Here is a 118,843-nt window from a genome sequence, read left to right on the forward strand (position 1 = left end):
GAGAGTCAGAGGAGCTAACGGAAGCATTGACACTCCTCTCAATCTGACGGATGCCAGTGCCTGGAGTGTTTTGGCCACTACCAATAAACCACTGCCACACCTTCACGTTGAATGAGTCAATTTAATTCCCATAAAAGATAACATTGTCTATAATCACATGCACAAAACTGCAGAGATAGAATTTGTGAGTCATATATTAGTATTGCAATGTGTAATACATTTGTTATTAGTGGCTGCGATGAGCAGAAAATAAAATATCACAAACATGAGGCGAGATACAGTTTTAGTCTGAAACATTTCCTTTTATTTTGACAATACAGGGCATCATCAAAGACTGACACAAAGTTCAGCTAAAATAAAAGAGCTCTTCTGGCCTCAACACATAAGTATAAGAAGTATTTCAACTACAGTTAACATCAGTAGAACGACCTGTAACTCAGCTGTTGGACACGTGAAATGAATGGAAGGCCAGAGACTCAGGCACCGATTTGCATTCGAAGCTGTTGTTGTTCGACCTCCTGATGCTTTCACTGCTAATAACCAGGGGGGAAGGACACATTGCAAAACACAGAGGACGACTTCAATGGTTTATCACGAACATCAAGGCAACTTGGATTACACTGCAAGGATAACAATAAGGCACCCTCTTTGACAGCTGATGAGCTGTGATAACACACACAGAGACGTTAATACTTCTCTTCCATACATTGTACTTCTGTGCTTTTCAATGCTAGTAACACTGGCTCTAAGCAGCTGTTACACTCAGGCATATACAGGTTAGTGACAAGGTGTGAATGAATGAATAATGAAAATCAATGCAGGAGATAATACATGCCGTGTCTTCATACAGGGATCATATTGTGCATCTTCCAGTTCACCAGTTACCTCAGGTTCTATTGTTACCATGACATGTCCACGATTTCACATTACCGAACAAAAAAAGTAAATAAAAAGCCCTTCATTTTCCACCACAGATCCAGCACATGAAAACTCAAGCCTCAGATCATTAGGAATTTTTTGAGTCGCTATAAATAGGGTTATCTTCTTGGCAATGTCTGAAATAAACTGGATAATTCTGCTACCTAGTGGCTGTATCAAAGACACAAAACTCAACACAAAATCCCTGTGTGTTTGAAAAGTGGCTCTTGGCCTTGGTCCTTCAGAGACCACGAACTTGTGTGAACTTTAACAACTAAATAAAGGATGTAGATGTAATACAGATTTAACATAACTTGTTAAACTTTGTTCCGAAACCATATAGCTGAACAAAGTTTAACCCGGTCCTGAACAAAAGTGAAAAGTCAGTGCAATGACGTTTAGTAACAAAACTTTTTTGTAAGCTCTGCATTTCTAGTTTGTTTTTAAAGAGGTATAATTACATGAACGTTTTAAATCCCAGAGCGACTTTGGCAACAACAGCAAAATAAAAAACAGAAGATTTCCAGTATTTATATGAAAATTAAGCCTGAATGATTGAACAACACCTGGGCCACACAGTGCACGTTCAAAAACACTGACTGCTGAGGAGCTGCTACACAAGGTTTCTTGTATCACGTCTGCACTCCTCGGATAGAAGTAGGGCTATATACTAAATTTTATTTAAACTTTAGTTTAAACTATAAAATTTAGTAGCACTTAAATGGCACTTACTTATAGCACTTTGTAGTTTGGCTTCCTTGAATATTGTTGTTCTGGGTTTGTACCCTCATGGTTGAATGCAGTTATTGTAAATCGCTTTGGATAAAAGCGTCAGCTAAATGTAATGTAATGTAATATACTCATTGCAGATATTTAATTTTGTGACACAGCCCTACGTTAGACTAGACTTTTTTAGCTGATAGTTAGTGTTATTGAGCACAATCAAACACAATATGAGACTCCTGGAAAAGGGATATGAAAACACTTAGTTGTTGATCCAGCTCCTTCAGCTCCTTTTGAAACTACACATAAGCAATAGTCTTATTTAAAACTTTAGCTTAGGGATCTATTTGATATCATTGGGCTAATGGGGATTCAAACTTTCACAGAATCGAACATACCACAATTAATAAGCTAATGTGAATACGTTTCCCAAACTCTAATCAAGCTAACAACATAAAATATTCAACAGTTACCAGTGCAGTGGACTACACATAATTTTTGCACTGAAAATGAAATGAAATTACATTAAAGATAAAGAAAATCTAGTCTAATAAGTGATTGATGAGGAAAATTCTTCCACTTTTTAAAACTGGAATCAGTGCTATACTGTACTTAGTAAATCCCCACAGTGCAGAACAGAAGGCTCCCTGGGGTGGGGTCTGAGGGTCCACCTGCCCCCTGCCTGGTGGCTGAGCTCCCAGCAGAGAGCACTGGCAGGTCCCTGTGCCGATGGTGTGTGGATTATGGCAGTCACCATCCTTAAGCTGCTGCCTCCCCTGCTTTAACTCAGCTCCTCTTCTGTGGTTCGATGTGCAACGTGGGCCAAACTCCACACAGGAACTGAACAACAATAACACAGGACAAATATAGTTGAATTCGAGAAGGAATGAAAACATGTTGGAATATATGCGAATGCTGAGCGCTACACCTACCGTTACTTTTGGTCTGTGCCGGAGGTGGGTTAACCTGAACTGCAGGCTGAAAAAGAGCAAACACTTAACTCACATCGCATTTAGCTGACACCTTTATCCGAAGCAGCTTCCAATCAGTGCATTCAACATCTATGAGGGACCAGTTGGAGTTCAGCATCTTGCCCAAAGACACTTCAGCATGAAGATGGGGAAGACTGTGGATCAAACCGCTGACCTTCTGGTTGGAGGACACCAGCTCTACCACTCATCCACAGCCACCCCAACACTGAGGATTTTGTTAGCATCCCCACAGAGCACATCTGCTCTGTGTTTACCATTAGGAGAACAGAGCCTGTCAACACATTATCCCTTCCCTCCTAACAATACCCAAGGCCATGAAATAGATAAAGAGCAAACTAGCTCGAAATTGTTATGTCTACGCTCAGTGACGTTTATATCTAACTCAAATGTGCCAGACAGAGAGGCTCAAATGCTGAGGGACAGAAAGAAAGGACGTCATTTAGACTTGTGTGGTTTAGATTGAAGCATCTAATATGATATTCACTTCTAACATAGAGAGTAACAACAACTGTATCCCTTGTTGGAATGGGTAATGCACGGTTGGGAAGGAAGGAGATAAGTTGGGATGCTGTGTGAGACATTTTCGGACTAAAAGGGTGACAGTTGCTCACATTACTCTGTAAACGTATGTATTGTTCTGGACTCCTTGATACGTTGAGCTCTTCATCTCCATCACAACCACAACAAAACAGACTGCTGCTGCTGTCACCTGCTACTGAAAGAGAAGCTTACCTGAGAAGTATGTGCAGGTAGGATCCCAGGCCTGTGAAGATGTGCCACCAGGCATGGAACTGTGTTACTACTCCAACACCAGGGGGCAGTGTTTTTCTGCTGGCTCTGAGATATAGAGATATTGTTGACAAATTGAATAAATGTCAAAACAAATACTTTGAATAGTATGATATTCTAGTGTAGTGTGAGGACAGTGTGAGGGTAAAGAGTATAGGGGCCATAATGCCTAAAACAATTCTGTGATTGTGAGAAAAAAGTAAAACTATGTGAATAAAGAAAGGTGACAGGCTGATCTTCTGAAATCCCCCCTCTAACACGACACATAACCAAAAAAATTATAATTAAATTCTTTAAATATTATTATTTATTTTCCCTTTAAGTGGCCCTTATACTTGTTCTTATTCAGGGCCCCAGAAAAACGCGATGGGGATCCATACACTTAACATCCTTACTGACTGACATTCAGCACGCATCATAGATACAATTTATTAAGTTAAAGTATCTTATGTAAATGAGTAGTGCATGAGCTGGTCCATTTCCTGGCAAAGACGTTACCTTGAGTAATGTCCTTACTATGAGAAAAATGCATCCAAAATATGTTGTGATGTAAAGGTAAAGGTAAATATTGCTGATCCTTGATTTGAACATTTTCCAAACCACAGCTCTTATGGGGAGGATAATAAACTTTGTAAATCCTCACCTCAAAGAGTCACAGAAGATATTGTCAATGTTCCACAGTAGGAATCCTAACAGGAAGATCCCTAAGGAGGTGTAACACAGCGGTCTGAGCCAGGGGTACACCCTACGATTCAAACAGAAACAACAAACAACATCATTCCGCACATTAATAATAATGAAAAAACACTTTCTTTGATATTGAGACACTTGAGACTTCAATGCTACTCTTGGAAAACTTACCACGTAACAATGTAGATGGAGCGCAACACTAGACAAGCTACTAGAGCTCCATACATGACCTAAAAGAAAGGACAATGAGGAGTGTTGGATTACAGGTAGAATATTTGACTATTTACTAATTTTCATCGGGTCACCGGAGCTCAACGTGATAACACAGATGCTAACAAAATACACACAAAATGACGCTTTCATTTTCATAACTATTCCTCCATTTTGTGTTTTCCTGTGAAACACTGCCAATAATCCACTACTTCAGTGTTAAAAGAAGAGCTGGTCTACCGTGTGACGCTTTATCACAAATCTACCTGGCGTTCGTTCTCTCTATCCTTAAGTATGCCGGCCCACTCTGGGGAGGGGGCTGATAACAGGCGTCTCTGAGGAGCTGGAGAGAGTACAAAGATGATGCTGCAGGATTATCGTCATCCTCTCTTCCCTCACTAAGTGGAAGTTGTGACGAGGCCAGCCTGCGTTGCTTCTCTATCATTATCAAGGTCAGTTCACCCCCTTTACACAGGTTCCTGTCTGCAGCTTCCCCTCCCGCTCTTTGCTTCAGCGCCACAGGGAGCACATAGTGACAACAAGCAGAAACAAACTCTCCTACTCCTAACGCTCTAAACTGTTTTATTAACAAGTTGATTATTTTTGGTTTTTCTTGATCCCTTCTCTTTCTTAGGATTAAAAAGAAATAATTATTTGATTAAGTGTCTTTTTTTGTATATTATGAGGCCCTTGTATTTCAGGACTCACAGCTTAAAACGTTCTATAAAAAGAAACCTGAAACCTGCATCATTTGATATAGCTTGAACTTTCAATTCATCTTCACTCCATTGTTTCTCATCATTCCCAAGTTACCATTGGAATCCAGTCTGTTTGTTGTCGCACTGTGCTCCGTCAGGAACACTATCAGTCTTGTTATGAACCACCATGGAGCTCTGTCATTAGTAAACAAAGTCACCTCCAGAGAGTAAACATAAGCAGCTTTTTAACACATTGTCCTTACTGTTGGTATGCAACACACACACAATGTGAAACCCTGCAGGTACAAACCATAGGGGTTCAAACTCTGCGTAACCAAGACAACACCAGTTAACCAAAACAGAAACAAGAGAGCATGACTTTTTTTTAAACTTCACAAATACTTAGCTGATTTGTAACAAGCTCTAAACCTAGAATGCCACTCAGAGTATATACCTCCACCAAGGCCCAACAGTCCCCTCATGAAACCACATTTTAATTATCTATATCTGGATTTTTCTTTGGAACGAAATTGCACAAACTAAATATCATTCCCTACACATGGCAGATATTTTTCATCAGGATCCACAAATTCTTCACTGATAAAGGAAAAGCTAATCTCAAATTGTTCCTTTATCATCTTCTTGATCCGGATCCGCACCGAAAATTAAAAGATTCTTTCCTGACGCATAATGTATCCTGTCACCAAGTTTCATACTAATCAGTCCAGTAGTTTCTACATAATCCTGCTGACTAACAAACAGATGAAAACATAACCTCAAAGACAGAAGTAATAAAATGTCATAAAATTTTGCATTTTGCATAACTGACTTGATAAGGGTCACATATATGATATTGATTTTATATTCACTATCCGTAGATGCACCAGTCGCTCGGACTAAAGCAAATGCTTCATCCGTCACACCTGGTGCCAACTCTGTTCTCAGCCGCTTGTTTTGAATACAGTCTGTAGATGTTGAAAAGTGCAGTGAAATTGGCTCCTCAACACAACCAGAAGTACAACTGAACAAAGTGACCTTGTGTGAAGGAGAGTCAACAAACAACACTCCAGCTAGCTGCCGTGCAGACTGGTAAAATCCCATCTCATCAGCGGGTTGGTGCTCCTGACCAGGCCAGAGCCTCCGCGTGAGACCCAGTAAAAGTACATTTTTGGCCCCACTCCCTCCTGCCGCCTGAAGCTCTCTCTGTGGGCCTGCATGGCAGCTACCAGCCAGTTAGCATGGCTGGCATCATTCCACCGTGTGTCGCCCATAGACTGTGTGAAAAAATAAGCTGCAGAGATTTTGGTTTACCAGCACCACGCGTCCACTGGGGTGTGTATGCCTATCCCTATCATCGCTGCTAAATTGCCTATCAGAGCTGGAGCCGTCTCTCTTTATAAATGTGGAGGGGACCGATTGGTTCACTGGGAGAGAGACATGAACTTGCACCCGAAACCAAAGCAAAGAACAGGAGGAGCGTGACTTCACTCTCTGCTCAGGATGCCATTACTCCAATGTATATTTACATAGTTGTTGGGTGCTACATTAATGTTAAAAACCCTGTATGTGTAACCATTATTAAACCAGCAATCAATGTGGCATGCTATGCTGGAAAGCCCAATGTTTGCACAAGGTAGAAATGACCTAAGGCCCCCTGAGCCCTGACAGTTAACAATGAGCAATCGGAGCCAGGTGATAACACAGAGCCCTCCCTTACCTGGTGAAACACTGGCTCCTTCCACTGTAGGTAAACCTGCCAGACAGAAACAGATGAACTAGTCAGGAGGATATGATGGATGTTATGGTTCATTTATTAAATGGATGAAAGGGAAACTCACCACAGTCACTGTGATGCTGAAGATTAGTAATAGTGCAATAGGTAATAAACTAATTCTGTTTTTTTCTTTGAAGCACTCATATCTGAAAAAAAAGAGAAACAGGTGAAATATGCTTTATTTACATGTTCAGATTGAATAACCATAAAGAATGGGAGTAAATAACAAGCTGAGCTGAAGTGGGAAGAGGAACACGTCCAGTTTAGAATCAATAGATCCTTTACAGACAGTACACCAGAGGCTACACACTGTACTTTCTTAGAAATGTGACACATAATCGGCGAGGGAGTCACTGGTTCAGTTTACATGCACGATCACACTAAATCTGAGAGTAAGAGTAGAGCCACTTACAGACAGTAGACGAAGACACAAGTGCTGTAAATCATTGGCAACTCGTCCAGTAGCTGCAAATGAGAATACAGAGAGAACATATGAATACATCTCCACAGGATGTTATTATAGCATAATTTAGCATTACTAAGCAGCAGAGTGTTAGGGCCAGAATGAAGAAAAGAAAATTGCTGCGATTTCGAGGAATAATGTTGTAATATAACAAGAGAAGAATTGTTATATAACAAGAAAAAAAGTCATAATATTATGAGGATGGAAAAATAAGCAGGAAGTAGAGCCTGTGCTCGCCAGAGTTCAACTTCAATCGATCCAAACTTTTGAACAAATCAAATTTTTTCTGGAGAAACTAGGAAAGCCCTTTGAATAGCACACAGACAGCTGATATTTCCCCTCAAAAAGAACATATAAACTACTTTCTCAACTTTTCTCTTTTTAAATTAAATAACGACCTTATTGTCAAAATATCAGATTTTTCTTGCCTTTAAATGTCCCTAAAACTCTTTCATAGATATTTGACCTCATATTTCCAAAATGCAGCAAACAATTGAGGTATCAGTAAAAGATAATTAGACAGATGATGTAGATACATATCATTTAGATTTGACTGTAACACTGTGGCCCACCTGCATCTCATACAGCAGCGTCATGTGGAAGCACCAGGACCCAACACCAACAGCTGGTGAGACACAACCCCACGAAACATTCAGACCAATGAAATGTGAAGACATTCTCCCATGTATGCATTACAATGTGAGGGCATTGTTAGATAAAATTGTGCAGCTGTTGACAGTCACTAAAAGTAAACAAGAGCAGAATTGGCTTCAGTATTGCCTCTAATGTGTGGAGCCATAGTTGTTTTTCAGCTTTCTAACCTGCGAGTCCGAGGAAAGAGTAGACGTAGCGTAACTCCAGGCCATCACGATACGTCTGGATTGCCCCACAGATGGGAGGAATGATCATAATCAGGTTGCTGACAGTATTCCCTGTAGATAAAGACACCAGATAGGAATTAGAGCCAGATGATACGACCTGCGAAATATCAGAAGAAATAAGAATGACACAGTGATCGGGTGACATGGTGGCAGCGAGATTTCGGTGAGGCAGCTTGGGCTCCATGTTGAGATTATGACAATAACAACATCAATGAAAACTTACAGAATCATCATAACTGCACTGCAGGTCATGTACTCACATCTGCTGCTATGCTTGTTGCCACCAACAATTTACTGTTGGTGCAGTTTGTTCAAGTAAACAAACTTATACTGAAATACTAACAATAAACTGTGCATCTATCACTTTAACTTTGTACCAGTGTTAAAGGATCCGTGTGTAGATTTTAGTGACATCTAGTGGTGGAGTTGCATTTTGCAGCTGAAAACCCCTCATATCACCCTCTCTTTCCAAACATGAAAGAGAACCTGCTGGAGCCTTGTCATAAAAACTCAAAAGGTGTTCAGGTGGTCCAGTTTGAGCTACTGTAAAAAACATGGCTGCCTCCGTAAAGAGGACCCACTCCTGATGTAAATTTATGGATTTAAACATGAAGGGTCTGTTCTAGTTTAAAGAAAACAGATTCATACAATTTAGATAATACACAGTAGTGAAAACATCTCTACGATTATTTTATATTCAATTTCTGCCAATAGATCCATTTGACCTAAATCTTACACACTGAACCTTTAATATATATGATTTTTTCCCTCTGTGGTGTTTCAGTTAGAGAGCAGGACATCACGTTCAGATTTTACAAAGCTTGCACTCAAAATACAGCCCTCACACTCAAATAGCTTTGCTTGGGCTGATTTGCACAGTCACAGTATATAAGTGCAAGAACCCAGTTAAAGGAACCACCCGTACGAGACTCTCCAACAAATAAACCCAACGCACCCACAACGAGGGCACAACAATTTTCATTTGTCAACACCAGACCCGGGATTCTATTGGTTGGGGAATTTTGATAGATTTGTTGCACCAAAAAAAGAAAATTTAAATGCAGAAGAAAATGCTCATAAACTGAAAGACCATGCTCTTGAATTAAGATAGGGGGAAAAAAAACATAAACATAGGCTTATTTGTATGTAAGTATGCAATGCGTAATAGATTACTGATCTGCAACCATTGTTCTATTCTTGTACAACTCATTTTTCCTCAAAGAAATATGTGGGTTCTAGATTCTAAAACATACAAATGATCTCCTTATCTTAGTATTGTATTTTAGCTGAAGGGATATCTGTAGGTGTCCCACAGCTGGTTGGACAACAACATAGGATCAACTCACTCTGGGCTTTACTGTAAAACTTTTAACATCTTAAAGACTAAGCAACCAATGTTAATGAAACAAATATTCAGTAGATTAAGCACTAATGATAATATGTGTGCGTTCAAGTCATAACTGTGGAACCATGTGTTGCACTATGTTGTACTGCACTTTGTTCTGTTTGTATAAGTATGGGCAGCCTGTGGTTGAAGTGATGTCACTGTATTTACCTTTGATACACCATCAGGCCCACCTGATAAAAGAGCTCCACACTGTTCCTGACATTGCTCGTCCTGGGTGTGGTGATGTGTAAACTCAGGCGTGGACAACACTCGAGCTCACCCGGACGCCGATTAGTTTTAACACTAATCCTGCTGACGAGTAATTTCACAACCGCCTCAACTCTTTATCTGCAGGTATCTGATCTGAGTCCTAGGAGTGACATGTGTGGACTTTGGTTACTGAAAACAAATGCACGCACACCAAGCACTCTACAGCATGGGAATGTTTTGCTTTCATGGGGATGAGACGCTTTTCTCCAGTGTCAGAGACTCGCTATAACATCCTCATGTGTCTGTGTGTTCAACCTTCAGCGTGTGCTGCTGTTTTGCAAAGAGAGATGAGGATTAAAGTCTAGGCGGTTTCTCTTTTCCTCGTTCACAATGCCACATTCCAACCATTGTAACCTGAATTGCCATTTGAATGCCGAACAATTCTTCTAAAACAATTATCCAGCCCGGCCAGCGTGTGTAACGTGTGGTAACTAACGCTTCAACTGTCAGTATCCTAGATACATGAATGCTGCATTCCAAGTAGTACTACAGTACAATGTGCACTACACAGGTGGAGGCTCAGAGTTTGTACTTTACAGGGTTAGGGGTTAGAAAAGGAAACCTGTGACTGAGGTCCTCTTAACATGGACAAGCATAGAGAAGATGAAAAGCACTATTCTAATTAAACTCTCGCCCACTTGGCTTGAGTTCACCTTCACTAACTGTTGCGTCACTTTGACAACATGACAACTTCAAATGGAAGGTGGACTCCTCAACACACAGTGAAATAACTCTCAGCACTTTATCTACAGTTCCAGCTGCCAAGGAGCTTATGTTTTCATCCATGAACGTTTCTTGGTCCGTTTGTTTTTGAACAAGATAACACAAAAACACCAAACAGATTTCCACGAAACTTGGTGGAAGGGTTCGGTGTGGGTCAGCGAACAACCCATTCAATTTTGGCGTGGATCCCGAGCAGGGGGTGAAAACGTATTTACTTTCTTTAACATTTACGAGATTGGGTGCTTGTCAACACTTTCACCATTTCCCCAGGATCTTGATGAAATAATCAGACACATTTAAGGGACTCATATCTTGCAGTTGTGTTGGAACATGGTAGAGGTATGTGCTCTACTGAAAATTCTAGTTATCTATTTATTATTACAGTAATTTGTAAGTAGGCAGAGAGTAAAACAGGGATGGACTGCAACTCGGTTTTGTTGCAGACCCAGGGGACGGATCCACAAATTTGTGTCACTTTCTCTAACGTTATCAGATTTATAAGCGAATTTCAACAAGAGAGGTGCTCTACTGAGTGCCATTCAACTTCTGCACTGAATCTATAATACATATGGAGGGACTATGAATAATACACATGAGATCATAACACAGGGTTTGCAGTTGAAAGCCGGTTAGACTTTCTTCTGCATTCCCCCATGTTAAGAAGACTGAAGTGGATGAAAGTATTGTTTGCAGGGTTGTTTGTCCAGTGGAGCTGGGCTCAAAGCTCCTGCACTGAGCATGTGCAAGTCCATGTCAGCCACATGAGCTGTGTGTACAGACAGCTGTTTGAACTGTAGTGCCTCTAACAGAGTTTTAATCTAAAAAGATACTTGTTCCTGACGAACCAGTTCTCGGTGACAGACTCTGAGGCACCCGGGTAGAAGGAAGGAAATATTTTATCAAGCTACAAGTGAGAATGACTGAGGGGTAAACGCATGAGCTAACCCATACAGTGTGTGGGCATGTGTTGAGATGTAGATCTGTGATGGCTGAGTGATGAGGCTGCTCAGAGAGACATACAGCACACAGAGCAATGGGAGCAGCTCGGACCAGGCGGACGAGTTGCGCACACCGCTCCCGGCAGGCAGCAGCGTTTTCCCGGCAGGAGCAGCCTCTCCCTGCCCCTCACACCTCTGCTCTGCAGCCGGCCGGTCAGCTCCGAACATGTCGTGAGAGCGAACCCCGAGCTGGAAGTCAGATCCACTTCACCATGAGAGACTGGCTCCATGACACCGACACACTGCGTTATTACCCGGTTATGACCAGCTCACACCTCACGTTGTCTGTGCGCCGCAAAGCGATCGCTTCCTGTAAAGCAGCAGCAAACAGCCCGCAGCGTCGCTCCTGCTCCCGGGTTGTACTCACAGAATTCCGCCATGTAGAAGGACACGACATAGTTTTCCTCGCACCAGTCCAGCGTTGAGGTCGGCCGGCCCCAGTAGCCCTGCCTGTCTAGCGAGGGAGCCATGATGGAAGCGGAGGAGGAGGAGGAGGAGGAGGAGGCGGTGGTGTCTGCTAACGGACTGAGCCTTCGGTCCGTTAGCAGACACCACCGCCTCCTCTATGACGTCATGTCACCAAAGTCATCAAAGAACTGCAGCCCGTCACCACCGGCCGAGCCTTTGTTGCTTGAGTCCTGCCCTACAGGCTGGCTAAAGACATGGAACCATCAGGAAGGAAATCAAAGAGCTGTACATCAATATTCAGTCGCTGCCCGTCACAAAAATAGAGTTAGCTGATTATTATAAGCAGTAGGCCTATATAGACCAGTTAGATATACCATGGGCTGCATTTTGAGTTCCAGCAGGGAACAGAAATCCTATTTCAAATACATTTCACATGCTTTAGCGCTCAGCCCGACACAAAGATGTTGCCTATAATACAGCATTAAAGTAAAATGATTGCAACAAAGTAAAAAGATTAGACCGACACATAGATCAAATAACTTGCATAATTTATTAAATTATTATTATCAACATGAGGACAACATGCACCAGCTTCATCTGCACAACACTTTGTGTTTTCCTCCCTTAACTAAAGACGGCCTGCAACTGTTTAGAGTTGGCAATCATTGCTAAGTGTCATGGATAATAGAGTTAATTTCTATATTCATTATATATTATATATTCAATGAACACTTATTAGAACAATGTTTATCTTTTGCTTTCTGATTTGATACACTTTAGATAAGAACCTAGTGTTTTATTTTTCTTCTTTGCCATAAGAGACAGAACACGGTTCAGGCTCGTCCGTACCTAATAAAATGATAGGAAACATAAAATATGGCATTATTGTAGAGGAAGTGTTACACAAAGTTTATATCTTTATTTTCTGTGGATATTCAACTACTGATTTTTTTTAACTACTGAATCTGGTTTTGGATTAAACTGTGCAAACAATGAATGTAATGTATGGAGTTCATCCACATTATTAGTATTGCAAAGCTTATTCTCCAAACACACTCATCCTCATAAACTAACTCTCTCTGCTGGGTGGACCGGATCATGTAGCATGACTGCGGGCTAGCCGCCGAGCTAAGCTAACCATCAGGTACACGTCCCTTTGAATCACTACTTACTAGGGCTGGGCAAGTTAACTCGTTTTAATCGAGTTAACTCAAGTGATGAGTTAACTCAATTAATTATTTTATCTCGCATTAACTCAGGTTTGATTATTTATTGTTTTATTGTGAAAGTCAGGCTTTATTTTGTGAAAGTCTGTTGCTGACTGCTGCAGAACAGGAAAAAAGAAAATAATTGGCGGATAAACAATCGAGTTAACTCATCACTTGAGTTAACTCGATTAAAACGAGTTAACTTGCCCAGCCCTACTACTTACAGATACATACAATACTAAACTTGACTAACCTCAGAAACGGGAGCTCACACGTCTTTAGCCTCTCTGTCAGGGGAACAAGCAGAACTTCAAAACGTATTATTCATCCGATGTGAGTGAACCTGTCCACAGACTCGGGTGGCGTTCACTGACGAGAGATAGCCTGTTAGCGCAGGTGACGCCGAACCGGTAACCGAACCAATGTTAACTGTGGTCTGTGTGGTTCACGCTGATTGGTGCTCCCATGGCACAGGTCTGACGCTTGCCCCGTTGTGCCCACAGCAGAGACCGACGGCAAGCGAAAAGCGTTTCACAAAGCAAACACACAGACAGAAACACACACACAAATCAAATTACTCCAAAACAAGACTATAATGCTTGTGAGTCAAGTTTATTCACACACACATTCACGCTACTTTGAAATAAAATAAATCATATTTTTTGCCATAGATATTTTGCCTCAGATATGCAGTATTTAGCTTTCTGCACAACAGCGCCATCTGGTGGGGCAGTGCCCCACCTTCCCCTAATGTAGAAACGCCACTGGACTGAGGTCCCATCACTGCACGAGCACGAGCTCAACACCTCCTCCCTCTCACATGAATATTCACTAGCCCATACACATAGTAAATGAACACACATTCATATATATATTTATATATATTGATACAATATGTGTGCCCTTTGGCTGCATACTTTGTTGTGTTCTTCTTTTTTTGGAGTACTTAATATGTTGCGTAATTATATGTTCAGTCTACTTATATGTTTACACCGAGGATTAGAGAGAAACAGCATTTCAATCCTGACCTGTACATGGTGCAGAATTGACAATTAAGTTGACTAAATATATCATTTTATTTATTATTATGTATGTTGTGTATATGTAAATAAGCTTTAGGTTAGGTTTAGGCATTTAGTTGTGATTGTTAAGTTTAGAGTAAGGGGCGAGGAGATTCATTATGTCAATAAGTGTCCTCACTAAGAAGTACAAACGTGTGTGCGTGTACATGTGTGTGTGTGTGTGTGTGTGTGTGTGTGTGTGTGTGTGTGTGTGTGTGTGTGTGTGTGTGTGTGTGTGTGTGTGTGTGTGTGTTTAGGGTGGTATAAATGCAGAATATACTGTATGTATTCTGATCTTTTAACCTGGCTGCTACAGCTTCTGTCCTGTGGCATGCCGAGCCACCACCAATATCTGTCAACACATGCACACCTGTCTGTTTATGTTTAACCTGGTTTTAATCAAATTCTGGTTGTGATATAAAAATGTGATTACTCCCATCCCACGCTGCTGCTCCTTTGTGACGCCTCCACATCTCTGTAATTTCTGTGCCAAGGAGCCGGAGACGTTCCCTCATGGCTGTCCTGATCATGATTCGTTATTTATTTTAATCCTATTTGGTGCACCATTATGAAACTTCAAAATTTTAAAAGGTTTCAAGGTTTGAAAACCGCTGTGTAAAGCTAATTCCTTTACCATTTTCTATTGTGTCCTATAATATTTTACAAAATATCTATATATAGAGAGGATGTTGGTGTGTCTGAGATGCACCAGGGAGGTCAGGACAGGATCTGGACAGATACAATATATTATTGTTTCATTACAGACTTTCTTCTGATGAACACACTGACTACATTATTGTTGGTACTGTGTAATCTGTATCAGGTTAATGATCTATCCCGATATTATAACGTTCGCATAGAACACGCTATAAGTAGCATGCACTTGAAAACATTAATAGTTATCTTCCTTTGTACATTACTGTAGCAAACCCCAGCAACCAATAGATAAAGCAGGTTCACTTCAGTACTTAATTGCACTCCAGAAATAATTAGACAGAAAGTTGGCAGCTCAGACAAAGGAGAGACACCACGCAACAACCATATGATATCACAGCTCTATATTTTAGAGAGATTAGGTGCAAGACTGCATACATCACACAGCATAACTACTTTCTAACACTGCTATGCTAAACTAATATCCTAAACTAAACACCTATACTGTATGAATCTTTGTTCAATTAGTAAGAGCAGACAAATTTAGTAAATGCACTGTAGTAACCAGACTTTGATGCTGTAATATATAGAGAATAATTTAACTCTAAAGATAATTTAGAAAATATGCAAACCTATTGTATCACATGCAGGAACCCAAACACGTGTAAATGTACATGTCTAAATTGATTTAAAGCACCTAGTTGAATACTAGAATTTACTTATATCACAATAATCCTAATAATAAAGACATTCCTAATACTTACAGCAGTTATCATTTTCAAGAAATATTTAGCTGGATTAAAAAAAATGTCCCCGAGCCACAAGTCCAGATGTCCTCTAGATGGGGTCATTCACTCGGAAACAATAATAACATGTTTATTCATGCCCAATCATGATATTGTATTCTACTAAATAACTTTTTTTGCAGTTTCTTCCTGAATCTAATGCTAAGGAGGTTAATGATGTGTAGCTTTGCTCATCAGAGCAGCTGCAGCACACATCTGGATGTGGCCAAATATTTTGTTAATGCCTAAATATTTAGATTTATCATTCCAACCGACGCGTGTTAACCTTGTAGTGTATAACCCTCCAAGTTTATCACATGCTGAAGCAGAGCTGCCCAAGCGTTCCCAACATCACTCCCCAATGGTATTATCTGATGTTATTCAGCGAGAAATACCCGGGAGGCCTGACTTTAACTGACTTGCCAAAGATAAACTGGTTTTGCAGTCATTCAAACAGACATGCTGAGAGACAAGTCAACTGAATTCAGTCAGCATTATTGGAAATGCCAGATAAAAACGCCAGCACCAAACATCTAGAATCAAGACGAGACACTTTTCATATTTTTTTATTTGATTTGTACCAGTCAAAAACCATGTGTGCACATGCTGCTGAGACAGTGCTTACATCTACCACCTGATTGCCAGTGTAGATCAGTGCATTCAGCACAGATCACTACCCAGATAAAATGCACGGAGGCCTCTTGGTTCAAGAAAAACATGCTTGTGCGAGAAAGTGAAAGAAATGGAAAAAAATGTATGATCCATTGTCTGTTCAATGGACATGAACAGCAAAACTTGACAAACTTAAAACAATTTTGTTCAATCAAAACCAAGCAACTGTAAAATCTCATAAAATTTTGAGGACTGTTGTCCAACGACTGATAAGACTTGATCATTAAAAAGACTATTTGTGTGCCTGCACATACAGATGATAAACTTCCATGAAACTGTGCATTTACATTTTAGGCATAAATTGAGGATATCATACTTAACGTAAGTCTTCAGTCCATAATGCGATGTGCCAATACATAACAAAAGTACAGATAGTAAGAAATATTCTCCAAGTTAAAACTGAAGACTGGTCAATTTTTTTGGAATGCTGTTAGGAATGCATTTATGCAAATATAAAAACTATAATTCATTCCCCGCTTCTCTAAGAATATTGCAGTAGATAACCTACACTCACGCACACAGTCACATGTTAAATCTGTAAACACGACACTCAACACATGGTTACAACTCATCTCTGATCTTGTCACCCTTTGGCCTGACCATCCTGCCAATGAACAGGATGGAGTTTGTTTTCTGGTCCTTCACCAGGAAGATGAAGGGGTGGTCGGCGTAGAAGAGTTTAGGGGTTTTCAGCTTGTCCGTGCCGAAGACGCTGGTGTCAATTTCATTCCCTTCAGTGTCCCACTCCATGGCAGAGGCATGGAGCAGGCTTGACAGGTAGAGGTCCTTTTTCCCAGAAATGTTGGAGAAGTCTGCTTTGGATTTGTCCACAGCCTCTGTCAGGCCCAGCTTCCCGAGGTGTTTCTACAGAGAGGCACAGCAGGTAAAGTGTGAAAAGCAAAGACTAAGGTCTGGGCATTTAAATCCACCAAGAAGCTCATGGTTTCTTTAATCTGTTACCTGCAGGTTGTGACTGACTTCCATGCTGACTTTGGGCAGAGACACAGCTACTGCTGTCTGCTGCAGTTTGCCCATCCACGTCTCCAGCTGCTTCTTGGTCAGGATCTTCTCCAGCCCCTCCAGAGGCTGCACATTGTAGGGCATGATGAACACCACACTGGACTTCTTATGAGCCAGAGGCATGCTCAGGATGGACAGCTTGTTAGTGCTGTCATCATAGAAGCCATAGATACCTGAGGAAACCATTCAAATATATTACAAACATTAGCATCTTGATCTTGGGCACTCTTCTCTCTTTTATATGCGATCACAGGTAGAAGACACTGATGAAGATGTCAACTTGGAAAAACAGGGAGTGATGATGGACACATGCCAGAAGTTACCACTCAGAGCCATAGTTTGGCACACAAACCACTGTAAAGATATGAACTGTTCTTTATACTCTTGAGCTTTTCTAGTAATCAAATGAAAAATATATGACTTGTTATCAGAAGCCTTTAATGTACTAGTACGCTGATTTCATTACCTTTTTTTTTTTTTTTTAACTTTTTATTTTAGTCTTTTCACATTTTTAAAGGACATACACACAATACAAGTACAATAACATAACCAATAACGAGGGGGCGCACCGGTATAACAGTTTTATACATATTTTCTTTGATTGTCCAAAGCTTATCCTGATATTGAAGCGTCATCTAATTCTTCAATAAAGGTGGTCCATTTCTCCCATTTACTTGGGAAAATCGCTCCTCTGGATCTGAGAGAGAAAGTAATTTTTTCCATTGTCTTAATCTGATTTACTATGTCCATCCATTGTTTGAGGTTTGGAGTGTCCGCTCGATACCAGTTCTTAGTGATTGTTTTCTTACAGGCCATGAGCAATATTTTACACAGATACAAATCTTTTCCTGAGATGACATCCTTTAAAATACAGAAGTAAAGCACCTTTACATTGTTTGTGACTTCATATCCCAGAATCTTACTTAAAGACAGACATATTTTCCCCCAAAATATCTGAATTTTTGGGCATAGCCAAAAAATATGAGAGTGATGGGCGTTCGTGTTTCCGCACAACCTCCAGCACGGTTCCTTTAACTGAATTTGCTTACTTTTAATATGTGGTGTTATAAAATAACGAATTGAGTTCCTCCAACCAAATTCTCTCCACTTCCTTGAGCTTGTGGATGAATGCTGTGCTTTCCACATAGAACACCAATCCTCCTGTGATATTTCTATGTTTAATTCCTTCTCCCATTTTGCTTTAACATATCCTGTATTTTCTCCATTTTGTTTCTGTAGGCCCTGATATATTTTGGAAATAGTTTTATTACTCTTTTTTTTATAAGCTTCAACTAGGATTTCAACCACTGCATTACCCTCTACAGATAGTTCTGGTTTAATTTTTTTATCAAAGTAATCCCTAATTTGCAAATATCTGAAAAAATCTTTATTATCTAGATCAAATTCCTTTTGTAATTGTTCAAAACTCTTGAAGTGCCCACCCTGTGTGAGTGTACATATAGCTGTTATACCCTTGTCCCACCACTGTCTGAAGCCAATATCATTCGTTCCTGGTTTAAATTTGTGATCCAGGGCGGGCCAAGTCAAAATGCGTCTCCCTCCATTTTGTAGTCTTTCACCATCTTATTCCAAATACCCAGGGTCTGTTTGATAATATCATTGTTGCTTTCTTGGCGCATTTTATTCGCTGTGTCCCCTAACACTGCTTGGATTGGAGAGGTCTCTATGTTAACTTCAATGTCTTTCCATCTGGCTTCATATTGCGGGCAGCTTCCGCATACTACAAATCTAATTTGTGCTGCATAGAAATATTGTCTCAAGTTAGGCAGAGACACACCACCCTCTTTATTTATTTGAAGTGTTTTATACCTGACCCTTGGTCTCTTGCCGGCCCAGATAAACCTAGAAATCAATTTGTCCCACAGCCTGAATTGTGCTTCTGGGATCATCTGTGGAATAGATTGAAACAGATATAGTAGTCTTGGTAGTATGTTCATTTTCACTATATCTATACGTGTCCCCATATCTAGGTTAAAGGCTGACCACCTCCTGAGATCTGTTCCAATATTTTCGTTGACCTGTTTATAGTTGATTTCAAACGTGTTGCCAAGAGTTTTTGTTAATGTCACTCCAAGATATTTTAATACTTTAGCCTTCCATTTAATTTTGTATTTTTCTCTGGTTTCTTTATTAGGAGAGTAATTGAAAGTGAGGATTTGTGTTTTTGCCATGTTTAATTTATAGCCAGAGTATTTACCGAAGTCATCTAATATTGCCATCAGGTTAGAAAAGGTTTTATCTGGGTGCAGCAGGGTCACAATAACATCATCGGCGAAAAGTCCTATGATGTGTTCCTGTTTTCCTATTTGGATTCCCTTCAGACTGCTATCCTGTCTGATCAGCTGTGCTAAAGGTTCTATAAATATGGCAAATAGAGTGGGGCTAAGGCAACATCCCTGGCGAGTGCCTCTTTGTAGACTGAAACTATTGGTTAAGTGGCCGTTGATTTTTATCCTTGCTGTGGGTTCTTTGTAAAGGCTTTGAATACATTGTATTGACTGTTTCTGAAAACCTAATTTCTCCAGTACCTGATATAAAAATTCCCAATTGACACAATCAAAGGCCTTCTCGGCATCAAGGCTCACTAATACTGCTTCCAGTCCCTGTTTCTGGATGTGATCTATGATATGTAGAGTACGTCTAATATTGTCCTGAGTCTGTCGCCCCTTAATGAATCCTGATTGATCCTCATCGATCAAATCCGACATAACATTTTCAAACCTTTTAGAGATGATTGACGTGAAAATCTTATAATCTACATTTAAAATCGAGATAGGTCTATAAGATTCACATAATTCCTTTTCTTTACCTCCCTTTAGTATCACTGAGCTCACCGCCTCTTTCCAAGAGGGGGGCACTTTACCCTCTGTCAAAGTTACATTAAAGGAGTTCAGAAGAAGTGGAGACAATTCCTCTTTAAATGTTTTATACCACTCGCCCGGATAGCCATCACTGCCTGGTGATTTGTTCAATTTTAATCTGCTAATAGCACTGTCTAATTCCTTTTTAGTAATAGCAGAATTTAATTTTCTATTTTGATCTTCTCCAATAGCCGGTAAGTCCAATGAATTGAGAAGTTCTTTCATCTCGTGTTTTTCTTTTGCTGGGGGCTGAGAGTACAGGTTTTCATAGTATTCTTTGAAGACCTTTTCTATTTCCTCCGGTTTAAATAAAATTTCTTTTGTTAAGGGGTCTCTGATCTTGTGTATCGTATTAGCAGCTTGCTGCACCTTAAGGCGTCTAGCCAAGTATTTAGCCGCTTTGGGGCCCGATTCATAATATGTTTGTTTAGTAAATCTCAGTTTTTTCTCAATCTCATTATTTAAACTGTCGTCTATCTGCCGTCTTGTAATGTTTATTTGATGCAGAAGGGCTCCACCCTCATGGTTTTTATGTTTCTGTTCCAGTATTCTTAATTGTTTAATCAAATTTTTATATTCTTCCTCTCTAATTTTCTTTTGGTATGCTGCCCTTGATATCAATCTCCCTCTCATAACCGCTTTAACCGTATCCCAAAGAATGGTATCATCAACAGGGCTGTCTATATTTTCTTCTATGCAGTTTTTAATTTCTTTTTTAATTCCCTCTTTTGTGTCCCGATTATTTAACATACCTGCATTTAGTTTCCAGAGTGAATTTTTCTTCCTTGCCTCCAATTTGATGTTAAGATAGACTATACTATGGTCAGACAGATCAGCTATCCCAATACTACAATCTTGTATTCTATGTCTGTCTGCTGTATTCATAAAAAAGTAATCTATTCAAGAGTAAACGGAATGAGGAGCAGAATAATGCGTGTAGTCCTTCTCTAAAGGGTGGAGTTCCCTCCACACATCAAACATCCCCAGTTCAACTAGTGTGATATTGACAAGTTTTGATAATTGTGTCTTATTTCTTTTAGCATTGGTTGTATCAAGTTTAGGATTCAAGATCATATTAAAATCCCCTGCACAAATCAGGGTCCCTTCATTTTCCAAGACTATAATTTCAAACACTGATTTCAGAAAAGTTGTATCACTACCGGGTGGCACATACGTAGACATTAACCAAAGTAACTATATTATTGTCAATTTTTCCTTTTACGATGACATATCTCCCCTCTTTGTCCCTTATTTCTTTAATGAATTCAAAGTTCACACAATTAGAGATTAATATGGCAACTCCTCTTTTGGGGCCATTCTTAAACGTACTATAAAAGGCATTTTTATATCCAAAAGACCCAAGCTTAGAATGCTCCTGCTGAGAGAGGTGAGTCTCTTGTAAATATATCAAGTGGATGTTTTCCCTCTTCATTTTGGTTATTACTTTTTTTCTTTTAATTGGATTATTTAAACCATTCACATTTAAGGACGCTATCCTCACATCACTAACGTGCATCACTTAAGGACAAATAAGAACATCAGTGGCCCCACTAACCGTGCCTGAACAGTGGCACAATACGAACTAAACAAATAAAACACTTCCAAAAGAAGGAGGGTCTTCTCGTCCTCCAGAATTCCGGTCCCGTTGGGGGGCCGAAGGGAAAGCCTCTCATTCGGAGAGGGCCCTAACTTAGTAATGCCATAATGGCCTATGGTACAGGCTTTCGTCATTCTAAGTGAGTCCAACGGATAAGAAAAAAAAAAACTATGAGAGAAAAAGAATAAAAAATAGGGTAACACTCAGGTCCCGATAGTCTTAATTATACTTACATAGGGCAAACGTGCTGATCAATATTCAACCTTTTGTAGACGTAGTTTAAAACGGAACATTCCTACCGGACAGGTCATCATGTTTGTTGTCTTGATCCTACTTCAATCTCCAGATCTTCTGAATTCTTGTAGTTTATCCCTTGCGCGTGTCGTTGCCATGGTCGTTGCTGAAGCGGTGCTCCTCCGAGGTCCCTCTCTGCGCTGCCACTCCATCGCCGCGGAAAGCCGTGTCTCCAACCCGGTCTCCTCCGTGTCGCGAGCCGGTGTCGGTTCAATGAGTCCGCGTTTCATCAATTCCTCCTTCACTTCACTCGCGTCGTTGTAGGTTCGGGCTCCCGTGCTCCAGTGGACTCTCATCCTGGTGAATGGTGTCTGAAACCGGATGCCTTTTTCCTTCAGGACTCTTTTAGAAGCGTTGTGTTCTTTCCTCTTTTGAACAACCTCTGTCGCATAATCGTGATCGAATGACAGAAGTTTGTTTCTCAGCTGTATTTTGGTTTTCCACGAGTCCCGTAAGACTCTCTCTTTGGTGGTGAATTCCAGGAAATTAACGATGATGGGTCTCGGCTGAGCGCCGGCTGCTGGCTTGGGTGCCAGCGATCGGTGCGTTCTTTGTATTTGGAGATTTAAGTCATCCGGCAGTTGCAGTTCACGCCTGAGCATGTCTTGCAAAAACTTAGCTGTCGATTCGCCCTCTTCTCCCTCAGGGACCCCATAGATGCGGAGATTGTTTCTCCTCGACCTCGACTCCAAATCAGTTAACTTGTCTTGCAGGGTTTTCCGTTCTTTCAAAGAGGTAATGAGAGCGTTGTTTGCCTCCAGTGCCCAGGATTCTAGCTTCTCCAGCCGCGTCTCTGCCTCGTTTAGCCTCCCGCTCTGCAGCTGCTGTTCAGTGCCAATTTTAGTGAACTCTTGGTTAATTCCTTTATTGAAATCATCCAGGTCTCGTTTCACATCCCTCCTCAAATCTTCACAAAATGCGCGGAGTAAGGCTGTCATTTCTGTTTTTAAGTCCTTTATGTCCTTGCTAATGTTTGCCAGACCCGAGCGCACTCCAGCCTCGCTGTCGGCTAGTTCAGAGCAGGTAGTTTCATGGCAGCCATCTTCTTCCATCTCGAGGTCAGCTAGCGCGTTTTTAGCTTCGTCTTGCGCCGTAATTTCAGGCTGATTGATCGCAGTTTTCCTACCCTTAGAACCTCTCCCCCTTGACATTGCAGCAGAGATGATTTCTAGCTCTGAATATTCGAGTTTTCAGGGGTATTGCACCTGACTATCGGGAGCTCTGATACCGTGCGACCTATCCCTCCATGACGTCACCAGTCTCCCCGAATTTACCGTTTTCCGATTTCATTACCTTTGAGCCAGGTTTCCTGTTTAAACCTGATCCCAGTCCAGATGCTGAATCAGCTACTGACTGTTGAGAGGGGTTTCAGTCTATTTCCTCCCAAGCAGAAACCAAACTACTGTATTTCTCCACATGCTGAACTCTCCCTATGTGTGTTTATGTGTCTTTAATGAGTCTCTGTATAATCAGTATTGTTTCCACCCACCTGTGCGGTGCATCATCTGCACTGAAACCGTGAGGCTGCGGGACACCATGAATCCACGGTTGTCCACCATCTTATGATGGAACTGCTGGTCCCAGTGAGCTGTGGGTAAGAAAAATAATTTGAGCTCATTTAAAGGAATAATTCACTCAAAATGTACAGATTGAATGCAGACTCACGTTTGAAAAACATGGCATTGATGATCATGGCTCCATCAGTCTTCTCCAAATCCTTGGTGACCTCAGGCAGTTTGCCATCGGTAGACTTGGCTGCCCACTCGTTGATGGAGTTCACAGCGCTCTTCTTATCTTTGAAGTTTATCTTGGAGTGGTCACAGTTGTAGTGTTTCTTGCTGCTCTTGACAAATGAATCCACAAATTTGACAGAGTTGGGTCCGTACAGATGGTTGCTGATCTTCCAGGTGACATTTCGGGTCTTGGGGTCACTGACCTCGGTCAGCAGCTCTGACAGGCCGGTGTGCAGCTGCTCGTCTTTAACTTTAGCTGCATTCAGAATGGTCTTTACCTGCGAGGCGGTGGCGGCCTTTCCACCGAGAGCCACCAGGCCCAGAGAGGAGGCTACCACTATGGGGGAGATCAGGATGTTTTCCATGTTTTTCTCCTTGGCCATGTTTTGGTAGAGACTGAAGGCCAGGGTGGCGCTGTTGTCAGCCAGGATGGTGGCATGGTTGCTGAGGACCTGGTTTGCTGATGCGGCTGTGGCAGCTGCAGCTGAAGAGGCCAGGCAGAGCAGGGTTGCCATGTTTATCAACCACATGATGTAACACTGATTAGAGAAAACACAGGAGAAGCCATGAAGTGATTTGCTGCCACTCACACACTGTTACTCATCTAAGAACGGAGATGACAGCTTCTTGGTTGATATTTGTTGTTTCAGTTGGCTTATTGAAATATACTTGAAACCTTAGCGTCTTTATTTAACCCAAATAAACACATGTTATGTTAAACTCAGTATTTGCCCTGTAGTTTGAAGCAGGAGGATTGATCTGGGTTAACCACACAATTCAAACTACAGAGGATTTCTCCCAGAAAACCTCAATGCAAGACTTACATAACGGCCACGTCGGCAGCTAAATGTAGCCAAAACACTGGCCAGATAGATCTGAGCTATTCACGTCTTGATAACACAAAGAGATTTAAGATTTGACACATTCCCCTAAAGAACTGGTGTGTGGTTGATACTGAACACTTCCTTGCAGTGAGGAGGAACCGACTGCATGCTGACACACACACACACAGGCCACGTATGAGGCTTCAAGAAGAGGAGCTCATGGCCAGTTATACTTACAAATGTAATTATAAGTATATTTATTTGCTCTATAAAACACTGTCTGGCTAAGAAACAGCCTCTTATTGAAAGACAATAAGGAAACAAAAGTCCACCTAACATAGAGGTTTTCTATACATACTTTCCAGCAGCTTCTCAGACGTGTTTTTACAGGCTCACTAAGCCACAAAGACAACACAGAGAGATGGAGTGACACGGGACTTCATGCAGTGGAATTCTTTTAGTTATACCTCTTTATATAGTTTCTTTGACAATATTTTTAATTGTGGTCTTTTCTGTGTGGTTGCAACGTGATGAAAACTGTAAAGTAACAGTACAATTGACATTTGGAAACTAAACTCATGACCCATTGACTAAAATTGTTAAATTAGATTTTCTTAGTTTTCATTCCTGATCTACAGGAGCTTCCATAGATCATTCTCCTCGGGTAAGGACTATTCAAGTAATGCAATTACAAATCAATGGTTCATCTCCTGGTTTAAAAAACTAATTCCATACATTTCCTATTTACATGAGTTTGTACGTATATATGTAACAATAATAATGTTCATTTATTTGGGTACAGCTGCAGCCAACTCTGCAAACTCACATACTTCAACTGACACTTGAGAGACAAATTAAGTGCTTTGGATTCAATTGAATTAAAGTCTAATCTAATATGTCTCTGATTTTCTGTTACATTCTTTTACACTTTCCCCTACTTTTTTCTTTCAATTCTAACTTTTCCAACAACCGTACTGACTCACCCCACAATGGAATCTTTAGCTCCACATCACAGATCTGACTGTGGCCTCTTTGCACATGCCTGGGCATTTCCCACCAGATGAACTCAGGATACTCTCTCCCTGCCCCCGACTCCCAGATCTTTTTATCTTACCTTATTAGGTTCTGTCATTAGTTCAGCAGTTCTCCTCCAAGCTGCTCACCAATAGATCCACCAGCGCTGATTCGCTCTATGTGAAGTTTGATGTATCTGATGGCAGAGAACAGAATTTTGTGCAGGGATTGTTATGCCTGGTTTTTCAGTGCATGAAAATCTCTGCCCTGGAATCTTATTTCCAGACCCAGTCCCGCCCATAGTATCCCGGGGCCGTGGGAAAGGAATTCTCCCCTCCAGGTCCTAAAGCCGGAATCTGTCGCTCAGTTGGAGCCAAGACACTTAAAACCAGTGACCCATTATAAACGCACCCCCTCTTACATGCTGATACATGATAGCTTGCCCTTAAGTGTTTTCTCCAATAAAATTCAACTGGAAAGTTGAATTTGTAGTGGTATGATTGTTTTTTGTATTTACATCAAATGTATCTATCGTATGGTGGCGTACTGATCTAGAAAACATGCTTTTAAAGTCCTGCTTTTGTGGCTATAATTGCTGCACTGATCGGTCATGCAAAACCAAGTTTAAAGGGGTTATGCTATAATATAGATGGTTAACTTTTTGGTATTTTTGGTAAATGGTGAACGTCAGGCCCCAGGTGTGTGATTACTGATTCATTTTGTCGTCTAAAAGTGCTTTAACTGCCTTTGTTCTCCTCTCCCCCACCCTGTAATTGCACCTCCGCTGCTCAAGACTTTAATGAGGGGGTCCAGCTTAAAGTCAAAGAACCTCACCTCTATTTTATTTTATCTTATTCATGTTAGCAACATCTTGGATGCTGTAAAGGTCATTGGAGCTGTGGAAGTTACTGCTTTAGCCTCATTCACCACTCAGTAGTCAAAGAGCTCAGTGATGTGACATTGATTTTTTTCTATGCTTTGATGATAACATTTGATTATGTGAATTCTCTTCTCTTCTTGGTTATGTGCCTCGCAGTTAATCTTTACAGTTATTCATAATCCTGAGCCAACAGAGATACTGTGGGCACAGAGGAGGCAGAGGACAGACACTCCAGGTAGAGACATGGACAAGCACACAGAGACACACACGGAAGGAGAGACACTGGAAGGACAATGGGAAGGACTGAGCACCAGACCCTTTAAGTTCAGTGAATTTATGTTCGCTCACGAGTGTATGGTCTGAATAAAGTGTGCTGAAAAGCAACAGTTTTGTCTCTGGCAGCTGTGGTGAGACCCTGGTGGCATGGTCAGTTGCCACAGTTACATAATCTCATTCGAGGCAAACAATTTTACAACACAGTGGCTGCGGCTCATGGGGTAGAACAGAAGGTCGATGGATGCTGAACCCCAAATAGCCCCTGACTCTTGTGCTACCAGTGTATGAGTGATGGACGATAGAGTAAAGTGCTGCACATTGCACTATATGAATGTGTGTGTGAATAGCTGAATGGCTAATCTGCACTGTAAAGTGTCGATGTCACTGTGTCCTAATAATAAAGAGAAGCAACATATTTACCCTCAGATTTGTTTTTTCGACATGTAATTGAAGTCTCAAGTCTTACTCAAAAATAACCGGGATGACATCATCGGGGTTATTCTCTCGTGCTTCACACACACACCAACAGAAACACGCCATTAGTATCATCCCTCTTTAAAGAATGTCCCTTTTCCATGTTATGGGTTCTTTACTGAGCTGAGACTGATATGAATGAATTATCAACTGAAACAGGTATGATTATGTACACATCACTCTGTGTATTTTGTCTTATTGAAATATATTAAATGTTTTACAAAAAGAACTCAGACATACTCTCCATGATGGGTTAGATGACCTTTACATATAAAATCAGCTGACTGATCCTTTAAACAAGAGACCTATGTAGGGAATTCAGCCACATTATGTTTGCTGCAGAGCTCTATCACCAGTGGAATGTACAGCTGGACGTCCCATCACACCCGACTGTGTAACCACAAGACAGAGACGTGACCTCCGGCTACATGTCTGATACCTCTGTGTTACATAAGCAGCTGGAGCCATTGTCTCGGGGAAGTGGTTTGACTACATGTCGTGTCCTGACACAAATACAGGGAACTTGGCAGCAACTTGGATATGATGACTCACAGTTCGTTTATACAGTTACGTCGCATGAGGTCTGAAACCAGTGCCACCATGAACTATGTAGAGAGGTATCTGAGGCAAACAAGATCAGATACGGCCTATCTGAATCCTCCTGGTTAACAACAATTTTATCATCTGCTGCCATTCTGAGACTGCAGCTTTCTAGAACAACAGTGAGCAGCAAAGACAAATCAGCTCATGCACTAACTTTTGAAAACACATTTATTATTTTTTATTTCAAAGAGCATTAAAAAGACTAAGGGGCAACAGCAGCAATTCAGGCCAGTATGAATTTGATATGTGTGGGAACTGAATGCTCTGGTTTCATTTTTTCCATGAATGCTTCCTTTTCTTCTTCCTGGTTTTGTTTGGATCCTCCCTCGGCCTCAAGTTGCTCTGTGTCTGTGAGTGGACCAGACAGAGGGAAGTTACAAGAGAAGCGGATGCACATCCGGTGTAAAGCTACTCCTGTTGTCTATGGCTTGTTATTATATCTGTGCAGCTGCTTGTGTGTACACAACAAATAAACATCCACACTTGTATGTAGAGTATCTATTTACTGTAGCATGTTATTGTTTCTACACATACTTTGAGCTTTCTAATTCAAGGCAGAAAGTATGTTCCTATAACACCATTCCACCATGGATAAGCTGATTATAAGAAAAAAGTAGTAACCAGGATGTGAAGAGGGGTCACTGGTTTAAAGACTTGAATGTAAATCTGCCATTTAGGTCATATTTATGGAGCAGGCACCTGAATGTGACAGACATGTGACAGATTAATTAAAAAGGAAGCTGATACGCTCCCTGTGTAAACTCATCTAATCAGCAAACGTGAACATAAGCAAAGTTCACTTGTTTGTGAGTCTGATTTTTTCCCATTTCCAAATTCATAATAATTTCACTTCTCACTGTATCTAAAACAGGGGTTATCACAATTTCTCATTTAACCCAGGTTGCACTGGTTGATTTGAATCCAGGCTTTTATAAATGTTTCACTGAGTAGTTGGACTTTAGGTCTGCTGCATTTTTTTCCACTGAAAAAAACCCAACACACTGCTCGAGTGGGAAATTGTTTTGTTTCGCCTGTCGATCAGTTTTTAATAAAGAGAGAGGATCTGGTCCACTGATCTAGTCAGCTTGAGCAGATAACAGAAGAATCTGTATCCTTCAACAAAAGCAAAGTGCACCTGAGACTCAGCTATACAGATGTAGGCTATAGTCAAGTAATACTTAACTTATATTAAAATGCAAGAAATTACTTGCAAGTACGTACTTTTACTCAAAAAAGGGTTACTCCTTTTCAAATAAAAAAATACCTTTACATTTACAATACTTTTACATTTACTTGTTTTTGTATCTTTATTTTTACTTGTACTTATACACAAAATGCTCCTCAACCACTGAGAAATACCATAAAGCAGACACAGAAGAAACTCCTTGAGACAGATAGTGAGGAGCTTCAGGTGGCCCACAGGATCACACAGGAGGAGTTTTGGGTGAGCTCTGAATTACCAAAACAAAAGGCAGAAGAAATAAAAACATGAACATTTAGACAATTTGATCTGGCAGGTTGGGAGGGCAGCAAAAAGTTGCCCACATACTTCTCATGTGCCAGACCTCTGTGGATTGTAATCTCTGTGGATAAAGAATAATATCACAGTTATGAGGTCACCCAGTTCTAAGAGAAATAACATGACAGGTGTGTGTTGCTCTCTGTTATTCAGACACCGATTCAGATCAGATTACATCTTTAATGAACTCTATGTTTGGATTGCAGGAGCAAGGAGGCCAACAGCAGAGTGGGTACAGAAGCCCTCTGGTGGAATAAATAGGAACTCTATAGCAATTCCCATGACCACTAGAGGCCGTCAAAGTGTTAGCTGGAGAAACATTGTCCTTTACTTCTGATAGTGTTTCTGTTATTGCCACAACAATCATCGTTAACATACTTGACTTAATCAATGAAATAATTTAAGTTAATAAGACTGTGATAAGTTGAGCTAAAATTTCTTACTGTAGAAAGTCTGATTTGGAATCCCCCTGCCAAATATTAGGTTTTACCAAAGTGCTTTTCTGATTCAGTGTCCACATTTCCCTCAAACAGGTCCTCACTTTTAGTCAAAGACAGCATCACAGGTCCAACAGATTCCATCTTTAGGGAACTTGTCGTCGTAGGACCGTCACTCCCACGGCTCAATTGTTTAGGATTAAAGGGATCTGACGTAATTATCCTGGGCCAAGGGTTAATCTCTGGCTGCTGGGCCTGGAATAGCTCTCTTAGCAAATGCTACTCATCTGCTCTGCCTCTTTACCAGTTATTGGCAATGACTGGCCTGCTGTGATATAGAACTGAGTTTTAATCGTTACTACAATGAGTTAGTCTAGTCTAGCAGCTCTAACGTGGAGAGAACATAGAGCATGTGGAGACGATCCCATGCTTCTCTCTGCTGAGAGCAATTTCTATTATTGTAATGACAATAAGGTCAATATAAAATTGTTTAATCTTTATCTTATTAAATGGAAGATTTTCTTTACCTGTCACAATGAAATTCAACTTTGTATGAGTGGACAAAGAGGCTGGGAATAATTGATCTTTTCAGAGAGTTGGCTTTGCACATGGTTGAGATGTTATTATTATTTGTTGAGTTCCCACTTCTGTAAAATCACATGGATGCATTAAGATAACGTATTATTTGTGATGCATTCTTTCCCGTCGCTGCTCAAGCTCATGTCTGCCCTGTGGAAACCCTTCCTCACAGTGTGATACAGCCTCCCTTTCCAAACCTTAACACCCACCCCGTGCACCTGCTCTGTAAATTCCTGGAAAAAACACAATTTCCTATGAGATAAAGCTAATACCAACCCTCCCTCCTTGGCAACCTCGGGCCTCTCACCCACCCACCCCACTGGGAGGTTTAATTAAATTACTGTATTTTCTTTTATCCCCCTTTGAGCTCTCCTTCCTGACATCTCCACCCACACTTGGAGCCTGCAGCATGCTCAACTTAACCTTCTCAGAACATCTTATAACACACTGAGCATGAAGACATTTCTCTAAAGTTTGTCCTCACTGTCTAATCTACTCTGCTAAAGCCCACACTCTGTCTACACACATCTATCAGTTAATTTAAGGCTGTAACTAGCAGGTCTGGAGACAGCAAACAGGAAGAGCTACAGATGACTGCAGATAACTTCTCTCTACACACCCTCACTACATCTATCACATCTGGTTCAGATGATTTATCCTCCTGAAAGAATTATATCCGTGATGCCAAATGTACATCATGACAGTTATGTTTGGGGAATTTTACCATAGCCTGCTTTAATCATTTTACAAGATATCTTACAGCCCTGTGAGTAACTGATATCTTATTTCAAATAAATTTCTGAAACATGCTAAGAAAAAAGGAAAAAATACCAAAATAATGGTGTCCAGACATTAATGTAACATAATATAATATAATATAATATATTATAATATAATATGATATGATATGATATGATATGATATGATATGATATGATATGATATGATATGATATGATATAATATAATATAATATAATATAATATAATATAATATAATATAATATAATATAATATAATATAATATAATATAATATAACATACTATTTACATTTTTGGTATATTATTTATTGTCAATAAATACACATCAAGCCATTTGATGCGATTTACTAACCCTTAAACGTGATATCATCTGTTTTGTGTGTGTAATACCAATTCTGACATGGCACACTCACATTAATAACAACAGCTATAATCCACAACATTTCTCCCCAGTAGTTGTAGTCAAACTTTTTTTTAAAACAATCAAACAAACTAACAAAACATATATACAAAGACATTGGGTATCACAGCAGATTTAAAGCATAGTGAGAATAGAAATAAACATAACCTATAGAAGCAGGGGCCTACAGGTAACGGTTTTAAGGGGTTTAAAAGAGTGTTGAAGATATTCACCAGCTTAATACTCTTTTTTCCCTAATAATAATAATACACTGAGTGGCATGAATACAGATTTCAGTTGTGTGGTAAATGTTACATTTAGGAGGCAATTTAGGGGAAAGAATCGCGAACAAAAAACCCGTTGCATATGGAAAAATAAAGCTGAATGACACAGAAACAAACAACGTGTTTAAAGGTTCAGTGTGTAGAAGGTGGTGACATCTAGTGGTGAAGTTGCATGTTGGCGCTCAATGCCCCTGACCTCACCCTCCCCTTCCAAACATGAGAGCGAACCTGTGGAAACCTTCAGTAATCATAAAACTGAAAAGGTGCTTAGTTTGTCAAAAAAACATGGCGGCCTGTATAGAGAGGACCCGCTCCAGAGGTATTTAATGGTTCAGTGTGTAAGGTTTAGGTTAAAGGGATCTATTGGCAGAAATTGAATATAAAATAATCCTTGTGATGTTTTCAAAAGTGTGTTTCTTCTAAATTGTACAAATTGTTGTTTTATTTACCCTAGAATGGGCCATTTATATCAAAATATTTTGTATTTACATCGGGAGCAGGTCCTCTCTATGGAGGCCACCTTTTTTTTCAAATATGGACAAACTAAACACCTTTTGAGTTTTAATGACAACTGAAGGCTACGACAAGTTCTCATTAATGTTTGGAAGGGGAAGGTGATGTGAGGGGTTGCAATTCAGTTGCAATATGCAACTTCACCACTAGATGTTTCTAAATTCTACACACTGAACCTTTAAACATAAAGGCCCCTTATCAAGGTAAAGAATATAACAATTTGTACAATTTAGATGACACACACATTTTAACATTAAATTTCCGCCACTACATCCCTTTCACCTAAACCCTACACGCTGAACCTTTAGGGTTGAACTTCTAAAGTTGTAAAAGTGAACCTTCAGATTTGTTTATTGGGACATTTCACATTGAAAAAAAACAGACAAAATGTAAGGAGCATCAGTCCCAGTGAACTGAGCAGTAAGAGTTGGTATCATTTGACTTCCTGCTGCTCAGGTTGATTTACCTGACAGTCAGTGTGCACACTGTAAGAAACACCGGTGTGAAACCCTCGCTCGCTGCGGAGGGTTCGGTTCCAAGCTGCGGACTTTTTGCAGCGTGTCCCTCGGCTCCTCCCACCCCGTGTGTGACGGATTACACTTTCTAACCCGTCTCCCGCAGCCCCGAAGGTCCGGCTTCCTCTGAGAGACACCGTCCTCTCCTCTGTCCCAACACCACTCCACTTTAAAACAACTTGTCCTCTCTGGTCCGAGTAGCGGCTCCCTCGGCCGATGCGTCCCGACGAGTCGCTGGACCTAACTTTACAGACTTGTCATCAGTCCTGCATTGAAGAAGCGACGTGATGTCAACGACCGGGGAAATAAGAGAATAACCTGCGAGCTCGGCGCTGGGAGACAGAAGAGAGAGAGAGAGAGAGAGAGCAGCAGTCTGTGGTGGAGGTGAGTGTCTGTGCGCACTTTGCAGGATTATCTCCATGGAACCTATAATCCACGGAGCTGTCACTCCGGGGAAGTTTGGAGTTGCTGTCTGCTCACCCGCTGTATCTCAGACACACATACTCATCAAGGTTCATTGCACCACAGAGCGGTCAGCAGCACTGTGTCTGTCTCATGGCAGATGGGTGTTTAGTTGGTAGAGACAATCCAGAAGACAATTGGACATGATCCCCCCCCGCCCCCCCTAACAAACTGCATGTGTCGCATGAAGGAAGAGAAACTACATTTGTCTCCTGAGCACAAAGTGACACTTGCTGCAGAGTGGATTGTTGTGTGAGTTGCTCTATAGGCGTCAGGTCAATGATGAGCTGTGCACAAGAATAACTCCAAAATATATATATCACTGAGCAGAATCATTGTGTGATCCCGTTATGTGTCTGTGGAATAGAAACATACAAAGCAGGAATACACATGTCTGTATATAGTGTAAAAAGTTATAGAAGCAGGAATAGGCCTTCATGTGCATAAGAAAATAGGTTTAGTTGGTGGTTTTCAAGGAAAAGACTGCAGTAAATATTCACCAGCTTATTTATATTTTGTTGGTTAATAAATTGATAATATATTATACTATATAATAACATACTATTTACATTTTTGGTATAGTAGACGATCCCTAACAAACTGCATGTGTTGCTTGAAGGAAGAGAAACTACATTTGTCTCCTGAGCAGCTTCAGTGACACTTGCTGCAGAGCGGATTGTTGTGCGAGTTGCTCTATAGGCGTCAGGTCAATGATGAGATGTGCACAAGAATATCCCAAAAATATATATCACTGAGCTGAATCATTGTGTTATCACAATATGTGTCTAGTATATAATAGAAACAAGCAAAGCAGGAATACACATGTCTGTATATAGTGTAAAAAGTTATAGAAGCAGGAATAGGCCTTCATGTGCATAAGAAAATAGGTTTAGTTGGTGGTTTCAGGGAAAATACTGCAGTAAATACTCACCAGTTTATTCATCTTTTGTTGGTTAATAAATTTAGTTATTTTTATTTAAATTTTAAGGGAGAGTTCACCAAAAAATGTAAATTCACTCATCATCTAATGACTACTATGCTGATGGAAGAAGATGTTGCGATTGACATCAATTGTATGAAGGAAATGTCTGACGGAGATGAAGGGAGCGGCGCGACAACTGTGATCAACACGATTGTTATGACTCCATTTCCCATCACGACCCTCAGAAGGATAAGGGCTGGATGATGGATGGATGGAGGGATGTAGTCTTCCCTCTCACAAATGTTATATTCAAATATAAACAAGTATTACCCTTATAAAATACATGATGGAAGTATCTAAAAGCTGATTCATATACCTGTTTTTGAACTTTAAAAAAGGTAAATATATTTGAGCAACAGAGTGGTGACATCATCATCTTTGCAAGGCAAATGAGTCAAGCTTTAATTACATGGCTCTCTCCTTTTGTCCTCAACAAATGTGATTAGTAGCAGACATACAGTGTCTGACCACCAGTCGCCTGTCATCTCTCAGTGTACCAGGGTCGTCCTGCAGCGTTATCTGTTCGACTTAAATCATCTTTACTGAGTCAGAGACAGCCTCGCTGCTTGGCTGATGATGTGCAGGACCTAAGAACAGCTCTCACTTTCACTAACAGGAGAATCATGTCTTCTGGCCGCCTCGCGGACACATGGCTGATGACAAAAGCTCATTGGCTGCGGCCGTGGCTTTGTTTCCAGTCTGTGCCCTCATACCCCCTCACTCAGGGTGGATAATGAGCCCATGGCACAAATGGAAACTTTATTTTGGGCTTAATCCATTGAAAGATTAAGGATATTATTAATGCATGCAAATGTAAATTTCATGAAGGATTGAACGATGGGAGCCTGGAAAGAGGCGACAGTGACCGAGATAAAAGGCTAATAATAGCCGGATATGGCAGAGGCTCTGTGGCAGTTGGTTGGGTGAGACTTAATGGATTATTGTATTATTATTCAATGAGCCCAGGATTCTAACTCCACTGACAACTTTGACACGGCGAGGCGTCTGGAGCCTCATCGGCTCGGTGACAGTACCTAACCAGGTTACTGCTGGAAGTTGGCAGGGAAGTCCGAGAGTAGTAAAGTCCTCACAGGTAAACAGCAACAGGTTCATGAGAGGAAACTGGCCTGAAGCCAGCCCCGGGAGAGGTCAATGGAAACCCACAACAGAGATCTGTGTCATATGTGTAGGCAGAGCACATGTGAATTCAAGTGACCGTTTGAGAGCTCCCTTCTTCACCATGTTACGAGGGGCTTGTAAATGTTGTAAATGCACCAGGAGAAGACATACAATGAACAGTGTGTGTGATTGGTTTGTTGATTAAGAAAGTGCTGGACTGTGTGTGAATGGGTGAATGGCAAAGAAATCTGTATTGTGAAAGCTCTATAATACAGACAATTTACCATGTACACAGTTTGTAAACAAACCAATGGAATTTACATCAACAATGATTCAGACAATAGTGCTTCTATTAAGGTTCTTAGAGACCAAGCCACAGTTGGTGTGACAGTGGGTACATTGACAAATCAGCCAACACTTCATATCTCACAGCACATATACTGCAGCAAAATAAAAGATGTGTAAATATCAGGTAAATGTAGTTTCATCAACACTGCCGTTTATTGACGTTAACAGCTTTTATGCGCAATAGCCTCAGAATTGTGTGCGTGCTTTTGCTCACAGTGGTTATACTGTCAATATTGTGTGTTGATGACATTCCTTCAGAGGGATTGTACCTGATGATGACAGATTCATCTTGAATAGTGTTATAGGAAAACTTGTTCTTTCCAGTACTGGTTCCATGTTTGCCTCAACACAAGCGTTCTTGCCGTTATTGCCCTCATTAGCCATAGAGCTTTGCTTCATTACAAAAACATCTTAATATCTGTGCATAATTCATCTATGATATCAGACACAAACACCTTTCTGCACCTGGATTACTTTTTATCCACATAAATTAGCAACCTCTATTAATTATTTTTAGTCCAGTTCATGGTTGCTGGACAAGACAAACCAAATATGAAAAGAGGGCTCTTTCATATTTCTATCCTTTGAGTATATATGCTTTTTTGTGGAGTTATCACTAGCCCTGTGACAATAACACCATGTTAGAAAAGGCCACAGAGACAATAGACCAACCTGGCTGGAATCAGGCCCCTGTGATTTCAGCTCCAGTTGGCCCTTGTTTGAGGATAGGGTCAGGATGTGAATGCTGGGAATCCACCAACTCCTCTGAATGCAGCAGAGGGCTCCCTCAGGCCTGGGAGTTTCCATGTAATAACCAGTCAACAGTGAAAGGATGAAGACCTGCGAGCTTCCTCCTTTTGAACACTGTTGTATAGATTAGGTTAGAATCCTAAACAAACACTGACTTGTCCCTTGAGAAACCCCTGAACAGGACACATGATGGATATTACAATACATAATATAAGTCCTGTAACATCTGACACTCATGAACCAACAAGGTTGCATAAGGATTCTCTTTCTACATCTTCCAATTCTATTTTAGAAAAACAATGAAAGACATCTATATGATTGATTTTCTTTTGAAGATTTGCTGGAGAAAAGTTCACTTCTAGGCCCAAAGCAAGTTTTGCTGACAAGATGTCAACGCTGACCAACTTGAGAGGAGAATATTGGTTGAGGCACATGTCCTTAGGCTAGCCGTCTGCTGGATGTTTACTAACTTTTGGAGCGGACTTGATTTAGGGGCGGACCAAAGTTTTATTTTTACTTCTTTAACACAGCGATATTTGTTGAGGCCTTAGCGAAAGGTATGCCCTCTCTTAGGGCTGCTCGATTATGGAAAAAATCATAATCACGATTATTTTGGACAAAAACTTTTTTTTTAATGACTAACCGGAAGTACCAGTCACTTCCGGTTCCGGTAAACACCGATTACGGCTGCGTGTCTTATTCCTCCGTGAAACCATGCAGGATATCGGTGCCTTGTTATTCAAACCCTGTTCGAATAACAAAGGAAATTTCAATTCGAACTTTGAAATTTCCTCTCATTATTAAATGTCCCCATCTGCCCCCCCCCCCACTACAAGCACAGAGAGAGAGAGAGAGAGAGAGAGAGAGAGAGAGAGAGAGAGAGAGAGAGAGAGAGAGAGAGAGAGAGAGAGAGAGAGAGAGAGAGAGAGAGAGAGAGAGAGAGAGAGAGAGAGAGAGAGAGAGAGAGAGAGAGAGAGAGAGAGAGAGAGAGAGAGAGAGAGAGAGAGAGAGAGACTGTGTGGTGCTGCTCGTCGGATTCGAAGAGTCGATCACACGGGGCTGCCCTCACTCTGCCGTTTTCCACTTGCGCTGTTCCGGTCAACACACACACAACTCGCCTCCTTCACTTCACAGCTGCTTGAGAGTGAGTGCCGGTCAGCGGGGCCGCGCTGAATGCTTTGGGGGAGGGACTGAATTGCGCATGCGCGTCTCTTTAGAAAAAAATGCCAAATAATCGTTTCAACTCGATTATAGTAGTTTGGAGATCGTTTGACCCAATAATCGTAATCACGATTATATTTAGATTAATTGAGCAGCCCTACCCTCTCTCCATGTGCCCTTCTTGTGTTGATAGTTAAGGTCATTATGAAATTGTAGCCGGTCATAGGATGTAGGTCCTTTAATGTGGCTCAGAATGCCCTTGTGTTCACAAAGTGAAAAGAATGTGGCCACATGCATCCCAGACCACCTGTACAAATAATTATTAATTATGTGATCCATCTTTTCTTCAGCAGATAACAAATTGACTTATAGCCACTGCCCATTTGTTGGCAGCATGTGGCCTAATATCTGAGATGGCTATGGTGGTCTGGCAGTTTGGTTTACTAATCAGAAATATTTATTGGATGGATTATGTCAGATCTAAAGTATCTTGAAATATTTCGATGGGGTTTCATTACAAGAACCCCACCAGACCATATTGGATAGAATTTAATGATTTATTTGATTCTTTGACTTTTTTCCTGTGGCAGCGCCATCAGCTTAAAGGTTTCAAAGGCAAAACAGCTGACATCTGCGTGTCAAATTAAGGTTTGTTCCAGAGTTTACCCTTTTGATTTTCTAAAAAAAAATCTTTGAGTCACATGGAAACTGAATGTTAGTACACAGACAGACACACATTTAGCCTGGTCTCCACCCCCCGCCCCCCTCCTCCCCCCGTCATGTTGTAATTTCTCCGCTCAGAGATAAGAACAAAGGAGCAGTTTGTTTTGTTGGGGACTGTTCACTTGGAAACACGCCTTAAAACACCTTTATCTGCCTAGGAAAAAAAGAGGTTAAGCAATAAAATGGCAATCATTTTATTTAATCTGAGCTTGGTTTTCACTGTAGAGGCTATAGTTATTTAGAAAACCTCATGATTTTGGGTTGGTGCAGCGGATTAGCCATGGTCATGGTGGTGGTTGCTGTGGGGTCAACAGCACCAAATGGCTCTGTTTTCACAAGTGCTGTGAGGATCAGAGTGAGCTTTTAAAATTGCACCTCTGCGCTAACAACATAGTGCTCTCCTTGATTTGTAGGATACCTTGTTTTGGACACAGGGCTATAGCTACAACTGCTGCATCAAAGATGTAGCTTTATCCACCTTTTATTGTCATGTGGTATGAATGCTACCTTGTAGCTTCTGCTCAGAGGCCTTTCCAAGTCTATGCCAGCATTAACATCAGCCTGCGGGCAGAGTGACCTCATGCTCTCTTTCCAGGTCCAATTTTAACTTTGGTTCAGTTAATATGAGAGGTGATCTGCTGTCCATTAGTCTGCCCATTTACTCCAAGTCAGTCAATTTGACTCAATAATTCAAGGTTTGGGATCAACCATTCATTTTCAGGCTCATCCTCTTTTTTTAAATTTTTTATAAAACAAATTAGATTATGTGTGTCTTGAAATATGAACCATAAGAAAAATAATGCCACTGGTTTGCTGGATGAATCTGATGAATCTGTGATACATGCATTTAGCCTGAAACTTGAAAGACTCAACTTCATTTCCTTCCACAAGAAGGTTATGTTTTCACATTTGTTGTCAAAAGGATTATGCAAACATTACTGAAAGGATTTAACTCTTGTGAAGGGATGGATATGGCATAGGATGTTGCACCAATATGTGAAACCATACTCCGAGGGAGCATATTTACTGTGCAAGCACACAGAACAGGTTGGTTGGGGGAAGAATGCAATATTGGGCAAAGAAACAGCCATTTGATTTTGGAGCAGATTGGGGCAAAGTGAAAAAATCAGAAATTGTTATCACTATCCTTAGCATTGTGAGATTTTGGCGTTTTTGCTGTTGTTGGTTTTTTTCACATTTTCACCAATATCCTAGGTTATAATTCATGGATCTTGATGAAAAAAATCAAGCAGGACTGAGATCTGTCAGTGTGAGCAATCATGGTGTGGCTTGATTGAATTTATGGAGCCTGTTGATACTTTGTGGTTGTAAGCACTGAGTGCCATTCTATAGTTCCTCTCCACCAAGGAGGTTATGTTATCATTTTTCTTTTGCCAGATTACACAAAAGCTACTGGACAGATAAGCACAAACAAACAAAAAAAGAACCCAGATTTTGGTGCAGATCCAGCTTGATTGAATTTAAGGGGACTGTTGCAGGTTTGTGCTCCTCCAGATGCTATTCTAGATAATTTCTTTACATTTTGAAAAAAAGTTCACTTATTTTTTTTTTGGAAAAAAATTAAGTATCAATCTGAAAAGTCAGAATCATGAAAATCGTACATTCCTCCTCTGGGGATCACAGATGTCTGTGCATGATTTCATTACAATCCTTTTAGGGATTGTTGGAATTTTTCAGTCTGGATGAAAGAACCAACCCACTAATAGACTCACATTCATAAAGTCACACCATCAAACAAGCAATGCTCCGAATTTCTCTTTAGACATATAAACAACACACACATTTCTGTATTTTACATTCACTAAAATGATTTCATAATTATGTCTACATAATACACAGATTTAGACAAGTTAAATGAAGAGTGAAAAACATCTATTTTGAATAATATAGGAACCAGTAAAAAGAGACAAGGCAGAGGAGCAGCTCTTCCAGAAAGTACAGAACATACCGCGCCTCCTGTGCCAAGACATTTTTACCTGCCACCACGGCAACAAGCTTTTCTCTGAGGCACGAGTAACATGAGTCATCCATCTGACTTTTTTATTGACAATCTTCAGTCATACCATATACCTGACTACCAGTGCCTATTTGCAGTGGTGTGTAGAGTAAGTAAGCAAGTTCTCATAAAAATGAGTACTTGGGTAATAGTAAAAAAGTATCTCAATAAAAACTACTCAAGTACTGAATAAAGTCATTAGAATGTATTGCTTTCAAACAGGATATTAAGAGGTAATAACAATGTGAAGTACACATTGATTGTAATTGAAAAAGTGACATATTCAAAACTAGGCAAAGGCCAAAATACAATACCTTCACTGATCCTCAGAAGGAAACGCTTGGATGCAGCCTGCATTGTGTGTGCACATGCATTCAGTTTACAAAACAAACTCAGAAATGTTAACCTATGTAATACATGATAGGAAGATACTGACGTTCAAAAATAACAATAATATTCCAATAAATGAAGCAAAATAATTCTATGCCATATGATATACATCATATTATACATCTTCCAAAGATAAAAGGTTGAAGAGCACGAATATACACACATGGTGTTGTTTCAGTGCCATATAAAGAACGGGATAAAAGACAATTTACATGTATATATAAACTATCAATCCCTTCTGGAATGGCTTAGATGCAGTCATTCACAAACAGCAAACTCCATTAAATAAAGTCAATCTTCACAATTGAAAATATGTAACCTAACTTAATGCATGAAATATTCACCAGCCAATCAGTGATAAACACTTCACTTTGCTTTTTCTACTCGTTTTAAAAACATCCATCTTCCATCTTTGAATCAGGGTTTCGCCTAATTTCTCCGCGTAACAGCACTTTTCACCTCAGAGAAGATGAGAATGATCTTTCCCCAAAGTTATGTTTATCTGTTAAATGTTTCACAAACCAAAATGTGTGCAACACTTCCTGTACCCCTTTCAAAGTAAAATCACTACAGCGTTTCAGCTGTCCTAACAAGATTTTTAGTGTTATTGGAAGATAACGTATAGTTTTGTGGCATTTAGTTGCGTAGATAGCTGCATTTTTATAAAGGAAATAAAGTGGTCATACCAAAAACCTCACATTGCAGACAAGTAGCAGACATGCTGCCTGTTTCAATTTATTGAAATAACTACTGAAGAGCATGTAACAGAGTAGATGTAACTTGTTACTACCCACACTGCCTATAAGCCAATTTTCCATAGGTATAAATCCTCAGAAGGCTAAGGGCTGACTAGTGACTGTAAAGAATACACCATAATATTATGTGTCCCAGACATTACTCACTAACACGTTGTTTACTTGTTTTTCACTGGTGTTGTCAGTCTAAGCAAGGCTCAGGGCTATAGTGTGAAAGTACATCTCGGCGACATGACGTGTTGCAACATGTTGATGAAAAATGTAATTGTATGTACAAACCCTGAGCTTGTTTTCCTTACAGCACAGTAACACCTCTTCATTCTCTCCGCAGGATTCCCGGTCCTGTGTGGGATGTTAACGGACTGGGGGTGCGTTGAGGCTGAAGGAGCATGGTGAAACACCAACCCTTACAGGTCTATGAGAAGCAGGTCTTTGTGTCCTTTGTCACTGGGATCTATGGTTGCCGCTGGAAACGCTACCAGCGTTCCCAAGACGACAGCTCCAGGGTAAGATAATGCCTCGTGATAACAATCCAAAAAATCTGTTTCATAAATAAACTAAACTAAATATAACTATACTGTACTTTTAGTGGTGTGACATTTTACTGAATAGATGTGCTATTGTATTTGTTATTTGTACATGTTGCATACCTTTGAGTACAGCATTTACATAAAGAAAGACTTGATTGGGTAAAGTGTGTGTGTGTCCATAGGCTCACTGTTCTGTATATTGTATAGAGCGTGATAATGAGACTGCCCAGTCCTGCGGAGGCTGCTCTGAAACCTGACCACACCTCAGGGATAAATGAACTGTTTTCCATGTTGTGGTTCTGAGGGCCAAACGAATACGTCATGCTTTGTGAAAGGCAACAGAAAACTACACAGCAGCAAACACACGTGCAGCTCACTGTGCTTACACTCGTTTTGATTTGGGCATTACAGGCTCCTATTTTGCACATTGCATTTCTCTTTTAGGTCATTCTCTTGGTCCCATTTATTTAAAAACAGATCTTCATGGACTCAATGTATTCACTCATGTCTGTCAGTTGGTTGTTTTTTTGTCAACAAGATTACACAAAAACTACTTAACAGATTACCACACAGCATCGTGGAAGGATGGATGGATGGATGGATCAGGAAAGATCCATTCAATCTTTGTTCAGATCCAGACATCTTTTGTCACTTTCTTTAACTTTAGAGATTTGCATTCTTCAACAATTTGTATTGATTTCGCAGAGAATAATTCCTGAATCTTGATCACACAAGTTAGACATGTTTAGGGGACTGATATTATGAGTGTGTGGAATTTGGTGCAGATCTAAATTTAATGAATCTAAATGTGGTTTCATAAGGAGACTGTTGGGCTGTTAGCTATATGCACTGTATTGAGTGCCATTCCTTTGACCACATTACTTTGATGCTGCTGTGTTTTTACCTATTTCTGAGGAATTTAATGAATGCCATGAATACTTCAAAGAAGAGATTTCACTGTCTATATGGAACATGTCATAGTACCTATACGCCACTCTACACCACTTACCCTTTAAGAACTTATTTAAAATAAATGACTGTTCATTCAAAAGTCTGTACTCAAGAGTTCAGGACAATGTTGTGCAGGATTGACATGTATTGTTTGGTTTAAGCATTCAAATATAAAGTAGTTGTTATATGCAACAAATCCATTAAAGACATTTATATCATCCGAATTTTTTCTCTCTTACATTCTTAAGGGGCTTCTTGACCAGGCCCTAGTAACTGTGCAAAGCAATCCTTACAATAAAGCGAGCAGCAGAATCAGAGCAGTGTTTGGATGTGTAAAGCAGATCCAGACACCCAGCTGTGTTGGATACACACTGAGCAGACAGACGCAGCTCCTGCTGCTGGACCATTTATCACAAAGAGCCAGTGGCTCGGCCATAAATGACCCCATTTACAAAATGTGTGAATCGTGCACTGTGAATGTGCTGACCAAGAGGAAAAAATACAAACACACATTAATCTATCCGTCTGTCCGTCTATCCATCTGTCCGTCTAATTGTGTATCTGTCTGTCCGTCTATCAAATCTCTCTATCCAATCTATTTATATAGTGTCGTCATGAGCTCAGTATTTGATAGGAGACAGATACTTAAAGGGGGAAGGCCATGCACCATTCCTGTCAGTTTACACTGCTGCAGCAGCACTGTGCTGTGATGTGTGAATGAGTTTGATCACAGACAGTCATTGTTTTAATCCAGGCTGAATTTAGGCCTGAATGGTTCTACTGAACTGTGTTTCAGGCTCAATGTTCCTTTAGAAATGATCAGTTCAGAACCTATGCACTTTGGCTTTATTGTCCCCAGCAATATTACTTTACTTCAGGATAATTGATGGTAAACATTGGTGTGTATGACTATGTAAAAAATATTTAATATTTACACTGAATAAAATGCATATCTTTGATGTGATGAGGTCCCTTGTTATGGTTGTAGAACTTGCAACTTTAATGTTGTGGTTCACTCTCATTGCCTTCAGGCAGCCTTCCTCGTGCTGCAGCAGGCGTGAGCCATTGTCAGGATAAAAGCTCTGATGACTGTTCACTTACGAGCAGCAGACACCCAATTTTGCGGCTGACCAAATAGTGCAGCATTTAGCAGATAAAGAGTTACATAGCTCAGAGGCGGTCAAAAGTTATTTAATGCAGGTTTTAAAAGGCTTTAATAGATATGCACTGTATGTTGTTTGTTTGTTTGTAAACAAGATTACACAAAAGCTATCGGGTTACAACAGAATTTGGCTGCAGGATGCGTTATGGGTTGGGGAAGAACCCAAAATATTTGCTGTGGATCCAGATCACTTTCTTTAACATTGTTCTTTTAAGTTGTCACTGATTTCCCATGGGATGGTTAATGGAAAAGAATCATGGATGAGATATTTGTTCTACTGATTGCAGTTAACAGTCTATTTTTTTTAAAAATGAAAATAACTTTATTATTTGATTTTAATGATTCAACATATAATATGCAAAATGCATTCAGAAGATTCAGGTAATTGTTACACTTTTGTGAACTACCAGTATAATCATTGGTTGAATTCTCGACTTTCGTGACACTTTGTTCAACCACTGCAATATAAAAAGAAAAATGACACTGTATTTCCACTATCTACATTATATATTCTGCATTAATGTTCATTTGTTAATTTGTCTGTATTTTAATCCTGAACACAGACAAATGTGTAATTGCTGACACTGACTTTGATTAACACAGGCCAGTCTGTGTGGTATTTGTCAGCAGAGGGTGGTCGGCACATATATCAGGATTTATGGGCCCAGGATCAGGATTTATGGGCTGGTACCAGCAGCTCAGGCTGGAAAGACGGAGCGACCTTGTAACTCTCAGGAGAAAGTGTCAGAAATCACACATCACCTCTGAAAATAAAGGATTCACCACAGGGACAGTTGCCTGCTAAAGGATGGAAAATGTGATGCTGATGAATGAATGAATGAATGAAATGTATTACATCATGACAATAGTTAAAAAAGAGTGAGCATATCTGTTTTTATGCCAGTCTCCTAATTTTTAGTATCACCAACATTCCCAGTCTGTAGGGTCCATAGTCACATGTAGGGTTACTGTGCTGGTGGATGCAGGGAGGACTCTCCCAGGGGAGCAGCTGAGCACTGATCTTACTTACTGTCATGCTCAACTGAACTTTGACAGTAGTTACTGAGGACAAAGCTTCTTTTCGTCACCATTTTCTTCACCAAGGAGATTTCCTCAGCCAGGGATTACTTCACCTGTTAGTCACAGCCTCCCTGTGACCCTGATGGTGACCCTCCCTCTGACACTGGAATCCTTATCTACCAAACAAGAACTCCAAAGGAGACACGAAGAACAGACAACAATGTTTAAAAAAATGGTTCATTCACATACATACTCATTGCATCCCATGGTACAGATACTCTTTCTCCAGTTCAACTCCACCAGAGCAGGAGAAGATACCAGGATAGAAATATTGACCAGATGAGGAATCATATTTTGAAGTACAGCACTATGGGAACTGGTCATTGGTTATTTTTAATAGCATGGACTTGTACAGACAGGCCGTCGTGGTAACATCTGTGAAGACTCTACTGACGATATTCACACCACTGTTTGTTTGCATGAGCTAAAGTGACAACGTGACTCTGGCACAGTGCCTCACAGTCATGTAGCAGTCACCTGACGGCCAAGTGCTAAACCAATTCAAAACAGCCCCTGAAACTTGTCATACGCTGTCATATTTTACTGACTGTATCACTCATTCAATTAAATCGTATTCTATGATACGTTTGCATCCAATCTCCTCTCGTGACTAACAGAGGGACCCTTCACAAGCTTTAGACCAGCTTGATCAGTGCGGCCATTTGCTCTTCACTTGCACACCCATCTAATGATCCTCCAGCCTCTTATATAAGCCGGTGCTAGAGGTTAGTCCCGGCACAGTGTTGTGCAAAGCTGATCAGCGTTCATTGGATCTGTTGACTTGCCTATCACATTCTACACCTCCCCTTGCATGGCACTAGCAGCTAATCCTGTTAACTACTGAAAGGAAGAGTCCTTGACAGTTCTCTCCCATACCTTTGCCCCATATTTCAAGACAGAAGGCCCTACAGTAAGGGGTTAAATAAAATAATTCATCTTTTTGAAATATGTTTTGACTTTGTGAGGAAATTGACTCCTTTCAAAGGAATAGTTCACTTATTATCTACTCACCCTTAAGCCGATGGAGGGGTGGGTGAGGTCTTTGAGTCCACAAAACCCTTCTGGAGTTTCATTGGTAAACAGTGTAGCAGCCGGGTAGCAGCCAAATCCAATACAACTGAAGATATAAGGGGCTTATCTTCAGACGTAGAAAAAACAGAAAACAAACATGACATGCCTCCATGCTGCTCCTGTGGTGTCAGCCAAGTGTCCACAAGCCCAGACATTCATATTAGACTCTAAACAAGGTGATTTACAAGTTTCAAAGCCTAAATGTCCTGATATCTTCCGACAAGGTGCACTTAGGGACCATCAGAAATGCTAACGTCCGCAAGCTTAGCCAATTCTGGTTGACTTTTAGGCTTTTGTGATCCAAATATCCACAAGCCCCGACATTCATATTCAACTCGAGGTGAGGTCCTTTCCACCGTGTTTTACGCTCACTGTGTGTTCCAACTAGATGCTAAAAGTTTCTGCCAGCTGTGTTGTGCTGAGCAACCAAAGGATGTTGGAGGCTTCTTGCTGAAAAACAGCTGGCTACTGCATCTGGAAACGTCACTGTTAGAGTGGATCATAGACTAGATATAAAGATGGACGACATGGTCGCTCTCCAAAAGTAAAGCCAAAGTATCTTAATCGCCACCTGGTGGCCGGCTGCAGTATAGGTCATGAATCCAGCCTCCTCCATTTTAAGGTGCATTGATGCTTCCTCCACGTTTGAAATGAGATACGTTCTTTTCAAACGATGTCGCAATCACTGTCCACATACTTTTGTGTACTTCACTTTGGATTTGATGTTAGGAAAGTGCAAAGTCGACAGTTTCTTACAACAAACATGGTGACAGGGGAAGAGGCTGTGCTTAAGTCCCTCTTGAGAAAAAGGCAAAACCAGCTGTTTTTACCAGTGCCTGGGCAAAGTATCATCATGAAGATGCATGTAGTGTTTTAACAGCTCTTAAAGTCTCAAAAAGTTCTGCCATTGTTGAAATTTCTTCCTCATGTCCTATTGTCATCTCACGTGAACTATTGGCCACCATCTACTTTCTTTCCAGCGGCACTGCTCTGTTTATTATCCATAAGCTGTCACAAGACAATATGGACAAATGATTGCAGAGTGCGGACAGAAGGCTTTGAAAACTGCTGTGTGGCACCTTTGTCCTGAGGGGAAACTCAGATTCAGATGATAATTATCACTTGGATCCATCACTACAACCCACACATAATAGTCTAATCCCTTGTTGACATGAAAATATTGATTATAGCTGCTTGTTTTTTTCTCAGAGCTTCTTTTCTTCCTGATACGGGATTCAGCAGGAAACTCAAATTCAGTTAGTTAACTGTCCTTTTGTGGTTTCCTTCCCAGTGGGAGTGTACCTGGTTCATCATCTTGTGCAGTTCTTTCCTCCTGCTTCTCTTTTGGGCCTACTTCTGGTTGGTGGCTCAAAATGACTTCAACGAGTTTAACTGGTGAGTCAGTTCCTCTGCTCCTCAGGTAAACAAGGCAAAGTTTTTCTGTATTATCAGCGCAGGTCAGTCATCTCTATTCTGACCACAGGTCGGTTTACAACCGCTCTGGAGAATGGAGGGATGAGACGATCCCCATCCTCGCGTCCACCACTGTGGGATTCAGCTATATTACATTCTTACTGGTAACAGTCTTCTTCTAATCCAAAAATGTCAGCAGACCTGATTATCGATCAGTTAAGGTAACTTTTACTGAAAATGTGTTCTTTTTCAGACATTAGCCCTTTTCCACATATCCTTGGGCCAACAGCTGAATCTCTTCTGGGTTCACAAGGTGCCATGATTTACATCCTACTCTGTTGATATGAAGTTGCTCCACACACACTTTGGATCAAAAGCTGACCTCATGAATCTGGTCTCATTTCCACAGATCGGAGTGTTGGCCACATTGCTCACCACTATCTCTGGTGTCGTCTCTGTTGATGACATATGGGGAGATGAGTGGGACATCCTGCTTGTGTCACTGCAGGTTGGTGTAGAATCCAAATGAGACGGTCATAAGCTCGCTGCACATTTTCATTTTGCTTGTTTGCTTTTGATTATTTAGTTTTCTACATGTTGAATAGAATTACATATGTAACAGTGACATGTAGGTACACTGGTTTGCAACTGTTCATTATGAAAGAGTCTATAATACATCTTCTAAATAAGAGATGTAAGGTGGGATGATCAGGTGGAGAAAATTGGATTTTAGCAGCTAAGCATGTAATAATTTGGATGATGTACGTTATATCTGTTAGCAAAGGTTTTTGAGCAGATAAATAATCTCTTATATTTACTTAAAATTCCATACTATTCCGTCGTTTAAACCCTGTCTACACAAAAATCTTGCACGAAGTAATGACATGACAGACATAACCAAGTTGTGGCAACAATGGCTGCAGGGTGTAATTACAATGTTAGGCCTTGCTGAGTCAGCAACATGGTATTGATGAAAACCCGCATAAACCTACATATGTTAGTTTGATTCATATATATTAGTTTTTTTATTGGAGACATAACAATCTCTTTTTTCCTGTTTGCTCTGTTAACAAATCATTAAGAGTTCTGATCGTCACCATATTTCTGAGATATGTACTGATTATGTGAATGTCTTCATAGTTACTATCTGTTGTCTGTAATAAATAGCCATCATTTAACGAAGGTTGATTTATAATTGTGTTTTGTTACCAGTCCACAGCACCATTCCTGCACATTGGTGCCCTGGTGACAGTCACAGCTTTTAGCTGGTTGGTAGCTGGGTATGTGGTCCGCAGAGAGAGATCCAGTAAGTCAATGCTGTTATTTCTAAACATACCTTGTCATCCATCAGGCACAATGTCTGTTTTAGGGATAAAGATCATTTTAATGATTGCATTTTAAATAAGTTACAAAGATAAGTTACTACAGGCTTTATTACATTGGAAGCAGGTTAAAATGTCAACCCAAAGTAATTGTTGCCAAACCTTACACAGTCATATTGTTAAAGTGCGTTCAGTAGTTTGGTTACAGGCTGGCAAGGTTGGTGGGACGTTTACAGTTGCAAATTTTTTTTTTGTATGTAATAATTTATAATGCTGCTAAAAATATAGATAAAAAGTTTATTTTTAAACTTAATCCTTTTTATTTATTATTTATCAACAACACAGTTCATAGATTTAGTCACAGTTTACATGGAAAGATATTTTAGACAACCAATGCTAAAAAGATTTTCCTGTGATTTCCTGCAATTGTCTGAATTTTCCGGCATTAGCTAATTAACTTCCCTAAACAGACTTCTACAAACCACCAAAAAAAAAAGTAGCATTATTTCATAATATGTACATGAGATGAGCAGAAAAATAATGAGACTCCTAAAACCTTCTTCCTAACTCCCTCTTAGATTTCCAGGTGCTGGTGCTGCTGATCTACGTCATCATCCTCCTGGCGGTCTGTTTAGCTCCGCTCACGTTCACCTGCCCCTGCATCATGGACCGCCACAGCCTCAGACCTCGGCCAGACATCATCGGTCGACGGGGAGCTCCCATGGTGAGTTGGTGCTTCGCCAGACCTCGCTGTCTGATCCACTTAACTGTTCAGATCGATGGTGTGCAGCTCTGTGGGGATGACACTGCTGCAGGTGTTCATTTCCTGCTAATGCTCTGGAGAAGTGGAGTAAAATCTGATAAGGATGTGGTACTATTTTGATTAGTGTTATTTGATGATTTTCTGACAATATGACAACAGTTTATGTCGAGTTTAAGGATTAAATATGCATCTGCCTCTGTGGTTTGTTTATCACAGCAGAATGAGCCTCACAGAGCTCGACAGTCAACAACACATTGAACTTTCCTTTCACAGCTGGCCAAGCAAATTCCTGATGACTAGCTGTGAACAAATGTAGAGTGATGTTCACAGCACACACACACACACACACACACACACACACACACACACACACACACGCACACAAATAATGGAGATCAATGTCCGAATTTTTGTTATGCCTGTTCTAATTTTTGCTGTGATTCTGCTGTTTATATTTTTGAAAGCACAAGTTAATTCTCTTACATTTGCACTTTCCAGGGAGCTTATTTTAGTGGTTTGTTTTCTAGTTCTGTAGTTACTTCAGATTGTATATGGAATCATATTTGTTTTTGCTGTTTTCATATGAAGGCTACATTTCTATATTGTATTACTTTAAAACGGATCTGGGTCATGTCCTCTTTTTGGTTTTGTCAACAAATCATGTTTCTCCATTTATATGTTGTTTTCTAACTCTATCACGGCCCATTGATGTGTGTTTTTCTACACCCTCCCCCTGTGCTCTTGTCTGTCCTCTGTTTGCTCCAGCTGGCTCCAGAAAACACCATGGTGTCTTTTAACCGAGCCCTGCAGCAGGGAGCCAGCTCCCTGGAGGCAGACGTCACGATCAGGTCATTCATCACACATTAATAACATTTTATTCCTGAGTCATTTATTTCCATTAAATTAATTACCAAGTGCCATGTATTGTTTACTATAAGTGATTGAATTTAATGAGACAAAATAAGTGATTTTAAAGTACAAAATTGGCCGCTGTTTCCCCTCAGTGTGGATGGAGTTCCATTCCTCATGAGAGACCGCACATTGAGGCGAACCACAGACGTCAATAAGGTCTTTCCAGCCAGACAGTCTGATGAGGCCGCTCTTTTCAACTGGACAGAGATTCGCTCCCTAAATGCTGGCCAGTGGTTTTTGGAGGTACTGGACAATCCTCTTCACCTCAGTTCACATTCATTTTGTTGATGCACCACAGCTAGAAAATTTATCTTTCCCTTGTGGCCTTATCCACCATATTTTGTTATGAATAGTGCTGAAAATGTTCAAAATGTGATACAATGAACATTTAGTATTTGTGAAGAAAAGTGGGTATAAAATGTAGTACTACAAACAGAATGTTTGCCTCGGAAATAAATATGTAAAAGATGTCATTTATTTTTGAGTAAAATTGTGATGTTAGAAAGAAAGACAAAGGGCAAATGTATTCATGAACAATATAAAAATCTGATATTGAATTTGATTTGGAGAATATAGAACAGATATGTGCTGTCTTTGTAAACATATAAAACATAAATAATTTGAATAACAAGCAAGGAAGAAATTAGCTCTACATATTTACTAGATTATGTGCAAACAGTTTCTCCTGTTTGCATCAATACCAACAGAACATTGTTTATGTTAAAACTAAAGCCATTTTAACTCAGTGTATTTTTCTCTGTGGCTGTTCTCTGCTTCCAGAGTGACCCCTACTGGACAGTTGAGACCCTAACAGCGAGGGACCGCAGCAGAATAGGCAACCAGACGGTTTGCAGCCTGGTGGAGATGCTGCGTCTGGCCTCCAGGGCCAACAGCTCTGCACTGCTCAACGTCCGCAAACCTCCACCAGAGCACCCGCGCTCCCGGAGCTGGTTCATGGACACGCTGTGGGCCGTGCGGAAAGCTGGGATTTCCCCTAAGAGGGTGAGGACTGTAGGTCTCTCCGTAATCATCCTTTGATAAATTAAAGGTGCTGCTTGTAGAGTTCCAACCTTAATAAATCATGTATAAACAACTGTTACCGAGCAGATTGCCAGAAGGAATTGTATAGAAAACTGCTTTATGGCGCAATACAGTCAGAGGGCACTGATGTTTCAGCAGAAAACTGCTGGAAACTGCTGCAGGGATAATTTGTTAACATCATATTGATATTTTTAAATCCTACAAGGAACACCTTTGTACTGCAAAATTCTGCTAAATACGAAGCACACACTGGATTCTGTCTGACCAAGGGTCTTTCCACGTCTTGTGTTTTCTGCCAGGTGACGTGGACCCCCGACACAGACAGGGGGAGGGTGCGAGGGCTTCAGCAGACTACAACTGAGAAGCTGTCACTGGAGGAGATAAGGCAGAGGGGAATTACAAGCATGACCCTCCACTATAGCAAGGCCAGCCACAGAGACATACAGTAAGAGCAAGCAGCCACTGCCTAAGACTTATGCAGAGGAGACTTAGCTTTGTTTCGAGCACAATCTGATGAAAAATCTGATGACATTTGACTTCTCTCTCATGAAGTTTACATAGATCTTTACGTTGTAAGTAATTACAAGTATACTGCAGCCATTCAAAATGTCTTCCATGTAAAGCATTGACTTGGTCTTCACCTGGCTGAGTGTAACCCAATCAACAGAGCCATTAATATGCTTGATTATGTGTCTGGAAATCCGAGGGGGTAAACAAGCATGTGAACAATATCAATTCAAATCTCCTCTGGATATTTTGTAGCTTTGATATTGTGAATCACATAAACACTTGTTTGGCAGCAGGATTAGTGTGAAGTCTGGTCACTGTCCTCTGGTGATGCCATTTGAGTCAGTGTTGGTTGGAAGACTACACATTTAATGATGTTAAAGAAAAGGGTGTGGTGGTGCTAGAAAGAAATGTCCAAGGGTCTCAACAGCCAGTTCCAGGGACCTTAGACCCACTGCAGGGCTAGATATCTATTGAAAGCCAGGCTATGGTTAAAGTCCTCTGTGGGAGCAATGAGCTGAGCCAACAACAGGTATATTACCTATGGTGAGGTCAGATGGGCAATTTCCATTGGCTGTGTCCAAAATCACGAGTATGGACAGCCATTGTGATCACAGGTCACCTACCTCTTATGTCCTGGCTGTCAATACTAGAAACCAACATCTGTTAGTTAGTAAGTTAGTTAGTTAGTTAGTTAGTTAGTTAGTTAGTTAGTTAGTTAATTAGCAGGATTAGGCAAAAACTAAAAGACAAATCACCATGAAACTTGGTAGTATAGGTCAGGATAGAATCCAGCATCCTAATCAGGTTTTCTTTTTCACTGTCATCATAACCCTTGCGAAAGATGGCATTTTTCAATATTTTTATTGATTTCTCAGAGAACAATTCATGGATCTTAAAGAAAAAAAGTCTAGTATGTTTAGAGGACTCATGTTAATGAGTCTGTGTCATTTGGTGCATATCTTAATAAAAAGGTAGTTGTAGTGTTATTTAATGAGGGGACTGTTGGGCCTTGGCAGAGGTGTACGGTCTCTGAGTACCCTTCTAGTTTATGATGCATCATGCTGAAAACACAGAATATACCTACATGTTGGTAGGCTGATTTAAAGTTGGAGGACAGAGGGAGAAGGAAAGAGTTCAGACAGGAGGTCAGACAAGAGGTGAGATATGAGGACAGGATTGAAAGGAGGACGAAGAGAGGAGGACAGAGGGAGAAGGACAGAGGTCAAACAGGAGGACAGAGGAAAGGGAGGATGGCTGAGGATAGAAAGGAGGACAAAGAGAGGAGGACAGAGGTCAGAGAGGACGATTGTTACTGTCTAATGTTTTGAATGATTTGTCTCCAGTCTCATTGAGTTGATTGTGACTCTGCTGTTGTGAACTTTCCTGTCGCTCCCGTAGAAACACCACAAGTTTTCATGTCCGATTCTTAAAAGCATTTTTTATTGGTTTTAATATGCTGCAATAGTTTCATGGACCATAAAGTAAGAGCAGAGTGTTGTGACTGGATGAAAGGGGGATGGGCTTTATTTCCAGCTCTCACATGTATTTTTCCTTCTCTCAGGGAGTATCTGGCCAATAATGTGAGTGTGACCGTGTACCCAGTGAACGAGCCCTGGCTCTACTCCCTTCTGTGGTGTAGCGGGGTGCCTTCTGTGTCCTCTGATGCTCCTCAAGTCCTCCGAAAGGTGCCTTACCCCATCTGGCTCATGGTAAACAGCTCTCCCCTCTTTCTCTCTTACACACACACACACACACACTCACACACACTCACACACACACACACACAAACAGACTTACAAGGTCACACAGCGAGAAAAGAGGACAGCAGGAGAGAGGACAGAGACTGACGAGGGCCCAGCAAGGCTCGAGGGCAAGAAAGCCGAGGAATATGAGGGAACTCAGCGTGGAGTTGGACAACAACAGGACCCTGGGAAAAAGTCTGACACAGGCTGAGACAAGAGGACGGACCTGAACCGAAGAGCAGCTGTCCAACCATAGACTGTATATAACAAGTGTCCAACATGCTTTTGCTTTAGTCAGTTAGCTTCAGGATGAGTGTGTGTGTGGATGGTGACCTCCAGTGGTGCTGACTGGGAACTACTTTGTTTGTTTTATCCTGCAGAGCCAGTACGCTTACGGCTTCATCTGGATCTCTTCAGACTTGGTGTCCATCGCCATCGTCATAGGGATTTTCTGTTTCCAGAAGTAAGTGCAGTTTGGACTGTGATCATCATGTGTAAAATTACAGACATAAATTGACAGCTACTGAATATACAGTAAATTTTAAGTACACATGCACCTGTCGAAACAGTCATCATATTCATTCTCAATGAGTGTTTAAGTATTTTGTTTGTAGCATTTATATAAAGCATGTATTTACTTCATGGCACATAATTAGGTACGTATAAAATCATTTAGTTTAATGGTTCCCAACCGGGGAACCGTGACACATGGGTCACAATCTGAAGGTTGGCAAGAGGATTAAAGAATCGGAAAGTTGAAATATATACAAATACAATTTAAATTTAATCCAACACAAAGTCATGCTCCTTTGTTTTCAGTCTTTCTTTTGTTTCTCCAGGCCTTTAAAAAAACTATTAAATAAATTAAAACAGGCAAAATATTATTTCTCCTTCAAATTAGTAAAAACCAGTGGGAATGAGCAGGGTCCCTAAAGGCTCAGTTTATGCAAATAACTAAGAAAGGCCAAATAAGTTTTATGTGGTATCTCACCATGTGGATGGTTTTGATTTGTTTTTTGGATATGCGCCTCTGCCTCAGCTCCAGCACAGTGGAGATGAATGCTCTTTTTGAGCTCACAGCATTTAAAAGCTACACTCAATAGCAGAATCTCCAGAAACTGGTCTTTATTTTTTTTTGGATTGTCACTGATCAGTGTTATTAATATATTATCCATTGGTTTCTTCTTTAGTGAACACATTTGGTATCATTGTTGTGTCGAAATGATAATAAATGTCAGTTTTTCTTTGTTTAATCAAATATTATCTAAATACACTTATATTCTGTACTAACCAAACCTAACCTGTGTGAATCTGATTGGATCTGATCTGACCTTTGGCCTTTGTACTGTCTGCTGCCTCTTCACTGACTGGTCATTCTTTACTTTTTTTCTTTGTGTTTTTTCTCCTCATGTCTTTTGTCTCCTGGATGTTTGCACGTTTCTCCTCCGTGCTCTAACCTGTCACTCTCTTCCTGTCCTCTTTGTGCTGTGCTCTGCCTGATCTGCATGCAACCTTCCTCTACTGCCCTCTGGCATCTGTCAGCTATCATATGATCAGGTAACTGCTGCCACCGCCTTGCTCCTTGTTTCTGCCTCCTTGTCTGTCCTCCTCGTGCCTTTTTCTGCCCAACAGCCAGGGGTCGACTCCCTTCCTTTATTCCCCTGCACTGGTTTACCTCTTGTACCTCAGTGTGGCCCCATTAAATGTTTATTTCATGTGTATCACTACAGCTGAATTTAAAAAGGTATAATAACACTGGTGGAATCGTGTGCTTGCAATGTTGTTTGCTGTAACAGGTGGCGGATGAGCGGGATGCAGACCTATAACCCTGAACAGATCATGCTGAGCGCGATGGTGCGTCGGTCCAGTCGAGACGTCAACATCATGAAGGAGAAGCTCATATTCTCAGGTGGAGCTCCGAGCAAATTCACACCCAGAAATACAGTTGATCGGGTTTTAGCTGGACAGAAAAAACATGCAAAACAATACCGGTTCACAACAGGATAACAAGGATGTGAATGCAAATCAGAGGTGGGAGACAGCCTGTGCACAGTTCTTAACACCATCACAGGGGGGTGCTCGAGTTTTATCTATAGTGAATCAGCGTTATCTGTATTTACTAAGAAAACATGTGGCGGTTTTGCTGTATGTGATCCTTTGGAAGAGGGAATAAAAGCACTAAGGAGCTAAGGTTAAATATTTTGCACAAAATGAACAGATGCTCGTCATGTAGCCGACGCTTTTATCCAAAGCAACTTCCAGTTAGTGCATTCAACATCTATGAGGGGCCATTCTGGGTTCAGCATCTTGCACAGGGACACTTCGGCAAGGGTTGGGATTCGATCCCCCAACCTTCTGGTTGGAAAACAACCACTCTACCCTGTAGCCGTGCCCAAAAATCTAAATAAATCAAATGAGACAAAAATCTCCCAATTTGGTTTTAACACGGCCAGCGACAGCCAGTGGCCAGAGGCATTATGTTTCCGGGTTGTCAGTCCGTCCATCCATCAGTCTGTGTGTACGTCCATCTGTTCGTCCCATTCTTGTAGACACAAACTAATTTAGGGAACTTCTTGAAATTTTGTACAAACATTCAGTTGGACTCTATGATGAACTGATTTGATTTTAGGAGTCAAAGGTCAAAGGTCACTTTACCTCTCACACATGAATATATTAAAAAAAAGAAAAGTGGATGAAAATGGATCAACCTGTAAGAGAAGATAATAGTGACATGGTGAATTGTATTACTGAAAAAATAGACTGTCAAGTTTGAGATAAGAAAGCAAAACATTTTTAAATACAGTGAAAGGTGAAAGCTGAAAGGTAACTGATTCCAACCTCAGAGAGACTGAAACATAAAAGCCTTTTTGCTGACTTCTTTGTTAACAGTATTTCTAGTTCATAACTAATTCAACGTAACCCATTGATCTTTTATCTCCTGGCTGTGTACTTAATACTCTCTCACATATTGACTGGATAAATACATGATTGCTGTTCTTCAGCAAGAACCAACTAGAAGTTCAACAGCAGGAAACACTATAATGTTTTCAGACTCATTTACTCCTGTCGTTTCTTTCAGAGCTTAACAACGGGCTGGGCAGCTCAGAGGAGCTGTCTCTGTATCCTGAGAACGGTTACGCCAGATACTCTCATGGAGACCTCAGCCACTGAAAAACCAGCCACTCATGGAAAATGATTGACAAGGATGTTCTGGTGAGCAGAAAAAGGAGATCACAGAGGATACAAATCTCTACGGCAAATAACCCCAGAAGGGATGACAGTTACCACATGAATGTTTCCACCCTGGCCAGAAAAAAACAATTGTTTATCCACTTGCTAACGTGCAACTTAAATTTTTATTTCATTTTATGAGATGAACAAATTTATGGACTAGGCAGTGATTTGATCGGTGCAATCTTTCATCATCAGACACCTTCCTATATATATTTCTAATATAATGTACTTTGGTGTATTTTTCTTATCCTGTAAGACTGCTGGTGTAATCCACAAGGCTCTAAAACAGTTCAGCATTTCCTTACCTGTCAAACGCTGTCACTTTCAACCTTACATGAAAAATGTAAATGTTGCTGGGAATGTTGCTGGGAACATTGCTGTTTTGCATATGTGATGATGTCATCACTCAATGGGTTAGCTGACGAATAAACTGAGAATCGAGTGGAGTCAGATGGAGCCCCAGTCACTGACCTGTTGAAACATGTGATTGTTTGTAATAAATCTATTTGTTTGAAGCATAATTTTAAAACATCAATTCACCTTTTCATGTAGAAACAGAAACACATTTTATCGGCAGAATATCCACTCATTTAACATTATTGGCTATAGATGTGTTGATCTGTGTTCTTATTGGGCCAAACATCCATCGGACCACAAGGAAAATATCTTCTGTTCTGTCCATTTGCTTGAGTGACCTTCTCCAAATGTTTATCTGAGCTAATAAAGCTGTGCTGTTGTATTTTTCCATGTAATTGACTTTTGCTGTTGTTTTATAACAGAGGAAATGAGCTGTGTAGTGTTCTGTAATATACACTGATGTAAATATGAGTTTTTATTTTGTTCCCTCTGAGAGGATTTGTTTTGGACATATAAGCAGAATATTTTATGTTTGCATTGATTATCATGATGACTGACTTCCTATTTTAAGTGTGACAGACTCTGGCATGAGTTCCATGGTATGAGGGTACTTGGGGTGGGGGGTGAAAATGTTCAGCTTTTTTTCTGCCTCTTATCTGCCATGATTGATTTACTGTATAGTCGTATTAGTTATTACATCTTTCACATGGCTGCCTTTTTGTTAAATTAAGTGACTGGTAGAATATTGTAAAATATATTTTTAGTCTAACGATAGGGGTAAAAAGTCAGACTACTACTGTCAACTGTTCAATAAATTTGATCTTTGTGCAGGTTTTTCTTCTCTGGAATTATTTACAAAATAATCTAAAAGTCAATCTTTGAATAATACATGATATTGATTGATATTAATTAAGGTAGTAGTTATGCAGTTACTACCAGTATGATTAAATACCTGCAACGTAGCTCCATGGAGGACAGTGTGGTCTCACTGAAATACCTCAACAACTGTTTAATGGATTTGATCAGACGTTGTCTCCATAGGATGAATCCTCTTGACTTTCATGATCACTTTACTTTTCTTTTTAACACAATCATAGGGACAGAATTCAATCAATTCCTCAAATAGTTTATGACCAAATAAATCAAATGACCTTACCCTGTGCCTCACCTGTCGTCAACTTTTTGTCTTTGTTATAAGTAGTATATCTTAGCATGCTTACATGTTAAATTAATCTGGTGATGGTGGGAGCCTTCAGTCTTGTTGAGGAATTTCAAGCAACATTAAGTTTATTTGATTACAAATATTCAACCAAGAGAGCAGAGATTTTGCAGCTTCAGAAAAAATAGGAACAGAAACCTCACTTCTCAATAAACTACCTGTGTTATACTGATAAAGTGCTGATTCCTACAGGAAGTTAGGATGTGCTCTGTTAATGTTTACATTCACATTAGCTGCCCAGACAATTTAGAGTAAATGTGTAAATTCAAACCACATAAATCCATCAACAGTTTCTATGCGTGCAACATTTGAACGTATTAGGATAATAAGCATCATTACACTGTGAGTATCAAAAAGATGACATCTGTAGAGCTGGGATGATGTCAATTCTCAATCCATCTGTTGATAATTGATCAGCAATATGCTTAATAACTGATTGATCTTTAATAACTTTCAAGCAAAATAGCAAAAATTAAATGAGAACATGACATCTGTCATTTGAAAATATTTGGATTTTGTTCTAATGTTCAGATAAGACATCAACTTTAGGACATAATCTCTAATATGATCCATAATTACTTTTTCAAATCACCAATTACTCATGATCTTGCTTTTAATTCATTGTATCCTTTTTATTAACACCATTGTCTTGTTTTTTCACTTCTTTTTAAGCCTTTTGCGAGTTAAATGCTTTCATCCTAAAGGCTCCAGTATGCTTCTACGTATCCGTTTCTCGGAGAGGGTTGCACGGAGAGCAGAGAGTCTTTTTGATTTTTACCTCTCCGACGACTGTACGTTGAAAACAATTCACAGCCAAACCCATAGGTGGCGCAATGGAAGACGAGCTCAGAGAAGCCTACCCCATTTATGGGAAGAAGAAGTCCACGTGTGTCTGTTTACCTCTGTCAGCTAGCCTCCGACACACTGAACCATGGCAACTAACAGAACTAAATAAAGGGACACTCAGCGGGTCAAAATGCTGATGCTATCGTTTCTTAGCGCAGCGGTTCCCAGGTCTTGTTTCCGAACTGTGTTGCTGATTCCACAGCTTGAATCTGCTTGAGGCTCCCCTCCCAGCTAGCTCCCCTCCCAGCTTCCACACACAGTCAGCAGGGACTTCCGACACTAACTACTACCCAGTGTTTGCTTCTAACCTGACGGTATTATAGAAACAGTGTCATGATAGAAGTGGAATTAGTCGTGACGGCGGGTTTTTGCACCGTTACCACCGCAGTTAGCATGGTGGCTAGCCCGCTAGCCTAGCACGCTAGCGCCGTTATGAAAGCTCGTTATAACCGTATGTGACCGTGCACACATGCTGTCAGTGCTCTAACGAGCCACCGTCAGACGGACAACTCCGTTGGCTTAACACACACGTCACATTAATCGTAGAATCGTAGTTGTGTATGTGTTTATTGTGAATCAGGAAGTTAGAGGTCCGGAAATGTGAAATCCGGAAATGACGTCATACGGAAATGATGTCGTTCGCGGACCAATCACAGCCAAGAGCTGTCCGTGGGGTCTCCGAAATGAAGACGGACAGTTAGAAAAATCAGAGGTGTACGAAAAGCTCTCCGAGGCGCTCGGAGAGGGCGTATCATGACGGATAGGGCGGTTTTATCTATCCGTTTTAGAAAAGACGTAGAAGCCTAAATTGGCCTTTAGTCTTTGTTTTATTGCTAACGTGTTCTAAGTGATCTATTTTATTTCATGTCTTTGATTTTAAAGTAAAGCACTTTGAGCTGCATTGTATTTATGAAATCAATATAAATCAATAAAATGTATCATTATATTATTTCTTACTTACAACAAACAATTCATTGATTAATTGAGAAAAATGATTGGCACATGAACATATAATGATAATGCCTTCTAGTTACTGTCAGTGATGTACCCAACTGTACCGTTACCCTGCAAAGAGATGATGAGCATTTATTCATGTCATGGGGTGATGCTCTATGAAGACTGTTATGAGCCACATTAGAAGTGTAAACAAGCTTAAAGGAAAACATTTGCTGTTGAAAAGGCTTGTTTTATTGCACGTCAAATCACCTTATTGCAAGAAACAAAGAACAGCGCTTGATTCACAAGTCGTCTCAGCAGCACATTAAGGGAGAAAGCAGACATTATGAAGAATGGATTGCTCTCATGAAGCCGTCATCTCCGCCGGTAGAGGTTGTTGAGAGGGACTGTGCAGCTCTGTGTCCTCTGCCGTGTTGTCGGGACAGCCCGAGTCCCTTGAGCAGTTGTTCATATCTGCCTTCGTGTTTTTACCGGGGGTCTCGGCCTCCTGATTAGCCTCATTCTCCATCTGACGATCAGCTGTAAATCAGAGGGGACAGCTTGGTTGGATGTACTGTCAGAGAGTGGAATAGATGAGCAGTAATTTATACTTTACAGCTATTGTTCCTGAGCATTACGGCTGAACGGCCCGTCTGTCTGCAGCCACCGCCCTTCTGTGTCCTGCTCTATTCTGAGAAATGCTCTTTGAGGTTATCCTGTTATCCTTAACCTCTTTAGCTCACCTCTTTAGTAGCCTGGATACCCTCGCTGTCTTATCTACTCTAAGCGTAATGTCACTCGTCCCTTTTCCTTTCTGAATCCAAACGTCTCAGCGTATCTCTTTCCAGTTTTATCATGTCACAAATGTGCACAATGACACCGTCCTTGGATGACCTTTTCTGTGTTTCCCATTACTCACAGCTCAGTTGCTGCAGGGAGTCGACAGCAGCGAGCAGACGATGCCTGTGCTCTGGATCAGTCACATTCAGCTCCATCAGGTGCTGCTCCCTCAGCCTCATCAAGTCCTCCACTGTCTGGTAACCGCTCTGCTGCAGAGACGAGGAATACTCCTGAAACACCAGTCACAAGCTGGGTGAACACAATCGTGTATGGAAGATGATTGGTGCTGTGTCAGATCGATCAAATAAAAACGAAATACCTCCAAACTGAGGCGCTTTAACACTTCCTGGACCGTTGACCTGTGTTTATCTTTAGGGGTTTGGGATTCCTTGTGTAGCTCAGGTCTCTCCTCTCTCAGCACGTCCACATAAATGAACTTGAAATATCCCACCTTGCCATTCAGCATGCCTTTCCATATTCCCATGGGAGGCTTAGTGATGATGTCAATCACGTCTCCCACCTAGAGGTAAGTTTGGTTGAAAGTTATTAAGGTTACTTATTTAGGGACCATGCAACGACATCACATGAACGTATCTTTGTAATCATACAAAGATAATTTGCAAGATAACTAGATAAAAAAAATAGGAACCTGAAAAATATGTTCTTAAATGTGTATTATTATTAGTGCTTTTATTATTGTTATTATTAATTTAAGTTGTTATTATTATTATATCCTTGAAAACATCACAGTAGTGGACCAACCAGACCAAATGGCCTGTTACATCCAAACCAAGAGCAATGCCACTCAGTTGGCTAAAAATAACTGATCTGATGTCTTAGTTGTTTGGTGTTTGTTTAGCTCATTTCTTGTTTTATTTTGTGAATTTACCTTGTCCTCCTGTTTCAGATCCCTTCACTTCCTGCCATTGTACCATTTCCCACTACTTAGATGACCTGTTTCGATCTAAGTGCAATCACCTGTCTCCTGTTGCTCCCACCCCACACCCCTACCCCCATGGTGTATTTAGTTTGTTCTCTCCTCTCTCTCTGTGCCACTTGGTCTTTTCCCTGTCTAGTGTTCCGTTCTCCTGCTGAACTTGTACATGTGTTGTGGCCTTCATTTGAGTCTGTTCCCTTTCAGTCCTTTTAAAATCAGATTAGTGCCATCCAAAATAGCCCCAGTACAGCACAGACACAAATACAGGGGGTTTATTTCATTAACATTTACTATGCTGACTTGTTTACCTTGAGTTTAAGGGATTCGGTGTCGTATGGACTTGGCACATGGTCTGTGTGGACTCTGGCTCTGCCACAGAACTGTCTGGTGCACGATAGATCGTCCTCCAGCCTCAGACTGCCTCTGTTACTGGAGCAGTTTGACCCACTGGTGACTCCACCTGGGGAACAACACACAAACAAAAGGGCTCAATAAGGCCTGAGTTGATTGTATGACATTTTATTAGGATTTAGGGTTGTATCATCTTGTTTTTGAGGGGGTCCTGAACGCAATGATACAAGTGCATATATTCAACACACATACAAAAACAAAAAAATACAAACAGCGAAACACAAAGTACAAAAGCTGACAATAAAACAAGTAATACAAGTGGATAATACGTAACGATAATAATAATTGGATCAATAGTTAATAGCACAAAAAAAGAGGAAATTAAAAAAGTCAGTATTGTCATTGATAAAATTAGAGATAGCTTGTGTGGAGGTTTAGGTTTGTCAAAGGTTAGTGTGGTTCTATAAATTAGAGCATTTAAATTATGGGATAAAAGAAAGAGAGGAGGAGGAGGAGGAGGAGGAGGAGGAGGAGGAGGAGGAGGAGGAGGAGGAGGAGGAGGAGGAGGAGGAGGAGGAGGAGGAGGAGGAGGAGGAGGAGGAGGAGGAGGAGGAGGAGGAGGAGGAGTTGCATAATTCAATGAGTTGTGCTGTGAAGAGGACACCGGGTCCAGTGCCTGAAGGTGCTTACTTGAGGAGCTTTGTCCACTGTTGAGGCTGTAGAGGCTTGTCAGAGAGTGAGTGGACTTCCTGTGTCTTTTAGTGAATGGTCGCCCACCTGCAGCCTTCTTCATCGCTTCATCTTTCTTTGTGTCCCCATTCTGCACAGTGGAAACACCAAATCACATTTTTATTCTCTCGTATGCTTTTTTCATGCTCTGTCACTCGTTATCTCCCACTGCAGGCAAACAAAAGAGGCCGCTGACCAACCAGAAAACGGAGTCGGAGCCCTAAGCTGCTGCGTTTGATTCCTCATGTGACGGAACAGCTCAGCATCCCAGTTTACGCTGGGACACGCAGCTCCTCTGGCAAGCAAAACACTTAATCCTGCAAGAGTTGCCTTTGCTTTTTATAGCTGACACCTAGGAGGTGTGTGATGAGCTTAATCCCCAGCTACCTGTGTTCAGCTTTTAACTTCCTGTTCCTGTGCAGGGACTTTCACACCAAGGACTTCTCTGGCACGGTCCACCTGAGAACAGGCTTCTGAATTGGCACGCAGCTGAAACACAGACTACCACATGATTTCACTGGGCTCTGAGTTTGTCAGCCAGATTTTGGATGCCTGGGAATAATTAGGTTGTATTATGAGAGCTCAAAGTGGAAATAGACTAAACGCATCTGCCTTAAACTGAACGGGGTTTGCGGGCTCTGTTATTCTGAATTTTTGGTCTCTGACTTAACTGCACCCATATTCATGATGTTTCCATTATTCTAAAAATACATTTAATGTTCAAGAGGACACTCTGATCCCACATAAAGGCAAAGGGCACTGCAGCATTTGGATCAGACTCTTGAACTCCCAATAAATCCTCCTAGTCCAGTCACACTCACACAATCTCTGTTGTGCAATATTCATATGTACAATACACTCACAGTTGTTTTCATGTGCAAAATACAGTTTGCCCTGTTTTAATTTGTTTGTGCAATACACAAGTGCACAATACTTGTATATATATATAATATACAGTTTATAAACCAATATACCAATATACAGTATATACAGTGTTATGTGAGCGAGTTATACTTAATTAATGCTGCTTTTAAAATTATTCTATTTTTATATTAATTTAATTGATTCTACTTTATTATTTTCTATAAGGACATTTCATTCAAATATGCACTTGTCTGTATAGTTTTCTGTGAAATAAAGTCTTTGAAGTTGATAAGTAACGCAAGGAATTAGTCCCAGGAGGATGTCGACATCTTGTTATTTTATCATCTAATGTGACAGGATTCATATTATAAGTGTTATTAGTACTCAATATTTTTTTTGAATTTAACATATTACAAATTACATTTTCTCTGGGGATGTTGGTGTGTGTTACTGCCTGTTTGATAAAAACACTTTTACATTTCTATGACAACACATCCTGTACATTGATATGTTTTGTTTTGTTGCGACTATACTCAAGCTATTTTGCTTGCACATAAATAAATGTATAACATCAGTGCAATTTAATAAATAGCACTTCCTTAATGGTGCAAATTGTGTAATATCAAGCATTAATTCATGGCCAGCCTCTCCTCCTTTTTTTGGCTGTTTTTTGGATAACAATTGAGAGAGAGAGAGAGAGAGAGAGAGAGAGAGAGAGAGAGAGAGAGAGAGAGAGAGAGAGAGAGAGAGAGAGAGAGAGAGAGAGAGATATATGGGGCGGTGAAAGAGAGAGAAAGATGAAGAGAGAAACTAGGTCAGAGAGAGAGAGAGAGGGGTATGATATGAAACAACGGTCCCCATGCAGCCGGGGATCCAACCATGGATGCTGTAATTATGTGGAATGTGCCGTTAGGCCACCAGATGCCCCCTTCAGACTGTTTTCAGTAAAATCCAGGTGACGTGCAGTCTTATGTGTGTGCATGTGTGAATTTCTTATTAGAGGAACTCAGTCAAATTTCTTAATAATTCTTAAAACAGCTGACACCATAGTAATGCAAAGGTTATAATGGATGATGGACCAAAAATATGATCAGTACTCCTGGTGATGAAATCCTCACGTCACATTGTGTCTGTTTTAGAGCCTTGGTGATTTTTAAATGAGGTTAACTATAGACAACCTGTCAGTAATCAGTCCCTATCAGGTCTAATTTCAACATTAGCATGTAATGAGCCCTGTGTGAAACTGATAGATAAATGCTCGGCCTGGCAGAGCAGGTGTGGGGCTGACAGCTGTGTGGTTGCAAACAGATGTTGCTTCATGAGGTGTGAACCGAATGCAGGGAGCAGTGAACTTCAAACTGGTTGTGTTAACATGAGCTGGGTAAGGTGCCCGACGTACGGTGGTGGCTGTCAGAACTCTCTCTGGTGGGGCGTCGTCCTGCTTCCTGTCTGTCTGTGGTGATGCCTCCATTTTCTCCTCCTGCAGCCTTGATTTGGTCGGTTCCTCTTTCTGCCCATGCTTGGATTTAAAAACAAAACACAATTTAAACAAAGGGCTCCTCCCAGTTTAAATACTGGATTTCATGTGTGGTGGAGGATGTTTGAGACGGCTAAATTCCTAGACAGACTTGCTGGCAGATTGAGGAGGTGGGTTGTCTTACCGCACAGCTTCCATCATCCTGCGGTTTCATTACAGGCGAGCGTTGTGAGGAGGCGTCAAATCTCCCAAATCTGGTCATCTGGGTAAAATAGAGATTAAAATGAGTGTTTTCAAGTGACAGATGGGCATATTATCTTTCTCTGTGACCCCCACAACAAAAACACTTTGTGTTCATCCCCGTTTATGATTCGTCTTTGGGAATGAGGTTAACCCCTGGCAGCAATACAGCTGGATATCTTGTCATTTTTATATCTCGAGTCCAAATAGTGTATAAATTGTACTTTACTGTGTTATGTTGCAGCATGTATTATTTTATTATCTCGACGGGCAACGTTCACTGTTATTTTTTACCAGTTTAGTTTTTTACAGTTAAAATGATATTGGTCTGCTGATTCATAGTGTCATATTCCAACATATGTGTCATTAAATGAAGGACCGTATAAAAACAGTTGGTCGTTAGCTTCAGTTTATAAGTCATTCAGCTCCTCGCTCAGAACATCTGTTATATTCACTCTTGGATCACTTCCCAACATTGGCCGTTACGACACTGACACTGAGTGGTTGGAGGAGCAGCTATTAATACATCATGTGCTTGAACTAGAAACAGGAAACAACCACTGACATGGTCACTTTTTCTGGATAAGTATTATATAAAAATGACTTGCATTGAATAATAAGGGGGAAACAAAAAAGACCTCAACACCCATCCTCTGCACGTCACAAAAATGTTTTGTATTGACTGCTCTGTTTCGGAAAAGTATTGTAAACTGGCTGACAACCTTTTCTACATCAGAGATTAATTCTTAATTCATTAATAATTGTCTAAATCAAAGCAGCAGAGAATGAGATATCCTTACTTTATTTCTTAAGCTAAACTCCAGATGCTCTGTTTACATCTTTTGTTCCGTGCTGCACCAGACAACACTTCTGTAGAATAAATGACCACTCAATTGATATTGAAATGTTAAATAAGGTAATCTCCCCTTTAAATGTATCATGGGCTGCTCTCACATTTTTCAAGCTGCTTCATTCTTCCCAGCTACGTATAATGTTAAAACAATTTTAATGAGCACATAACATATCAATAATTCATAATTGTAAGCTCTAAGGGAAAAAGTTATTACCTTCTGCACTAGCCACTGTGAGCAGGATGGTCCATACACAGTCTCACATAATGTCATCACATTTGTTTTCCTTTCCACATGATTATGATTGTGATCATGATTATACTATTATTAAGCAGCACTTTAGGAGCCATTAGCTGTGTTTAGTGAGGCTGAAAACGCAACTCAGCTGTAAAAAGCTTTGGTTCACAAAACCATAAGAGCAATTTAAGGAAACAAGTACTGGTAGACATTTCAATTACTGTTCGGATGCTCTGAATGTTCCCGGAGGAGCTCGGAGGTGCAATTAGAAAGTCCGGCCCTGCGAGGCACTGCTTAATGACACTGTGCAGGTCTGGGAGCTGGCTGTATTATAAACTGCGTCAACACAAAATGTCACACCTCAGAGCCCGGAGCCTTTATGCTGCTCTCTACTGGACTTTGGCACGAAATAAGTGCTGAACAAAGACAAGCTATTTAAAGATCCCATGTGCCACATTTAGTATCACTTCAGGAACAAACTGTAACAGGGAGAAGGATCTACCCCCCCTCTACAGCACCAATGGTTTTCTTCCATTAGCAGAAGCAGTGAAAACCTGGTGGAGAAGTAAAATCCAACATGTTTGAACACTTTAAAGGTGGGGCAACAAGTACACCCCTCCCTTCATTGCTCATTCAGAAGCTCCACCCTCCACATTCATGCACATGCATTGCCAAGGTGCATCACCCATCTTAACACGTTGGTCATCAGCCACCACAGACAATAGCAGCGTCTGCAGACAACACCCTAAGAAGCAGATAGTCAGTATTCCTGTATGAAATTAGGTAAAAATACAGGATTATCATGCAAAAAAAGATTGCTAGCATGCTGACGGTAGCATGCAAATGCTAGCAGCGTTGCAATCTTTTGTTTAAAGGTTGTTGTAAAAAAATTCCACAATACAGCCTACCCCTACATGTGAACGCCCAAAACGAAAAGGAAGGGCAAAGGATTGAAATGGGATTGGGCCAATGTGTGGTCACCCCAACATGTCTGGTCCGTGCAGAAGCATGGATGCCCCTGTTGTAACAGGGTTTTGCTGTTTGGGTCGTCCAACCCTCTTTGTTTCCAGGAATACAGAACCAGCGATGTGTATTCAAACCCAATTATCAGCGCACACACAGCTAATGGATTGTGAGGAGATATTAACAGAATTTGATGGTTTGTGGAATTAATATCGCTGACCCAACCTTTGCCAGGGGCATTTTCTCAATTAGCAAAGCGACTGCTCTCAGTGTGGCCACCCCCAGTCACTCAACATTTTTAATCATTCAGACCGGAAAAGATGCAGAAACGGGTGCCTAAAAGTCCAATAAAGTTGTGAATTTTTTCATCAAGATGACACATCTGCTATAGTGGAAAGTCTGTTAACGTGCTGTGTGTCTTACTGTGTTTTGTGAGAGGTGCAGGTCTGTGATGGAGCGGATCATTTGTTGGGGAGACGGACTGGGCAGCTTGACGTCAGGTTTCTGGATCAAAGTCTCGAAACGATCCCACTCTGTGGTCCGAGGCAGGGACAAGGTGCCGCCACACATCCACAGCTCGTGTCGAGGCTGCTGGCAGGTGTGGTAGAAAGGAGTCCAGGGCTGTGGGCACTCAAATGGGCTCCACAGATTAGTTCCAACCCTTGGGCTCATAATGCTCTCCTCCTCTGAATCCTCGTGTTCTTTGGCCTGTTGCCTCTGCGCTGATGCAGCAGGTTTAGACGACTTCTCTGTTCTCTTCCCCAGGCCGATGCAGGTTAGCACCGGATTGTTGTTTCTCAACACATCTGCAAAACAATCTGTAGAAGAGCAGCAGTGTTTTTTGAATAAGTATATAATAATTCTTCTTATACCAGTGAAAGAAAATCGACCCCAAAACTCACCAATGTTCCCAGATGTGTTCTTTCCTCCCATCTGATGTCCCTTCTTTGCTAGCACCAGACTCTGTAACTTCTTTTGTCTTCTTTTGCTGTGAATGGATTCTGCTGTGTCAGCTGCAGCTTCACCGGCCTGGAATGAAGAAACAGTTTGTGCATTCTAAGCAGTGTGCACACACACCCAGCATCACTCAGACTCACTGCGTTGTGAGTTTTGTTTGTGAGTTATCTTTCATTACCCACTGCTTTTAATGGGTTCTATTATCAATGTATACACATGTGTTTATTTATAATGTTAGATTTATATGTCTATATGAACTGCAAAAACTTTTTTAATTAATACCAAGTTTTTATACTATTACCTGTACACCAAGGAGGTTCTGTGTTTGTTTGGTGCATATATAAATTAATATCTGGATCTCGTGAATCTAAATATGTTTTCATAAGGGGACTGTTGGGCCGTGGCCCAGGTATGTGCTCTCTGATTTCCCTTCTAGTTCAGTTTGAAAACAAATGGTAATTTACATTCACTGGTGGAAAGAAAGTGCATTTACAGTTAAATTGTGGCCCATGTACTGTGTTTCATAAGGAAACCCCCATCGAGGTTGGTAACCTTTTCTTAAAGGGAAATCTGCTGATTTTGGCAGCATCACACATTTCAGATAAGACCATATCAAGCACACCATTTAAAAAATTAAAAACCCAGTCACAGTACATGAAGGCTCATTATGCTAAGAACAAAGGAACTTAACAATGGCCCCTATTAGGACAGCTAAAATTAGCTAAACACAGACATTTGGTAAAGGACCTATTAACCTGCGCTTTATGTGACGTCCTGCTGTGAACTTTGCAGGACCTTATTACTGTCCGTCAATGTCTGATGTGTAACATGGGTCCTTGTTGGTTAGTGTTGCTGTTTAACGTAAACAGGTCTGAGACACAGAGTCATTGCATTTAATTTCCCTCTGCAAACTATACCAAGTGGCTGCAGAGGAAAATATGAAATCTTTCTCATTTCATGTGAATTTAAATTTACCTTCAATGCCACTTACTCAGAGTGGCCTAAAATTAGATACAGAACCAATAAATGTTCCGCACTTAAAACTTTACTCAAAGTAAAGCTACATAAGTGTTATAAGCTTTGTGTAATCAATTATCAAATATGAAAATGCAGTTAAACATCTCGTGTGGCTGAAATATTATAATTAATGGCTTCATTAGGTGAGGTTTCTCCATCAGTGTGTAAGCAGCCTCATAAACTACTTTATATGCATAGCCTCTGAAAATACATGTTGTACTTTACATATCATGCTATGATTTAAAATATTGTCCAATATTCCTCTATGAATTTAGAGGAAGCTTGACATAAACCAGACATTTTCATTACTCCACTAAACATGGAGGCTTATTTACCAGTAAAATACTTTAAATGTAGCTATTATTAATGACAAGCTAATAATGTCATGTATAATAATAGAATACCTTTATGGAAAGTTTATTAAGCTGATAATGACTCTGTATTTTTACTTAAGTAACCAATCTATTTGTAAAGTTCTCAGTGGGATTTATTTTTAGAGGATCTGAATGCACATTAAAGTTAAAGCAAGACCCTATAGGACCCATTTAGCCACTGCATTATCCCTTGTTCCCTTGTGTCCTTGCTGCCCCATAAATGTTCCCATCTCAACCATCAGCTGTTGGCATGAAAAGCAACAACCTGTACAGAATGCAGGGAGCACAATGTAGATATAAAAGGTCCCTTTAAAGGAGATTAAAGATTATAAAGCAGATTAAAGTGAATTGTGGATCTGATTTGGCTGATATACAACTGACCTCCCTCCAGTTTACTTCACATTCACTTTTTACCTCCTGTAACCTTCCTACAAGGCACATGAAGACACTGAAGGCACTTGAAGTCTTGGTCACATTTCTGCGTTCACACATTTAATCATCACCTGACTTTTACTCTACTGTGATATAATCAATTCAGTGTTTTTTCCTCCTCTGTTAGATAAGCAAAGGTAAACAGCCACTGTCATTTCCCTCACGTGCACTAACACGTGCACAAACACCCAGGTAGGCCATCTGCTTTCCTCGTGTGAATTAATTTATTTAGATAATAGGGTTTGGTTTTACTTTGAACACAACACTACATTCATCATAAAATGGCTCTGTACTGGAGGCTGCTGTAAGGTGACAGTAACGAGGTTTTACCTGAGCGGATGGATCTGCCTGTGTCCTGTCACACTTCAGCTCCTTCACTCTGTCATCTCTCGTCGTCCTGCTGCTGTGACAGCGAGCTTCACACATGTCTGCATCATGAAACAACACATGTCACCTACTGCTTCATGTCCTCCTCAATGCATCTACTGTCAAACATACACATCAATATGGCATCCTACATATCATCTTATGCCTTGAACACACACTGAGAAGTTCACAACAGCCAATTAATTATTTTGCTTTTGCACATGCCAACATGTTTCTTTACCTCCGCTCCGAACTATGTTTTGATGAGACAAGTCAGTCTCATTACCAGGAGATGTCCAGCAGACACGATGAATATCCTTTTCTGCAACAGACAAGGCGAAGGGGAAGAAGAAGAAGAAGAAGAAGCAGGTGACACATTGGTCACATTGTAGCTGAATTTACAGAAAGATTCATTCACATTTAACACACAAGTAAGATGAGCGGTGTGAGCCAGGAGTTAGTTTAACATGAAGTCCTAATCATCTGTAAAATAATAATAATAATGACAATAATAACGATTTTAATAATAATAATAATAATAATAATAATAATAATAGAGAAAACAACAATAAACAATACAATTATAAATAAGTAAATAAATAAAATGTATTAAAATTCCCCTATAACATTTTAAGAAGGGATATATCCTGCCGAAGGATCATTTCTGGTAAATTTTAGCCTGAAGGTCGGCAGTTCGATCCCCAGTCTGACCCATCTGCATGCCGAAGTGTCCTTGGGCAAGATGCTGAACCATGAATGGCCCCCCATCGAATAACAAAGTGCTGCGAATAGATGCACTGTATGAATGTGTGTGAATGGGTGTATGTAAAACTGTACTGTAAAGAGCTTTGAGTGGTCATCAAGACTAGAAAAGCACTATATAAATACAAAACCATTTACCATATAAATCAGATGTAGTATTTCTGATCTCAGCTGGTAAATCATTCCAGAGTTTTGAGGCCTGTACTTCAAAAGCACATCAGCCTTTAGTCACCACTCAGGCTCTGAGAGAAGACTATCAGCTGATCTAAGTTGGTGTCCAGACTCATTGGTAGTAAGTAAATCCAGGATGTGACTTTAGAAGCCATCAATGAAATTTCGAAATCAATGTAAAAACGAACGGGAAGCTAGTGGAGCAAGGCTAGAATCAGGCCAGAGTCAGTGTTATATGATAAATGGTAAATGATCTGTATGTATAAGAGCTTTAGTCTTGATGCCTACTCAAAGCTCTTTACATTTTTTTTAACATTTTGCCTTTCACACATTCATATGGGGCATGTATGTGCTGCACTTTCTCTATCATACATCATTCACCCACTGCCAGCAGAGTTGTCAGTTGTGATTTGGTGTTCAGTGTCTTGCCCGAGGACACTCCAGCATATATTTAGGGAGACAGGGATCAAACCGCCGACCTTATGGTTATTGGACAGCCCGCAACCTTTGTTCCAAGGGGTCATGTTTTCTTGTAGTAATAAATCTTGTAATAATTATTTAATAATCAGTAATAAACAGTAATAATCTTAGAAGCATAATTTTGCACCAGGCGAAGGTGATTTGAAGGCGACGCAGGGATGCATATTACAGTTAGGGAATGTGATCATTATCTACCAACCTGCGGTCTTATTGTCCGAGGGTGATGTTGGTAAACAGGACCTGAAAGGACAAACACTTAAATTTACTAATAAGAACTGAGCTAATTCTAATGAGTGAAAGGAAAGTAAGAAAGAACCTGTCACTTAGAGATATGCAGTCTGTGTTCACTTTAAAAACATGTCACTGAACAAAGTTCGATGTGGGAACTGCGTGGTTTCTCTATATATTATTGTTAGATCTTTACTTGTAAAGTGCCTTGAGATAATGCATGTTATGGTTTGGTTCTTTACAAATGTAATTTAATTGAAAGTGAGCCAAAAAATCTCACATACCTTTTGCTGCTCCTTTTTAATTTCACTGCATTCTCAGGTTGGCTCTTGGGGAAACAAAACCAAAGAGAAGGTCACCATTAGCAAAATAAGGAATGAAAGAATGAAAAAGAAAAGAAATGTAAAAGAGCAAACTGAATACACTCGCTATTTGTCAACATTCTTAATCTCATGAGGAGAACTCCTGCTTAACATCGGCACAATAGCATTGTTATTTTGAGCGGGCTGTTAGCTTTTAGCTCAAAGAACCTCTGTGTCTAAGTAAAAACCTCACAGAGCGGCAAGCTTGTAGCTATTATCTTGTTTTTTTATTAATCACATTGCACACGCATTGTGAGCGTATACAGTGGTGGATTGTAAGAAAGTGCCTTTACTTTGTTTCTGTACTTGAGTACATTTTTTATGTATCTGTACTTTACATACGTCGATTTTATTATTGGATACTTTTATCTTTCTAATCCAGCACATTTTTACAATACATTGCGTTAAAATGGATTCAGAAGAAGCTCTTAGATATAATTAATATAACAGTGTCAGTATTTTCATTAGCATCATCATTGTAGATACAGTTAATGACGTAGTAGACCATTGCATTAGTTTAGCATTAAGGAATCATTTTAAAGCAAGTACTTTTACTACTTTTACTCAGGCCCAGGTATTTCCACTCATCCTTTAGTACGTCTTTGTCTATTTATTTGTACTTTTACATCAGTGAGAGCAGGTTTATTTACTGTGGTGGGTATAGGACGGAGGTAGCAGAGAACATCTACAGAGCTGCTGCACCCCAACTCTGTTCCACTGCAGTTGTGACGGGACTATTTGCAATACTCAGCATTGTTAAACTGGTCTGAATGTGTAGAATCTGCTCAGTATACCGGATACTCACAGAAGTCATGGATGGTACTGAGCCCCCCCACTCAGGAGTACACCTGAGCAGAGCAGGGCTGCACTGGTACTTGGGCAGGACTTCCCTCAGTTTGGGGCTGGAGGCTGGTTCATATAAACTTTCTGTGGAGCCCGCCTGGGAGGAAAGAGAGCAATCAGCGTTTTTAAAGAGCAACAGCAGCCTGCACTGTTTCACGCTGTTCAAACTTATTGTTGAGGTTCATCAGGGAGGAATTGACTGGAATCAGTCATCAGTCCGACTACACAATATAAAATCAATGAAAAGCCTTAAGGTGAACATGTCTTCTAATCTACGAGTTTGGCATCTACACTGGTGTAATTACTCTGCATGTACGGAGTGTCACTCAAACATGTATAATCGATATCCATCACTTTGTGCTGAAATTTCTTCTGCATCATTTTCTCAGTTCCTGAACAGGGCGGGTCAGCGTTCTGCTACAAACACTGATTTAGTCTAAATGTCTGGACGTGGGAAAAGGCAGAAATATATTCACTGTGAGAAGGCTGGTATTAAAAAATTATATTCTTGTGGAGAGTCAAATGTGCTTTATGAAGATGCATCCAACATTCCACAGCCAGGAACATAGAGCTTGAGTTTAAATTCATCCATTTCATAAATCCTAAGTTTTTGTCAGTAACGTAAAGTAATGTTTCATCTCCTTCTCTGCACCGAGGCTTTCATTCACAACCTTTCACCTTGAACTGCCGGTGAGCTCTCGTGAACTGCATTTAGCAGCTTCATCAGCCCAGTCACTATGTGTCTATACATCCCGGTCAGGGTGGGACTGATCTCAACCTGAAGACTGTGACACAGATATTCAGCTGCTCAGTTCTGACACACTGTGAGTAAAACACCAGCTTTTAACCATAGACACATCTGTGGTGTAGAGCAGAATATCTCCTGTGTTATTGTGGTTTGGGGATCAGGAGGCTGAGGACATCTTGTACTGTCTTGTACCACGTTGTTGATTTCAAATTCATACCTGAGAGTAAATCCACAAATCTGCACCGAGTGCAGACGAAAGTATTGTATTGACATATTGTCTGTTTGAAATTATTACTGATCATCCATCAATGTTAGGACAGGAGATACGAACAATGAAAGTGGCAGTCACATGGCAAAGTTTCAATTCATCACCAGCACTCAACTCAGTCTCATGATTTATTTTCTCGTTATAATCATTTCATTTTGTCATGATGATGCCAATATTTAAGAATATTTATGGACGTAATTTGACAGTGAAAACATTATGTGCAACGTTAAGTTGTTGTTAAGTTGTTAGAAAATGAGCCATGTTGACAGGATTTATCACGTCTGCTATATTACATTAACAGTTGTACATAGCCAAAACAAACCCAGCAACTACAGTCACACAGCAAAGGAAGACTGCGTCTAAGGAACAGTGTGAATCTTTAAGAGAAGGAAAGTTGTTTTCAGTTGTCTTCTCGCTCCCAAGAGAGCCCATTTCAGATCCTTGTCAGCTACTCTAACATCACCAGTGTGTCCCACAGTGGCACACAGAGTTCCCTCTGCCTCTGAGGCTGAACAAGCCCCCGACAGACCACCTTCAAATCTACAGGAGTTCAGGAGAGGAAGTCTCTTACCAGTGTGAAGCAGAACAGGTTCATGTTTGACGGTCCGCGCAACAGACAATGGAGCCAAGTGGAGACGCGCCTCTGGGATGCACAAACACACTTTCACACGCCAACCTCCCAACACGCACTTACACACACCCCCCCACACACCCCCCCCCACACACACAGACATACACACACTCTAACACACCCCTGTGATGTGAAGGCCCGTGCAGCCCCCATGCTGTCCACAGCCCAATGGCCTAATCCTACTTTCAAATCCTTCACATAATCCAATAGATGCAGTGAGCCGTCACTGTCCAGCACCGGCTGCAGAGAGGGCCGGGCCACCCGTAACAACGAGTCAACAAACTGCCCAGGCCGGCTTTGTTTGGCATCTATCTGAAATGATTAGGATAATGACTCCATAGAGATTAACTAATCACTTAGTGAAGTTAAACCTCTACACACTCTGTTTGCTCAGAAAAAAACTTATTGTTATTATTGTTTTAATTATTGTTGTTATAATAATGCCAAATGCACAGATTCCATAAGGGTTTGACCTCAAATGTGTTTCATGCCAAACAATAGATCAATCAAAGGTGTATTTGTATCGCCCATATATTCACGGATCACAATTTGTCTAACAGGGCTAAAGGTGCAACAGCCTGTGCTGTTAACCCTCGACTAGATTGAGGAAAGCTTACCAAAAAAAATCCAATTAACAGGGAAAACATTTCCAAACTTCCAAACGTCACATGTGAGGGATCCCTCTCCCCGGACGTACAGAAGTGCAATAGATGTTTAATGTAGTAATGTAAAATAACAATATTTACAACATTCATAAAAAAATTATTTAAAATAAAGGGAGAGGTGTATCAGTGTTTAAAGTATTTATACAAACGAAAAAGTCTGACAGAGATGAAGGGGGCAGCTCTGGAAGTAATGACAGAGGTGTTGCCAGTAATGGTTGAACATATCGAGCCATATCGTAAATCTTGGCAATCATGATCCACAATCCACGATTCCCAATACACGATTCACGATTCACGATCCATGATTCACGATCCATGATTCATGGTCCACGTTTGTGATCTACCATCACGATCTACAGCAGCAGCCGTGATCCTGGATCTGCAACGATAAAGCACAAGGACTCCGGGGAAGAAGTCAAGTCAGTACCATGTGTTGATGAGACACTAATGTGATGTCATCCTGTGATTCCGGACACATATTGAAGCAAATGTTGTTAATCCAGTCCAGTAATACTTGAATTTTAAATTGAATAAAACTGGATTTGACAGTTTTTATTTCTGTGATTTATAGAATAATAAACCAGAAAACACCTGGACATGATTGCACCGTCTTCCTCCAGCTGCATTAGAGTGATGGGGCCGGTGTCAGACAGCGGGTGTTTCCTCGGGAAAGCTGCAGAGACGTTCACCTGCTCTCGAAGTGGAGATACTTGAGGAAATATCCGTGTTTCACTCTGACAAATCCCATAAATCCCCGGAGCACAAACCTTATTACAGTCGTTTCTTTTCATCTGCGTCGAGGATAAACATCAGTTTAAATCCTCAGGTTCCAGCTCTTGTTCCTTCCAGGCAGTGGTCCCAGTGATGAGGCTTCTGAAAACAACATTATTACAATTATTACTGATGTCGAACTCAATGTTAATCTCCTCTTGAAAGCCCCCTATACCACCCGTACCCCCACCCCCCATTTCTCTCCAGTACATTTGTCTGCACCTTCTCGCCGAGCCCGGCTGTCTTGATGTCTCTCATCCAGAGATAAAGAAGTCTTTTCATCTTGTTGTGATCGGGCTCCGCTGCAGAATTAGGTCAGAGAATGAGGACAATATTTCTCTGGTAATAAGAATCAAAGATGCTACTTAATTTTTACTCTCTCAGAGATAACGTGCAAGAGTCTAATCCTCACTATCCTTACAGCCTATGTTCCACGACTGATTTAATGCAGCACAGATTAACATTATATATATATGTAGTCGAAGGGGTTCAGCAGTTATATAACATTACCCTAGCTTTTTGAATCCCTGATTGATGGATTTAAATCAATAATCTAATCTCATCATTTGGATTATGATTACAACTAGACTGCTTAAAGATGCAATATACCTTTCAGACATATATTACTGTTAATGGCCACACCTCCATCATTACAATGTTCATTGCTGCTCCCTTCATCCCTGTCAGACATTTACTTCTTTATAGATCTTACAGTACTTAAAACATTGATACACCTCTCCATTCATGTCACATACAGTTATTTCTTATTAATGTTGTTAATAGTATGTTGATGTGCTCTGTTACATGTAACTCCATTCAATTTCTGGGCATCCTAGGATAGGGATCCCTCTGTCTGATGCTCCGTTTTTTGTCTTAGTTTTTTTTTTTATTCCTGTACAGGGTTTTAGATTTAACTAAATCCATGCCATTTCTATTGCCAATAATCTTTTATGCAATTTTTTGGGAATATTTACAAGATTTTTTTATTTTATTCGTTACTGAGCAAGATGGCTCCTTGTAATGATCACCTGGGTTCACACTCACCCACTTACACACATTCCACCTTCCCAGTTCGCCCACACTCTGTCTGTCTCTTGGCCACTGAGCAGTTGGGGATTAAGTGCCTTGCTTAAGGGCACCTCAGCAGCGGTAATGGCTATTTCTCTAACCACATTCATCTGGCTTCATAATCCTCTAAGTAGCTATTAGTGCTGCAGCATATTCAAAATGTTACAGTTGCATATTTATAATATTATGGCTGCTGCTGCTGGACTCTGACCAACGCTGCAGAACATCTGCCGCCGTCAGAGGAGCTGCATGTGGAAACCTGATCTGGCTTCATGCCTTTAAGCATTTTGTGGCATTTATTGAGTTGTGACATACTGTTGGAAAAGTAGCTGCACTTAACTCAGCCTGACTGAGCCTAGGACTCAGCTGAAGTGTGTCAAGCACCAAAATATCCCCCAGGGTGCACTGTGGCCACTGTAGTTTTCAGGACCAGACCTTTCCGGGTGGTTTCCTTCCAATAAGTTGATAGAATGAAAGTCACTCGTGGCTTATGGTAATAAATCAGGAATCAGTTCTAGAGGGTTGATATAAAAGTAAGATGTAAATGCCTAGAGTGACATTTTGTTTAAGTTACTTGAGATTTCCATTAATAGTTTGTTCAACTTATTTTTTGTCATTATTATTATATCGACATGATTTTTGAGGTGTTTTAGTAAAAATGTGATTCAGTTAAATCTATAACAACAATGTAAATACTGAATAATTTCAAACGATTTAAGAAAAACCAATGAATCTGTAATAACAGTTTAGAATCACATCAGTAGGGATGATGACACCTCTGCCCTAACAGTGTGTCCAAAGACAAGACAGTTCATATACAACATAAGAATATAATTCTTTGCCCAACAAACAGTTGTCAACTGCACTGTTGCACCAAAACACAGAGAAGTGACAAATGATGATTTTATATGATCATTATTAACTCTTTTTTCTAATTATTCATATCTTTAAAAGTTCACTTTAAATGTAAAGTTTTCTTTTCTTTTTAGACTCTTGCCCATGAAAAATATGCATTGAACATAAGTTTTATTTCATGCGAATGGAGAGAAATATCTATTGATTGTTTGAAATACACTTTACTTTCACTGTTTAGGTCCCAAAAACAGGCAAAGGATGGAGCTGATGATGGATGTCTGTAATACCAGCACTCATCCACAAGTTATGTTACAGCTCGTCAAAACAAAACACTCATCAACACATCCCTTTTAGCCAGTGATGGTAATGACTGCCACTGTGCTGCCCTCTGCTGGGACCTGTCAGGAACAAAAGGTTAAAAATTCTCAGGCTGCAGGCCGCAATTTCACCCTTGAATGTTTCAACCTATTAATCAGCAATGTCTAAATGTTGATTACATTTTTTTCCCAGACGAGAAACAGAGAACAATCACTATGGGCCACGTTCTGTGATGCACTGTGTTGTCTGATTAAACACAAGTGATCACTACCATGATCACCTTTAACACAACCTCTCCACACTGGGAGGAAACACCAGTCTCGCTCTGATCTGCAGTTTTACATTAAACCATTTCACTTGCAGGAACTGTCTGTCGTCAATAGTACAGTGGCTTTGGTCCTGTAGGTGGCAGTGTCTCACCTACTGATTTCCGAGTGGCTGTGAGCTCCTTTAATCTATTATTATTACAGCCGAATCGTGTACTGTCAATATGAGCAGTCCTTATTAGTACTGTTGAAGGAGGGTGTCTGAGAAATGTATGGGAACACATATTTATTTTAATTATTGAATAACTTTCAGTCTTGTAATAGCTTACAACACACTACATTTAGAGTCTCAGAACAATGGCTGCCATGGGATCTTATATTACCTGCATAAACTGTATCCAGTGCAGACACAGATATTTTGGAACAGTTTAATTAAAAGCTGTAATTCTTCTGAATATTATCTGTTGAGTCTTGTTGCATTTCTTCCTCGGTCAAACCCTCAGCCCAGACCTGCTGCTGCTGCCGTAGGTAAAGTTTGACCTCCAGTCTCAGGCAAAAGTAGAATTCTCATTGACGCAGACATTTTCATCCAAACAGGGGATGGGGACGAGACCTTTGACCCTCCTCCCATCCTCCCCTTTGGCCAGCATTCCTGTGCTGACCTCTGACCCCAGGATGCATTGAATTTCAGCCCAAAGGCTACGACCTGCTGCCCTTTACGGCAACCTTTTGAACTTCTGTCACCCCCCAGTCAAAAAGTGAAACAGTTTGTCCCCTTGGAATAAATGACCTCCCTTACCCTTGTCTGGCAAAGGTATGCGAGTATGTTGACCCCGCTCAACCTTTCATTAGCGCTTCCTTTTATTACACCGCTTCCTCCCTACAGCCTCGTCAGCACGTCACAGAGCGGGGGATGGGTAAAGGAGGGAGAGGAGAAGTGTGCGTGCGTTTGTGTGCGTGTGTGAGTGTTTGGTGGGGGAGTGAGTGAGTGTAAGAGAGGATGGAAGTAAAAGAAACCGAAAGGGGAAAGCAAGATAGCAGTGAGGCAGAGAGAGAGAGATAGGCATGTAAAACCAGTGCCGGAGATAGAGCTGAGGAAAGACAGATTGGCAGCACCTGCTGCGTAGACTGAAATGTCACCTTTAAATGGCTTCCGTGTCCTTGAAGCCAGACCTCCCTATCTGATCCCCTTTCTCCTTGGGAGTTGCAGCTCTGATGACTTATGTTGGACACAAAACAGATCTCTTCTAAAATATAGCTACAGTTTAAGATAAGCTCTCAGCAAAAGGAAAAACAATTTCTCATGCCTCCCGTGGCTCTGTGAGTTCTGCTGAAATTGACCATTTGAATGTTAAGTCAAAGGTCATTGTGCCATGTATGAATAAGATAATTGGATTTTGTGGCTTGCTGATACTGAGAGCTTACTGGGTGATGCAGCTTCTCGCCCCCAACAACTGTAATTCTTTTTTTCCCCTCCTGTTTAGCTCTCATACGATATGAAATCTATTTCCTTGAACGCTGCTGGTACAGTAATACACCTCCGCTCATCCTGAGCATGTGTAGCTTAGATGAAGCTGAATAGCTCAAATGGATGATTTTACATGTAGTAATGAGGATTTTGCTTCATGGTCACAATGCTGAAAATAAAACTACCACCCTCTGCCAACCAGTACAGTTTCAATTTACATACAGACTTGTATAATATGCAATCATTGACTTAAATGGAATTAAATAAACGATTTTAAAGTACCTCTCTGTGAAATATGAACTATTACTGTATTGACAGATATGATTAGCTATAGTAAATATAGCGAGGATATTGTGCCTTATTAAACACTATCAGGCAAATTATGATTTGTGAATATGGCATATACACATTGATTATATGATTGATAACTTTTAAGTAATACAGACGCCTGATGAAAGATTTATCATATGTTAGAAAGACAAATGCCTTAAGGTCAATTTCTGCAAAACTGGTTTAGATTTCCAACCAGAGAAACAGGAAGTCCCCTGTTCTGCTTGTTCTCTGTGGAGGGGAAGTGAGAGGGCTTTGAGGTTTTCACAAAGTAATACAGTGACTCTACTGTAATTACCACTATTTCCTAATCAGTTCTGAGTTCTGCCTTTAGTCAAAGTGAATGTTTGTATCAGATTTAATGAAACTCCCTCCAGTTGTTCCTGACATATTGCATTCATAATAATATGAGTTCACCGTGACCTTTACCTTCGACCACTGAAATCTAATCAGTTCATCTTTGAGTCTGAGAGACATCTGGTCAAAATATGAAGAAAGTCCCTGAAGGCAGACTTGAGATATCATGTTCCAAAAACATGTTTTATGAGGCCACAGTGACCTTAACCCTTGACCTTTAACCGTCTAAATCTAATCAGTTGATCCCTGAGTCTGAGTCAACATTTGTGCCATTTTTGAAAGGAATCTTTTGTGACGTTAAGATAATTTGGTCACGAGGCAAAAAGGGTTTTGTGATGTCACAGTGACCCTGACCTTTGACCTTTGACCTCTGAAATTCTAATCAGTTCCTCCTAGACTTAGATTTGGAAAGGGTTCCCTGGAGGTGTTTCTGACTCAAATGTATTGCGTTGACAAGAGAAAAAAATGGGTTTGGGAGGTCAAAGGGACCCTGACCTTTCACCTTTCACAACCAAACTTCCTTGAATACAACTGAACATTTGTGACAAATGTACAGGAAATTCCCTCAAGGCATTCTTGAGATATCATATTCACAAAATATGGACATACCCACGTAAGGAAGCACCCATTGAATAATCCTAAAAGATTCAGAAATAGAAGAACATCATTTGTGTATTTCATATAAATCTCACGCAGCTTAAATACGCCCCTAGGTGAGAACAGCACATCCACATCTGGAAGGTGGCAGATCTTGTTATGTGTCACTTGACACAAGATGCAGCTGACATCTGTAAGGGATATGTGCGAGCGTGTGTGTGGGCGTGCGTCGAGTGTCAGATGGGTCGCGGATCCACAGCATTTTGGGGTGAAGCCAGATCATGCTGACATTGCCTCCATGTGGTGGCTTGCCACAGGGCACAGCGGTGCCACACTTGATGTCATTTCTATCTTAAATGTCACTCGCAGTAAGCCCATCACCATCCACTGGCTCGTGTCCCGGGGGCCACATTCACCCTTCAACCTTACAGTAATCCAGTGAAGAGGAGAGGGCAGCCAGACCAAGTCTCTGCCTGTCTGAGGCCGCTGTTTATTCCTTTTTTACATAATCTATTGTGTCACTGCAGGTCGTTAAACTCAAAGATACACTGAAAAATATAATGAGGCTCAGTGGACCTGTGAGAGCTGCATTATGGGAGCTTACGTGCACACTTGATATGAGTTCACCGGTCTTACCACTGGCCCGAAAGTGACCTTTGATCTGGCCTGACCCTGAGGTCATGAGGGGGCCTTTCATTCCCACTGCTGTGGTGACAGCCAGGCTAATTACCCACACTGTCTCTCTGTGAGAGCCATAAAAGGAGTTATGGCTGTAGGATGACAAAGTACCGTGAAGCTTGTACACATTTACTACTGCTGTTGTCTCCAGCCTTCAATAAAGAGTGAGGTGTGAGTTTACCAATGAAGCATAATGGCAGAAGCCTACTATTATTACATTTTGAAAATAAAGGTGAAGCAAGCAGAATTTTGTCAGCTTTAAGAAGTATTATTATGGCTCTGAATTTACACACATGAATTATTCAGCATATCAACACATAGGAAGGGTGGCCATTCAATAACATGGCTACAGTTAATTGGCAAAGATCACATAGACAGTGTTAGGAGAGCTTGAGGATTTTGGTTGAATTAATAAATAAATGACGCTGACCTTTCAGTTTGATCAGGCTGTATTCAATAGTACAGTACAAAATACTTCAAGATTGGGTAGTTTAACAGTTTCTAATATATTCAAGTTGAAATAGGTTTCAAAGCATCTCAATGTGGAGAGGTGCTCTCAAAATCCTCTGTGACGCACACTTATTTAACAGTCTGGCAGCAGTGCAAAGAAATTCCATATTTAATTTTTCTGAGCAAGACTAATACATTAGACCAATCAGAGTGGGCCAAATAAGGAGTGGGAGCTCACGGCTGTCAATAAACACATCGTTGTAGCTCTGGTCTACTGCTCCTCCCGTAATCGTCCATGCTAGTGTTCGGAAGACGTCACACGGAGGCAAAATCCAGAATCCCACATTAGCTGAGACAGCGAACACATCATGGATGTGAGTGAAGGGCTGGGCGGAGCATGATGGGAGGGGCGGGGTTTGCTTGTCACATGCTAGCATGCTTGCTTAATTTCCAGAACATGAGTGGCTTTAACCTTTGCTCACTGAATGGAAAACCGTCACATATCTATTTCCTTCTGAAAAGATTTGCTGTTTGAAATTAGTTTCATAATAATATATTGAAATTTCCAGGAGACAGTGTTGAATGAATCCATCCAATTTTCTATACAGCTTATCCTTTAAGGGTCAGGAAGGGGCTGACTGGGGGTCGTCAGTCTATCGCAGAGCCAACATTCAAACAACCATTCACCCTCACATTCACACCTACAGTCAATTTAGAGTCTCCAACTCATAGAACCTGCTTTCCTTTGGGCTGTGGGAGGAAGCTGGATTACCCAGAGACAACCCACACAGAACACGGGGAGAACATGAAAAACTCCACATTCGATGATGTTGTGAGGCAACAGTAATAAACCACCTTGTTACTTTTCCAAAAGGTCTCCTGCTCTGGTCGTCATCCATGAAGAGGGAGTGAAGAGGTTTCGGACTGTTCAGTCCTTACCTCGCATGGAGGCACTCAAGGTTCTCAAAGAGGACCAGTGACTCACCTCCCAGTTACATGTAGTCACTGTTGTATTTAGTTACTGCTGCATATAAAATTGTTTTACTGGGAGTTCTCAAGAGAAAAAATACATGAAGGTTCTGCTCAAGCATCTATATACCTCACGTCCCTACGAATGTGATGTGTAGAAACATACGTATACAGCATAACTCATGTAAAGCTATTGGCAGTTTGTCTCAAGTCACGCAGGAGATTTACGGAGGTTGCGGAATAGAACCTTAAACAAACAGGGCAGACACATGCAGAGAGTGTAAAGAGTGACTTAAGTTCCTCCTTGAGTCCCACAGAATGTTTGTGTCAGATGTAATGAGACTCCCTCCAGGTGTTCCTGACACATTGCATTCACATTAATATGAGGTCACCGTGACCTCTCACCTTTAACCACGGAAAACTAATCATTTCATCTTTGAGTCTGAGCGACAACTGTTTATAATTTGGGGAGATTCCCTACAGGCAGACATGAGATATCATGTTTAAGAGGCAGAACACGTGTTTTGTGAGGCAACCGTGACCTTGACCTTTGACCACTTCAAATCTTATCAGTTAAGCCATGAGTCGAAGTGAACATTTCTGCCAAATTTTTAAGGATTCGTAAGGAACAGACAACCCTAAAACTCAATGCCTCTGACCACTGGCTTATGTTACAGCATTTTTAGAGTTATTATATCGGACAACCCAAGCAAACCTTGATGAAAAAAGTGTTTATAACCAAATGGTAGGATAATGACATCACTATGAATTCAGAAAATGATGTCATACACTTCTTTTACAACAAAAAATGTAAAAAGGTGCTAGAACTTTTCCATTAATAGAAGAGTTTGCCTTTCTGTTTTTTTCTCTTCCTGATGCGTATTGTTGAACATCACAAACGCACAGAAAACTGAGGCGCTCTCTCACCTGAGCGTCTTCTGTATTTGCCTGTTCACCCAGATGTCTTATTTCTATCACTGCTGATCGGAGCAGGAGCCAATACAAACCTGTGTCTGCTGCAGAGTCCTGGGAGTCAACGCTAATTGTATCTTTTCCTACTGCAGACGAAACTCAGATATTATTGTTTTTTTGACCACAGGAATAAGGGGACTACAACGTTTGCCACCAAAACGATTAGAGACATTATCTATAGGTGACTTAAGCCTTTTTCAGACATGACCTCCTGAGGGTCTCCAGAGAATCGGGTCAGGACCCTCTCCAGTGGTTTCCTTTCACACAGTGCACAGCGCAGCAGGAGATTCTTCGCTCAGACGAGTTCACAACAGCAGCAGGTACAAAAGAGCGTTCAGGTGAGGGGGGGGGTGTAGCAGACGGAGGCAGGACGTAACATATTGATTCTGCGGAGGCGATCACATGTTTTTGTTGACAGCACATTACCGGCATCAGCTCTTATCACCACAAATTCCGGACATGTGCGTTCAAACACACACCCCCTGAGCACAAAGTCCAGAGGATCTCCTGAGTTCTGTGCATCCCTGAGAGCAGCTTTAGTTTAATCAATTATTCATCATCATTTGGTATAAATGACATCATGATTGTTGGTGGGAGGGCCCATGGTGCAGCAGTTCAAACTGTAAGATCAGAGCCTGGAGCAGACTGTAGTTGACTATTTAATTTTTCTTTATTATCAGCAGAGTCACACACAGTTCTCTTTTCTCCTGTTACTATCCTCCACTCAGCAGGCGGACGTGATTGGAGGGAGTTTACTTTCCGTTGTGAAAGTCTGCTGCAGATCAGAGGAGTGTCTGTGTTTTCCTGCGGTGACTTGAAGCCGTCCATTTGCACAGCAGCTGCACCGCTCAACCACCCCTTTATCAAATAGACACAATAATGACAACCGTTCCTTACAACAGCTAAATATAGAATGCATCAAAAGTTGTGTCCAAAAACAAACAAAACACAAAATAGATAATCCATTTGTGACCCATTTCTGTCCCTGTGTGAGCTCCATTGTTTGGAATAATAATAATTAAAGACATGCTCCTCCCAAGGCACATATATCTACAAAGCCCTTGTGGCTGACAAAGAGTTTGTCACTCTGGGACCATGAAGAAACTAGGGCTCCAGAGAAAGAGGCTTGTACAATACAGGAAAAAAACAGAGTGAAGGGAGATGTTGCTTGTTATACTACCGGTGTGATCCCACTTCTAATTTCGAGATTCCGACCCCTACATGTGCATTCAAGTGTGCTAAGCCGAGGGCATTAGTGCTGCCTCTATGATCGCACGGCAGCACAGGAAGGACAGCGTCACCGTGTGTTTTTAATAGTATAGCAAAATAAAACTGTTTTCTGGTGAGCAATTAGCCGTTGGTCTATAGCTCGCTGTAAATGAGGAAAAGCTGCAGAAAAGAGGCTTTTTATTTTTTATTTATTTTTTTTTTTTTTTTATTTGACCTTTATTTAACCAGGAAAGTCCCATTGAGATTAAAAACCTCTTTTTCGAGGGAGTCCTGGCCAAAAAGGCAGCAACAAATAACATATGTACACTCACAATATTACACTCACAACATATAAACAGAAATTAAAATGATAAAAAACAGTTACAAATAAATTAAAATTCATAAAAAACATCTGCAAGTAAAAGAAGTGGTCTGAAATGATCTCATCGTAGATTTAAAAGCGTTCAAAGAAATCATTTCGGTTAATTTAAAATCTTTTTGCAGCCAGTTCCATGTGGTGGGAGCAGAGTGGACGAATGCCCTTTTTCCTGATTCAGTGCGGGCCAATGGAACTAACAAAAGCATCTGATTGTTTGAGCGCAGACTGTAAGAAGCAACACTTTTCTGTGTGATTAAATTACAAATATATGATGGCAGTAGCCCAAGCATGGCCTTATAAATAAAAGTGCACCAATGTCCCAGCCTCCTGGTGGACAAAGAGGGCCAACCCACTCGAGAATACAATTCACAGTGATGGGTCAGGGCTCTACAGTTAGTGATAAACCTCAGAGAAGCATGGTAAACAGCATCAATCTTACATAGACATTTAGCTGAGGCATTCATATAATTCAAATCTCCATAATCTAAACTCGATAAGAACGTTGCAGTGACAAGCTGCTTTTTCACCTCAAAAGAGAAACAAAATTTGTGCCTGAAGAAGAAGCCCAATTTAAGTTTCAATTTCTTCACAAGATTGTCAATGTGGGGTTTGAAGGATAGGGAATCATCAATCAAGACACCAAGATATTTATAGATATGAACCACCTCTATGACATTTCCCTTAAGAGTGGACACTGTGGGGACAGTTTGAGGTACTTTCTTAGAGTTTGAAAACAACATTTGTTTAGTTTTTTCAGTGTTGAGGACTAATTTTAGTTGCAGGAGTGTGTGCTGGACTGCATCAAAAGCTTTCTGCAGAGATTCAACAGCTCTAGCAGGAGTTGATCCAAAACAGTAAATAATTGTGTCATCTGCATAAAAATGCATGTTAGCATCTGACACGTTTTTCCCCAAATCATTAATGTACATAATGAACAAGAGGGGTCCTAATATTGAACCCTGTGGCACGCCCCTGTGGACACTCACAAATTCAGAACACAGACCATCATATTTAATACACTGAGTCCTGTCACTCAAATAATCTGTGAACCAGGAAACTACATGATTTGACAAACCCAAGCAAAAAAGCCTATGCTTTAAAACAGCATGGTCCACAGTGTCAAAAGCCTTTGACAGATCAATAAAAAGTGAAGCACAGTGCTGCTTATTATCAAGAGCAACTAATATATCATTGATCACTTTTGTAGCTGCAGTGGTGGTACTGTGTTCTTTCCTGAAGCCTGATTGCAGTTGTGAGAGAAGATCATTAAATGTTAGAAACTCTTTTAACTGATCACACACAAGAGATTCAAGAATTTTTGACAAGGCACACAGATTTGATATTGGCCTGTAGTTGGTTAAAGCTGCTGGATCACCTCCTTTTAATAAGGGGGTAACAAAAACTGACTTCCATACAGATGGAATTTTTTTGTTTTCAATTGAGAGATTAAAAAGGATTGTAAGAGGCTGTGCTACAAAATCAGCTGCTATTTTTAAAAAGTAGGGCTCTATTGCATCAGGTCCAGGGGATTTTCTGCTAGCCAACGTTTTGAGGGCTTGATGCACTTGCTGCACAGTAAAAGGTAAGAAATTAAAGGGTTCTCCTGAAAACCTTGGAGCTTCTGTGCAGGGAAACACAGGGGCAGCTCCCGTAGAATCAAGCAAAGAACCAGATAATACAAAATGATTGTTAAAACAATTTAGAACCTCAGTTCTATCATAGACTGGGACCGAGTCTTTTAGAACAAATATCGGACTTTTACTTACAGATATAGATTTAATTACTTTCCAAAATTTCTGTGGATTATTAAGATTCTCAGTTGTGACAGATAAATAATATTCAGTTTTAGCCTTTTTAATAAGAGTAGTGCATTTGTTCCTTAGTTGCCTGAAAATAGACCAGTCAGAGGCAAAATCACTTTTTCTGGCTTTGGCCCATGCCACATTACGTCGATGGATGGTATCTGACAACTCTGGGGAAAACCACGGATTATCTCGTCCCTTAACCCTGAATTTCCCGATGGGGGCATGTTTATTTACAATTTTCACAAAGTGTTCCTTAAAGAATGTCCAAGCTAACTCCACGTCCGGCAAAAGACCTATGTGTCCCCAATTTACCAAAGACAAATCATGATGAAAAGCCTGTTCATTAAACATTTTTAAATTCCTCTTGAAAATAATGCGTGGTTTACGTTTGGGGATCTTTGTGTCCCTGCAAATAGCAACAACACAATGATCACTCAAATCATTGCAGAAAACTCCCAAGGATAAGAATTTATGAGGAACATTTGTGAGAATTAGATCAATCAAAGTGGACTTTTCAGATTTTTTAAGATTTGGCCTTGTAGGTAGGTTGACCAGCTGGATAAGATTAATAGAGTCACAGAAACATTTAAATTCATCCGAAACTGCATTTAGCCAGTCCCAATTCAGATCTCCAGCCATTAAAAGATCATTATAATTTAATTTGGACAAAAGATGCTGCAATGACGATAATGCCTCCTTTGTGGCAGATGGAGGCCTATAGCACCCGACAACAGTCATAGAGAGGGACTTTGCTATTTCCACCTTCAATGCCAAAAATTCGAATTGCTTAGAGATAGACTCAGACAGAACAATTGAAGCATCAAATCTTGATTTAACGAAAATGGCTACGCCACCGCCTTTCTTGGGCCTATCACTACGATAAACATTGTATCCGAGTATGCTAATGTCTTCATTTGTAATAGATTTTGTCAGCCAAGTTTCTGAGATGACCACAATGTCTGCATCTGTTGATCTAACCCAAATTCTGACCATGTCCATCTTTGGTACTAAGCTGCGCACATTAAGATGAATACATTTGAGACCAGACATTAATTTAAAATCAGCGGGAGTCTGGATACATTGCAATTCAGGACCAGGGTTTGATTGCACATCTCCAGACAGAAGTAAGAGTAGTACAATTATCACTGCTCGTCTCACATTACATTTTGAAGCAGTTTTTTTATGTGTTAAAGCCAGGCAATGCCTTTCCTTAAGGGAAAGAGTAAGATTATATAATGTAAAAAAACGTAGAAGTTTAGGTAAGTCCCTAGGTGGGTCCGACCACAGGTTTGAGGCCCAGACATAATCAGACTGTGGTTGCTGTAAATGCCCAGCAACATTAGCATTAGTGTCACTCAGCCCCACTATAGTAGTAAGTGTCTTGCATGCTCGACACATGGCTAGTGGTACTCACCAAGGGGCAATTCCTTGGAGTCAGGTCCCAAAATGTCAACAAACATACTAAAGTTAAGAAAAATGCCATTGTCTTTAAATTACTGAGTTTACTATGCTAGCTGCTGCTGCTGGGGCCTTGAGATGCTAGCAGGGCTGCTGCTGCTGGGGCCTTGAGATGTTAGCAAGGCTGCTGCTTCTGCTGGGGGCTTGAGACGTTAGCAAGGCTGCTACTGCTGCTGCTGGGGCCTTGAGATGTTAGCAAGGCTGCTACTGCTGCTACTGCTGGGGCCTTGATGTGTTAGCAAGGCTGCTACTGTTGCTGCTGCTGAGGCCTTGATGTGTTAGCAAGGCTGCTACTGCTGCTGCTGCTGGAGCCTTGGGAGTTGGCAAGGCTGCTACTGCTGCTGAGGCCTTGGGAGTTAGCAAGGCTGCTACTGCTGAGGCCTTGGGAGTTAGCAAGGCTGCTACTGCTGCTGCTGAGGCCTTGGGAGTTAGCAAGGCCGCTACTGCTTCCTTTGTTCTAGCCCTTCAGAGTCCAGGTAGTCCGCATTCATTTCATGTGATGATTGATAATATCCTTAAATCCAGTGTGCTCAATGAGTAGCCGAAACAAAATAGCGCAAAAAATGAACAATGAACAAAAAATGAACAAAGACAGAGAGACAAACTCACATACAACCTAACATGCTGCCATCTTGGATTCTAAGATTGGATTGGAGGCCTGAAGAAGGAGGGGACGTAGTCAGGAGGCAGTGAAACATCTTTCTTTTTTTTTTGAACTGTGACTTATACTTCAGCTCCCCTAAAGGCTCCATTATGCTTCTCCGTGGCGCACGGAGAGACGGACGGATCCCACGGACTCTTTTTGATTTTTGCTTTTCCGACGACTGTACGTCTGAAAACAATTCACCGCCAAGCAGCAGGTGGCGCAACGGAAGACGAGCTTAGAGAAGCCTACCTCAATGCACGTAGAAGTAGTCCACGTGTGTTTATATTCCTGCTCCCGGCTTTCCTCACACACAGTGAACGATGCGAACTAATAGAAACTAAATAAAGTGACACCCAGCAGGTTCCCCGTCTTGTTTCCGAACTGCGTTGCTAATCCCTAGCTTGAAGCTACACGGAGGCAGCTAGCTTCCCCCCCAGCTTCCACACACAGTCAGCAGGGACTCCCGATAAGAACTACTACCCAGTGTTTGCTGCGTATGAGACCGTACACACATGCCGTTAGTGCTCTAACCAGCCACCGTCAGCCGGACAACTCCGCTGGCCTTACACACACATGACATTAATTGTAGAATCGTAGTTGTGTTTGGGTTTATTGTGATACAGGGAATGAAACCGGAAGTTTGAGGTCCGGAAATGATGTCGTTCCGAAATGCTGTCGTTAGCGGACCAATCACAGCCAAGGGCTATCCCTAGGCTCTCCGAAATAAACACGGATAGTTAGAAAAATCAGAGGTGCACGAAAAGCTCTCCAAGGCGCTCGGAGTGGGCGTTTCTTTGTCCGTTTCAGTCCGTGTCAGTAAAAACAGAGAAGCATATATCAGCCTTAACCCCTGAATGAACTGTGTTACTGCAGACGCTGATGCTCCCGGCACACCTCCATGTTCCGGGTCGAGGTCTCTCATCTCATCTCCTCATTCCATGTGATGGTGTGATATCAAATGTGATTTCTGGCTTTGTGTTTTCTGCAGTGGTTAGAGAGGAAATCAAACACCTCTCTCTCTCTCTCTCATAGCAAACCGCAGAAACCAGGCAGGCCTCCGCTGCTCTGAAACACAGCGCTGACTGTCAGGTGAGCTCAGATGAAACGTAGGACTGTGACTGCGGTCGAGTGGCGTGGATGATCATTTCACCATTTGGCTCTCTGGGAAAGAGTTTCAAACGGACCTCATCTTATAGGGACGATGATTTTGCAGTGAGGAGAGGAAGAGGATTTTCAATCACATGCCAAAGAGGGCGCAGCTCCGAGGCTGGTGGCAACTGTGTGAAGGCGATGGATGCAACGCTCGTCACTTGTGCAGTGTTTGATGGAGGTTGTTCATAAAACTGAAGGCCCAGTGCATAGGAGGGCCTCAGGGACTGTTGATGTGCTGCCGTGATGCCGCCTGACATCTTCCTCAGAGGTGTTTCAGGCAACAAATAGCAGGTCTGTCTGCTGTCAGCCTGTAGGCCACCTGGGGGGTCAGGCCTGACACTCGGCACTGTGACAGCACCCCCCTTTGCAGTGCTGGGCCAGGTCGGAGCCCTCGAATGCACCGAAGAGCCGTCACGGCCGATGAGGAGTGACACCGGTGAGGACGGAGAAAAATCCCTCTCTCCTTAAGGTGCAGTGAAAGGTCAGGAGCCCGGTATCACTGGGAGAATTACTCACCATGCTGCCTACCTTGACATCAACAAGCGAGCCGACCTGCGGGGAGCGAGCGAGCATGAGATGAGGGGAGAGAACAGGTGGAGGGCTGGAGAGCAGCGGCGGATAGGTGGTAAGGGAGTAATGAGTTGGCGGGGGGAGGACAGGATGACAGGGTCAGGGGGAGGTGGTGAGGCAGGTTGAGGTAATGGGCTATAGGCAGCGTGTATGTGTGTGTCCTGCCATTTGAAATCCTGGTGTGTGTGTTTGCTCACTGTGGTTAGAGAGAAGGCGAGGGAGTGTGTGTGTGTGTGTGTGTGTATGTGTGTGTGTGTGTGCGTGTGTGTGTGTGTGTGGTGGGGATGGTGATGGTGGAGGGGGGGGGGGCGTTGAAGACGTCTTGCCCTTGCAGCACTTCATCACATTCAGTTTTTATCCAGGCTTTCTGAACTTCCACTGCCTTTTCCGCTCCAGTTGGCTCCCAGCGGACAATGCGATCAGAGTGTCCCTGCATGGGCATTGTGTAAGCATGTTCCCGTCTTCAGTTAAGATGTCAATGTGTGTATGCACCTCCCCCTAATGAGAAATCTCTGGGGAGAACAGCAATTATTAAATAACTTAATTCAAAACCAGCCAGAGTGCTATATGATTATTTTTGGGCCTTCCACGAATAAGGAGGACTGAGTGCATCCTTAAGTCTGGATTAGATCAGATTTTTCTCCCAACATCCTTGTTGAAAAAGTCAGACAGGATGTCGGTGTGATGGAAATCTCACGAGCTGGTCCAGACATGATGGGAGAAGTTTCAGGAGAAACAGATGTCTTAAGTAGAAGCATTTATTGGAGCTCGATCAGGGAGAATGAGCAGTGCAAGTTACCAACATTGTACAATACTGAAGGTCAACTTCCCTGCAGAGCAACTCAAACTTATACAAAACGAATTCAAAACTTTCTACATCACTATATTAGGATATCCTTGCACCCATCCTTACATGTGTGGAGATTGTATTGTGTACCCAAAACATGAAATCATGTTCCCTTAAGCCACTTTGTATAGTTCAGGGCCCCTCCACCGGACACTCAGTCCATCATATCTTTACGACCTTGGTTACATATGGCAACTGCTATTGGGGACTGGGTAAGCTTGACTCTCTATCAGTGACTTTACAGAACTATTGCTTTTTGCACTAACCTGTGGAAACCAGTGGAAACCCCTTTTCCTCTTCTCAAAACTAACCTGGCTTTATCTGCAATGGGAATGGACACAATCACCATTCTTTCCCAGGTCAAATGACTCTGCAGTCATTTGGGCCCAGATCGGCAGTGATGGAAACATGACATCCGGGTGAATGCATTAATTTAGCAAGACAGCGAGATGAGAGAGCACCTCAGTTTTCAGTGCATTTAAAAGACTAAAAAGTAAAAGGCACAGGGACAGGAGTTGTTTGAGCCGTGTTAAAAAAACCTGCATATGCCTGCTAAGTTTTTGTAAAAGAGGGATAATACTACTTAAACAACCAAAGAGGGAAAGATGCTGGTAGCCTGTCAGTTGTCGTCTGTGGACCTGCCACATTTGAATTCTGGGACCATATGGTTCTTCATACATCTTCTCTAACAGCTTTCTCGTTCCATCAGGGCTGTCTGACTCTCTGGCATAATGCAGTAATGCACAAGACATTCACTCAATATTCAACAAAGCGCACACTAGCTGCCTTCACGGCTGTGTAGCATTCTCTCAACCAGCCCGCATGCAAACAACAAAAAATGTAAGCACATTAGTGTTTGGTATTTGACTGCAAGGGAGTCTGAATATCATGGAGCAGAGCTGAGTGGAGGATTGAAATTGATCAGCGGCGAGATAGTGGCTCTGCCGCTCCCTGAGTGTCTCAGATTTTTTTAAGGTCACCCTCAGTAGAGCCAAAAGGGCACATCAATTTTAGACTCCTCACGAGGAGGAGCTGCGTCTCCTCCTCGATCACTCAGCCCCCGTGGAGAAACGACATCTGAAGGTGCACTTGATTTGTGTGAAACCTGGTACCGTGCATGATCAGAATTAACAATAAACAGACACAACCTGGGAAGACAGATGGATAGCAGCTCAAAATGTGGCACCAGACGGCTTCAGAGAACATGTAACAACTGGAAGGCAACTTATTAGTGACTTAGCAGAACAAAAACAATATGGTGCTCTGTTAGTCATACTTAAAGTTTATTTCCTTAATATTGTATTTGTGCTACACAAGAAAACTTCACTGTGTCAGCTGAGGAAGCAGCTTGAGATGTGGTTAAAAAGTTTGTCCTTTCAAATACTTTCTGAGTTTTTAGTTCATCTGTCAGATCCAGACACATGGTTATATCTTCATTCCATAAAGAGAACAGCAAGAAGACATGCACAACAGTTTATGAATTGGGAACAAACAACCTCTTGAAAAAAAGGCTCATGAATGAAATTACAAATTTGGTCGTTTTTCAAAGTAAAATGTAAAGTGTAATTGGTCTGGTCATGACCCGCCCTCCTTTAGAGACAAAAAGGGCAAGCAGAGTGTGAAGCTGCTCAGCATCCACATCCAGTAACACACTTTTTGGAAAAGCGGCACAAGGACAAAAACAATGAGGCGTTCATCCCGGAGACAGCTTCAGGGAACGGCAGTGAGTGGGAGGAGAGTGAAAAGATAACATCACAAAAAAAATACAGACAAGGAGAGGGAGAAGGAGGGAGAGAGCGGGGGGAGGAGGAGGAAGAGGAGGAGGAGGAGAGTCATCAGAGATCAGGGTGACCCTGCACCATTCAGGAACACGTTCTGCCTGGAAGCTAAAGGAGAAGCCTAAAGTTTGCCACGGAGTAATCTCTCTGCTGTCGACGTTCCAGGGATGCGGCCTTGACCGTCGTCATGTCCCAGCGGCGCAGGGCCCCCCCCGCCCTCGGAAATCTTCCTGTCATGGCTGAAGCATGTTTTCGACTAAAACTTTTCCCACGTCTCTAATTTGACAATAGAGAATAAATCAACACCTGCTCTAAACGCTCATACAGGAAGAGGTGATTAGAGTCACTACCAACTGAAGAATCCTGAAAAAGGGCTCATGGTGGGGGGGTTTCCCATTTGGACCCTAAAACTCAATGCCTCTGACCACTGGCTTATGTAAGAGCATTTTTAGAGGTATTATATCAGACAACCCAAGCATACCTTGATGAAAAAAGTGTTTATAACCATATGGTAGGATAATGACATCATCATGTCATCACAATGAGTTCAGAAAATGATGTCATACTTTTACGACAAAAAATGTTAAAAGGTGCTAGAGCTTTTCCATTAGTAGAAGAGTTTGCCTTTCTGGTTTTTTTCTTCCTGGTGCGTATTGTTGAACATCACAAACTTAAGGAAAACTGAGGCGCTCTCTCACCTGGGCGTCTTCTGTATTTGCATGTTCACCCAGATGTCTTATTTCTATCACTGCTGAAAACTTTGTCTAATTTGACAATAGAGAATAAATCTACACCTGCTCTTAACACTCATACAGGAAGAGGTGATTAGAGTCACTACTGACTGAAGAATCGTGAAAAAAGGTTCATGGTGGGGGGGGTTTCCCATTTGGGCGCCACAGTAAGAGGGGAGGGGCGCAGTTGGATGCTCACAAAAGCATCACAGCAGATGGCTCTGTTATATGTCAGGTTTAATGGAGCCTACCTAGCATCAAAGCAAAACCAACTCCTTACTCAAATTGGGTAAGACTGACCAAGATGAACATTAGTCTGTGGTCACAGAGGCCCTACATTAACCTCAGCTGGATGGACTAAGCACAAGATAACAGCAACTGATACGGCTTCAGTAGCAAGAGTTCAACATCTATAAAAGAGCAGCAAAAAGTAAATAGATGTTTGAAATACATGTGTTTTTAAGGCAGTTTCTGACAGACTGAAAGTTTACAGAGTTTGTTCACTTACACTCAGTTTTAGCCATGCTTATGTAAATATATCTTTTTGGGTAGAGACTGAAATATTCCCACAATGTTTTGATCGGTTGCCAGGAAATTTGATACAGACATATAGTCCCCAGGAGATGAAGACTCCTGACTGTAGTGATCCCATGACTCTTCCTCTATTGCCATCGTTAGATTGACTTTTGCAGCATTTTCAAACTTGAACTCCGGTGAATGTCCACAGAATGAGATCTGAACATTCTCTGGAATTTGCCATTCAGACTTGAACAGCGCAGCAGGCTATTCTCTGCTAAGACACAGAAATCTCAGAGGAGGCAGGATGTAAAGTATTAACTCAGCTACGGACTTCACATGTTTTGTTTGCATTACATCTACATCAATGTCTGCTCTTATCACCAAAAACTATTGACTTCTTCACCAGCACCACTTCTTGTCCTACGACAAACAGTACTTTTAGTTTTTTTTTAATATTGCTAGTGTCGCATGTTATCATCAACAAACCCTCTTTTATTCTTAAGAAAACAATCGAGGAAAGAAGAAAATTACCACTTCCATTCTTTACCAATTTACCCAGCCTTTGTGTAGCCTTCATTTTCATTCTCATTCAATCATTCTTATCTTTTAAAAATATTCGCAAATGTTTTTTTAGGCTCCAACATGCTACAACTGCTCACGTGTGTCTACGCTGTCTGCAACAATCAATTGGAGGCTACTTACTTACGCAAACCAAAGTCTCATCCATGCAGGAGTCGATGTTTATCGCCCCTAAAGGGAGCGCTGTGTTATCAGTGTTGGATGTGGGGAAGGGATTCCAATGGACCAATGAACCAATCACTAACAAGGAGTAGCTTGGTGTTGGCACAGACACCTTAATATTTCCATTTTTTTAAACGTCATACTTTAGTTACAAGGGTCACATACAGGTGTTTCTTGAGCCTATTTGAAGGTTTGAACCAGGAGATATGGGATCAAGAGAAATGCTCTTCTTCAATGTAATCAAAGAACAAGTCACCTTACAACAGTAGGGCTGATTGATGAGTTTCTTAAGCTTTTGGAACATAATACAACACATGAGTAATTTTTATGAATTAATTTTGTTGTTTTCTTTGATTTGCTAATACTAAAATATATAGTGTCACTTTTATGACTGTTACACCTTTAAAACAATTGTAAGCATTTCCAGCATTTCTCATCTTCAATCTATTCATTGTCTCGTGCCTTTCTTTACTTCAGCCACGACAAGGCATTATATTTTCCACTTATCTATCCATCAACCATCTATCCCATTCTTGTAAATGTGATATTTCAGGAACGCTTAGAGTTTCTTCCCATTTGGCTCAAACATTCAGTTGGACTCAAGGGTAAACTGATTATATTTTGGTGGTCAAAGGTTGAGGTCACTGTGACCTCATTGCCATTCCATGCCTGTGAATGCAATGTGTCAGGAATGCCTTCGAGGAATTTCATTACATCTGGCACAAACATCCTCTTGGACTCAAGGATGAAGTGATGATAATTTGGTGGTCAAAGGTTAAAGCGGACCAAGTTTTTTTGGTCATAACTCAAGAATGGATTAACTGATTATTACACAATTCCTAAATGATCAAAGTGATGATATTTAATATCCAGAAGGGCAAAGATCAACTTCAGAGCGACATCATAATGTTCTGCAAAAACATGTCCACCCTTCTCACATCTTCTCCCTTGGGAACAATGACGCAGATCCAAATTCTCATCCTGATTGGGTCTTATCAGTCACAGCGTATCCTTCACTGATTTGACATGCTCCTATCACATGACCCTTTCCTGGAAGAAAACAAATGGCACAGTCTCGACTAACAGTGGTGTATAGACTACAACATAGATTGCACATTGCAAGAAACCGTTTTGTAGTCAGAATCTACATTTTAAATTCTACCACTGCATGCACAAGAGACAAGCTTCAATGTATAGTACTTGAATGGCCATGTGATTTAAGTAGTCAGGCCTCCAGTATGTACTGAGATTACTGCATTGACTGGACAGAGATCGTGAATTCAGACCTTTGTTACAGGGGCTCTTAAGAGTAAGTACACTGTCATTTGCATTTTACCTTTGTTAAACAAATGGCTTCTTCTGCCTGCCACCCACCGTGACCTTCCACACAGTCTCCTCTCAAACCAGCCAAAGGTAGTAGCAGTCACATAGTTCTGCAAGAGGAGCCAGGCTGGGCAGGGTCAGAGGTTGAATAATTTGTAGGAGTGAGAAGAAGAAATTCTTAATATAAGAGATAAAAGTTTATCTATCTTTGCAGCATCACACGCCTGCAGCTCCTCAAAGCAATGGTGAATGCGTTATTAAAATGGAGCTACATTGTTTAATTTATTAAATGGCTCACTGCACCATTTCGTACGCACAAAACTGTAAATCTATTGCTTTATCGAACAGGGGCAACACGGGCTCCACGTGACATCGTTCCTGTGCACATTAGCCGATGATGTGAGAGGCAGGGAGGCATATTTTTGCCACTTGGCATTTTGGAAATGTGGTATGGCCAGTGCTGTCAGAGCCTGATTGTGTAGGACTACAGATCAATAGCCAGCTATTGGGCAGACAGTGGCGGTGTGCTGCAGTACAATCTGGGAGTTTCCTCTGGGGAGGAATAGGTCACCAGGGGTACAGAGCGCTGGGCTGCTCATGTTGTTTAAGATGGGAGCACAGGCTAGCGCTGTGTGTTTGTGTTGCAGCTGCTGATGCGTGAAATGGAACTCAGGTAGCTGGGTGGGCCTCGGGCCTTCACTGTATCTTCCGCCAAGTGATTACTTTACTCCATTGATTTTTCTCCCTCCTCCACTGATCTGAGAAGATCACTGAAGAGAGAGCGAGAGAGAGAGAGAGAGAGAGAGAGAGAGAGAGAGAGAGAGAGAGAGAGAGAGAGAGAGAGAGAGAGGAGCCATTGATTGACCTAGTACCGAGATTCAACGATTGACAGCAGAACCTTGAGTGGCAATGCTCCCTCTTAGCCCACTAATCTAGGACTGAGATCCCCGGTACATTTAAGGTGTACTGTTTTATAAATCTTTACAGACAGAGGCCAGATCTTTCCCTAACAAAACATGTAGAGACTTTCAAAAAAAAAGATGGAGCTCTGTTTGTAAAACTCCTCCGCTTTCACTCTGAATACGCCGTTAGGAAAATCGTACCTTGTCTAATACATAGCCTTACTGGAAATATATTCTACTAACTGCACATTATGTTCGGCTGTGCATACAATATGTTTGTTTCTGTCATGGTCTTACAAAATAGGTTTGTTGACCTGGCGGGTGACTGAGTAAATATATTCATGAGTTTTTGAATAGTTTATTTTATTTTCATGCGGCAGTGCATCTTTCAGACATCTTCAAGAATCAAAACCATACTTCTCCTCCTCCAAGGCAAGTTAAAAAAACACATATATGCAAAAGATGCACGGCATTACCATAAGCTACTGCTGGTTTGCATGTGTAATAGCTAAGTGTCTATTATAGGATAACTGCATTTTATTTGTATTATTACCTTAAGCTCAGTCTGGGGCCAATCATCTGCCAAAGCTTCAGCCAAAGCAGACTCAGGAGATGAACATGAGTTAGAAGAGTCACTGAGCCTCATCTAACAGCCACTAACACCATCAGTTGGTCGCCACAGCATGCAAACAACTCCATTTGTCTCAGAAATGCATGAATACTCACGGATGAGTTGATACAGCAGGTCTTTGTTGCCCTTTCTAAAGGCAAAAGTAGTCAGACTGGCTGCCTGTGATCTGTGCCAAGAGCTACTAGGAACCAGACTTATTTAATCTTAACATTTAAAATAACTCTGGACATATTTCTAGATATCTTAATTCGTCAGTCAATACCAAATGTACAGTGGCCCTGAAGCGCAAAACGATAACGACAAATGAGGAGTCACAACGGCAAGTTACAAAACACAAAGATAAAAAGGTCAATAAAAAAACACAAGGTCAAAATGGGAACAACTTGTAAGACACACATGATGAGAAACCGACAGTTTAAAAACAGTGAGCTTGTACTGGACAAAGAGGCCAGAGGGACCAAGAGGCCCCCTGTGATCCAAAGGGAGGAGGGTGAACTCGAACACAATGATATTTGACCTCTTGGTCATTTGCGGGAAATCCAGTCATAATTAGAGTATAATCTACTTAAGGCCAAAGGTTGTTTTCTGAGGTCACAGTGACCTTGAGCTTTGACCTTTCACCACCAACACCTAATTATCTCTGAGTCCAAGTGGGTTTTTGTGCCAAATGTAATGAATTTCAGCTTTATGGTTTGAGATACTCTGCATTCAGAAGTGTTAGACGGACGGACAAACAACACAAAATCCCAATGCTGCCGCCACAGCTGTCACACCAAGGCATACAAATGTCAAAACCACACACCATATAAATACAAAACTATTAGCAGAAACATTTCTTAAAATATCTAAGATTATGTAATATATTATTGATTATATCACTTTATTTGAATGTCAATATTGTAGCCAGTCAAGGTGGAGCTAATTTAAGCTACTATGCTGTCATTCTAAAAACATTGCATGTAAAATATTTGTCGGGAAAGTGGCTGCTAACAATAGCTGTGTGATGAATGTAGTGGAGTGTAACAAGTATTTTTACCCCATAGTGGATGTCAGGGACCAAGGAGTCAAAAGACAAGCACAGGATTACTGTAGTGAAAAATAGGCAAATTAATAGAGGTCAACCAAGCTGAACTGTACTCAAAAAAAGTGCTAACAAAACAGGACATTAACACAAATAACTAACCTAACAAATGAGGCAAAGGGGAGACATAGAAGCTGACCGATCAGACCATTTGGAAACAACAGGGAGAAAACAACATAAACAACTGATAAAACTTCACACAAAGAAAGCCCATTATCCCCCATGCTGGTCTCGTCCATTTAACTGGGACTCTCGGCCAAACCAAGGACTGAAGGAGGAGATATGGTAACTCAAATAGAAATTAACTGGATCTATAGAAAAATTACTACAACTAATAAGAACAAAACAGTGTAAACTAAATGTGCTTGCCTCTGTCAGAATATGTTTCCAAAATGTAGCAATAACCAAGATTTTAACCAAAAGACAATGGTTTGGTTTGTTAACTAACAAAACCAGTGATAATGATGCACATGTATGAAACCATAACCTAAACTGAGTGAATCTTGCTATTTATTTTAGTTGTGTGGCAGTGGATTCAGCCATCACAAGGGATTACATGTACTTAGTTACTCCCCACCACTGGGGTGTGTGCTTTGCCCAGCAGCACTTCAGCAGAACATGTGGTTGCATTCGGGGTCAAGCATGTGATAAGAACTGTAACATTCCATTAACAGAGCGGTCACTATGTGCACACACAGGGACGCCCTGACACCTCATTTTATGCTCTATATAGATGTCTACTGACATAGGGATCTTGCTCATCAGTGTAGATGCCCTGAGAAGAATTCGATACTTAGACGCACAATATATGCATTATATAAGTCAAACAATGGTTACGTCTGTGTATAAAATGAATGAACAGTCGAAATGTATCCTGTGGTAGAGGAGCAGCACCTTTGTCCGCCCCACTGATAAGGAAGGTCAGACGCAGCGGTGTTATTGGAGCATCATTAGGCGAGGAACCGTGTAAAGGCCACCGTCGTAATTAAGACCTGAGACCTGCGCTTAACATTGGCACACTCTGGGTCTGGAGAGTGATAAGTGCTTGATCCTGATCAATAAGATGCACAGCCCCGTTGCCACTTGCAAAATCAATATTGTTTTATTTGCTGTTACAATAGGCTTGTCTGGTTGCAAATGAGGTCTGAGCTGCCGAGTTACTTTGGAAGTGGAGACCTTACCCTAGACTTCTGCCCCAGTCCTCTTTAATGAATAGACCAATAAGTGGCTGCACTGGTGACCTCAGTCCCATGCCTGTGGGAGCCGTGCAGGTGAAATCCCTTAAAATGGAGGTCATTATCTTTACATACTCTCAGTTTAATTTGCGTGCAACATCTTCAAATTGACAATTTTCCCCAGTATATTGGTTTATTGGTGCAGTGTTCTGCAATTGCAGGGCACAGCTGGAGTGATACTTGCAATGGGACATCTTTTTATAATGTCAGGGTGGAAAACAGAGTCACCTTTGAGCATTAGTACTAACGGCAGCGATTAAGGCCTCTCTAATGTTAATTCCTTTTGACACCAGACAGTCTGAAATATAATGGAGCACATTGTGTCCATTAATCCTCTTCATATGTTCTATAGATACAGAGGTGGGATGAGTTAATCTGGATTAAGCAAACACGAATCCTTGCATTGAGCCTAATTGTCATGTTAGAGCAAAGATGGGGCCTGGAACAATGATTTATAAGATAGGATTCAGCCGAGTTATGGATGGTGCTGGGCAGTCAGAGAAAAAGGTCTAGAATAGAAGGTCATTAATAGACTCAACAAATCTATTCATTGCGACAAAATGTACTGTGTCCTTCCACCAGTCGAATCATAGATCATGCTAATGCTCTGGCAGATTTCACCTCCCATCTTGACTCGCTTTCCACCGTTTTATTCGGGATGATATCAGCTCCGTCAGCTCCCACTGAGACACTCACATGTGTTGATTTCAAAAGGGCTTTTGTTTGTTTTCTTTGATTTTTCAAAAAGAGGTTTCTTGAAATTGGATCTTGAGTTTTTGAGTAATCCTGCACACAGACACACACACAGCCATGAAAATGTAACCTCTTCCTTGGTGTCGATAATGATGTAATGTGGACACAGGTGCTACAATGGCTTTAAGGCTTTGCCAATTTTAATTCATGAGTGGGACTGTACATTTAGTAACGTGTATTTTCTGCCATGATAGCGCCCCCGACATTAGTATTTCCTATGAGCAGGAATTTTTGTCTCCTTCTGAAAATGTTGGAGCTGTAGTTAAATTTGATTAGCAAAGGTCCTAAAATATACTATGTGTACAGATAGCTGATCTGCTGCATGGCCAATATTTGGATGTTAGCCCCTTCACTGATTTCAACACTCTGTATGTTATTCTATGTCTTTAGATCCTGCATGTTAGCTGCTCAATGTTGTGAATAACTTTTAGAGGGCTGAGACAGATACTGCCCCTCTGCTATATATAATGCAGAAAGTGATGTTTATATAACATGATGGAACTACCTAGTGGGAAGCCAACTTTCTGAAAAACCAATTAAAAGGACGGTTTGTCCTCCAAAATATTTAGTGTCGTAAAGGCACAAATGTCTTAATTTATATGATGCAGCAAAGTACAGTGTGGACTATGGGGGAAAGGGCAAAAACATAGGACTGTGTAATGATATTCTACAATGGAAACTGGGCCTTGAATGTCAATCAGACACTGTTAAGGTGAAACCAGAGGGCTGCTGTTAAATGAAAAATGCTTTATCCTTTAGGTTTTTAAAAAGTAACGATTGTTCCAGTTCTAAACCTGCCTGTTTGGAATGGGCTCCATACTTGGCCTATGGTCATGGTTGTTGCAGCTTTCTTTCTGAAACTGTAAGAGTGATCTGCAGTAAATGCAAGTAAAGACGAACTTCTAGACTTGGTCAAAAGAACCCTGAAGCCACCGCTGCTGCACAAAGAGCTGTTCAATGGTTAATTCAAAGTTCAGCTAACCTTGACTCGGCACACATGAGTCCCAGCCGCCGCTGCTACAGAGCACTGCTCACCTGTTTAGACAAAGTTTATTGACATTGAACTGACAATGCATCTCCTTGGGCTCTAAACAACTCACATGCCAAGGATGATGCTGATAAGATGAATGCGTCTCGAGACATTAGTTCTACCCAATGACAGACAGAGATTTCTGGAATCATTATAGATTAGATAGATATAGATATCAAATTTCAGTTTATCTATAACACACACGTATGATCAGGGAATAGACACAAAAACATATGATGCAGTCTGGTTAATGTACCTGCAATTAATTACCTTAATTAATTACCTTAATTAAATCACATCATATTTATTGCTACTGCCTCATACCTTTAGGGTTATTTTTAAGCTTGTAGTGTTTATGTGGTGTATGGATTTTGTTTAATGATTTTGTTATTGTGTTCAACCTGTTTACCATACAGGCTGTATGTGATATCTCACAGGTGTCAGCCCTACATGTTTGTCAGACTCACCTTGCAGTGACCCCCCCCCCCCCCCCCCCCCCCCGTGCAAAGTAGTCCAGGGGAAGGACAAACACAAGACAGACTGCAGAGCAGCTCTGACTGCTGCACCGTTCCCACCACCGCCGTCGGCCTGTCAGTGTGAGGGGCCGACTCTATTCTCCAATCACCAGTTCTCATACAATCAAATCAATAATGTTTCACCTCAGACTTGCTACCTCCTTGAAGATTTAAACACCCTGCTCTATATCCTCACAGACTTCACCAACTTCATTACAGCACCTTGCCAGAATGTATTTGCCAGCCCTGCTGTAACGCTTTCCTTTCCCTCGCTATAATTCACCTCGGCTTCACCTACTGGCCGCCATTTTGTCTCAGCCAAACAGCAGTGCTAATAAGGCTCCATAGCTCTCTGTGATTATTATCAGTGACAGGCGCGGTCAGGGACCAGCAGCTCTCTACTGCCCCCCGTGTACATCAGATCCTGTAACCCACTTGCCCCTACGGCTCCGGCTGACTCACCCTCTTGCCCCTCTGACACACCAGTGCGCTGGATGAACTTGTGAAGGGACGGAGGGGGGTTGCAGAGGTTAGCTGCTGCTGGTACCCACAGCACCGCCTGCCGCAGCCAGGCAGCCAGGCCCTCCACGGCCCTGAGGCTGTTCTGTCTGTTCAGCATCTCCCTTTAACCTTCATCTAGGAAACAATAAAACAAGAACAGAGAGGAGGAGGAGGAGGAGGGAAAGACAGGGTGTGAATTTGTGTGCGTGTGTGTGTGAGTGCGTGCTTAGAGTATCTGTGTGGGGGGAGATAGAGAGAGATGCTGTGGACATTTGACACATCTCCTTAAGCCAATGTCTACTTTATTATCTTTGGCAGTCCTTATTGGTTGCACTAATCAAGTGGAAGGCAGCAGCGCTGTGTTGGGGGCTAACGCACTGCGTGTGACAAATATATTATTAACTGGAGGGAGACGGGCGACCTTGGCCGTGTCACCTGAGGACCCCGCCGGCGCTCGCTCTGCCAGCAGGAAACGACCTTCATATTAAATCCCCGCAGAGGTCAATAAACTAAATAATTCACAAAGGTTACATGCTTTGCAATGAAATCTGCTAAAAGAAAGAGAGATAGAGAGAAAGAGGGTGAAAGAGGGAGGAGAGATAGCAAATCTTTTAACTTGTAAGCAGCCAAACAAGGACTGGTGTCCTTGTCAGCATGTAGTCTCTTTATCATTGGGGGTGTAGGGAAGGGGGTGGGGGGGGGGGTGTTTATATGAGCGTGTCAGAGGACGATGTAAATCCTGAATCTCTCTCTATTTCCTCAGTGCTGTCACTCCTCAATCGATCCGTCATTCTGTGGCAGTGGAAGAGAGGTGGTGGGGGTTGGTGGGGGTTGGCGGGGGGGTCTTAGAGGTGGGGGTTTGTGTGTGTGTGTGTGTGGGGGGGGTTCAATGTACTCTAATAACAGGATAGCTTTTTTTTTTTACATAACAGCACATACAGCTCTGTTTGGAACCACAATGACAACCTGTAGTCGATCAACCCGTCGCTGTGACTGGGCTTAAAGAAATCTACAGGGGGAACGCCTGGTTTCTCCACATGGAATATTATGTCCTGCTTTAGAAATGCTTCATTCTGTAGCACCTACCTGCTCTACACTGTGTAAGGATATATGCCTTGGTGTTGGCCACAGCGGTGATTGTATCACTCCTACAAACATGATGTTAAATGAAAGCCGAGAGGGAATTTCTCCAAATTTGGCACCAATGTTCACTTGGTGCACATTGGACTCGATCACGCACTGATTAGATTTCTTTGGTTAAAAGTCAGAGGCAAAGGTCACTTTGACCTCACATCTGTCCCTTTCCCATATCCCGGTAACGCCTGGAGGGAATTTTTATTAAATCTGGGGCAAACGTCTGCTTGGAATAAAGGGTGAGCTGATTCGATTTCGGTGGTCAAAGGTGAAGGTCACTTTGACCTCACCAAACACGACTTTGGCCACATGACTTCATGCACCAACTATGACAAAATGTCACACAAATGTCAAATATGAAAAATGATGTCGTGATGACATTTTTTATCCAACAAGTCAGGGGTCAACTTCATGGTGACATCATATCACTTTTCTGGTCATTACTCAGTGGCAAGACGCAGGAACAGCAGAGGAGATTGTGACCATATCTCACTCTGAATTGGTCACATTAATCTTGGATGCCCAACTTGAAACTCTGGTGATTCTATAGATCCTGTTTGCTGCTGGGTTGAAGATGTACGTGAAGCGTCCATGTTTTAGGATTTGTAGTGTCTTCGCAGCAACATCCATATCTGAAGTATTGTCTCCTGTCAAGGTGACTACTTTGTGTTCTATCAGGATCAGCTTTTCACTCCATGTATTATGAGTCTGGACAGACATGGATGTAAACTGGACTGGTTTGGCAGAAGCATAAAGCCAGGAGGCGGAAGTTCTATCTCTGTTATAGATTTTAAATGATGGATGCCTTCGGTTTGTCATAGTCCACACACAGGGTTATTCTTGTGGGCAGGAGGCAGACCCAACACAGCTAAAGGTCACAGTTAGAAAAAGAAACGTCTGTCTCTGCATCATTGCCAGCCAGGGACAAGAGGGAGGCTGTCTCTAAATGAATCTGTGATAAAGCCATTGGTGTCAGTTTCAAATTGGTGGAAATATGTTTTGAGGCTACACGGGCTCTATAAATACAACATATGCTGTTCTTATAGCAATGAACAAATGATTAAATCGTATTTAACTGTTTTCAGACACTGAAATGATCCAATGGGGATGTGTTTGAGCAAAATGTAAGAGTCAGTTAATGCATTGTCTGGAGATTCTCCTGCCGGCCCACTATTAGAAAATCCAGATTTATAACACATTAGGGACGGAAAACTGAAAAAAACAGATCATAAATATCTCAGGAGGAAAAGACAAAGACAATTGTCCGACACTGGGGTTGATGTGCTGTAAAGAAAAGCAGGTGATATCGGCAGTGGAATATATACGTGACATCCGCCCTGCTGCATGATGTGTCACCCCTCACCTGAACGCTCCAGAGATTCCTGTGTTGTAAACGTATCTGACCGGAGAATCTCCTGCTGCATCGTTCAGGTGTGAAAGACAAACTCCTGAGAAAGTTCAGACCGAATTGTGCGGACATTTCCTGGAGTTCATGGCTGAAAACGGCTTTAGTAATTTCTCTCTGAGTGCAAATGGATTTGTTTGGGAATTTATTTATTTTAATCGTCCAGATTTTCATCACACTGAGTTTACTGAGCACGCATTGTCCCTAACCATTAAACAAAGGGATGCTAAGGTAACAGCTATACATAAAGAGTTGATGGTCATCAGCATTCCACTAAAAACAAATGTCATATCTACAGATTATCTTAAAAGTGAGAAAACTCCATGATGCTGGGTGGCAGTGATATTTATCTATCTGTCCATTTCTGACAGGTTATATCACATGACAGAGATAAGCCATGAGATAAGGTATGTTAATGTTCCTTCGTGATCTAGAGATTAACCTCTCAATGATTTGTTCACCCTGGTTAACCCTACATGCTGTGGTAAATCCTCTTGTACTGTATATCCCCTGGGTTTGGTCCCAATCTAGTCATTCAGCATCTCTTTCATTTTCACCGCACCTACAATGGTAGATTAAAGTACTAAAGCTACTCGGATAGGTCAAACTACAGGACAGTGAACCCAATGACACAAACGCCACGTTGGTTCCAGCAGCAATTTACAACTATAATCTTTACAATGTGCTCTTGGCTTTTACTTGGAAAGGAACATGAAGGCTGAGACAATGGGGTTCATGCAATACCATTCTCTTATTCTTGTACTAAAATTCTCTGTCTGTGAGCACTATGAGCATTTCAAGGTAAGTTACTGTCCTTGGCTGACAAATACCATGTTCATGAAGAGAAGCATGTTTGATTATTCTTATCATCATGAGCCTGTTCTGTTTTAGATTGATTCACATAATTGTTATACCAGCGTAATAACAAATTTTTCCCTGCAAAGCTTAGAGTTTGCTTTCGGAAATCAAACACAAATATTTACTGTCGATGATGTGATACTAACAGTGAGTTGAGATGCTGAAAAACGTTTTCCTAAGCGAATTGTTCCATGATTGACCAGTGAGTTGGTCACAGGGTTGGATGTCACGGAGACATTAGAGTCATTGCAGAAGGTGATGTAATGCTGGGGTCAAACTACATGATATCAGGCCAATTATATTCTGATTTAGAGGAATTAGGGAGTTAGGTGAATTCAATAGAATCAATGCATCATGCTTGATTGTTTATCCGTTTATTTGTAACAACCATTTTTGATCGACGGCACATCTTGAACGTCTCGGGAACCTCTTGCCAGAAAGAACACTTAGTGTCACCTCTGACATTGACCAATAAGAGACAACAAAAAGTTGTGGGTGTCTTCTGCCGGAAGACGCCCACAGATGTAAACAAAAGAAGCAGAAGAGGAAGGAGGTTGCTGGGGTCAAAGGTGAAACTGAAACAGAGATAAGGATTTTAAACTTTTCCGAGCACAAGACAGTCACTAACATACAAACATGCTTTGGACCATCTGTGGAGGTCAGTCACCAGCTCTTTCTTTCTGGTGACATCATGCACCATGTAAAAGACAAAGAAACATGTTATGTAAACAATTTTCAAATGCAACAAAGGATGATACTGGACAGTGACCAGCATTAAAATCCTGGGACGGTTGATGGAGTGAAATCATTTTCCAACACACATGACATTTATCAATAAAAAGGCTACAATCCTCTTAGGACATTAGTAAGCCATAATACTGATGCTATGGTGAACAGAACATGAGGAGTCTATCTTGTCGTGATTCGTACGACAGGTGTTGACCACTCATGTGCCTCTTAAGAATGACTCTGTTCATTCGAGTGGATCTTTGCATGAAGCCTAATGATAAATCCAAACGTATTAAGACACAAATTATGAACTGTGGTTGGTAGAGCTACATTTATAGCATCCCTAAAATGCAATGGAGCCAAACAGCATTCAAGAAATGCCATGCATACATGAATACAAGCCTGTGCATTTTAAACATGAATAGCAATGTGCTGACACTTAAAGCTAGGATTGGTAATCTTGGAAAAGCTAGCAAGAGCAGTCTTCATTTTATAAATATGTAACCGATACATCCCTTCCCATAGAATTTCTCGTCAGTGATTTCAGTGACTCGCTGGCTAACTTCTGGCGATCATCTCTGCTACAGCGGTGAGAGCACAGAGTGCAGGGGAATCATTTCACCTGGACCGAATGAGAAGATCGATCTGTCTGTCTGTTTGAATTATCCAGTGCTTTTGAATTATCCAGATTTTATTTATTGATGGCTATAACGATAACGATGTGAAGAGCATTTCAAAAATAAGATAAAAAGTATTTCAGAAACAAATTACCAACCCAACCTTTAAAGGAACACCTATATGTATAAAAACATACACAGTGTTTCTGAGTAACAACAAACAACACGTCTTGCTGTAGTTATACATTACATAACTGACTTGGACTTGCTGACACATTTGCAATTTCCAGTGAATACAGCAATTTTGCGGCCTCCAATACAGATGGGGACGGGGTGGAGGTGGGGCTTGGTGGTGGAGGTGGGGGGGTTGCCAGCGCTCACCTGGCAACCAACGCAGCGACACCCTTTACAGCGTGAAACATTTCACAGCTCAAAGAGTTTTGCAAGGGGAAGTCTTTAATACGGCTGGTTGTATCTGCCGCCGTTGCGTCTCGCTCGTCTGCCTTTGAGGCGTAGCGGCAGATCAGACACATCAGTGCCGTCACCGCTTGTCACGAGGAACAATCACGTCTTGAAAAAACACAAACAGCCGTGTTCAAAGAGCAGACATGAAATGATGACATGCGTATCAAGAGTTCTGAATACGATTTAAGACAGACAGTTTTGCAGCGATGGAGAATAAAAAGAGAGAATAAAGTTTCAGCTAAGGGGAGGAAAAATGAGGGATTTAATGTGAATACAACCACTGTGGAAGAAAGGCAGAGAAGAGAGAGAGAGAGAGAGAGAGAGAGAGAGAGAGAGAGAGAGAGAGAGAGAGAGAGGAGGAAACAGGGAGACAGGCAGGGGGGAGGGAGGGATGAGAAGGATAGACTTTAACTGTCTGAAGGACAAAGCTACTGACCCGCGGATCATTCAGAGGATTGCCTTTCAGTTTCAGAGCAAGGTCAGGCTGCTTATTTTACCTCAGTGTTTTCACTAATCTGTTTTTTGTGTGACACAAACAAACACTGAGGCCGTGTACACATACACACAGGAGACACACGTGCGCACACGCACACACACACATGCAGACATTGAAACTAAGCCTTCCCATACTGCCTTGAAATAATAACAGCCTATGTAGGCTTTGCTATCAATAAACATTAGATGTGCAAGCTTTGTGCCTACATGAGTATCACACCACCTCGCACCTGTCATGAATTTCAATAGGTAGAAGAGGGTCGTCACACACTACACATGTCAAAACTACGCTCCAATGTGTATGAGATGTTTGTTCTGGCCATCAAATGAATAAAACAGTGTGAGCTTTATGCTTTGATCTATTGTTAGACATCTTCATGTAATGAGCTAAAACCAGCCCGTCTGATATTGACAGGACTTAAGGGGCTGACAGTGGTTGTTGGTTGGCAGCTCATTAGTAGCCACACTACATTTATGTCAACACATTTAGTGACAATCAGTGGGGGGATGCTGGGAAGCCGTGGCCATCCCACGGGACCCGCCAGCATCTGCGGAGGAGATGTTCTAGTGGGTGTTGAGCTCCCGGTGAAACACAATAACACTGAGGAGTGATCGCTAGGACTAGCTCAGTGGCCTACTGTGGGTTGGAGGGTAGGGTGGCCACCAAGCAGCAAAACACTGGTCTGGGAGCTGAGTAATCTGCAGCCAGTGTGTGTGTGTGTGTGTGTGTGTGGTGTGAGGTTGTGTTTGTGTTTGTGTGTCTGTGTGTGTCTGCGTGTGTATACAGAGTGGGTTAAAGTGCCCCAGTGTATTCCATGCTGATCTGATAATGACTGAGCAGGGTCAATAGGATGTTAACGGCCCCGTGGGAATGGCTGGTGGTGGATGGGTGGAGGAAGGACGAGGACCCAGGGACACTGAGCTGTGTTTTCACTGTCCTCGCTCACTCACCATCTGTGTGTGTGTGTTTGTGTGTGTGTATGTGTGGGTGTGTGTGTGTGTGTGTGAAAGCGCAGGAGGAACAGTAAGGTGCCTCTGTCCCTGATATTTGACTCTTAAACTCAGCCCCCGCTGTGTCCTCCCAGTAAAGCCACAGTCAAACAAAGCTCGTCCAGTATAAAACCAACCAGTTTCAACCGTGGATCAATTGTTACTCTGCTGCTACGTTTGTCACACTAATCATGCACATCACTTATCCACATATATAAAAACAATGAGAGAAAGTAGTTACTGCCCTTAGAGTGAGCCTGGTTTTTACTCTTCCCTTCCCATCCTAACCTCATTCTGCGGGTCTCTCACAGAAAACTGCTGGTATATGCAGTCGCAGCATGTCTGTGACTCATTGTGCTCGCAAATGGACCATACTGAGGGAACGGGTGTGTTAGAAGAGCCATAAACCACAAGGTGAAAGAGTAATTGGATCGCCCAAACATAAGTTATAAAACCTCATACAAGAAGACGGCATGTCAGCCGAGTGTCAGTGAGAAAACTCCTGTTACATGTGTAAGCTGAGAAGCCGGCACTGATAGCTGTGGATGGCTACATGATCAGGACTACGACCACAACACACATTCACACGCACACACACACACACACACACACACACACACACACACACACACACACACATACTGGCTTGCACTCGCAAACATAATGAAAGTATCAGTGTCGCTTTGAACTAGTGGGTCAATATGGGCGAAAAATAAGGGTGTCTTTTATGTCTGACAAGTGGATGAAAGAAGAGGACCCATGATAGCGAGAGAGAGAGAGAGAGAGAGAGAGAGAGAGAGAGAGAGAGAGAGAGAGAGAGAGAGAGAGAGAGAGAGAGAGAGAGAGAGAGAGAGAGAGAGGGAGGGAGAGAGAGAGGGAGGGAGAGAGAGAGAGAGAGAGAGAGAGAGAGAGAGAGAGAGAGAGAGAGAGAGAGAGAGAGGGGGGGAGGGAGAGAGGGAGAGAGAGAGGGAGGGAGAGAGGGAGGGAGGGAGGGAGGGGAGGCGCAGGGAGCACTAAAAAAACATTGCGTGTTGTGTTGGCAGGCGCTCCAGTCAAATCCCTTGGCAGTTCAGAGATGCTTTTTTTCCCCACCAGGCCCCGCCTTTGCCATCTGATATTCAAATGCAGAGGAAACTGGAGGAGAGCTCCACCCAGACCACCCGCAGAATCGTCAGGGATTAGTCAAAGAGCACCAACTAGGTCAACAAGATGCAGGGCCAGTGCATGTTACAGGGGGGACGTGAAGCAACTCACCCACACAGGAGCCGGCCTAGTCTTGCCTGCGAGATCCTGTTCACACGCGCAAACTGTCTCTCTCTCTCCCCCTCTCTATCTCTCTGTCTCTCTCTCTCTATCTCTCACACACACATACACACACTGTGCTCTCAAACAGAGGCTGCAACGCTTACGCAGTGACCTGTTTTCCCATACTTTGACAGTTATCCAAAAACAACTTCAAAATTCCTCTTGATTTTTCTGTTTCAGAGCGAGCGAGTATGGGTTAAGCATTAGAGATGAGGACAGGCGTAGGGAGATGTAAACATTCCCACTGCTGTCAGCCGCCTTACAATTGATTCCCTGGCAGAACATTTTCTTTGCCGGGTGAAAGCAGAATGATGAAATGAACAGTGATTTTAATAAACGAGGATGTCCTTTTTGGAGCGAGCCGGCAGTTTCACCTCTAAACTTTACATGCCGGGTGAGTTCAGGTCATGTCGGCTATTGAATAACATCTCTGCTCTGCAGTTTCACACCTTAACCAAACCGCTCCAGGCAGGAAGGCCTTGGAGTTTTTTTTCTTTCTTTTAACCATAGGTGTTTATGAAGCCTATTTTCCCTGCTCTGGTAGCAGACTGAAGAAACTGTTGAATGGGAAAGCAGACACCATCCCTATTGTGAGGCCAACATCATGATATCCCTTCGCCGAGCGCTGCGCTGAGTGTGGATCCTTTCAGTCAGCTTGCCTGCTCTCTGGAGAAACTCAACACGGAGCTGCTGCGCTAAATAACACTGACATACCTGAACAGTGACCGTAGTATCAACTGTCGGAGTGTCAATGCCCCAGAAGACATTTCTCAATGTCCCAGGCATGATGACCTCAGTAAGATATAATGTTGCTTACCTGGAGCATTTTTTCTCGCTGTGCAAATTGAAACAATTCAGACTTATGTCGGGTCGGACGAGAAAATAATGTGAACAGGGAGGGATGGGGTCATCATATTCAGTACACCTTTTCTGACAGTGGCAGCTGTGACTTTCATGTATCTCTTCTCTCAGTGCTGTGCTGCGTTGTACTGGAATTATCTCTCTTGTCTATCAGACACAGTTTCATCTCCCTGACACACTTCAAGGACAAAAGTGGAATATTTACTGAGACGACTGAGATGGCTGTTTAGCATGTCTGCCATAATCCACTCGTAATCACTCTTGTCTGTTTATTTTGAACAGAGGTCATGGATTTTCTTCTCCATCCATAGTTTGTTGCACCAATAAAGACACTTTCCCTCGTTAATGAATAATCAGCCCGTCATGAGGCCAGTGTTGAGGCTGTCGAAAGGATTTTTGACGTTCGATGTTTGGCAAGTTCATGCACTGACCTTGTGAAAATTGCTTTAACAAGTGAATGCAGATTTGGTAACACTTTATAATACAGCCTGTGATTTACAGTGCAATTTCATTGTAAATTATGGAAGAATTGGAAGATTATAGAGAATAAGAGAGTAACCACTCTGTACCAAGAGTTATCAACTCTGCCAATGTGGTTTTTGCCTATGCTTGTTTGTCTGTCTGTTTGTAAGCAGCACTACACTAAAAATACTTGATGGATTATTATGACACTTGGTGGACACTTGGGTCAGGAAAGTGCCCATTCAATTTTGGTGTGGATCGGGAATTTTGTTATCACTTTCTTTAAAATTGCAAAAACAAATTTCCTTGATTCTCAAGAGAATAATTAATGGAATCGGAAAGAAAAATATTAAAAGTCTTACATGTTTAGAGGACTGATAATTCTGAGTGTGTGCAACCTGATGCAGAGCCAAATAATAATCTGGATCTAGTTCATTTAAATGTGGTTTCAAAAGCGGACTGTTGGGCCTTGGCGGAGGTATGGACCCTCTGATTATCTTTCTAGTTACTTTGTTAATACCTGATTTCCTACAATGCAAATAGAAAGCTGTGTGAAGTGTTGCAGTAGATTTGCCTGCATATTCCTTTATTTGCTTGGTAGGTTTAAACATGGAGTGTCTGAAGGGTTTTATTCAAGCACAACAGCGGAAGAATCCAAATATGCCTCATCGGTCCCTCAGTGGGCAGGTTTTGCTGTGTCATATGGTTTTTGGTAGAACCTTCCCTGCAGCTGTATACGTGGGGAATGTCACAACCACCCCTTACTCATTCCAGTTCAAAGGTCACAGTATGGTGTGACTTCCACTGGGCCCTCCCACTGCCGCTCGCACCTGCCTCCTCCTCGAGAGGGCCCTCCTTCACTCCAAACCTTGGGAGACACTGCGACTGAAATTGGGGAGCAGAGGTCAAAGGTGGAGGGGTTAATGTCTCCTGACACTGCAGCTCCCTCCCTCGGAGACAATCAGGCGTCTGAATCTAAACTCTCCTCTGTTTGCACTGCTCGGCCAAGAGAACACCGCTGCAGACCTGACCTTTGCCCACGCAATCATATGTTTTCCATCTACTTTTTTTCTTTACTTAGAAATATTAAACAGGGAGGAGAATGACTCTGTGAGAAACTAATTTTAAAGAGGGCTGGGGTCGGTTACCTTTATTCGTGGACTGGGAGGGGGCGGTAAATCAAATCTACGAATACCATTGAATGATAATCTGCCCCACTAACCACTCAGTGAACTCATGCTGACACGAGAGGTAAATCGCAGATGAACTGTCTTTATTGCAGTAATACGCTGATGGAAATCTGCTGTTTGACCATGTGCTTGTCAGCTGAAGTATCTGTGCTTTTACTTCCTCTATGTGGCTTCACACCAGACTTCTAATTGAATTAGCTTGTGTCTGCAGCTGTTTAATAAGAGAGACAGTACCCTACGTGAGGATATTTTTGTTTTGTAAAGTCTTGAATAACGCCTTTCCCTCATCCCCTTTAACTGGTGTTAAAGAAACACACTTAAATTTCCTTATGTCCCCTGGATTAGATAATTTTATTATTGTCGTACAAAATCCCATTCTAGCAGGGTTTTTACACACTTAATGCGACACTGTGTAAACACGATTGTAAAAAGTAAGTCTTGTTAAACATCAAAGGCCATTTAATAATGATGCTTTGACGCTTGTTGACCTTCCCTTTTATAATGCGCCACACTTTTTCCATTTTCTTCATTTCTATTGTCCCTGGCCTCCGCTTTATCCAAACACTGCACCCAGCCTGTTAAACATCTGTAATCAACCTTCTTCTCCTCAGTGACCCAACTGAATATTTTAAGTCACATACATAAATAAAATCAAGACAACATGTTTTCAAAAAGGTCCCAGACTTTTTATTTCTTAGCCACAAGCTGTCCCCATACTTCAGGTCAAAGGACCAAGTTTCCTGAACCACATTTCTGTGAAAGGCTTCCAGGGCAAAGTTCAGTGTGTTCTGGTGGGGGGAAGGAATGAGAGGGAGGACATTGTATCTCCATTTATGTGGCATTCAGGGGTCAGAGTTCAAAGGTGAGAGGTCACTCAGGCTCAGAGGTCACAAGTTGAGATACCAACTACAATTACTAGGCCAGTCCGTTCATCTGACTTAAGGCTAATGTTAATGGAGCGACACATAAATAAAAAGTCCTGAGCAGCACTCGTGATGCAATCAGACAACAACAATAAACGCAGCGACATCAACTTTTTATGAATAGCACTTTGGCCAGGACTTTGATCAGACTTTTAACTGCTGTTGTACTCAAAATGCAAATTGCAGGTAACACCTTCCGCGAACAACAGCCTTGTAAAAGAAAACTATCCAATTTACCTGAATGACACATTGAGTGCCACCTCTGTTTATACTACTGGCAATGAACTGAATTACTGTTTAAACTCCACGGTGAGGTTACAGCAGGTCAGGAGGCACAGTATCCAAGTGGCTGAATGCAAGTGGCTTAAAACACAGCATGATGTGATAGCAGGGCAGAGGCAGGAGGAGGAGCGCCTGCCCCCCATGCACGCACGCACACACACAAAAACACACAAGCACACACACACACTTACATGCTATGCCCTATTCTGCATTTGAAAAGGGGCAGACAGGGATGAGTAGAAGTAGGTTATGTTGTTGTGTTCTTATTCATGAGAACACTGATGTTCCCCAGGTCCTCAGAGACATTTTGTTCAAGGCCATGTTGAGATGACAGACTGCAGGCCAGCGGACCTGATAGCACAGATTAGCACAAGATGTCAGAAAACAAAAAGAAAAGGGGGTAAAAGTTAACTGCAAACATTTGGAGCTCAATCCTAAATTCAGAGTCGCACGGCCTATGGTCCGCTGTGAAAACAATTTCTTCATAACGACCCCATGGAAAAAGATTCATGAAGTGAGGGTTAAAGTCAATTAAGAAGTTTCAATGAGTACATCTGCTGTTTGTGAATGACTCCCTGCTTCACACTTTAGTGACACACATTCACACCTGGGAGCAGCCTCTGTGCCGTGTTCAAGGACACCTCACAGTCGTTTATGTTGTTCATTTTCTGCACTTGCTCCCTGTGTGCTGAGGCAGGTAGTAAATCTCCGCTACTGTGTCAGATATATTCTTCTAACTCTCATATTTTGGACCTCATCCAAGGAGAGGCCTAATGATTTGTTTAGACTTTGACTAAAAGGTTAGCTGGGGCACATCTTACTTAATTCTGCATTTAACTGAAAGGCCATTTTATTAACCTGCTTTCGGTATAAGGGAGATAGGTTAAAGAATTATTGTGTCGCTTCCATTAAGGATTTTGACTTCAGTCCTCCCATTAATTGCTGTTTCACTTTTCATTATAAAACAAAACACATGGAGGTGATGTATAAAGGTTCTAACCGTGGCATAATAAACAATGTAAACTCTATTCGTCGCCATTAAGTTTAATGTTGGCAAATCAACAAAGAAGAATATTGATTCACAGGATTTGTTATTATCCTCCATTGGATTCATGTTCATGACATCAGTGTTATATTAGATTATATACATATGAACAGAAGTTTAAAATATGCAGCCTTACAGGGGCACACCAGTGATGTACTACGGCTCTTTCAAAAAGTTACTCATATTAAATTCATGTGGATGAGGCAAAGATAATATCATTTTTATTCATTACTATGTATAAAGCTGCAAACTACTGAGTCTTACATTTTCCATCATGAAACTTAAGAGCATTTCCATTGCATGTGCCTACCTAGTAGGGGTCCATGTTTTTAAAACTCTGCAGCCCAGGAGTCACTTCAAACTCAAACTGAGATAGCCCTGATGACATCATCAGATTTATTTGTTTTTCAGACATGACCTGCGAGTAAAACCTGGAGAACTGGCTACGGAGTTTACTCACCGTTTACCTTTCACACATGCACAACACAGCAGGAGGTTCTCTGCACTGACGCATTCAAAACAGCAACCAATCTTCTGCATAATTCAGGTGAGAGGTGGAGCAGACGGGCGAAGCAGACAGAGGCAGGAACAGATAATTAACTCTGCTGCGGAGATCACATGATTTTCCTGGCAATGTGTGTAGTCACTTTTTCACCGGGAATCAAGGCGGAGAAAGTCCCC

The 118,843-nt window shown here is 41.3% G+C and overlaps 3 protein-coding genes across 4 annotated transcripts; 1 reads left to right on the forward strand and 2 right to left on the reverse strand.

Annotated features, from left to right (window-relative positions):
- Nucleotides 1-281: 281 nt before the first annotated feature.
- Nucleotides 282-12,027, reverse strand: acer3 (alkaline ceramidase 3). Its single transcript, XM_061085465.1, has 11 exons — nucleotides 11,884-12,027; nucleotides 8,079-8,189; nucleotides 7,830-7,882; nucleotides 7,207-7,259; nucleotides 6,859-6,940; nucleotides 6,738-6,773; nucleotides 4,284-4,342; nucleotides 4,066-4,167; nucleotides 3,366-3,470; nucleotides 2,574-2,619; nucleotides 282-2,481 (listed from the first exon to the last, which is right to left on the reverse strand). Exons 1-11 carry the CDS (start codon nucleotides 11,984-11,986, stop codon nucleotides 2,428-2,430), a joined length of 804 nt encoding a protein of 267 aa, XP_060941448.1. The 5' UTR covers nucleotides 11,987-12,027; the 3' UTR covers nucleotides 282-2,427.
- Nucleotides 12,028-16,182: 4,155 nt separating this feature from the next.
- On the reverse strand, nucleotides 16,183-25,928 carry serpinh1a (serpin peptidase inhibitor, clade H (heat shock protein 47), member 1a). The gene is made up of 5 exons (XM_061085656.1): nucleotides 25,769-25,928; nucleotides 23,763-24,369; nucleotides 23,587-23,685; nucleotides 17,265-17,497; nucleotides 16,183-17,168 (listed from the first exon to the last, which is right to left on the reverse strand). The coding sequence occupies exons 1-5, from the start codon at nucleotides 25,784-25,786 to the stop codon at nucleotides 16,866-16,868; spliced, it is 1,260 nt and encodes a 419-aa protein (XP_060941639.1). The 5' UTR covers nucleotides 25,787-25,928; the 3' UTR covers nucleotides 16,183-16,865.
- A 7,087-nt stretch (nucleotides 25,929-33,015) lies between these two features.
- Nucleotides 33,016-58,536, forward strand: gdpd5a (glycerophosphodiester phosphodiesterase domain containing 5a). 2 transcript variants are annotated; one of them, XM_061086457.1, is made up of 16 exons: nucleotides 33,016-33,291; nucleotides 41,946-42,120; nucleotides 47,700-47,803; nucleotides 47,892-47,985; nucleotides 48,075-48,134; nucleotides 48,231-48,329; nucleotides 49,034-49,127; nucleotides 49,722-49,867; nucleotides 50,672-50,754; nucleotides 50,911-51,061; nucleotides 51,599-51,829; nucleotides 52,159-52,304; nucleotides 53,931-54,078; nucleotides 54,492-54,574; nucleotides 55,908-56,020; nucleotides 57,191-58,536. In XM_061086457.1, the coding sequence occupies exons 2-16, from the start codon at nucleotides 42,004-42,006 to the stop codon at nucleotides 57,280-57,282; spliced, it is 1,761 nt and encodes a 586-aa protein (XP_060942440.1). In that variant the 5' UTR covers nucleotides 33,016-33,291; nucleotides 41,946-42,003; the 3' UTR covers nucleotides 57,283-58,536. The 2 variants fall into 2 exon arrangements, with proteins under 2 accessions (XP_060942440.1, XP_060942441.1); XM_061086458.1 differs by having other exon boundaries at nucleotides 51,599-51,820.
- The last annotated feature ends 60,307 nt before the right edge of the window (nucleotides 58,537-118,843 follow it).

This window comes from Limanda limanda, chromosome 14 (genome assembly GCF_963576545.1).
Source record: "Limanda limanda chromosome 14, fLimLim1.1, whole genome shotgun sequence".
Classification (NCBI taxonomy): Eukaryota; Metazoa; Chordata; class Actinopteri; order Pleuronectiformes; family Pleuronectidae; genus Limanda; species Limanda limanda.

Coding starts and splice junctions, on each gene's coding strand:
- acer3 (XM_061085465.1), bottom strand. CDS start 11,986: ATGGCTCCCTCGCTAGACAGGCAGGGCTACTGGGGCCGGCCGACCTCA. Junction 6,774..6,858: donor TCAGCATCACAGTGACTGTG/GTGAGTTTCCCT, acceptor TCTGTCTGGCAG/GTTTACCTACAGTGGAAGGA. Junction 4,343..6,737: donor AGGAGCCAGTGTTTCACCAG/GTAAGGGAGGGC, acceptor CCTTTCTTTTAG/GTCATGTATGGAGCTCTAGT.
- serpinh1a (XM_061085656.1), bottom strand. Junction 17,498..23,586: donor GCAGATGATGCACCGCACAG/GTGGGTGGAAAC, acceptor TGGTTTCCTCAG/GTATCTATGGCTTCTATGAT. Junction 17,169..17,264: donor AAGTCAGTCACAACCTGCAG/GTAACAGATTAA, acceptor GCCTCTCTGTAG/AAACACCTCGGGAAGCTGGG.
- gdpd5a (XM_061086457.1), top strand. CDS start 42,004: ATGGTGAAACACCAACCCTTACAGGTCTATGAGAAGCAGGTCTTTGTG. Junction 49,868..50,671: donor GTCGACGGGGAGCTCCCATG/GTGAGTTGGTGC, acceptor TGTTTGCTCCAG/CTGGCTCCAGAAAACACCAT. Junction 54,575..55,907: donor GGGATTTTCTGTTTCCAGAA/GTAAGTGCAGTT, acceptor TTGCTGTAACAG/GTGGCGGATGAGCGGGATGC.